General features: G+C 40.8%; 4 protein-coding genes across 4 annotated transcripts; all 4 read right to left on the bottom strand.

The window, feature by feature from the left end:
• Positions 1 to 14,879: 14,879 nt before the first annotated feature.
• On the bottom strand, positions 14,880 to 28,115 carry c30h10orf53 (chromosome 30 C10orf53 homolog). Its single transcript, XM_052041664.1, has 3 exons — positions 28,010 to 28,115; positions 20,711 to 20,830; positions 14,880 to 15,044 (listed from the first exon to the last, which is right to left on the bottom strand). Exons 1-3 carry the CDS (start codon positions 28,101 to 28,103, stop codon positions 14,980 to 14,982), a joined length of 279 nt encoding a protein of 92 aa, XP_051897624.1. The 5' UTR covers positions 28,104 to 28,115; the 3' UTR covers positions 14,880 to 14,979.
• A 13,556-nt stretch (positions 28,116 to 41,671) lies between these two features.
• Positions 41,672 to 79,360, bottom strand: chata (choline O-acetyltransferase a). The gene is made up of 16 exons (XM_052041361.1): positions 79,062 to 79,360; positions 77,617 to 77,824; positions 76,771 to 76,902; positions 75,370 to 75,561; positions 74,086 to 74,204; positions 73,363 to 73,416; positions 72,203 to 72,383; positions 71,733 to 71,910; positions 64,378 to 64,547; positions 62,674 to 62,774; positions 59,728 to 59,856; positions 58,859 to 58,981; positions 54,077 to 54,218; positions 51,660 to 51,722; positions 46,519 to 46,656; positions 41,672 to 41,944 (listed from the first exon to the last, which is right to left on the bottom strand). Exons 1-16 carry the CDS (start codon positions 79,358 to 79,360, stop codon positions 41,672 to 41,674), a joined length of 2,502 nt encoding a protein of 833 aa, XP_051897321.1.
• A 1,005-nt stretch (positions 79,361 to 80,365) lies between these two features.
• On the bottom strand, positions 80,366 to 81,919 carry slc18a3a (solute carrier family 18 member 3a). The gene has a single exon (XM_052041639.1). The coding sequence runs from the start codon at positions 81,917 to 81,919 to the stop codon at positions 80,366 to 80,368; it is 1,554 nt and encodes a 517-aa protein (XP_051897599.1).
• A 23,683-nt stretch (positions 81,920 to 105,602) lies between these two features.
• Positions 105,603 to 121,651, bottom strand: rgra (retinal G protein coupled receptor a). Its single transcript, XM_052041605.1, has 7 exons — positions 121,512 to 121,651; positions 120,628 to 120,784; positions 117,952 to 118,073; positions 114,026 to 114,179; positions 112,454 to 112,571; positions 107,436 to 107,549; positions 105,603 to 106,276 (listed from the first exon to the last, which is right to left on the bottom strand). The coding sequence occupies exons 1-7, from the start codon at positions 121,588 to 121,590 to the stop codon at positions 106,133 to 106,135; spliced, it is 888 nt and encodes a 295-aa protein (XP_051897565.1). The 5' UTR covers positions 121,591 to 121,651; the 3' UTR covers positions 105,603 to 106,132.
• Positions 121,652 to 128,914: the final 7,263 nt, after the last annotated feature.

Genomic DNA, 128,914 nt, shown 5'->3' with positions numbered 1-128,914 from the left:
CAATATTGTAACTGAGTATTTTTTCTTAATTTTCATCTACTTGTATTTTTTGGTTTTAATAAAAAAGCTTTTAAGGCCAGAAAATGAATAATGCATTTAACGTTCAAAGAAGACCTTTTGCAGAATAAAGGCAAGTGAGCCATTAAGCAAGTCTTTTGTGCAAGTTACTCTGCAGTCAATAGCTTGCACTACAGCGGTTTACCAATTAGCTGTGATATTCCCAAATCTTTTGATACCTGATTAGGATTTACCCTTTTAGATCAATCAAGCCATTAGAAGGAAAGGTCTTGATTTTAAGTTAGTATGGAGTTTGTACATAACTATTATTATTTTTGAAGACTTATGCAATGACCTAACAAGAAATACTATATAATGCCCTCCATAGAAACATGTTTAAATGTCAAGGATGTGCATTGAAGAACACAAAAATAAAGGTTGTAATTGAGTTACAATTGAAGCATCACTGATACTAAAATGCCAGAGTGAAGACTACTCAGATCAGAAATAGACCATTTTCTTTGTTGTTTCTGAATTATGACCTTGCTATAATGTCTGCTAAAGCTGCTATTGCTGCCATTGTTCAAATTAAACAGCCCTGGATTTAGAAAAGCCTTGAACAATTCAGTTACTGAGTAATTGAAAAGAAGCACAAGAGACTGCAAGATGCTAGGATCTGGAGCGAAAAAGCAAACTGCTGGAGGAACTCAGATGGAGCAGCATCAGTGGGCGGGAAAGGAATTGTCGACGTTTCAGGTCAAGATCCTGCATCAGGACACAACAGGACTTCCACCCTGCTCTCAAAATTCATTTGGACCATTTCTGAGACTTTTCTCCCTTTTCTGGATCTATCTGTCTCCATCTCAAGAGACAAACTATCCACTGACATTTACTATAAACCCAGTGATTCCCAATACTTCCTGTATGTGTGTCTAACATTTAAGTCAGCTGTTAGCTTTTATTCACTAGGTTATGTCTAACAGAAATCTGTCGAAACATCTAATGGCAGTAAGAGACTAAAACAAAATAACATTTTGAAACTGAAAAGTAAATCAGTGCCATCACCACAGTCAAGTTATTTCAAATGAATGAGCATTTTCCAAATCTCAAAAGGTTTACACTAGGTGCATTCCCATATTTTTATCTGGAAATGTTAAGGGGAATATCTCCTTCATAACAGTGAACAAATTATTATTTCCCCATATGGATTAATGTGAAATATATAGTAATTATTGCAAAGTAAACCTTCGTTGTTTTAGTTTAGTACCTTATAAAACGATTTGTAAATGTTAGTGCTGTTCTGATGGCAAGGACTTCTTTGGCCAGTAGTTATTTAATTAAAGAGTTCTTCCAAGGAGTTCCTTATTTTCCACACTAATAGCAAGAGGCATGGTCTGCTGACCCAGAGGCAGGAGTTTAAATCTTCCCATGGTATCTGGGAATTCAATAAATCTGGAGTAAAAAGCTGGTATTAGTAATGATATCCATGAAACTAGAGGACTGGTGTTTAAAAACCCATTTAATTCACTAATGCCTTTCAGGAAAGGAAGTCTAATGTTCTTACCCAGTCTGGCCTATGTGACACTCCAAACCCACCAAGGTAATCAGTGCCTTCTGAAATATACCAGCTAGGCACTTGATTCAGAGGTTAAGTAGGGATGGGCAATGAAGGATGCCCTTGCCAGCATTATCCTATGAATGAGCAAATGTTCATCAGTTGCACAGTTAACCACGTATGCTTTAGTAGGTACAAACTGTATTTGTATCTTCTCCTATTTCTTGTTAGTGCATGAAACATTACCCTCAACTTTTAGTATCTACTGCCTCTGCTCCACCATTCACCAGCTCTGCACTGACACAGTAAATATTCACAAACGTTTTCAATGTTTTTGAGCAACCTGTTCTTTCTTCAATCAAATGAATGCTGTCTAGCTGAATTATTAATGGAGCAGATTACTGGATTCAAACCCTGCTAAAGGTATCACATCAAGCAACAGAGTTGCTAACAAAAATTTATGATAGGAGTAGCAGCTATCAAACTTAAATTTAATAGTACAGAACTGTTAGCAGCAACAGATGAGGGCCAGAAAGGAAAGCCATAAATAATTTTGGAAATAAATAAATTTTTCTGTTTTATTAAAGCTATGAAATGCATGATAAAGAAAATGACTTAACAACTTGCAAAGAATTTTGTACAGTTTTAAAAAGTAATTCATAGTGGAATATTCATAGACATTTAAAAAAATATTTTGCTATTGATAATGTCTTTTTGAAACCCATATGCTAGCAACAAATATAGAATAAACATGGAGGAAACCTGTGAAATTGCTGCTGCATGGAATAAAATCCAGTACACTGGTCTTTGTTGCTATATTGTTAAAAAGAAAGGAGGCCAGTTTTTGTTGCAGCTGTTATCTAATGACATAAGGACAAATTATGCAGCAAAAGAGTATGCACAAGCCACAATCTATGTTAATTTGCCAAGTTTCTTGCAAAAATTTCAAGCTGAATTTAATCTACTGCTGTAAAACTTTCAACAAAAATCTTTTGTTTTGAAGGAGTTTTTTTGTTTTGAGAAGTAAATGTAGTGGAACACAAATGAAGGGAGAAACCCATTATTCCAGATGGAATGCAGGTAGTATGTTCAGTAATACGGCATGGGAGAGAAGTTGTTCATAAGCTCTGGTGCTAATGTGATAGAGTACATTGATTAAACAAAATATACGTGCAACCTTCTTGTTCAAAGAGGATTGCAGGAGTGGTAAAAATAGGAAGAATGTTGAAAAGCAAAATATTGCAGTGGTTGGTTATCTGAAATAAAAACTGAAAAAAGGTAGAAATAGTCAGCAGGTCAGCCAGCACCTGTGGAGGGAGAAACACAGTTAACGTTTTAGGTTCATGACTGAATGGCAGAAGTGGTGGTGCTGGCTGAAAGAGAGTTGGAAAATCTGGTTCGTAACAAGGTGTGTCTGAGGAAGTCTAAATAGGAGGAGGCAAATGAAATATGAACAACGAGGGGGGGGGGGAGCATTGCTGTTAATGTGACATATATGACTGGAATGGCTGAACATCTGACATTGTTGTCCTGAAGCAAATTTCCAGCATCTGCAGTCTCTCGTGTCTTCAGACTTGCTGTCTTGTAAGCTTCATTGTAAAAGTGCAGGAGGTGAACGTCAAAGTTGGAGGGGAATAGAAAATTAAAGTGACAAACTACAGGAGCTCATCCTTGAGGACTGAACAAAAGTGTTGTGCAAACCAAATCTGTGTTGGTTTTCCCATTACAGAGAGCATATTTTCAGCCCCGAATTGTGTATTAAATTGGAAGATATCCTAAACTTCTAACCCACCACATTCAATAATTATCCTCCATAATTCCTGCCACATCCAATGTAATGCCACCACCAGGCAGACCCTGCTTCCTTCACTGAAGGAGGCATTCCCTCCATGAGATTCTGGACCACCCCTCCAAATCCACCAGTAAACATTCCCCTTCTCACCATCGAACCATGCGACATCAAAGAAGCAGTATCTGCTTTTTAACGCCACTACTTCTGTCACACAGAGGCCCAAGCACCCCTTCCAGGTGAAGCAGCAACTTACTTGTACTTCCAACTTCGTCCACTGCATTCGGTACCCACAGTGTGGTCTCTACGTTGGAGGAACAAATTGCAGATTGGATGACAGCAGAACAGCTCCATTCAAAGGTGAACTCTTTCAGTTGCTTGTCACCTTATTTCTCTAGCCCAGTCCTGTAGCTTGACTCGCAGCAAGAATTCAACTCAACTCAAAATAAACCAAAACTAAAGCGGTCAGCTGTTGGATTGTAAACACAGTTTTATAGCCTTCATGTACAAAAATTGACCAAACTTCATGTTCCAACATGCTGTGAGGTTCTAAGGATTTTTTAAAATGAACTTTTGAAACAGGAAATTCTGGGAGGGCAATTTATGCAAGGACGTCACATTGACCCAAAAAACTAACTAAACATATCAATAATACACATTCAGAAATCTGATGGCAGAGGGGAAGAAGCTGTTCCTAAATCATTGAGTGTGGGTCTTCAGGCTCCTGTACCTCCTTCCCAATGGTAGCAACGTGAAGAGGGCATGTCCTGGATGGTGAGGATACTTAGTGATGGACGCCGCCTTCTTGAGGCACCGCCTCTTGAAGATGTCCTCGATAGTGGGGAGCGTTGTGCCCGTGATGGAGCTGGCTGAGTCTACAACCCTCTGTGGTCTACAAAGCTTAGAAGTTTGCTGGGAATCAACAACTATGATATAACCAGGTCTGGATTCATCCACAAAAGTTTGCAAATGTTAACGCTCAGGTCATTGATGGAGTGAAACCCATTCACCAGTCTTTCAAAATTCTGATAAACCCAGAGTTTGTCCCACCACAACACCTTTATACTACAATGGTCGAAATGAGAAACAAGATGATATCTTGAGTGGACAATTGGCTAATTCAATGACACAGAACAAAAAAATTACAAGAAAATAGGAGCAGGAGTAGACTACCTGGCCCCTCAAGCCTGCTCTCTATTCAATACGATCATGGCTTATTTGCTCCAGATCTCAACACTTCTGTGCCGCTTCCCCATAACCCTCAATTCCCTGATCCTTCAAAAGTGTTCTACCTGCCCTTTAAATCACCAATAGCCTGTCCTGGTCCAACCACGTAGATGCCACGGCCAAGAAAGTTCACCAGCGCCTCTACTTCCTCAGGAGGCTAAAGAAATTTGGCATGTCCCCTTTGACACTCACCAACTTTTAACGATACACATAGAAAGCATCCTATCTGGATGTATCACAGCTTGGGATGGAAACTGCTCTGCCCAGGACTGCAAGAAACTGCAGAGAGTTGTGGACACAGCTCAGCACATCACAGAAACCAGCCTCCCCTCCATGGTCTATACCTCTCGCTGCCATGGTGAAGCAGCCAGCATAATCAAGGACCCCACCCACCCGTGTCATTCTCTCTTCTCCACTCTTCCATCAGGCAGAAGATACAGGAGCCTGAGAGTACGTACCACCAGGCTCAAGGACAGTTTCTATCCCACTGTGATAAGACTATTGAACGGTTCCCTTATACAATGAGATGGACTCTTGACCTCGCAATCTACCTTGTTATGTCCTTGCACCTTATTGTCTTCCTGCAACGCACTTCCCTGTAGCTGTGACACTTTACTCTGTATTCTGTTATTGTTTTTACCCTGTACTACCTCATTGCACTGTGTAATGAACTGATTTGTGCAAATGGTATGCAAGACAAGCTTTTCACTGTACCTCGGTACAAGTGACAATAATAAACCAATACTTCCAGTAATCTAGCCTCCACAATCCTCTGGGATAGAGAATCCCAGAGATTTACTCTCCTCTGCAGGACGAAATTCCAACCACCAGTTTTTAATATCTGCCCCCTTCTTGTAACTATGTCCTCTTGTTTGAGACTCTCACTAGTGGAAACATCTCAACATCTACCCTGTCATGCCCCCTTAGGATCTTACGTTTCAATAATATCACCTCTCATTCTCCTAAACTCCAAAGGTTACAGATACAATTTCTTTTGTCACCCATGATAGGACAAAATCACATCCCAGGAATTTGCTACATGAATCTCTTTTGGACTCTGTCCACTGCCATTATATCCTTTCTTAAATAAGGGGATCAAAACTGTGTGCAATACTCTACGAGTGGCCTCACCAACACCTTGTATAATTTCCTATTTCCAAACTCTAACCCCTTGAAATAAAGGTCAATATATCATTTGCCTCCCTAAGTACTGGCTTTAGACTTAGTCCTGTAGATTTCTACCAGACACTCTATGCCACCATTTTCATAGGTTAATGAGTTTGGTGGTGACTACGCAGTCAAAATATCACTAGATTTAATTAAGAATGAATGTCAAATCTGTTGCCTCAAAAATATCAATATTATACACAAGAACATTCAGCAATTATTGTTTCTAACTAGCTGATTTATGAAATCTGTTGAATGTATAGCTGGATCTTGGATCCAATATTTGTGTAATCCATCCCAAAATAAACCAAGTGTGCTTCCGTTGACACCACTATCAGTTACAATCTACACTGTGCATAATATACACATTATTGGGCACATTAATGTACACATTGTGGGGGCCGCACAGTAGCATAGCGGTTAGCATAACGCTATTACAGTGCCAGCGACCTGGGTTCAATTCCTGCTGCTATATGTAAGGAGTTTGTATGTTCTCCCTGTGTCTGCATGGGTTTCCTCCGGGTGCTCTGGTTTCCTCCCACATTCCAAAGATGTACAGGTTAGGAGCTGTGGGCATGTTATGTTGGCGCTGGAAGCGTGGCAACACTTGCGGGCTGCCCCCAGCACATTCTTAGCAACGCAAAAAGACGTATTTCACTGTGTGTTTCGATGTAGATGTGACTAATAAATAAATATCTTAATATCTTAATATACATTTTTCCTTGTGCATGGTAAATCTGGTAAGAAAACATTCTATTTATTGCCTTTGGAAATTAAGATGGTGGTGATGGGGAGTTGATATGATCATATAAAAATAAAATGGCTGCATAGGCTTGGTGCCGCAAAAAACATTGATTCAAGTGGTTGTAAACTATTCGAGTTTTGCTGTCCTTCTTAATGTTATTATATCCCCAGAAGCATGCAACAACCTTGTAATAAACTCCTAGCCATCTGTCATTCTCCATGTATTAAATATACCATGTTGCAATTAAACGGATGAAGATTAAATATTCAAGATCCATATTTTGTTGAATACAGCCATGAAAGGGAATGGGTAATTTAATGAATAAATCTGTTACCTCTTTGCCCTTAGTGTGGAAAAACAATGCATATAATCAGAGGGGAAGTTGTTCCGTATTCCATTATACCTAGGCAAAAAGCTGTGAACCAGAGTTGATGTGCAATGAATGATAATATCTTAAGACAGTTTAAAATGCAGATCGGATGATTGTTTGAATTTTAAAATGTAGTCCATGTCCATCAAAACTGCTTTGAACTTGAATGAAAAGGTTGTTTTGTGTTGCCATGGAAGTTGACATGTTGACTGCATGATTGTAAAGTTCAGAGTTCTTTACCCATTGGACTTTAGATTCTGAAATATGTTGGCTAAAAGGAGAATAAAGGACTTTGATTTTAACATCTAATATAATGACCCTTGTGTCAAAAGTAAACTAAACCAACTGTTGGGTCAAGCCAATCAACATTGCTGTTAAACTAGTTGTTCAAGCAAAGCAGTTAGGATTGATTTGTGCTTTTTCTGGTAAGTTTGACCAGTAAAATCTTAAAATTCTGAATTTCAATGCAGGACCATTTTGGAGGTTGTGGTTTGGCCCAAATCACACCTCTCACATACTGTAATTGCAGTTTTCTTCACAAAGTCCTTCCTCAGCTTTATAATTTTTCAAGAAGAAACACTTCAAACATGAAATCTGTCAGATTGATGTGTATTCGTTAAAAATTGTTAATGTAACTCCAAATGTATTGTGTAAGTTACATTTTAATATGTCACTAATTGATCATTGTTGTACATGGATTTATATGGGTTGGGTTCCTACCCTTTCTATTCCTCACAGCTGAGCTCCAGCTCCTACTTGAGCCAATATTTCAATTGTCTCAAAGTTCAAGTTCAAGCTTATTGTCATAGGCATACATACACAGGGTACAAATGCCATCTTTTTGCAGCAACAGCATAGTACTTTACAAGATGAGGACAAACATAAATTAACATAAACTTAAATTAGCATACATAACTTATATAGAATTCTTTTTTTCCCTCTGAATTTAATCTCATTCTCAACACCAACTGATTTCTGGTTCTGGAATGTAACTTGTTTGAGGGATAGAATTGAAGGTGGTAGAGTACCATATTGGCTAAAATTTGATATCTGGTTCTATAAACTCTTTAAAATGACTCTCTAAGTCAACATCACTGTATCATACACTTTGTGTGTAGTACTGAATACAAATGCAATTACTTAAGGTGATAAAGAAAATTTACCACTTGGTGAGCAGTTCCTTTTCCAGTCCTATTCACAGGGTAGTGCAACCCCTCAAAAAACATGACACAGTGAAATTGATCTCAGAATTTAGATTGCTCTATCACATAAAACTAACTTGACCTGGGGATATTGGATTCTGACACTGGATACCCGAAGTCTGGTGTTTCATTCCCCAATAGTAATATGCCTCACCTTGCCAACCAGAATATCTCTCAGTTGTGAAACTCGTGGACCATCCAAACCCAAGCTGTTGAGAGCAAGACAGCTTAGATTATTTTGCGACTTCTTCAACTGACGTTGTAATTCCCTGTTAGTCATCTCCACAATGGCAAACACCTGACTGAATCATTATGTGTGGCCTGAGATAGAGATAGGTTAAGTGAGCGGGCAAGCGTCTGGCAGATGGAGTACAATGTTGGTAAATGCGAAGGAAAAATAGAAGGTCATATTATTATTTAAATGGTGAAAGATTGCAGCATGCTGTTGTGCAGAGGGACTTGGGAGTGCTTGTGCATGAATCGCAAAAGGTTGGTTTGCAGGTGCAACAGGTTATCAAGAAGGCAAACGGAATGTTGGCCTTCATTGCTGGAGGGATTGAATTTAAGAGCAGGGAGGTGATGCTGCGACTGTACAGGGTACTGGTGAGGCGGCACCTGGAGTACTGCGTGCAGTTCTGGTCTCCTTACTTGAGAAAAGATATACTGACTTTGGAGGTGGTGCAGAGGAAGTTCACCAGGTTGATTCCAGAGATGAGGGGGTTAGCTTATGAGGAGATATTGAGTCACCTGGGACTATACCCGCTGGAATTCAGAAGAATGAGAGGGGATCTTATAGAAACATATAAAATTATGAAAGGGACAGATAAGATAGAGGCAGGAAGGTTGCTTCCACTGGTAAGTGAGACTAGAACTAGGAGACATAGCTTCAAGATTCAGGGGAGTAGATTTAGGAGATGAGGAGAAACTGCTTTTCCTAGAGAGTAGTGAATCTGTGGAATTCTCTGCCCAGGGAAGCAGTAGAGGCTACCTCATTAAATATACAGTATTTATGACACAGTTAGATCGATTTTTGCATAGTAGGGGAATTAAGGGTTATGGGGAAAAGGCAGGTAGGTGGATCTGAATCCGTGGCCAGATCAGCCATGATCTTATTGAATGGTGGAGCAGGCTCAACGGGCCAGATGGCCTCCTCCTGCTCCTATTTCTTATGTTCTTATGTTCTTGACTGCACAATGACAGCCAAATTCTGGTTACCAGTGGTTTCCTTTCACTCTGGGGTCATATGCAAAAAGGCAGAAACTAAAATATTCGTTCACTTTGACCCCTTTGCTTAAAGTCTGAACTTTCAGCCTGTTACCAAAGCAGCAATAGAAGTGAATAGTATCATGATATGTGGAGCACAAGTGGGAGATGGGATGAGAGCTCCCTCAGATCGTCTACACAGGCTTAATGACTTCAAACCAGGTTGATGGATGGTCAGGTGCGTACACTGAAGGCTATAAAATTTACAAGTCAAGGCCCTCTTGTTATTTTTCAATGTCTGAAGAAGCTTCAGTCATTCTTTATCCATTATGGGAAAGGAGTAAACATAGATGCAAGGATCTCCACCTACTCTAGCAAAATTCAAATTATTCTAATAGTGGAACTTAGACTATTCAATTTAACCAGTGGCAAAGGGAATTAATATGCTTCTTGGGTATTTGTTCACCTATACTGATTCATTACTTTATAGGAGAGGTGAATTTGAAATTTATTTTCATTATTTTATAATGAAACCATACTTCTGAATTACAAATCCATCTGAAAGTAGTTGAAAGTAAATGGCAAGAATTAGAATTTATCAGCTAATCATCCTCATACGTGGGAAGAATCAAGACAGTGATATAACACAATATGTCCAACCAAATATCTCGGGTAATTTGCCTGGAAGGTTTTAATATATTTCAGGTGTAGCTAAAGCAGAGTCAACTTTTGTACTTACTATAATACAACAAAGCTCAAGTTCTTATCCATGAAAGAAGTTCATGTACATTTAGTCTCCTTACCATAACAGCTGAATCTAGATTTTATAAGCCTTGCAGAACATCCTTTCGTGGGAGCTAATTTATATGTGAGGGACCAACCCTGCAGCAGGTTGCTAAATACCAAATGGTTATGTGCATCAGTGCAGTTCTTCTGTTGATTACCTTTTGATAGACTATTCCATAATTGATAACAATACTCCATAATTGGCATTTGAGGTCCTGCCGTATTTCATCAGAGTTTGTCAATCTAATTTCAACAGTGTATTATTGATGTTGGAATGACTACTTACAAATCAGAGTACTGGGAGTACCACTGACACCAGGGAAAACGTGATAAAGTCCTTTCAGGGTGGGCTTATGACCATCTGCACTGCTTGATCTTTATGGTACACAATACCCTGAGCCAAGATTAATCTCCAATGTATTCTTTGGTGCATCTGCCGTCACTCCTTCAGTACTTACAGTGAATTAATATGTGTTATTTCCAGCACAACACAAAACTATATTCTGTTGGATGCAGCAATCTAGTTAAATGCAATTTTATGTTTGGATACCTGATGGAACCAGAACTCTCTCCACCATGAAATCGAGTACTGGATTTTACTTCATGCCATTACTTACAGAAAAACACACTGACTGAGATGGGGAAGTCTTTTTTAATTTGGCTGCAGCCTCTAAACTTCCCAGCCAATTGTGTTACGGCTTCTTTTACATCCCCTTGAAAGTTATTCAGAGCCTTGGTAGATGTAGACTGTAGGATTAACTCAATACTGCTTGAGGATATCAGCCTAGATTTCTGTGCTCAAGCCTTTGGAGTGTGGTTTGAATCCATTACTTTCTGATTCAGAGGAAAGATCTGGTGGGGTATGCATGATCCCATTGAATCTGGAGGTTTCCTAGGCCTGTCTATTTTACGGGCAAAATTCAGGTTCAAGTTTATTGTCATGGGCATACATAAAGTATAATAACTACCATGAAAATTAGCTTTTTGCAGCAGCAGCACAATGCATTACAGACAGGACAAACATAAATTACATCAATTTAAGATAAATTATACATAACTTACATGACAAAATAAACAAAAGTAACATAACGACATTAATGTAAGTTGAGGGAAATATAGTCCAATGTAGTGTTAGGATTCTTCAGGCCATTTCAAGAACCTGACGGCAGTGGGGAAGAAGCTGTTGTTGAATCTTGAGGTGTGGGTCTTCAGGTTCCTGTACCTCCTGCCTGATGGCAGCATCGAGAAGGGGGCATGGCCTGGATGGTGGGGGTCCCTGATGATGGATGTCGCCTTCCTGAGACATCACAGCATACTCGTTGGCTGTGAGGTCTGAGTGAGGTAGAGGGGGCTGAATTAATTGCTCTGTGGGTTGAGAAGAGCATCAAGCAAGAGTGAGCTTTTTGAAATAATTACCAGGAATTAATATATTAAATCCTGTGGTATTAAGTTAATAAATTATTTTCAGGTGAACAGTGTCACTGCAGTTAATGCTGCTGCCTCAGAGTTCTAGTGACACAGGTTCAATCCTGACCTCTGGTGCTGTTTATGTGGAGTTTGCACATTCTCCCTGTGACAGTGACAGTTTCCCCTGCACGCTCTGGTTCCCTCCTGCATTTCAAAGATGGGCTGGTAGGTGAATTGGTGCTGTAAATTTCCCATAGAACAGGTCTTAACATAAGTATATATATTTCAGAATCAGAATCAGGTTTATTATCACTGACATATGATGTGAAATTTGTTGTTTTGCGGCAGCAGTACAGTGCAAGACATAAAAATTACTATAAGCTACAAAAATAAATAAATAGTGCAAAAGAGGAATAACGAGGTAGTGTTCATGGGTTCATGGACCGTTCAGAAATCTGATGGCGGAGGGGAAGAAGCTGTTCCTGAATCATTGAGTGTGGGTCTTCAGGCTCCTGTACCTCCTCCCTGATGGTAGTAACGTGAAGAGGGCATGTCCCGGGTGGTGAGGGTCCTTGGTGATGGATGCCGCCTTCTTGAGGCACCACCTCTTGAAGATGTCCTCGATAGTGGGGAGAGTTGTGACTGTATGGATCTGATGTGAGGTAATTAGGGGTGTTTATCCACCACCTTAACAAAATTCTGCTGCTGGACATGTCTTCCCCTCCCGTCCCCTTTCATTATTCCAAAGGTCCCACCACTTTCATGATGCCTGGGTCCATTCTTCTCTCCAACAAGCACTCACCTTCTCACGACACTTTCCCGTGTAACCACTGGAGATGCAACACCAGCTTTTTTACCTCATCCTCTCCCACCGTTCATAGACCCAAATAATGCTTTCAGGTGAAGCAGCAATTTGTTTGCGCTTTTTATTATTCATTCAAGGGCTGTGGGCTTCGCGGGCTGAGCCAGCATTTAACTGCTTGTCCCTAATTGCCCTTGAGAGGGTGGTGGTGAGCTGCCTTCTTCAACTGCTGCAGTCCTTGAGGTGTGGGTGTATCCACAGTGCTGTTGGGGAGGGAGTTCCAGGATCTTGACCCCAGCGACGGTGAAGGAGCGGCGATATATTTCCAAGTCAGGATGGGGTGTGGCTTGGAGGGCAACTTCCAGGGGGTGGTGTTCCCCGGGCTTTTGCTGCCCTTGTCCTTCTAGCTGGGAGAGGTGGTGGTTTTGGAAGGAGGAGTCTTGGTGAGTTGCTGCAGTGCATCCTGTAGATGGTACACACTGCTGCTACTGTGCATCGGTGGTGGAGTGAGTGAATGGATGGGGTGCCTATCAAATGGAATACTATGTCCAGAATGGAGTCAGGCTTCTTTACCAATGCAGTCTCTTGGTTGGCATGAATGAGTTGGGCGAAGGGCCTGTTTCTGTGCTGGATAATATTATGGGTCTATGAGGGCACTGTATTTGCTTCTCACCATTGTGATCTTTTAAACTTTATATAGCTCGGTAACAGTCCCTTCTGGCCCAACGAGCCCGCGCCACCCAATTACACCCATGTTAACCTACTAACCCATATGTCTTTGGAATGTGGGAGGAAACCGGATCACCTGGAGGAGACCCACACAGTCACAGGGAGAACGTACAAACTCCTTACAGACGGTGGCAGGAATTGAACCCTGATCACTGGCGCTGTAATAGCGTTACGCTACCCGCTGCGCTACCGTGCTTCTCTACACTGGGGACACCAAACAAATATTGGGTGACTGCTTTATGGAGTAGCTATGTTTAGTCTATCGGTGTGACCATAGCTTCCAGTTGCTGGTTACTTTAATTCTCCACCTTATCCCACTCTGACCTATCTACCTGTGGCCTCCTACACTGTCATAACCAGGTCTAGTATAAACCTGAGGAACAGCACTTCACCTACTGTCCGAACATATTGCAGCCTTCTGGACCCAGTATTGAATCCAAAAATTTCAGGTAAATCTCTTTCCCTGTCAGCATTAGAACCAGCCTGTCTGCTGTAGGTATGCATCTTTAATATTGACTCAGATATTCTCTCTGAACTGACACTGCCTGATCTGATGGTAATTTCTTACAGCTCGGACCTGCATTTCACAGCCTTTACAAGTCCCTTTGTCTTCGCTCTCTCTCTCTAACTGCCCTGATTAATCTATCAAACAGGTGGCTTCATTAGGTTACAGGGAAATGTGGGGGATATGGGAATACTCTGAGAGCTGGCATTGACTTAATGGGCCAAATGGTCTCCTATATCATAAGAATATATGAGAAATTTAAGAAAAGAACTGCCCATTGTCACAGCAAACCCAGTTTCACAATATCAGTGATATTCCCTTTGTCCTGTCCATCCCTCTCCGTCACCTCTTCAACTTAAAACTAACTTGTTTTCTCTCTTTCTCAGTTCTGAAGAAGGGATCCAGAGCTAAAACGTCAACTCTGTTTCTCTCTCCGCACATGCTGCCTGACCTGCTGAGTATTTCCAGCACTTTTTTTTATTTCTGGCATGAGATTAAATAGTTTTCAGCATCCCATTTTAACAATACAAACCGGTGAACCACCGATCCAGTAACGTGGCCATTGCACAGCCAGAACCCAACATTGCCGTTCTTACCACAGCTGACTTCTGGTTTAAACTTGCAGTCTTCTTTTTTCCATTTTGAACTCCAGTTAATTATTCCGTTGGGTCTGGATCTGCCCTACCATGAACTTAGCTTTTGTTACCTTATGAGCAACTTAACCGTGTAATGTCTCCTTCTGAATCCAACACAAGGACCCCAGTGGAACTGTCTTTGTTTGTGAGCTCCAGGGCTTCAACTCTTCAGTTTTCTAAAGTCAAAGCAAATTTTCTCGCCCTCCATGCAGATGTTTCATAATACAGATACCCACAGGAGGGCTGAGATCTGCAGCGAGCTCAGCTCATGTTCCCAGCCTGTCAAAGCTATTTCACTTCATTGACAACACCTTCATGTTTTCCCTTCCACACTATCAATCACATATTGTTCCAAATGATGGCTGATGTGCCTTCAGTTACTTTGCCCTAAATCTGGGAATCCCTCCTCCTTAAAGATGCTTCCTGTAACCCACTTCTTTGATAAACCTACTGGTCATCATTTTACTATGTCTTGGTGTCAACTTTTTTTAGGTATCTTGCTATATTAAAAGTTATATAACTTGAAAGGTAAACGCGTAGTTGGAATGCTAACTTTCTCCACTGATGTTTCATCCAGTTCCATATCCCCAGCATCATTTGTTATTTTGTGTAAGCACAAGGTGTTGTTACAGCCAGAGAGTCTAGTACTTTGTGAACAGGAATAATGCGACCATTTCATATGGATGAAATGACTTTACTTAATGCTATTAAAATGACTAAAGAATAAAACACAGTGCTATTAAATTAAGCTCGGCTTCGAGATGCTGATAATCCCCAGAGAGGAGCCTATGTCGTTTAGCAGAAATGAGAACAGCCTGTGAAATGCCGAGAAGCCGTGTTTCATCTCTCAGTGAGACTGGTCAATAGGCTGTCCTTACAGCTTTCACTGCCTCCTTGCAAAGTGGGTCCAGTTTCCCATCGCCACCTAAAAATAAATATGTGAACTCAGTCAATAGATTTCCAACAATTTTCACTTTAAGTAATTTTGGATAGATTCCTCCAATAATATATGAAACATATTTTCTAATTAGCAGGATTGAAACAAGACTACAGGTAATGAATATTACTTTTATTATGCGTAAGTCAAAATCTGTATAAAATTAAACTGAATCAAATAATACTTATAAATAGAAAATGAGGAAGCCTGTGTTCGATAACCTACAGGTCCTCTGCAGGTTATGAGCACCTGACTTGTGTATAGCCTGCACATATGAACAAGCGGTTGTGAGACCGGTGGGCTGGATTTGCAGGCTGCTGTAATTTTATGGACTTCTATGAGATCCCCTCTCATTCTTGCCAACTAAATGAATGTTGGTCTGATTGACCCAATTTCATGTACGTCATCCTACCATCCCAGGAATCAGCTGATTGCACTCCCTGTGGTGCTATTTTCTCAGGTGTCTGATGACTTTTTGCCAGTTCAACAGAGAAAGAGAAGAAATGGAGTATATGTGTTCCCTCTGTGGTTCAACAAGAGAGTAAGCAAATACAGGTCCCTCCCCAGGTTACAACAGGGTTCTGTTCCTGCTGTGTGGGAGCTTGGTTTGCGGCAATATCTGAATGTTGAGTTAAACACCCTAGTTTAACTGCACCCTGCCCTTGGTTGGCCCAGGATTTTATTTCAATATATTTCAGGTGGCTGCATTTCCCACTTGCAAACTGGTTAGGTCATGAACAGTTCTCAGGAACAGAACCCTGTTGTAACCTGGGGAGGGACCTGTATTTGGTTACTCTCTCATTGAACCACAGAGGGGACACATATACTCCATTTGTTGAACCTGTAAAAAGTCATCAGACACCTGAGAAAATAGCACCACAGGGAGTGCAATCAGCTGATTCCTGGATGGCAGGACTGACATACAAGGAGAAATTGGGTCAATCAGACCAACATTCATTTAGTTTGCAAGAATGAGAGGGGATCTCATAGAAGTCCATAAAATTCTAACAGGACCAGAGAGACCAAATTCTGGGAGGATGTTCCCAATGACTGGGGAGCCAAGAACCAAGGGTTACAGCCCAAGGATACAGGTTATTTGGTATTGGTTTATTATTGTCACTTGTACCGATGTCATTTAGAACCAAGATCAAGGAAATTTCTTCAGCCAGAGGATGTTCAACCTGTGGATTTCTCCACTACAGATGGCAGTGGAGGCCACATTGCTACATATATTCAAGAAGGAAGTAGATATATTTCTCAGTGCGGAGAGATCATGGGATACTGGGGGCGAAGCAGCAACAGGGTACTGAAGTGGATGGTCAGCGATGATTGTGTTGAATGTTGAGGCAGGCCTGAATGGTTTATTTTTGCTCCTATTTTCTACATTTCCACCTCCCATTGAAACCAATGGCACAAGTCATGAGTAAGTGAGGGGTATGATCAGAATGCACTTGTTTTTCAGTCATGTTTTGACACTGCATTATTGGTGGCAGAGCAAAACCAATGTCCTGGTTCCTCAAGAAGGACGATCCATACAAACCATTTCGGAACTGGTTCGAATTAAGCCTAAATTTACATTAATGCAACAATTCAATTCTTCACATGCAGGAATTTAGTATTTTTTTCTCAACTATTTGACAAACCTCACACAAACACAATCTTTGTGCAATTTAAGCTGGCTTAGAAAAAATATTGAATTGGAGGTCAGAAATGAAGCTGCAGGTCAATATACTTGCAAATATTAGAGAACTGACTCCTCTTTATTCAAAGCTGCTGCATTTAAATGAGATGAATCGGGGGCCTGGTAATTCAATGGTTTATGCTATTGGACTGGGAATTAAAAAATGCTGTACTGGTGTTTCAGGGAAGCAAGTTCAAATTCTAACATAGCTGTCAGGGAATTTGAATTCAGTTCATTAAGTAAATCTAGAACAAAAAAGCTGATAACACGACCACAGGAGGTTCAGATTTTCATCTGTTTAGTTCAGTAATCTCCTTTTGGGAAGGAAATCTGCAGTCTGCACCCATTCGAGACTAAACCTGGTGCCAGGCTTACAACAATCTGGCTGGCTTTTAATTGCTTTATGAAATAGCTTAGCAAGTTGCTCAATTCATGGGCATTTAGCATAGGGCAATAAAATATTGGTCTTACCAGGGTACCAGCGTCCTGTGACTGAGTATAAAAGAGTTGTCTTTGCACAATACCTCAATAGTTAATTCATTATTTTCCTTTGTCAAAACAAAACTTTGAATTATCAGGAGTAATCATGAAGCAGAAAGTCATATATAATGGCTTGGAATGAACTGATATCCAAAAAGATCCCAGTTATTGCAACAATGGTGCCCTTTGGGAATTTCCTGCAGCTCTTGGAAATTAGATAAATGGGAGAAGTTCAGTCCTCCCTCATTAATGAGACTGACCTCTGGTGTACATCCCTGCACTGTGTCAGCTCGAAGCTGACAAATCTGTCGCCAATCGGGTTAAGTAATTTGAGTGACAATCACTCAGCTGAGATCATCTGTTACTTCAAGGTTAGTTGACTGACAATAAAAAAATTGTGTATTAATCATAGCAGAATTCTCATGCTGTGAATCTATGGAGGCAATGCCGTCATAAAAGTGACTGGCAAATTCTTCTGGGTGAGGAAGAAATAGTTTCTTGGTGTGCACAGACCGTACTTGGCCTCTTCAATGTGATTTATGCCACGGTGTGGTGTGATTGTGAATAAATAGATAGAGGATCCAAAGGAATTTGTTTCATGATGTATTGTTTTCAAGTCTTGAGATGTATCATTTTAAAGACTGCTGCAAAAAAATTAGCATTGACTTTGGCACCGAGATGCTTCCACACTTTGAGTGTGACACCCCGTAATGTGAAATGATATATGTACACTTGTTATGTGCAGTCTATGTCACAGCGTATGTAAATTATTTCAAAAGTGAGGGTGTCTGTGTATAGTGTGGCCTGGGCTCAAAAGTACGGGATGAGATTCAGACTTATTTTTCTGAAGTGGGTGAACTGTGTAATCAGTGTTTGGTGCTTTGTCAAACTGTTACTGCAAACAGGGGCTCGTGCCTACATGTTGGCTGTTACCATTTAAAAGACAAAGCACATGAACCATCAAAGACACAAGAAAACAGTAGCAGGAGTAGGCCACTCAGCCCTTCAAACCTGCCCCAGGCCTCAGGTCCCCTTCTGTGCCAGTTCCCCGTAACCCTCAATTTCCTCATCTTTCAAAAAAATTACCTACGTTTCTTTTAAATACCCTGAATTTTGCAGCGTAACAGTCCTGATGAAGGGACTTGGCCCGAAACATTTCCCTCCATAGATGCTGCCTGACCTGCTGAGTTCCTCCGGCGTTTTGTGTGCATTGATCCAGATTTCCAGCATCCGCAGTCTCTCTTGTGTTTCCACAGTACTTTAGCTGTGGCCTCACCAACACCCAGTACAATTGTAACAATACCTCTCTATTGCTAGACTCCAGTCCCCTTGAAATAAAGGCCAATATGCCATTGGCTTTCCTAACCTCTTACCACACTTTCCTGTTAACTTTTTGCATATTATGCACAGGAACACCGAGATTCTTTTGTACTTCACTCATATGCAATCTCTCTCTATTTAGACAACAGTCTGCCTTTTGATTCGTCTTACTGAAATGCATGATCTCACACTTTCTCACATTAAACTCCATTCACTAAGTTTTCACCCAGTCACTCAACCTGTTTACATCCTGTTGCAGAGTCCAAAATATTCTCATCACAACATACTCTCCCATCTATTTTAGTATTGGATACCTTACACTTTGCCACCTCCTCCAGGCCATTACTATGAATAATAAATTATTTGAGCCAAGAATTTGCCCTGGGGTACTCTACTAGTTACACCCTACTAGTTACACTAGTTTAATCCTACTCTCTGTCTTCTACGTGGTAACCAGTCTTAATCCGTGCTAACGCCCTTTTTCCCAAGGAGAAATGAAAAAATGTCAAGATTTTACAGAGATGCTCAAAAGAAACCACTCTTAAATGTATATCCGTGATAGAGTGCTGATAAACTTGGACTAGTTATTTCTTTTACATAAAAGAGAATACATTCCACTTGTTAATAACTACAATAAAAGTGAAAGAGTGGTATTAGATTCAATAACAGATGCTCCCATTGGTCCCACGAGGAAATGCCAGGGTAGGTATACCAGCTGTGTGAGATCAGATTCGTCAGAATTCAAATTATCCAGTGAAGAGAACGGCATGGATCTCTTTTATCTTTTTCTCAAATGTGTTTGTCTCTCCAAACATTGTTAGAAGGTTGCAGCATCAAATTACAACCCGTCTGTCAATAGGCAGTGAGTGTCTCATCAGAGAGGCCTACTGGGATAGGTTCAATTATAATATCAAGATGCTGAGGCAGTAAGACCCTCGGAGAGGCCCCACGAAGATGAGAATGGTCGATTATAAACCTAGTTTCATGATTGACAAGGGTAAAGCATTTTGGGAATCGGCTGAAATCTGATTGGCCATAAAATGATTCAAGTTGGTGCTATAAATGTAATCATTCCTTCAAAGACAATGACTCTTAAATAAAATATATATTTCTTAAAGCATTACATTTTAACATTTTGAATTGCGGGGCAATAGCTACAATACGTAAGGGAAGAAAATAGGCGCACATACAAACAAGAGGAGGCACAAGAGATTGCAGACGCTGGAATCTGGAGCAACACACAAAAAATGCTGGAGGAACTCAGCAGGTCAGGCAGCATCCGTGAAGGGAAATGAAACAGTCGACATTTCAGGTCAAGACCCTTCATCTGGACTGAAAGATGGAGGGGAGATCGCCGGCATAAGAAGGTGGAGGGAAGGGGTGGATCCAGGTGAAAGGGGTGATAGGCAGATGGGGGAGGGGAAAATGGGAATAGCGACCGAGGCTGGGAGCTGATGGGTGGAAGTGACAAAGAGTCTGATAGGAGAGGAAGGTGGAGCTTGGAATAGAGGTGGGGAGGGCAGACAGGAGAAGTGGGGGAGGGGACCCAGTGGGAGGGGTGTGGGGGTGATGGGCAGATGGAGTGGGTAGGGGAGGGGAAAGAGACAGAGTGATGGGGGGCTGGGTGGATCAGGAGGAGAGAGAAGAGGGACAGAGGGGGAGCAGTTCACTGGATGTTGGAGAATTCAGTGTTCATGCTGCCAGGTTGTAGACTCCCCAGGTGGCATATGAGGTGCTGTTCCTCTAGTTTGCATTTAGCTTCAACTTGGCAATGGAGCAGGTCATTCACAGGTTGTTCCCAGGCTATGGCAGGGTTCCATTCCTGTGAACTGTTCATAGCCCAAACAGTTTGCAAGTCAGAAATGTGGCCACAAACTGAGTTCCCACGTGGCAGAAGATGTCCGCAGCCCCTCAACAGCTGGCAAATCCATCCTGCCAGTCTCCCAAACACTTGTTCATATGTACGGGCTATAGATAAATCAGGCACTTGTAAGCTGTGGAGGACCTGCATTATTCAGTGACCTCTAATTTGCACTATTTAGCCACAGCTGTTTAGTCACTTTCTAACTTAATAATTGCTCATTATGATGTCTCAATATTTAAATTTTCTGAAAATGGAAAACATTGTGATTATTTTTGGGCTGGCACCAAAATGATTTCTTGAATTGCTTACCAAAATCAAGGTCTGTTATGTTACATGTGAAGACAACAGCTCCACTCACAACAAGTTCCACAATGTTCCAGTCAAGAGATTGTTCTTCGGCCCAGGAGTGACCACTGGCTTCCAGCATTGCTTCAAAAGAGGAATCCAGTAAGATCCATTCATTCATTGAGGACATCCTTCCAACTACAAACAATGCACTCTCAAACAGTTTATATATAATACAAAAAAGCAAAACTTTTAAGTTAAATAAGATCAAGACAAAACTTAAGGCCAAAATCCTGTTACCTGACTATCTAATCTTCAGTGCTAGTTTAGGTAAATAGGAAAGAAAACAATGGTCTGTTTGTTTGGCAGTCTTTGCCACAAATCATTTCTAGTTCTCCAAGAGGAAACTTTTGTGCCATCAAAAAACTGGTGAAAAACAAAATTTCCAACCATATTGAACACTTTAGACTATTAATGACTATATAGGATCAAAGGTACTGCATAAATTGGACATCAATCCTGTAATTTATCAATGGCAACATTGGATCCTTGGTGGATTCCAACAGTATCTTTTCCTAGAGTCACAGATACATCCAGTGGCAGATTAGATCAACAGAGGTTCAATGACACAATGGCGCAGCTGCCTCACAACTCCAGTACCTGGGTTCAACCCTGATCTCCAGTGCTATCTATCTTGAATTCGCACATTCTCCCTGTAACGATGTGGGGTTCCTCCTGTATTCCAAAGATGTGCAAGCCAGTATGTTATAGAGTCATAGAGTCTTACAGCACAGAAACAGGTCCTTCGGACAAACTGTTCCGTGCCAACCAGGATGCCCATCCAAGCTAGAATCATGTGCCCACATTTGGCCCATATCCTTTTAAACCTTTCCTATTCATGTACAACTGTCTTTTAAAGGTTGTTATTGTACCTGCCTCAACCACCTCTTCTGGCAGCTCATTCCATTTATATACTACCTCCTGTGTAAAAAGAAATTGCCCATCAAGTTCCTATTAAATCTTTCCCCTCTCACCTTAAACCTATGCCCTCTAGTTCTTTCTATTCCCCAACCCTGGGAAAAAGACTCTGCGCATTCACCCTATCTATGCCCCTCCTGATTTTATACACCTCCATAAGATCACCTCTCAGTCTCCTACGCTCCAAAGAGAAAAGTCCTAACCTGTCCAACCTCTCCTTATAACTCAGTCCCTTGAGTTCTGGCAACATCCTTGTAAATCTTTTCTGCACTGTTTCCAACATCTTTCCTACAGCAGGGTGACCAAAACTGAACACAGTATTCCAAGTGTGACCTCACCAACATCTTCCACAACAACATAACCTCCCAACTTCCCACTCAATGCCCTGACTGATGAAGGCCACCATGCCAAATGCCTTCTTCACCACCCAGTCCACCTATGACTCCACTTTCAGGGAATCATGTATGTTAATTGACCATTGTAAATTGCCCCGAGTGTGTAGGTGATTGGTGTAATCTGGATACAGTTAATAGGTTTAAAAGGGGATTACATTGGGATCAGTTTAGACTTAGTGGAAATGGGTGGTTGATGGTCGGCATGGACTGAGTGGGCTGAAGGGCCTGTGTCCTTGCTCTGTGATATCATTTCAATGGCTGGGAGTAGCATGCCACCTATCCTTGGTCCTCACCCCCACCCCCCCCCCCCCTCCACTTGTAGGGTCTCCATTTACTAGAAAGATCTTCCGGCAGGAATTTGACCCCCACAATCATTTGTGGACAGAATAATGAGACCACGAGCAATTCTGGTGGTAAGTACAAATAGTAATTCAAGGCACCTAAATTGTAATGCCGAATTCAAAAGATCTGACATTGGAAAAAATAAAACTTGTTTCTTGTAAATGCTCAGTTTATTTGCCATTGTAAGTGCAATAGCAATGGTAACCCAAGGGTTAGTGCTCTGAACTAACAACCTGTGTAAATTGGTAAAGTGGTTTATTATTGTCACATGTACCAAGGTACAGTGAAAAACTTGTCTTGCATACTGTTCGTACAGATCAATTCATTACACAGTGCATCAGGTAGTACAAGGTAAAACAATAACAGACTGCAGAATAAAGTGTTACAGTTACAGAGAAAGTGCAGTGCAGGTAGACAATAAGGTGCAAGGTCATAACGAGGTAGATTGTGAGGTCAAGAGTTATCATACTAGGGGACTTTTCAATAGTCTTATAACAGTCCTTGACCCTGGTGGTGCGTGCTTTCAGGCTTTTGTATCTTCCATCTGATGGGACAGGGGAGAAGAGAGAATGTCTAGGGTGGGTGGGATCTTTGATAATGCTGGCTGCTTTGATGATGAGGCAGCGAGAAGTGCAGGCAGAATCCATGGAGGGGAGGCTGGTTTCTGTGATGTGCTGAGCTGTGTCCACAATTCTCTACAGTTTCTTGCGGTCACGGGCAGAGCAGTTGCCATACCAAGCCATGATGCATCCAGATAGGATGCTTTCTATGGTGCATCTTTTAAAATAGGTGAGGGTCAAAGAGGACATGCCAAATTTCTTTGGCCTCCTGAGAAAGCAGAGGTGCTGGTGAGCTTTCTTCGTCATGGCGTCAATGTGATTGGACCAGGACAGGCTGTTGGTGATGTTCACTCCTAGGAACTTGAAGCTCTCAACCCTCCCAATCTCAGCACCGTTGATGTCTTGAATAATTTAAACTCTTGACAAGTTGTGATACTGAATAGATTGGGTTAGATGTTCCATCTTCCAAATCACTGGCTGTTTGCCCATCGGCATTGCTGTTTGCTCCAGTGTAGCACTTGGTGATCATAAATCCCACAGAAACACTTTGACCTCAGGTTGACACAATTAACATTTTCACAAGGCATGAATTTTTATGGCCATCAGCAATCATCACAAACATTCAAAGGTTACTAAAGTGAAACATATACTAAATCAAAATAGAACTAAACTGAAAAATGAATAAAATTAAAACATTAGAAAACAATAAATAAGTAATTGTACTTAAATTAGTTCAATCAATTAAAAATATACAAGATATCTTTAGCTTACCTTTCTCCCTTGCAGCCATTCCTCTCCATTGAAATGATGAGAATCACTGAACTTACATCACACTTAATCTGGTGCTGGTTCAGGGGACAGATTCCTCAGCATAAATCTGAGAATCTGCTGATTTTCACAAGAATGGAGCAGGAATAAGCCCACCAGATTTAATACGATCACTCTATTATTAGACTCCAATGACAGAGTGCAATCTGTATGACAATGATGATAATCTGTGATGTAGTTTGAGATCTCTGTGCTTCAAACTTTCTCACTGTTGAGATGAAGTTATTTCAATTGGTGCCAACAGAGCCATCAGCATTTCGATGCAATTGAACCCAGTGACAGATTAACGAGACTGAGATTCTAAGGAGTCATTTGACTCACTTTTATCTTTGCTCAACTCATTTCAGAACTTATTTTCTACTTCACCCAACAAGTTGAGTTCAGCTGTTTTAGCTTTGATTTGATATTGAAATTATGGAACATGAGTGAGGTACTACAACTTTCAATTATTATATCCCTGGGGTGAATTGTACTTTCTTGTTTGAACATCCCCCAACTTTCCAAGTCTCCTGTGTAAGGATATGCATTTGTACCTCAGCACTCTCTCACAGAGCAACTCAAAACCATTATCTCCAATTGGAATCCAATCAAGATTGAGAAGATCCCATGTACTTGTATTATAAAATGATTTAGTACAGAAGGACATTTAACAGTTCATTCAGAGACCAATCAATTCATTCCATTCCCCTGTTCCCAAGTGTTTAACCTTCAAACACTTGTCCAATTCTCTTTAGAATGATACTATCCAATCTCCTCAACTCATTCTTTCAGGCAGTACATTCTATATCACAGCAATACATCACGTATAAAATATTTTCTCATTTTGTTTCTGGTTCTTTTGCCAATCACCTTAAATATGTGACCCTTGGAAAGAAAGAATTGAATTCATATATTCATGTTCCTTTCAGGATGTCCAAAATGCTTTATAGCAAGTAAAGACTGGTGCAATGTAGGAAAACTGGCATTCTACTTATTCAGCGTAAGCTTCCATAAACAGTCTTGTGACAATGTCCAGATAATCGATTTTATTTGTACTGATTGGGGGTGATTATTGTTCTGGACACCAGGAGGAACCCCCCTTCCTGCACTCCTTTTAACTGTTGCTGTGGGTTCTTTAACAACAACCAAAGAGAGTAAATGGGGCTCCGGTTTACTGTCTTGTCCAAAAGATGGCACTTCCAACAGTGTAGTCTAGTTATTGATCTTTCTGCCACTGGTAACAGCATAGAATCTGCCAAACACTGCTGTCCACCTGGAGACTGATCAAATTATTTGATTTTGGGGTATTTATTGACAAAACCACACCAGCCAATAAGGTGTAGGTGGGACGGTATGTGTGTGCGTCTGTGTATGTGTATGTGTGAGTCTGCGTGGGTTTCTGTGTGTGTGTGTGTGTGTGTGTGTGTGCGTCTGTGTATGTGTATGTGTGAGTCTGCGTGGGTTTCTGTGTGTGTGTGTGTGTGTGTGTGAGAGTCTGCGTGAGTGTGTGTGAGTCTGCGTGAGTGTGTGTCTCTTGCAGCTAACGACGTTCAGCAAAATCAGAAAAACAGTTTATTTAAAGAGTCAAGGAGAACAGAAATTGCAGCAACTTCTCCCCATAAAAAGGGTAATTTCTTCAGAAAAATGCAGTGAGGATAGTTAAATCACAAGAATGCAAGAAAACAGGAGCAGGAGTAGGCCATCAGGCCCTTCAGGCCTGCCTTACCATTTAATGCAATCGTGGCTACACTGCCCTCAACTCCTCCTCTGTGTCATTTCTCCCCTCTATTCCTCGATCTATAAAATATTTATCCACCTCCACTTTAAAAACTTCTAATGATCCAGCTTCCACCACCCAGCGGGGCAGAGAACTCCAGAGGTTCACCACCCTCTATGAGAAGACATTTCTACATACCTCAGTTTTATATGACCGGCCCCTTATCTTGTAGTTATGTCCCCTTGTTCAAGACTCTCCCACTCATGAAAACATCTCAACATCGACCCTGTCAAGCCTCCTTAGGATCTTGTATGCTTGAATAAGGTCACCCCTTATTCTTCTAAACTCCAAGAAATACAGACCCAAGCTATTTAGTCTCTCTTGGTGGAACAACCCTCCCATCCCACTGCCTCCAATGTTACTAGAATCATGTGTATTAAACCACTCACAGTCACGAATAGCAGTGTGGGCACCAAGTTTAATTGACAAGGAGCTTGCCCAATCACCTCCACTCTCACTGGCTGTAGTGTTGTGAGATTCGTCCACGAGAGGTTACTTTTAAAAATTGATTTATTCATGGGATGTGGATGTTGCTGGCAGTACCAACATTTACTGCTCATCCCCAATTGCCCCTTGACTGAGCAGTTAAAAGTCAAACACATCATTGTTGTGGAGTCACATATAGGCCAGACTTGGCAAGGACAGCAGATTCCCTTGTCCGAAAGAGCATCATCTGGTTTATACAACAATCCAGTAGTTTCATGGTTACCGTTGCAGAGATGCAGTTTTTAGAAAAATTCTGGATTTATTTAATTACTTGACTTTAAATTCCCGGCTTACCATAGTTAGATTCAAATTCATATCTCACACAAAAGTCCACAACACCATAACCATAAGACCATAAGATATAGGAGCAGATTAAGGCCATTCAGTCCATTAAGTCTGTCTTGTCATTCAATCATGGAAGTTTTTTTTCAACCCTATTCTCCTGCCTTCTCCCTGTAACCCCTTACCAATCAAGAACCTCTCAATCTTTGCCTCAGATACACCCAATGACTTGCCCTCTGTGGCAACAAATTCCACAGATTCACCACCCACTGACTGAAGAAATTCCTCCTCATCTCAGCTTTAAAGGGACATCCCTTTACTTTGAGATTGTGCCCCCCAGATCCCAGACTCTCCTACTAATGGAAACATCCTCTCCACGTCCACACTATCCAGGCCTTTCAGTATCTGGTAGCCTTCAATAAGAATGGGTCCAGAACTGTTGCTGCCAACATTGGCGAGTGCAATGATAGCAGCAACAGTTCCGGACCACTGACCCAGGTTTATGAGTTTGAATCTCAGCATTGTGAATGGGAAACTTAACTTCAAACAGACAATAAATCTGTTGTGTGTTAAAGCTAAACTCAGTTATCCAAGGTAGGTGCCATGCTTTGAGAGTGAACAATGTTAGCAGAGGTTGTCCTCACTTATTCTAGCTTTTATATTTGAAAAAATAGATATGATATGCTCTTAGTGTTTCAGTTAGTACACATGGTTTCCATTAGAACTATTTCTTGTACCTTTCATGGTGAAATGACTCTGTTTCACTTTGCACTTGTTCTAACACTTCATGGAGGTATTGGTATTGGTTTATTATTGTCGCTTGTACCGACGTACAGTGAAAAACTTGTCTTGTATACCGTTCGTACAGATCAATTCATTACGCAGTGCATTGAGGTAGTACAGGCTAAAAACCATAACAGAATACAGAGTAAAGTGTCACAGCTACAGAGAAAGTGCAGTGCAATAAGGTGCAAGGTCACAACAGGGTAGATTGTGAGGTCAGAGTCCATCTCATCGTATAAGGGAACTGTTCGATAGTCTTATCACAGTGGGATAGAAGCTGTCCTTAAGCCTGGTGGTACGTGCCCTCAGGCACCTGTCTCTTCTGCCTGATGGGAGAGGAGAGAAGAGAGAATGACCCGGGTGGGTGGGGTCTTTCATTATGCTGGCTGCTTCACCAAGGCAGCGAGAGGTATAGACATGAGTCCATGGAGGGGAGGCTGGTTTCCAAAGAGGAGCTATGAGTAGGCCTGATGTATTTTAAATGGAATAGTGTCATGGAGTTATACAGCACGGAAACAGGCCCTTCGGCCCAACTCACCCATGATAACCAAGTTGCCTAGCTGAGCCAGTCCCACCTGCCTGCTTTTAGCCCATATCCCTCTACCCCTTTCCAATCCATGTTCCAGTCCAAATGTTTATAGGTTGTAATTGTACCCGCCTCTACCCCTTCCTCTGACAGCTCGTTCCATAGACCCACTACCCTCTGTGTGAAAAAGTTGCCCCTCGGGTCCCCTTTAAATCTTTTCCATTCACCATGAACCTGTGCCCTCTAGTGTTACACTCTCCTACTCTGGGAAACGTATTGATTTGATGGCAAAATGAATGTAAAGAGAGACATGCACCAATTGTATTGTATTTCCTGCAAATATTTTCATGAATAAAGTAAATTTTGGGGGAAAAAAAAACAACTTACTCCGGAGCCCGATGAGCCGCGAGGTCCTGTAGTCCACCACCCCGCACGACTCATACGGACCGTAGCGGATGGTCACCTTCTGGGGCAGAGGCATCAAGGCGTCAGCTTTCTCAATCCACTCTCATGCCAACCAACAACGCAAAACGTTGCTAAGGAAATGAACTCACTCACCGAGAGAGTTGTAACTTCCGGAGGACAGCTGGAAAGTTGGTGATTTGTTCGTAACTCTTCCAAATTTACTGCCAGCATTTTCCTTGCTTCAGATTAGTAGCCTCTGTTAATTCTCTGCTGCTGGTAAATTAAGTCTCAGCTTAAGGTGACCAACGTTGGTCTGCTTTACAATGCCCCTTCAATCTTTGGATGCACCCAGACTTGGTCTCGCAGTAAATTCCCATTTTCTGTTAAGGTCGCTGTCACTGTTTGCAAAGGCTACAGGTGTCGGTATTTGCTGCCATGTCTTCAACACAGTTTAGCTGTGTTTTGTGTAGGTCAGGCAGCATCCATGGAGGTGAATGGACAGTCGACGTCTCAGGTCGAGACCCTTCACCTGCACTGAAATATAGAGGAGAGATAATTCGTTTCTTTGCTCCAGTGCATTGGGGAACGGCAGCAAATGTTCTCCTGCAGCAGGGAGTAAAAGGAAAAACACGAGCCCGTAGACTCAGACTGGAGAGAATTCTAATGTTGCAGTGATTTCAGCCTTAAACACACAATTTGCGATGAGCTCCCAGTTTGAACCATCACTCCACACTGTCCCCCACTGACGCACATACACCATTTCTACTGCTGAGGTGTTGCGGGGGGTGAAGTGCTTTTAAGACACCGTTCATTTCCCCCAGGAAGATAGAGCCTCTGCTGCTGGGAGTGAGACAGAATCTGGTTTGAAGGGTCTCGACCCGAAACGTCGACTGTTTATTTCCCTCCGTAGATGCTACCTGACCTGCCAGGTTCCTCCAGCATTTTGTGTGTTGCTCCAGATTCCAGCATCTGCAGTTTCTTGTGTCTCCCCACTAGCTACGTTTTGTGCCTTGATTTTATTCCATTTGTTTTTGGTTTGGTAGCTGAATTTAGGTCAAGGATACAATGGGATTTTCACTTGTCACTACTTGTAATCAGTGCAATAGCCCCCGGAGTGTTTCACCCTGCCACAGTGCACTGATAAAAGGTCAAGTTCTCCACTCCTCTGGATATAATGTGTGAGCTCAAAATGACTTGTAGAAACTGACTGCTGTCACGTTAGCAGGATGTGACATGGTTTCTGTGGTCAATGGTGGTGTTTCACCAGGTATTTTGCATGCAAGCCCAATTGTAACAAACTCATTTGTGTTTAGGGTCACAGAGCCACACAGCCCAACCACACCCCTGTCCTTTTCATTCACCTAAACTAATCCCATCTGCCTGCATCATCCTTCCACACCTTGCCTGTTTAATTGTCTGCCTGCCTAGTAATTGCATCTGAATCCATCTCCTCCTTTGGCAGCGTGTTCCAGACATCAACCACTGTGGAAAAACTTATCCCTAAGGTTCCCTTTAAAACTCCTTCCTCTCACCTTAACCTTATGCCCTGTTGTTTTTGATACCCCTACAATAGGAAAATGATTTTGACTATCCACTATGTCTATGCCTCTCATAATCTTATATACATCCATCAGGTCACGCCTCAGCCTCCTTTGCTCCAGGGAAAACAAACCCAGCCTGTCCGATCTCTCCCAAGACTGAAATCCTGGTGAATATCCTCTGCACTCTCTTCAGCACTCACACATTCTGGCACCCAGAACTGCACAAAGACTCACCAGTCTTTTGTATAGTTTCAACATAACATAGTGTGCGGACAGGCATGGTAGTGTAGTGGTTAATGTAACGCTTTACAGCACAGGCGACCCAGGTTCAATTCCAGCTGCTGTCTGTAAGGAGTTTATACGTTCTCCCCATGTCTGCGTGGGTTTCCTCCGGTGGCTCCGGTTTCCTCCCACATTCCAAAGACATATGGGTTAGGAAGTTGTGGGGTGCCAGAAGCATGGCGACACTTGCGGGCTTCCCCCAGAACATTCTATGCAAAACAATGCATTTCATTGTGTTTCGATGTACATGTGACTAATAAACATATCTTAAAAAATCTTATTCTATGCCCTGAGTTTTTCATTGCACTTGTGCATACACGTACTTGTGCATATGACAATGAACTCAACCTCAAAGTTGCTTGCTTAGCCACTGCTCTGCTCTCTCTACACTCATGACTGTGTGGCTAGGCACAGCTCAAACACCATCTATAAATTCACTGATGACCCCACTGTTGTTGGCAGAATCTCAGATGGTGATGAGGAAGCGTACAGGAGTGAGATAGATCAGGTGATTGAGTGGCATCGCAACAACAACCTCACACTCAACGTCAGCAAGGCCAAGGAATTGATTGTGGACTTCAGGAAGGGGAAGTCAGGAGAACACACACCAGTCCTCACTGAGGGGTCAGCGGTGGAAAAAACGGCGGTGAAAAGAGTGAAGAATAATGTTCATCAGTTCATGGACCATTCAGAGATCTGATGGCAGAGGGGAAGAAGCTGTTCCTGGAATGTTGAAGCGTTAAAACGTCAAAGTGGTGGAATTCACTTGTTATTTCTCTTTTGCACTATTTATTTATTTTTGTAACTTACAGTAATTTTTATGACTGGCACTGTACTGCTCCCGCAAAACAACAAATTTCACAACATATGTCAGTGATAATAAACCTGATTCTGACTTTGACTCACCTACGAAGGTAAGCGTTGCCATATGCCTTCTTCACCAGTCTATCGATCTGTGTGTTACCACTTTCAGGGAACAATGGAGGTCTCTCTGCTCAGCAACATTCTTTACTGCCCTACCATTTACAGTACATGTCTAACCCCTATTTGACTTACTAACATCCATCACCTCGCACATTGGGATAAGATTCAATCTGCCAATGCTCTGCCCAAATTTCTAACTGATCTATATTCTGCTGTAGCCTTAGACAACTTTCCTCACTGTCCTCGACACTGTCAATGTTTGTGTCTTCTGCAAACTTACTAATCATACCTTCTGTATTCACATCCAAGTCAATATATATCACAAACAGCAAAGGTCCCGGCACCAATCCCTGTGACACCACTAGTCACAGACTTCCAATCAAAAAAAATCCTTTCACCATTACCCTCCGGCTCCTATCACCAAGCCAGTTGAGGACTCAGTAGCCAGGTCACCTTGGACCATATGTCCCTCGTGGACCAGTCTACGTGACCTTGTAAAATGCCTTATTAAAGTCCAGATCTACTGCCCTGCCTTCATCAACCTTCTTTGTTACCTTCTCAAAAAACTCAATCAAATTAGTGAGGCAGGATTTCCCTCTCACAACACCATGCCAATATATGTATTGCTGAAGTTGGATTGAACGGTTAATAAAACAGACAGTGGTAGAAACACTCATGAGGTCAGCGTTGTGAAACAGATTCGGGGTCTCAAAGGCAAGGAATCGGAACGCAGTCTGGCAGTGAAGGATTTTATTTACAAAAGACAAATGTGGGGAAAAATGGTAACAGGAATAACACACGCGCGCGGTTTACAGCAAACGTGGGAAAATCGCAACGGGTAAAATATACACACACAACAAACTAGGTACACACAATCAACGGAAAGCAATACGATACCCGCCACCCTTTGACTCAGTGCAGGCATGGCTCTATGCTACTAGGGACACTAACTAAAACGCTCCCAACCCTTTAACAGTGCACACCTCACCAATGATTTCTCCAGCACCGTCCAACAGTACTCGGCCTGGAGTGAAGCAGGGTGATCCCTCAAAGACAAAGAGGGAGAGCCAAGCACATGTGGCACTCTTTATAATGCTGGAGGGCTGTGGGGTCCAGCCCAGGTAATTTACAAAGGCCAATGGCCTGGTGCCAGCAAGGACTAATCGATGACAAAGGCCAATGGCCAGGTGTGGGCTGATGGGCCGGGCCTGGCCCGGTCGGGTCAGGTCGGGTCGGGCCAAGCCGGGCCAAGCCAAGCCAAGCCGTGGTGTGTCTTCCGACAGGTAGGGGGCAGTGCTGTCACGTGACAGCCATGACCATCCACAATAGTAGGTCAGTGTCTGTGGAGAGAGAAATAGAGTTAATGATTCAGGTCAATAGGTTCTCATGAAAGGTCTTCAACCTCAAATTTGATTCTGTTTCTCTCTCCAATAAGGCTGGCCAACCTGGTGAGTTTTTCACGTTCTCTGTTTTCATTTCAGATTAGGAATAGAGGGATACAGACAGTGTGCAAGCAGTTGGGATTAGTTTAATTTGGCATCGTGATCAGAACAGACATGGTGGGCTGAAGTGACTGTTCCTCTGCTGTTCTTTTCTAGGTTCTACTTCCATCATCTGTAGTATTTTACTTTAGACATAAACTGTGTCTGATTGCACAGTGTGGAGTGATTCACAGTTGTAATTAATTTAAACCAGAAATCACCAGAAACAGAAATTGGCTTGCAATAGATGTCAAACTTTAACAAAAATATTCTCAGATGTGCAGCGCGAATGGTATTAATATCTGATCTTTATTACCAGCGTGAGAAGAGCTGTTTTATCTCATAAGAAAATAGGAGCAGGAGGAGGCCACACGGCCCCTCAAACCTGCCCCAACACTCAATATGATCATGGCTGATCTGCCCCAGGTCTCATCTCTTCTGTACCTGTTCCCCATGGCTCTCAATTCCCTGATCTTTCAAAAATTTATCTACTTCTTCTTTAGATACCCCTAATGATCCAGCCTTGTAATCTTCTGGGTTCCAGAAATTCACCACCTTCTGTGAGAAGAAGTTCGTACACGCTTCAGTTTTAAATGACTGCCCCATCCCCCACCTCCCTAATCTTGTAAGTTTATCCCCTTGTTGGACATCTTCTCACTGATGGAAACATCAACATTTACCCTGTTGTACCCCCTCAGGATCTTATATGTTTCATTGAGATCACCCCTCATTCTTCTAATCTCCAAAGAATATAATTTGTTCAGCTGCTTTTGACAGGACTAATCTCTTATTCCAGGAATTAGTTTTTTAAACCTCTTTTGGACTGCTTACAATGCCAGTATATCCTTTCCTAAATAATAGGCCCAAAACTGTGCACAGTACTCCAGGTGCGGCCTCACCAGTACCCTGTACTTTCCTATCAACACTTCCCTATGTTTAAACTCTTGCATAAAGGTGAATATACCATCTGCCTTCCAAATTACTTGCCGCATCTGCCCTCTAATCTTTTGTGATTTGTGCACAAGAACAGCCAGATCTCTCTGTACTTCACTCATCTGCAGTCTTTCTCTGGTAAGATAATTATCTGACTTTAGATTCCTCTTACCAAAGAGCACAACCTCACACTTTCCCACATTAGACTCCATTTGCCAATTTTTTGCCCACTCAATTAACCTATTTGTAATCCAGTTGCAGAGTCGTGATATCCTCAGTGCACCATGCCCTCCCACCTATTTTGGAGTCACCGGCAGACTTGGATACCTTACTCTGTGCCCCCTCCTCCGGGTCATTAGAACAAATTGTAAAGAATTGAGGGCCAAGGTGGATATGGGTGGAATTGTGGCCTTAAAATGTTACTTGTTTTGTATGCTTAGCATAGTCATTATGACTTTAAAATCCAGAACTGAGCTGCTGTTGTTTACCTGTTACATATTTGTTTTATATATAGATATATCAGTCTATGCCAGCTCTCAGAGTATCCCATCAAGATAAGATATCTTTATTAGTCACATGTATATCAAAACACACAGTGAAATGCATCTTTTGCGTAGAGTGTTGTGGGGGGCAGCCCACAAGTGTCGCCACACTTCCGACGCCAGCATAGCTTGCTCACAACTTCCTAACCTGTACGTCTTTGGAATGTGGGGGGAAACCGGAGCACCTGCATGCAGACACGGGGAGAATGTACAAACTCCTTACAGACAGCGGCGGGACTTGACCCCGGGTCGCTGGCGCTGTAATAGTGTTATGCTAACCGCTACACTACCATGCCTGCCCTCTCAATTACTTCTCCGTAACCTATTCTCTCTCAAATGCTCATCAACTCCCTGCTGATTTTCCTACCCCCTCACCTACACACTATAGGGCAACTTACAGCAGCCAATTAACACACCTTTGGGATTTGAGAGGAAACTGGGGTACCTAGAGAAAAGCCCACAGGTTCACAGGGAGAACGTGCAAACTCCACACAGACAGCACCCAAGGTCAGGATCAAACCCGGGTCACTGGAGTTGTAACTGCTGTACCACTGGGGTATGGGGGCACAGTAGCAATTGATTGTTGATTAAAAATGTAACTGGTTTATTAATATTCAAGAAGGAAGTCTGCCATCCTTACCTGCCCTAATTTGCAATGGACTTCAGATATGTAGCAGTGTAGTTAACTCGTAACTAAGCTCCGAAATTGTTTAACAAGCTGCACAGTTCACTGACAGTTAGGGAGGAGCAATAAATGCTGTCCTAGCCTGTGATGTCCATGTCCTGTGAGTGAATAAATTAATAAAAAATATATTGTAATAATCAACATATGAAAGTAGCTGAGCCATTATAAATTGTAAGCGTAGCCAAGTTTCTGGTGTAGCAGAATTTTATTTAGGTATAAGAAAGCAGCACAATTTATTGAACTAAAGAATTGCAGGTACTTTTGCTGCTTCGATTGTTAAACAAGGTAACGGTCCAGAACAAAGGGATGACCTGACTCCACCATCGAGCAATGCCACAGTAATTACCCAGTGATGTGTCAGCATGAGTTTAGGCAATGGGAAGTGATCCACCACACACACTCTGGTGAAGTTTCTAGTTTCCAAATGCAGTTGACTGATTGAGATTTTGTCTTTCAAGAGCCATGATAAATCACAGATAAATTAACATTTCACAGCCTTAAAATCTGGGGTTTTCATTTTTTTATCTTCTGATATCCAGGCACTAATACTCAATGTAGTACAAAAGAAATATCAATGTAAAATTGCTTTACATGTCCAGTGTGAATGTAACTGATTTATACGGCCAGGTTAGGAAAGTGTAAGTGAAAATTCAACACAAAATCCTGTCGTAATCTTTTAAAACATTGAATTGCTTTGTGGTAGTTGTTCAGTGCCATCAGTCAGATTATTGTACGTGTAGCTGATGAATTTATTGAGTAATGTAAGTACCTAATTAGGAGAATACTTCATTAATTAGGAGGGGCAAGAAAGATTGTCCGAATGGAGTGAGTTAGGTTTCACAGTCTTTGAGTGTTGACCCTCACCAAGTAAGGGATCTTAATGTTGGGTGGGGACCAAACTTTCCAAGTTACCTTTTTTTTTGCATTGGGTACTAATATTATCTATTATGAAGGAAGGTATCGGAAGCAATCTGACCAGGCTTAATCCCAAACCATAATTTCCATTTTCTTCATAGTCAGTCTTGCGGTCTGCCTTAATAGCCATTACAAAGGACTCAGTTGAACTTAACAAGCTTAATAGAGAATTTGCTGCTAAGAGTTAGAATTCAACCCAGGCATTATAACAAGTAAAGCACTGGAATTTGTCTTCTATTGAAATATTTAACAGCTAGAGAAACAGATAGATACATAGGGACAGGTACATCAATACAGACAGCTAATACAAGGAGATAAAGAGAAAGGGAAAGAAAAAATGCAGGAAGTTTGAAAGCACCAAAGTTGACCCAGGGCAAATTTGATACAATCCTGAAGCTTGGCAGTTTTATTTATGCCAACTTCAAAAAAAATTTTAGAGTTTCAAGGAAGATATATTTATTTTAATTTCTCTGGTCTTTTACATTCAGTACCTGCCCATAAATAATTTGAATTTTGTCCTTTTATTGAAAGGAATCGAAACAAAAGTTCTTATAAACTTTGGAGGAGAATCATGCCTGATTGGGTATGAATAATGGGGCTGTAATTTTGAAACAGCCTTCAGCCTTGAGAGTAAAACATGAATTGTTTATGGTTGTCATTATAAATACTGGGATTCAATCACAGGTTTACTTTCTAGGCAGATTAATACGTGGCTGAGGGGATGGTGCGAGAGGGAGGGCTTCAGGTTTATGGATAATTGGGATTTGTTGCAGGGAAGATGGGATCTGTTCCAACGGGACAGTTTACACCTGAACTGGAGGGGTACTGACATTCTTGCAGGAAGGTTTGCTAATGCTGCTCGGGGGGTTTAAACTAAATTTGCAGGGGGAGGGGATCCAGAATGAGAGAGAGGATAGCCAGATGGAGGGTAGAGGACAGGTAGGAACTACACAATTTCGGAACATTAATACGAATGGAGAGAGGAGAAATGGGTTAAAAATCCTATATCTGAATGCACGGAGTGTCAGGAATAAGGTAGGCGAGCTTGAAGCTCAGATACGAATGGGTAAGTATGATGTTGTTGGGATAACGGAGACATGGCTGCAGGGAGATCAGACCTGGGAAATGAATTTTCAAGGGTATACATGCTATCTTAAGGACAGAAAGGTGGGCAGAGGGGGTGGGGTGGCCCTGTTGGTGAGGAATGAGATTCAGTCCCTTGCAAGGGGGGACATTGAATCAGGAGAAGTAGAGTCAGTGTGGATAGAACTGAGGAACTGTAAGGGCAAAAAGACCCTAATGGGTGTTATCTACAGGCCTCCGAACGGTGGCATGGATATTGGGTGCAAGCTGAATAGTGAGTTAATGTTGGCATGTGTCAAGGGTAATGTCACAGTAGTTATGGGGGATTTCAATATGCAAGTGGACTGGGAAAATCAGGCTGGTACTGGACCCCAGGAAAGGGAGTTTATAGAGTGCCTCCGGGATGCATTCTTGGAGCAGCTGGTATGAGAGCCGACCAGGGAGAGGGCTATTCTGGATTTAGTGCTGTGTAATGAGCAGGATTTGATAAGAGAACTCGAAGTGAAGGAGCCATTAGGAGGTAGTGACCATAACATGATAAGTTTTTATCTGCAATTGGAGAGGGAAAAGGGCAAATCAGAAGGGTCAATTTTGCAGTTGAACAAAGGAGATTATGGAGCCATGAGGGAGGAGCTGGCTAAAGTTGACTGGGCGGGCATCCTAGCAGAATTGTCAGTGGAACAGCAATGGCAGGTATTCTTGGGAATAATGCACAAGGTGCAGGATCAGTTTATTCCCCAGAGAAAGAAAGGCTCAAAGAGAGGAAAGGGGCCACCGTGGCTGACAAAGGAAGTCAGAGATAGCATTGTGTTAAAAAGGAAGAAGTATGGCAGAGCCAAGCTGAGTGGGAAGATAGAAGATTGGGAAATTTTTAAGGTGCAGCAGCATTTAACTAAAAAGGTAATTCGGGAAGAAAAAATGAGGTACGAAGGCAAGCTAGCCAGGAATATCAAGGAGGATAGCAAAAGCTTTTTTAGGTATGTAAAGGGAAAGAAGTTAGTTAGGAACAATGTTGGGCCCTTGAAGACCGAATCAGGTGAAATTATTACGGGAAACAGGGAGATGGCAGTAGAATTTATTAAGTACTTTGGATCTGTCTTCACGGGGGAAGACGTAAGAAATCTCCCAGAGGTAAGGATGGACAAAAGGCAGAGGGTGACAGAGGAACTGAAGTGGATTGACATTAGGAAAGAAATGGTGATGGGTAGGCTAATGGGGCTGAAGACTGACAAATCCCCAGGTCCAGATGGTTTGCATCCCAGGGTACTAAAGGAGGTGGCTCTAGAAATTGTGGATGCATTGGTGATCATTTTCCGATGTTCCTTAGATTCGGGGTCAGTTCCTGAGGATTGGAGAATGGCTAATGTTATCCCACTTTTTAAGAAAGGAGGGAGGGAGAAAACGGGGAACTATCATCCAGTTAGCCTAACATCTGTGGTGGGGAAGATGCTAGAGTCCATTATTAAGGATGAAATAACAGTATATTTGGATTGGAATGATAGGATGGGGTCAAGTCAACATGGATTTACTAAGGGCAGATCATGCTTGACTAATCTACTGGAGTTTTTTGAGGGTGTAACCAGGAAAATAGATGAGGGAGATTCAGTGGATGTTGTATACCTCGACTTTCAGAAGGCATTTGATAAAGTGCCGCACAGGAGATTGGTGGGTAAAATTAGGGCTCATGGAATTGGGGGGCGGGTATTAACATGGATAGAAAACTGGTTGGTGGATAGGAAACAAAGGGTAGGGGTGAATGGATGTTTCTCAGAATGGCAGGCCGTGACTAGTGGGGTGCCACAGGGCTCGGTGCTGGGACCACAGCTGTTTACGATCTATGTTGATGATTTAGATGAAGGCATTGTGAATAACATTAGCAAGTTTGCTGATGATACAAAGTTGGGTGGCAGTGTGACATGTGAAGAGGAAGTTAGGAGAATTCAAGGTGATTTGGATAGGTTGGGTAAATGGGCAGATACTTGGCAGATGAAGTTTAATGTGGATAAGTGTGAGGTTATCCACTTTGGGAGCAGGAACAGGAAGGCGGATTATTATCTGAATGGCGTGGAGTTAGGTAAGGGGGAAATACAAAGGAATCTAGGAGTCCTCGTTCATCAGTCACTGAAAGTGAATGAGCAAGTGCAGCAGGCAGTGATGAAGGCCAATGGAATGTTGGCCTGTATTACAAGGGGAATTGAGTACAAAAGCAAAGAGATTCTTTTGCATTTGTACAGGGCCCTGGTGAGACCACTCCTGGATTATTGTGTACAGTTTTGGTCTCCAGGGTTAAGGAAGGATATCCTGGCTATAGAGGGCGTGCAGCGTAGGTTTACGAGGTTAATTCCGGGGATGTCGGGACTGTCTTTTGCTGAGAGGTTGGAGAGACTGGGATTGTACACGCTGGAATTGAGAAGATTGAGAGGGGATCTGATTGAAACATACAGGATTATTAAGGGATTGGACAAGATAGAGACAGGAAATATGTTCCAGATGTTGGGGAAGTCCAGGACCAGGGGGCATGATTTAAGAATAAGGGCTAGGCCATTTAGGACAGAGGTGAGGAAAAACTTCTTCTCCTAGAGGGTTGTGAATTTGTGGAATGCACTGCCTCAGAGGGCAGTGGAGGCCAATTCTCTGGGCACTTTCAAGAAGGAGCTAGATAGGTTTCTTATAGATAGGGGAATCAAGGGATATGGGGACAAGGCAGGAACAGGATATTGATTGTTGAGGATCAGCCATGATCTCAAAATGGCGGTGCAGACTCGAAGGGCCGAATGGTCTACTTCTGCTCCTATTGTCTATTGTCTATTGTCTATATTATTTTTATTATGTTCTTGAACAATGTTAATAAGATAAAAACAATGGTAAAGGTAGCTGAGTTCCTGTTGGAATTCTCAAGTTTGTTTGTAGGAATATGTTTAAAAACCAAGATCAAATAAATAGAAGAGCATAACAGTATATCATTGCAATTTTTTTTTTACCAAATATACTGTCTTGAAGCAAAATCTGAACTAGTTTATAAGGAAAAGCAATGCTATGCAATATATTCATGAAACAGTTTGAGTAACTGAAGTATATTTATTCAAAGCAATTTTCTTCAGCAAAAATGAAATTCTTACTTCCCTACTGCACAGATATTTTATACAACATTTATAATCTGTCATTTGTCAGGTTCCTTTCCAGCCTTTGAGTCCCACCTCCCACAGATGTTGTTCTGTACAAATTATTCACCTTCTTTCTTAGCAAAATCCTTTCCACCATGTTTAAACAATTCCTGGTTACTAGTGAATGCAGTGACATAAATGATAAAAGGATCATTTTTAACAGCAACAGACTAAGAAATTCAGGGATTGCTTTCCTTTCCCTGTCCTGCTTCACAAAGGCCACCGTTAGGGATTTACAGCAAAATAATTTTTATAATACTTGATTCTGATCAATCAAGAGTGATGTTTAATCTCACAACCTGTCACATAAATTTACAGTTACTTGTTCAGAAGCTGTGCTATTGAACAAAACCCTCAGGTCTAAACTACATCTTAAATTAAATAATGGGCAACTCATCAGGAATTGCAGCAATGAATCTTCTGATCAGTTTGATTGCAGATGGAACTGTAGAAATTGCAACATAGTACAAATCCGTTCCATCCACACATGCCTTTAATTGGAGCTCCCTCTTGCCACTTGTCCTTGTATTTATGATGTTCATTTTTGTGCACTCAATTTCTTTATAAGTAGTCTTTGTGATAGTGCAGCTTCTGTATGAAAGTGTTTATTATTTTCCAAATGATATTTTTAATTTTATGATGTTCTAACCAATTTCTGGAAAATGTCTTTAACTGAATACCAGTACTGCCTTACATTTTTAAGTCATTTGTTTCCACATTAAAAGCAGAACCAAAAAAATATGTTGGACACCAGGACCATGATATAGTTTTCAATAACATTTATTTATACCATGTATTGTTTGAAGAGATGAGGGAAATGGTCTTACTTGGCACAGGACACAACAAATTGATTCCTAGTCTATTCTGAGTTACACAAGGAGGAAGCTTTTGGCGATTACAATGCCTGCTCCCTGGTTTCACAGTATTTTATTAAACTACATGCACAATTGTTTCTGTTAAACTTCAAAGTACTTGGTCCATAGCACCAATTCTAAACACCAAGGCAACATTAGAGGACAACATTAGGTAATGGACCACAATGAATACAATCTTAACACACACACACACACACACACACACACACTCACACACACACACACACACACACACACACACACACACACACACACACACACACACAATGATTTACATTCCAACTCATAAATAGATCGTCAGAAAATATAATATAATACCAAATACAACTTTCATCAGTTTCCAACATGAAATACAGAATCACTTTTCTTTAATTCTTCATAAAATACTTCTAGTTGTTTTTTGTTATATATTTTGCAAAATAAGTATCTTTCATTACATAATTATAATACTTTTAATAAGAGCAGATATTTTGACTTTTGAACAAAAATAATTTCATCTGATTGCCATACTATGCACCATTGACATTCTACTATAATTATTTATAGAACTACACACATATGTCATGATACCACAAGGAAATTCAGACTATCGGTGCTGTTTTTAGAGGTACACTACAATAACTTGTACAAGATTACTTCTAGTAAGGCTTAAACCAGGATGTGTGAAACATTTATGATGAAGGTCGCAGTTTCAAACAACACCACATATTTTAGCACAGCAACTTTGCTATTTGTGTGAATAACTAATAAACAAGAATAGGACACCATTTTACATTCAACATGATTGAGACTTCTTGCTGTTTGGGATATAAAGCTATTCTCTGCCTTTTAAAATAATGTAAATACAACATCACAAAACAAGTTCATCAGTAAACAAAATGCATCCTCTCTATGAGTTGCAGACATAACACAGGGATTATGGATTCGATGGCACAATATTAATACCAACTATTGTGAAAATATATTTGGCAATCTATCAAGGGTTGATGTACAGAACATATATTTCTATTTTCCACATCACTAACGCAGTATTATAGTATATCTAATGATACATTTGACTTCTTTATAATGTCTTCGTTTATCCTGTGCAAATAATAGAGTTGATATGCCACCAGGCTACTTACAGGCTTCAAACTGATACCAATTTAAATAATGCTATTCTTTGGCATAGAGAAATGATCATTTGAACATTTCACAGTTCAACCCAATTTGCAAACTTTTATTGGTGTGATCTTCTTCCATTTTGAACATTGTGTGTTCCATTCCCCAGAAAGCATTGCTTGGCTTTGGTGTTGCACTTAACACACAGGTCTTTCATCTCTTTAAAACTCTTCTCCACAGCTTTTGCAAACATGGTAGAAGAGGTTTTCTTGCAATTATTGAAGCTGGAGATGCAGAAGATAATATGATCCAAATGCGGATTGTAAGCAACACCATAACCATCTGGAACTACAGGACCGTAAAACAGAAATCCATCCATTGTAGTTGGTACCTGTAGAGGAATGAAAATCAGGGCTTAATATAATCATAGAGATACACAACATGAAAATAGCACCTTCATCCCACTCAGTCCATTCTAATCATTAAGCACCCATTTTTACTCTAATCGTACCCTAACCCATTTTATTCTCCCCACATTCCCATCAACTTCCCCCAAAATTCTACCACTCATCTACACTCTAGGGGCAATTTACAGTGGCCAATTAACCCACCAACCCATGCGTCTTTGGGATGTGGGAGGAAACTAGCGCACCCGGAGGAAACCCATGCAGTGGCAGGGAGAACATGCAAGCTCCACACAGCCAGCACTGGAGATCAGGATTGAACCCAAGTTACTGGAGCTGTGAGGTAGCAGCTCTACTCGTACACCACTTGCCACGCTCTACGTTCCAGAGCAATGCTGAAGACTGACCGTGAGATGGATACAACCAGTTTCTGTTTACCTCTTCCACATTCTTGAGTTGCTTATATTATGTGAGTGTTTTATTACCTACTTTTTAAGCAATGACCTCTCTGCTACATGTCCACCATAGCCCAAACCCAACTGCACATTTTCTATCATGCCACATATAAAAATACTATTTTAACAAATCCCCACCCCATTTGAAATAATACAGTTCTTGCCTGGAAGCCCAATATTTATCAATTATAATGGCAAACATTATAAGTATTGATCCAATTATTTAGAGATATAATTATAAGTTGGCAACAATCTGTTCAACAATGAATGGCTTCTGGAATGGATACCATCAAAACTCGGGGACAAAAACTTGTTTTGTATCATGTTCCAAACATAGAATTTTGAAAGACTTAGAATCTCGATGATTGTTTAATCAACTTTGTAAAGTTGATTCAAGAATGTTCTAGAATTCCATCAATGGAACATCTGACAAGAAACAGTCCAGTACATCAAGACATTAAAGGAATCATTAGTGAGTGTTAGTAGTTTTGACAGAAGCTGCAGCTCAGAAGAGGAATTTGACATTGGCATCATGAAATACCAATTGGTGTCACAGTGGCACAGCCATGCGGTTTGGTAGGTTAAATGGCCACAGTAAATTTTCCCAAGTGTGCAGCTGGTTCATAGAATCTGGGGAGAATTGATAGGAATGTGGAGAAAATAGAGTTATACAGCACAGAAACAGGCCCTTCGCTCCAACTCGTCCATGCCGACCGAGATGTCTACCTGAGCCGGTCCCATTTGCCTGCATTTAGCCCATATCCCTCTTTTCTATCCATCTACGCATCAAAATGTCTTTTAAACATTTTAATTGTACCCGCCTCTACCGCATCCTCTGGCAGCTCATTCTGTATACCAATCAGCCTCTGAGTGAAAAAGTTGCCCCTCAGGTCCTTTTTAAGTCTTTCCCCTCTCAACTTAACCCCAGGCCCTCTAGTTTTAGACTCCCTTACCCTGGGAAAAAGACTGTAACCATTTACCCTATCTATAGTATGCCCCTCATGATTTTTTATACTTCTATAAAGTCACCCCTCAGCTTCCTATGCTCCAGGGAAAACAGTCCAACCTATGTAGTCTCTGGATCAGTGTAGGATGAGTGTAAATGGGTGCTTGATGGTTGGCACAGAGTTGGTGTGGACATTTCTATGCTGTATGATTCTAAAATCAGTATCTCTTCAAGTTATTCAACAACTCTGAGAGTGGGATGTTTTCAGATGGACCTAGAGTTTGCTGTCAAAATATTGGCAAATAACACTACATTATTTATGCACAAATGTAACATCAATTTAGAACCAGATTAATCACAAAACTCTAGATGTATAATCCCAAAGTTAGTTCAATAAGATAAGGTATTTTTATTCTTTATTGGTCACATGTAGGTACATCAAAACACACAGTGAAATGCATCTTTTGCGTGGAGTGCTCTGGGGGCAGCCCGCAAGTGTTGCCACATTTCCGGCACCAACGTAGCACGCCCACCATTTCCTGACCCATACATCTTTAGAATGTGGGAGGAAACTGGAGAACCCAGAGGTAACCCACTCAGACACAGGGAGAACATACAAACTCCTTACAGACAGCGGCCGGAATTGAACCGGGGTCGCTGGTGCTGTAATAACATTACGCTAACCGCTACACTACCGTGCCAGATGAGAAATGTAATTTGCTTACTGCTGATTGACTGGTGAAATTCAGTGAACAGAGCAAAGTTGCCACACCTCCATGCTAAATGCAAACTAAGAATAAAGCTTCTCTGTTTCAGTCTAAGTACCTTTGGTAAGTGTTACTTTGATAATTCCTCTTGCACTAAAATTAACTATTACAAGTCTTGAGTTACATTTTTTCAACTTTTAATTGTAATTGGAGATTTACCTTCTGTCCCACCTTTTTCTCTGAATCTTCAAGATGCAATGCCTCAAGAAGACAACATTCATCATTAAGGACCGTCACCATCCGGGACATGCCCTCTTCTGCCCTCTACCATCGGGGAGGAGGTACAGGAGCCTGAAGACCCTGTTACGGACTCAGTGAAAGTCCCTTTAAGATAGAGAGTGTGTGTGTATGTGTGTGTGGGGCGTGCTTACGTCAATAGAAGATAAAGGACGTAATGACGTTGTTGAAGAGGTTAGAAGAAGAAGGAGAGAGAGAGAGAGAGAAGGGAGAGAGACACCAGCCTGCTTGTTTTCTCTATCGATGGATGAGAAACAATAACTGTGTTTGCTACTGAAATCCATGTATGGAAGTTGGAAGTAATCCTGTGGAGTTCACTTTGTTGCTGACCTGTAGAAGGAAACAGGTATTTGTGTGTGGACGACCACGATTCGGATGCTTTTCGGGGTGAGGAAGTCACTACCGAGTAAACGCTGGAGTGTCGTTTGGGTTCCATCATGGAACATTTGGATTTCGTATTTACTCTCCCTATGTTTCTCTACGTCTACGTCTTATCTTCAGACAACGGTGGTTGTTGAAGAAGCCCTTGCTCATGTTTCACCTTATGGCTTGCGGAACTGAACTTTAAGAACCATTCCGGAACTTGGAGTTTGGGACTTTGTCACACACACACACACGAAGAGTTTAGTTTTGGGGTTAACGTTCGAGGTTTAACATTTTTGAATTCTAACATACTAACATTTTTACTTTTATTTTATGTATTATCATAAGTAGTAATTAATAAAATAGTTTTTAACACTGAATCATGCTCAGTGTGTTTCTTTTGTTGCTGGTTCATGACACCCACACTCAGCGATTTAGAAATAGCTTCTTCCCCCTCCGCCATCAGATTTCTGAACAGTCCATGAACCCATGAGCACTACCTTGTTATTCCTCTTTTGCACTATTTATTTATTTTTGTAACCTATAGTAATTCTCGCACTTGTACTGCTGCCACAAAACAAATTTCACGACATATGTCAGTGATAATAAAGCTGAGTCTGATTCACTTTGTTTCTCTTTCTGTGCTCAAGTTGACATAAAATTCATCTATTCTAATGCTCCTTTCTCAGAATTTAGTTTCAAAATTTTAGTTTCATAATGTTTCAGTCTGACCAGCAAAGCAGATGCACCAATGGTTGTCCTGTTCACTTTGGTCCCATATGCCCAGTTCCTTTGCATTTTAAGTACAACTTGCACAAAAAAATGTAAAATGTTCAGGTACAAGACACAGTCTGAACCACAGAGCATTATAAGTGTTATGCCATGGTAAATTTCGGTAGTTTGTATCTAGGTTGGGTGGAGTCTCTGTGTTCATATCAAATCTTTTGTTAGGATAAGATTCCATAAAAAGTAGATCACATGGTGTTATTTATTTCATCCCTATATAATTTAAAGTTTATCTCTCCTGAAGTGGAAGGTGATAATAACCATTTTAAGCTGTTCCATTCAGTCCAAGCATTTTACCAGGCTCTTCCCTGAATAATTGTTCTTTCCCTCAAAGACTCAATACCATACTGTGTGCTTTGTAGGGTGCATTGCAATTTCCAGGCCACTGAGTTTCATATGTATTTTGGTGTATTTCATTTATGTAAATACACTAAAATATACATTGGGACTTGCAGAGTGTCATATCACCATTTACTGAGGTGTGCAGAGTTTCTCAAAGTTAGATGTGTTGTGGAATGCAGTTGAAAGTTTGAAATAAAATAAGATTTTTTTCAGAATTCAATTCGAGAAACTGAAACTTATTCATGCATTGAGGTATGGTCGCTCCAATCTCATCATCTTTGATTACAGTCAGTGAACGTTTCCAAGAAAACAACAAGCTCTCCTGCTTGTTGAACCAATGTCAGAGTGACTTCTGAATTAGTCACTGAGCAGATCTTGAGTAAACCCTGGCTAAAATGCTGTCTGGAGTTCCCGATGTCCCATGTGAGGAACTGACTGACATCGTATGGTGACTTAAGAAAAAAGCAGAAAATGCTGGAAATACTGAGCAGGTCAGGCAGCATTTGTGGGCCAGATTTCCAGCATCTGCAGTTTTTTTTTGATTCTCATCACATAAAGGCTTCCAATCCAAAAAGGCAGTCTGTCCCACTTTTACATTCTTCCTTATTTAATACGTAATACAAGCAAATTACAGAAACTTGTTACAATAGTGTGTAAACACTGACCTGGCTGGTGGAGAGAATGAAATTGTTACTCATCAGATATGTTTTTTCAGTGAATAGTTTAGGTAAATCCATTTGCAGCTCTTTTGCCATCTCCCGCAGTCCAAGTAAATGATTGTCAATTGCCATCCCTGTAATAGCCTGAAACACAGACCAAAATGGGAAAATAATTATTTTATGTAAAGTGTTATCATATATAAACTCAAGGGCCTAGAAAATGAGCCATCCTAAGAATCCAAAATGCCCAGCAAGAACAGTGTATGACACTGATTGGATGTGCGTTGTCCATCAGGCTAAGTAAATTAAAATTGTGGTGTTCTGTATCCAGGGCCAAACAAGTCAAGTTTATTGCCATGTGCACAAGTACTTGAGATACAAGTACAATGAAAAACTTGCTGGCAGCAGCATCACAGGCATGTAGGTACAGACAACAACACACAGAATATCAGTTATACATAAATTGTACAAGACAGTGAAGAAAAAAAGAGACTGTGCAAATCAAGACATTAGGTGCAAAAAAAAGCACAATCAGAGACAAGTCCATGGTCGTGCAAGAGGTGGTCCATAGTGGTAAATAAAATAAAGTGGTAAATTGGTTTATTATTGTCACATGTACCGAAGTACAATGAAAAACTTGTCTTGCATACTGTCATACAGATCATTTCACTACAACAGTGCATTGAGGTAGTACAAGAGAAAAGCAATAACAGAATGCAGAATAAAGTGTTACAGTTACAGAGAAAGTGCAGTGCAGGCAGACAATAAGGTGCAAGGCCATGACGAGGTAGATTGTGAGGTCAAGAGTCTATCTTGTCATATAAGGTGACAGTTCAATAATATTATAACAATGGGATAGAGGCTGTCCTTGAGCCTGGTGGTACATGCTTTCAGGCTTAGTGTTCCGTCGCTGAGGTAGGATAAGGGTATTTGTCACTTTTGAAAAGGCAATTAAACAACTACTTGATGTCCATAATTCAGGTAGTTAAGCCTGCAGTGTAAGACTAATCTTCTAGCCAGCCTGCAATAAAAAAGGGTGCATTTTTCCCCTTTAAATGTGGAGATGGGATGAAAATAAGTGCAGACCAATTTTTGAGGCCTTTGCATAAGGGTATGTATAATTCCCTTATTCTTCGGGTTATTGGATGGATGAGGTGTCCTGTAAGCAAAAGCCAGTCCCAGACTTTAACAGCCATGAAGCAGCACATGGGATGGACATAATGGATGTCAATGAATGAACATCTGGCCTCCTACTGATTGTCACACCTTCCCCAAAACACAGTGGAAGCTATGCTATACTTCTGCAAAACACATCTGGATTATAACATCTCCAAATTGAACACTGGAATATCATTTGGGATGTTTTCAAAACACATAGCCAATACAAGCAGATTTATGAACTGGCTGGCACCATACATCAATGCTGCAAAAAAAACTAGTTACCTTAAATGTCGAGGTGGAATGAATGCACAGTTCAAAGCAACAATCAGTATTGTTATACCTTTGTATTTCCAGTACACTTTTCTACTCTTATTTCTAATGTTAATTCTGTTTCTCCCTCCACAGAGCAACTGAGTCTTTCTGTTATTTTCTGTTTTTAATTTATTACAGATTTCCAACATTCACAGTAACTTGCTTTTGTTTTGGGTCTGGTATTTATTTCAAACAAATAAGGCAGCAGATTCTGGAATTGGAAACAAAAACACAAATGCTGGAAGAACTTAGGCATGTGAAGCAGCCTCTGTGGGAATGTTAACTGGTTTCTCTTTCCACAGATGTTACTTGACTGGCTGAGTTCATCCAGCATTTCTGTTGTTGTTTCTGGTATTTATGTGGTGTCTTTTACAGAGAATGTGCCAGGTCCTTCACAGAGACAGAAGGTAAAACAGGCACTGAGAGGAAGGAAATTCTGGGAGAGTGACTCAAAGTTTTACCACAGAAGTGGAGTGGAAAAAAAAGCCTTAAAAACAGAGAATAGAAACAGTCATGATTCAAGATCATTAAAAATTCCCAGACATAAATAATAGAAAAGTAAATCATCTGCATCATTTCTTATAATAGTTGTTAATGTTTTTAAGGGCAATTATGTTCTGCTTTTTTACATCGGGATGGGATAAGTTGCAACATTATCCAAGAATGGTATGCTTCACAGATGTGTTTGAACTGTTTGATAAAGCTATGGCAATGATAACTTGGGTGTCAGAGTACTGTTGAGGATGTGGAGTGCACTGGAAGAGCTAACAACACAGGAGCTTTTAAACTCCTCCATTCCCTGGCCCTCTCACACCAGGTAAAAGGGATGTGCTGAGTCTTCACGGTGTGTCTTCACAGTTATGAGGGAACACTGCACAGAATCGGCCTAGACTTTCTGGATTTTAGTGGAATGAGAACCACAGAAGATAATAAGTAATGCTTAAGATTATAATGTCACAGGGACATACACCATGGAATCAGGCCCTCAGCTCACTGAGTCCGCAATGACCATCAACCAATCATTTACACGAGTTCTATATTAATCCCATTTTTTATTCTCCCCACATCCCCATCAGATTCTACCACCCACCTATACACTAGGGCAATTTATAGTGGCCAGTTAACCTATCAACCGGCTTGTCTCTGTGGGAAGTGGGAAGAAACCAGAGCACCCAGAGGAAACCCACATGGTCACAGGGAGAATGTGCAAACTCCACACATCACCCATGGTGGGGATTCAACCCAGGATCCTGGTGCTGTGAGGCAGTGGCTCTACTTGGTATATTCAGTTTTGAGGCAGGCATTTTCAGTTGAGACGGGGTCTCACAGCTCCATGACCTAGTTCAGTCCAAACCTGCGGTGCTGTCTTTCTGGAGTTTGCACATTCTCCCTGTGACCACGTGGGTTCCTTCTGGGTGCTCCAGTTTCTTCCCTCACCCTAAAGACATGGGTTGGTAGATTAATTGGCCAATGTAAATTGCCCTGAATCTGTAATATGATTGGTGGAATCTGGAGAAAAGGGGGTAGTCAATAGAAATGTGGAGAAAATAAAACTGAATCAATGTAAATGAGTGTTGATTTTCAGCATGAGCTCAGTGGGCTGAAGGGCCTGTATCCATGCTATATGTCTATGACCCTAAACTTTTGGACCAAAAGGGGAATCAAGACTTATGGGGCTCATGCAGATGTGTGGAGCTGAGGCCAAAGTGCAGATCAGCCATGGTCCCATTGAATGATGGTGCAGGGTCGAGGGACCAAATAGCCTTTTCCTGCTCTTCATGTTAAGTTCTCTCCCCTGCTATTCTCCCTGCTAAATAGTCAGCTGACCCATGAGGATTGAAAGGGTCTGGCTCCTTCTTTCTCCCCAAATTAATTACAATAAGTTAAGGTAATTAAGTTAAGATATCTTTATTAGTCACATGTACATCAAAACACATAGTGAAATGCATCTTTTGCATAGAGTGTTCTGCGGGCAGCCCGCAAGTGTCGCCACACTTCCAGCGCCACCATAGCATGCCCACAACTTCCTAACCCGTATGTCTTTGGAATGTGGGAGGAAACTGGAGCACCCGGAGGAAACCCACGCAGTCACAGGGAGAACGTACAAACTCCTTGCAGACAGTGGCCGGAATTGAACCCGGGTCGCTGGCGCTGTAAAGCATTACGCTAACCGCTACACTATAGGGCCAGGGAAGGTAACAGGCCCAGAAAGGCTCTGATTTTAAATGCAATTTTATTGGCTTAAATAATTGCTTCAATTTAATTGACGTTACATCATCATCTGCAAGTTGAATCAATCCAGACTTGTTGCTTGAACACAGTGACAGTAAGAAAGGCACTGCTGAGGCAGAAGGGGTGAATGACAAGATACAGACAGCATTTAGCCACAGTGGATGGAAATGGAAGGAGATGTCTACATTAGTGATTAAGAAGGCAAATGGACTATTGAAAAGGATTGGAATATAAAATGGAGAAGTCAAGAGGATGGAGAGAGCCTAGAACCAGGGGGCATTCTCTCAGGATGAGGAGTCTCCTGTTTAAGGTGAAGATTAGGTGAAATTTCTTCCCTCAAAGGGTTGTGAATCATTGGAATTCCCTGCCCTAGAGAGCTGTAGAGGCTGGCTCATTACTGATATTCAAGTCCAAGACTGATAGATTTCTGGTGCCCCAGGGGAGTCAAAGGTATTGGGCAACAGACAAGGACATAGTGTTGTGGTCAATATCAGGCCAACCATGATCTTATTGGATAGTGCTGCAGGCTCAAGATCTCCGCTCCGATTTCTTATGAATATATGTAAAGTTTAGAGCTCTTCTGTTGGTATCGGAAAATATTGGAAATCAGAAATAAAATTAGGTCATACTGAAACCATCTAATTGGCTCAACTAAGAATTGAAAGGAGAAAGACTGGTATCAGCTGGGGACATTTGCCAGAAAAAGATTGAAAATTAAGCATTACGCTGATTTATGTCTTTACAAGAGATCTGCATTTCTTTCAACCATTACTAAGCTCCCTTGTATTGAGGGATGCTGTCATTTCAGGAGAGTCATTCATTCATATCTGCTAGTTCCATCATGGTAATCTCATTTGCAAGTGACGTAAATGATGCTGAAATCTTTCCAAAGCTCCTTTTGTGATGGTGCAGTGCTTTGATTTGAAGAAAATATTAAAGTAAGATGCAGTTCTTCCAAAATTTCCATCCTTTCCTTTGGAACCAAGTCAAACTCGTCACCATGTTGTGCTTTCAACTGGTAACAATTTGTAGCTGTGACCATCAAAGATTTGAATTATTGCTGATAAATGGATATCACATTTTCTGACCCTAAATTACATATGCCTTAAAATAGATTTATCATTGAACATAAAACTACTGAGCCTTAATAAATTGAAACATTGACACAGCAGCAAGTCCTACTGCTGTGATATTATTTTAAAATATGGATTTTTTTCCTTGCCGTCAGATCATAAATAACACACTTTGCTTTCCTGTTGTGGAATGAAATGAAAAATTAAAAACTGGAAGATAATTTATTGAACAGCTCATGAAAGTACTTTGCTCCACTTACTGCTTCACTGTTAGTGTAACTAATTAATTAATTAGACCATGAAAGACATAATCAATAAAACTTTTAATTTGCTAATGCAGCATTTGAAACTGAAATTACTTCCACTTACCCGAACAGTGTAATTGATCTGTGCATTGATTGCAGCCCAGAGAAGCTCCATCTTCTTTGAGTCCTAAATCCAATGGAAGGTAAGTTCCATACATTAGATTGTTCTGTGCAGAAGTATGTAACCTCCCCACCTCCAACTACTTAAACATGCAACATTTCACTCGAACATTAGGACACACAGTTCCACTCATGCTTGTCATTCATTCATTTGCCTTGTGTTACTCATTCAGCTTTGCAATGGCATGCAAATATTAAATTATTATCTCACATGCCCACATCCTTCATGAGCTCAATTGAAACAAGCACAAAAATGCATTAAAAAAATAATTCATTGATCAGATGTGGGATAAGGCCAACATTTGGAGGATTGTGTGCAGTTCTGGTTGCCGCACTGTGGGAAAGATGTGGAGGCTTTGTAGACGGAGCAGAAGAGGTTCACTAGGATGTTACCTGAATTGGAGTGTATTAGCTATCAACAGAGGTTGGACAAACTTGGATTGTTTTCCCAGGAGCATTATTTATAAAATCATGAGAGGGTAGACAGTCTTTTCACCAGGGGAGTAGTGTCAAATACAAACAGGACATAGATTTGAGGTGAGAGGGGGCAAGTTTAAAGGGGATGTGCAAGGCAAGCATTTTTACACAGAGAGTGTTAGGTGCCTGGAATGCACTGTCAAGGGAGGTGATAGCAGGTAAAATAGCAACGTTCAGACAGGAACATGAACAGGCGAGGAATAGAGTGAAATTGACCTTGTGTAGGCAGATGGAATGAATATATGTAAAGTTTAGGGCTCTTCTGTTGGTATCAGAAAATATTGGAAATCAGGAATAAAATTAGGTAATACTGAAACCATCTGACTGGCTCAATTAATTTGGCATCATGGTTAGCGTAGATATCGTGGGAGAGAGGCTCTTTTCCTGTGCTGTACTGTTCTGTGTTCTAATTACTGCCATCCCGAATTGCCTCAGCTTGCTTCAATACAGGTAAGAATCAACCAAATTTGTTTGGATTGGCATCACATGAAAATGGCAATTTTCCTTTTCTGAAGGATGTTAATGAACAAGATGGATTTCTAGGTACCTGGCTTTCTTTTTTACAAACTTGTCTGAATTTAAATTCCCCAGCCACTGTGCTGGGATTTGAACTTGTGTCCTCAGATTATCAATCTATGGCTCTGGATACTAGTTCACTACAACATTTTATGGGCACTACTGTGTACGGATAGGGTCTTATCACAGCAGTGACTGGAAGAAGGAATAAATCAACATATTAACAAAATCAAATGCAAAGTAATTTGTTTGTAAAAATGGCAATGGATAAAAAAAAGATCCAACAGGATGATATTGTGATTGGTGTACGTACAGGAAAAAAATAATTATGCAGAAAATGAAGACTTTTGACCTTGTCATTACTATAGGTGATACTGTTATTTTAGTGCTTAATGTATGCTTCCTAAAATTTCTCCCATCTGAGCACAGGTATCTGAACTGCCGTTGCAAAAATAGCAATGAGTAAAAACAGGAGAGCAGACATGCACCAGTCTACGTCAGGGGATTAGTGGTGGAGAGGATCAGCAGTTTTAAATTCCTGGGTGTTAACATATCGGATGACCTGTCCTGGGCCCAGCAGATAGATGCAATCAAAAGGAAGGCACACCAGTGTCTTTCTTAGAAGTTTAAGGAGGTTCAGCACATCACCGAACACCAACAAACTTCTACAGATGTACTGTTGAAAGTATCCTGACTGGTTGTATCATGGTCTGGTACAGCAATTTGAATGTAAGAAGCCACAGAGAGTAAAGGACTCAGGTCAATACATCATGGGCCCATCCCTCCTCACCATCTCTAGTATCTATATGAGGTGCTGCCTCAGGAAGACAACATCTACTGTATCATCAAAGATCCCCACCATCTGAGCCATGCCATCTTCTCATAGCTACCATCGGGCAGGACGTACAGAAGCCTGAAGTCCCACGCCATCAGGTTCAAGAACAGCTACTTCCCTTCAACTATTGGTTCTTGAACCAACTTGCACAACCCTAATCACTACCTCAGTACAGCAACACTATGACCACTTTGACCACTTTGCACTACAATTTTCTTTGCTCTAATTCTGTTCTTTCTTGTATGATTTTGTATAATTTATGTCTAATTTATGTTTTTCTTGTGAATATTGCATATCTGATGCTATGTGCCTGTGATGCTGCTGCAAGTAAGTTATTCGTTGCACCAGTGCATACATGTACTTGTGCATATGACAGTAAACTTGACTTTGAGTGGAACTTCAAACACGGTAAATCTGCACGGATCTGTTCCCTCTGGTGGCACAGCAGGGTTGTGAGTGAGGCAGCAGGAAGAGAGAGAAGTTGTGGTATATCATAAAGAAATAAAGTCAGAAAATGAGAGTGAAAGACCTACTGTGATTGAAGCTCTTCTATCTATCATTGCCTTTGCAAAATCCAGTGCCTCTTTAGTTGCTGATCGGATATTATCAACTCTTCCATCCTGGAAGCAACGTACGGAAGCACTTTCATATGTGTGGACAAGTCTTCCGTGACATCTGAAATAGTAAAAAGTGTTTTGGGAAAATATTCCTTTTAATAAAAAAAATCCCTATGAAAGAAAATGAAACCCAGCAAGACCAAAACTGCTGTGAAGGATGAGCAGAATTATTTTGATGAGAAACAGATGGTCATTGGGAACAGGGTACACCCAAACTCAGCAGAAGCTGGTAGAACAGGGAAGGGAATAGCAATGGAGGAGTTATCCTGAGAAAGAATAAAGCAGAAAGAACAAAACGTGGGTGAAATTAGTTAACCACATTATGGAGGACCAAATATTTCTTGAAAATTTTGCGCACAATTCTTCGTAAGTGAAGGATCCAATACTCCCCACTACTTTTCAATGGTTCTCTCAAACTATATCATGTTTAAACTTGGAAAAAATTAGGACTGGTACTGTTGATCCTTCGCTTAAATTTGAGGAAGTTTGGAGTCCATTTATTCAATATTTTCACACATGATATAGATCCCCTTATAATAACCTTTCAATTTAGAGGAATGGAGTTGACGACATAATATTGCTCTGTTTCTATTGAGAAATTTTAGTCCAGTTTTTTTTTGTTTTTTTTTTGAGTTTTTTTTTCTTTCACTTAGTTTGGTTTGATATATTGTTTATAATTTTTCTTATTGTTTTGGGGATTTTTTTTTCATTCTTTCATATTTTATAATAAATCTTTTTCTCATATTATATTCATTCACTAACAGATCGTTGGATCTACAGATTTTTTTCTATACTTTATTGTTCTTTATGATTATCCATGTCATGATTGTTCTCCTGATCTCTTTGTATAAACATTGATATATTAATCTGTATTAATTTGAAAACTAATAAAAAGATTGTAAAAGAAAAGAATTCTTCGTAAGTGATATAACAATGTCTGGATACAGCCGTTATAACCGGGAGTTGCAGCCTGCATAGACATTATTAAAGCACACACTATAAAGAAACTTAAATGGATTAAACATCCAAGAACCTTCAAGGAATTGAGAGAGGAGGGAGTAAGAGAAAAAGTGAAGGTGTTCAACATTGGGGAAGAGGCACGGGTGATTTGACACATGCCTTTGAATTTGTTAATGAATCATTACAGAACACGTTTTCCAGTTTGATTTGGTAGCTTACAATCACTCCACTGCTCCCTCAGGGATTATTGCCTTCACTGCTGGTCCCCTCCAGTGGCACATGCTCAAACACATTGTCGTTAATCTGTGAAGGATCTCCAGGATGGTACCTTCTGCTCCCCAGGTTGGCACCTCCCATGACACACACTGTTGCCTTGTAGTTTTGCAGTTGGGTTGCCCACACTGGCAGTGAATGCTGGACATGGGGGTGCAGGTCAGCTGGAAGAGTGAGCAAAATATTCACTGAACAACACCCTTGGGGTTATTGGGGATTTGCATACACAATAACCCTGAGCTGAGAGCAATCATGTCTGAACCATGAGCGTGGGCTACTGTATGATTACCGACCAGGTTGTACGTTGCTGTAAACAGGAAGCTCATGTTAAAAAATTAATACCACGGCTTCATACAGAGGGAGGGGCTGGCTGGTGAGGAGGGGGTGATGGGCAGATGGAGCCAGCGGCGGGGGGGGGGGGGGGGGTTGGGAGACAGCAGCTGGGGGGGGTGATAGGAAGAGACAGCTGAAGAGAGAAAAAAAGGAAGAAAGATGGAAGCGAGTGAGAGGAGGGAGGGTGGAGGTTGAGACAGAGGTTGGAAGATGATAACCAGAGACACAAGAGGCTCCAGATGCTTAAGTTGACCTGTCAATTGGAAGGTACTGCTGCTGAAGCCACAGTCTGTTGCTTACCCTTGCGTTGGCTTTTCCTGACCCAACAATTCCTTATTCTTCCCACTCCCTTTGTGTCTAATCTTCTTTCCACCTTCCCACCGTTTCCTCCTCCCCTCCTACCCGTATCGCCTCTCAAGATTAAATAAGCCTGTTGGCTTGTTCATTTCAGAACTTGAGGAATAGAAGCAGGAGGGAGCCAATCAGCTTCTTGTCCCTGCTCTGTCATTCCATAGGACCATGACTGACCTTTCACCCCAGCCCGAATTCCATATCTCTTGATTCCCTTAATTTATAAAATTCTATTTATCAGGATGGGAGCTCGTCACTTCGCAATCTTGTTTCCACGAATTCTAAATTTTTAAGGCTCCGTAAATTTGGGATCGGTACCCAAAGGTGTAACCGTTGCAAATGTTGCCACATCAGAGAATATTAGATTGCAGAAGGAGGCCATTCAGCTCTTCATGTCTGTGCCTTTGGTAGAACTATACAGTTGTTCCTACTCTCCCACTGTTTCCCCATAACATGGATGTAGAATCAACAACTGTGCCAAACAAATCCACTGAAGTTCCTTGAAGAGGTAACTAAATTTAACTAGTGAGTGTAATTTCATGGCTGTAATCCATTTAGTTGTTCTAAATGAGACTTTATCAAATGCTTTCGGAAAACCACATGGAATTCCTTGAATATTAGTTAATTGGATGGTGAATTGGTTTGGCCTTCAAGAGCTGTAAGTGATGATAAATAACTAATAAGGTTCTGGGAGGCATCTGTTAAAGGTCTCCTGCTTTTCATACTAACCAGAAATGATACCGAAGAGAGTGCTTGTAATATAATAAGATTTGCCAAGCTGTTTAGCTTAATGATGACATTATAAAGGATTAGAATCAAGTGCTTGTAAGAGACTAACACGTGCAGACAGGACTTAATGTTGATAAAAATAGGAAATGTGTTGAAGAATTTTTGGTGCGTTCTCAAAACTTCTCATTTTTTAGGTGTGCTGAGATAATGATAGAGTGATCGGATTTGGCTCTGGTAGGAGCATTGCCAAGGTACCAGGAAGGGAGTTTGTTTCATTCATTTTTAATACAGAGCCTGGGCACTTGCAAAATTGGGCACAGCCAGTACTATCGAATTGGACAGCTTCTAGTTGAAAGGGAAGCTTTATGGCTTCATGGGAGAGTGAAGCAGCTGTGAAGTGGAAGGAAATATTTCACAAGTCACAGCAGTTTTTGAGCCTGCTGGTGATTCAGATACTGAACAAAACTACAGATATCCCGTTCGTAATCTGTATGTGAATACTGTTCATGCACTGAAGGTATCCAGTCAAGTTAAAGCTGCTGTGACAATCCTGCTAAGGCATATCAAACATATTTGCTGAAAAGCAGAAGCAAATTGTCCCTGTGCTGGTACTTACCAGATCCAGATGCAGAATACCTATCTTGCTGGCTGTGAATGCTAGTTGTGTATTCTCAGTTGTACCCAGGTTCTGGTGAAAGATTATTGACCTGAAGTACTGCCTGAGTAAAACCCCTGAGCTGCTTTAACAGCTGGCAAAGCCACACCCCTTGAGAATGTAAACCTGAGAGTTATTTAATAACTTCTAAATGTCTCTGATCTTTGTCAAAGACTTTTAAAACTATTACAATAATTAAAAGTATGTAAAACTTATTAAGAAAGTAAGTACCAAAAACACATAAATAACTATAAACGTAATGTAAAACAAGAATAATTTTAAAAAGGAACTGAACTATCTTTACATCCACAGACATGCAATCCTCATTCTAGTCAAAGGGATCTCAGATCCTTCACCAAGCCTGAGAGGAAGCACCCCAGTTTAAAGGCAAGGGAAACTCAGCAAGACTGGTCACTGGTGTTGGACCCCATGCTATGCCCAAAGGTGAAGTGATGTTCTGAATCCATCAGTAATTTTGGGATCTCCACATCTGGCAGCACATGCCTGGAAATTTTCGACCCGCAGGATCCGTGGCAAATCTGTGGATCAACGTTGATGATAGATTGGATGCTAATTTGGAACTTTTCCTTTAGCAAGATATAACTGAGAGTTTGAAAGAAGAAAAGAAATTCCATGCCTTGGGGCCCTAATCATTTTGCTTCATTCTAGAGGCAGGAAAGCTAATGGAATCCTTTCTGATGGAATAATAAAAAAGGAGAAACTAAGAACATGATTTCTAAAAAGAAGGTACTGCTTGACTAACCTTACTGAATTTTTGAAACATCAATATAGATGAAGGTAATGCAGAAGGCATATTATATTTGGGACTTCTGAACATTGGGGAAGAGGGCACAAAATTGGGAAAAGCAAAATACTGCCGATACTACAAGCATAAAGTGAAACAAATGCTCAACAGATCAGGCAGTATCTGTGGAGAGAGAAACAGAGTTAATGTTTCAGATCAATGATCTTTCACCAGAACTGATGTAGTTCAGGTCTGCTTTAATTGAATGGCTCAGCTGCCTCAATGGACTATATCTTGTCATGATAAGCACTAATAGTGAAGATCGAATGGTCAGTGGACCATGTTGTTTGATAGACTGGCAGTGACTTAGCAGTTTCATCTGGAGGAGAAAATAGATCAGGGAAGATAGAACAGAGTAAAAAAATAATTTTTCAGTTTTGTTTTCTTATTTTGAGTTATAGGGAGGGTATTTATAAATACTGTGTATAAGAAATCAAATGCACAAAGGTATGATATGAGATTGATTGACATGATTGATGGAAAGAAGAAGTCTGATGTATCCAAAACCCATGATATTTATACTCCTTCTTACATTGTATAAAGATAGATTAGTGCACATTGAAGCTTAGTAAAGCCCATTGCAGAAACTCACCTATAGAATGACAGTTGCAAACCAACTTGTATGAAGGCATCAGGGCTCATCTTCTGTCTTTTGATGAAGTCTTTCCCAAGACCCTTCAACCGGTAAATGTTTAGGTCAGTGTTTTCTATCAACCTGGAAAAATGTAACATTATCAAAGTCTAAAGTGTGTTTTGCGTTGCCAGTTCCTCAAGTTGTACAAGATGTTGGTGAGGCCGCATTTGGAATATTGTGTTCACCCTGCTATAAGAAAGATGCCATTAAGCTGGAAAGAGTGCACAGGAGATATATGAGGATGTTGTTGGGATTTGAGGGACCGAGTTATGTGAGAGGTTGAGCAGGTTGGGGCTTTTTTCATTGAAGCGTCGTGATCTTACAGAGGTGTATAACATCACGAGGGGCGTAGATAGGGTCAATGCCCACAGTCTTTTTCCCAGGGTTGGGGAATCAAGAACTAGAGGGCATAGGTTTAAGGCAAAAGGGGAGAGATTTAATGGGAACCTGAGGGGCAACTTTTTCACCAGGGAAGTGGTCAGTATAAGGAATGAGCTGCCAGAGGAAGTGGTTGAGGCAGGTACATTAACAACATTTAAAAGGCCCTCGGACAGGTACATGGAAAGGTTTAGAGGGATATGGGCCAAACGCAGGCAAATGGGACTAGCTTAGATGGGAATCTTGGTTGGCATGGACCAGTGGGGCTGAAGGGCCTGTTTTCATGCTGTATGACTCTATGACTAATTTGTACAAACATCTCAATTTTATGTCAAAGTTAGCAATTATAGAAATCATCTCCAGAGTAGCAGCAAAATGAACAAACCGACTTAAAATGCAGCAGTAATGACAAAATTCTTGTTAAATATCGCTTACAGTCTGCTGTGTACCTTTGAAGTTTACCAGCTGCTGAGGTTAAGTATCTGTGAATTTCGGGGTCACACTTCCATCTCAGTCTTCGAGGAGAAGGCAGCTCACAGTGAGAGTCCGCTCGAACCAGCTTCCTTGAAGTCTCTTTACTGTAAGGGGGAATCACATATATCTAAAATATTCAGAAGTAATGGTCTAAAGCACAGTATTGGATGAACTAATGATCTGGAGACACAGGTTGAATCTTACAAAAGAAGCAGTGGAATTTCAGTTCTGTTCAGTTAAGTAAGTAATTGAACTGAGGGGTTTGACGAGATAGATGCTAGGGAGATGCCTCCCCTTTTCAGGGAATCTAGAACTAAGAGGTATGGTTTCAAAATAAGGATTTGCCCCTTTTTGATTGGATTTCATATCTTAGAGGATTTTGAATCTTTGGAATTCTCTATTGCAGAGCACTGTGGTTGCCAAGTCATTGAATTTATTCAACATAAGAAAGACAGAGTTTAAGAGCAAAAGGGAATCAGAGGAAAGGGGAATAGGCAGGAAAGTGGAATGAGCCAAGATCAGATTTGCCATGATCTTATTGAATGGGGGAACAAGGTTGAGGGGACAAATGACCTTCTCCTGCCCATATTCCTTATCATCTCATGTTCTGAAATAAGTCTGCAAGGTTAGTAAATGTAATGGTGATTATAAAACTGCCAAATTGTTAGGAAGTCTCTTTTGGAAGGAGATTTGCTTCCTTTAACCGGGTCCAACTTGTATGTGACTCCAGACTTCTAAAGGCTTAGTTGACTAGTAACTGCTCTCTAAATTGGCCTGGCAAGACACTCGGTTTAAGGATAATTAAGAATGGGCAATAAAGTGCTAGCCCACATCCTGTGAATGGGCTTAAAATATAAAGGCTTTGCAAAAATATAGCTAACGATTCTAACAGAATACATTGCTGTGATGTCCAAGGTTCAAGCTAGAACTTAATTTATGTTTAGAGACAAATCTCATAATCTGCTCCTTGCTGGTATTAGAACTCACCTAACACTTTAGTTCAGTTCTGAACATGTATGTCTCCATACTAATTATATAAGATAAGATTTCTTTATTAGTCACAAGTACACCAAAACACACAGTGAAATGCATCTTTTTGCGTAGAGTGTTCTGGGAGCAGCCTGCAAGTGTCGCTACGCTTCCGGCACCAACATAGCATGCCCACAACTTCCTAACCCGTACGTCTTTAGAATGTGGGAGGAAACCGGAGCACCCGGAGGAAACCCACGCAGACACGGGGAGAAAGTACAAACTCCTTACAGACAGCGGCCGGAATTGAACCCGGGTTGCTGGAGCTATAATAGCACCACGCTAACTGCTAAAAGTGGTTTAAGGCAGAGGTAGAGAGATACATGTTAAAAAAGGAGGTAAAAGTTTACTCTGGGTAGACTGGACTGCTGAGTTGAGGTCATAGTCAGATCAACTATGACTTTATGGCAGAGCAAGTTTGAGGAGCTGAATGGCCCATTCTTGCTCCTAATTCATAAGTGTGCTCATGTGTTTACCAATCCAACATTAAGCAACCATAACTGTGGTATGACTAAGCCCCTTGATGTCCTTTGACGTGTGAACTTAAAACTTAGTGTATGGTGCAACAACATAGTATTTCCTCATTATAGAGAAGGGACCACAAAATAATAATATGAAATCGCTAGATTGTCATTGAACCTTCTTTTGAAAGGAGATCTCCTGACTTTACCTGACCTGGTCTATATTGACTCTAGACTTCCAGAAACATAGTTGACATTGTGTGCCCTCTGAAGTGGCCTCCCAGTTCAAGAGTTATTTGAAAATTACTGAAAATCCAACTAATGCAAAGCGTGATTTTTGCCACATACATTTTATGATATATTATATGTTTAAGTGTTGGTATACCTTACAGGAGCTTGAAGACAACCTTTCCAGTTTTTTTAAACAAAATTTCTGGCCCACCCGATAAATAATTATTTGCAAACAGATTTCATTTATTTGTGTATTCATAAGCTAACACATTGCATCACAATTTATAGCACTTAATTTTATTGCTGTTGGTCTTTGTAAAGATGAGATGTTAAGTCTCAACACTGAATTTATAATCATCCTTTAAATATTTGGGATCTAAGTACAGTAAAATTCCATTAAACTAGCATGCATAGGTTGTACTGGTCTGGTAGAAGTTCTGGACGATTGGATGTACTACTTTTAGTTCATGTTTTTTATGTGTTGCACAGTGATATAATAAATTTTCCAGAAAACCCAGTGAGCTTCAAGACAGTGTGGCAAACTGAGTCAGGTAAGTTTTGAGGGAGCACCGAACTGTGGCCGCAGTGTATCCATAGGGAGTGTGGGAACTGGGGCCCCAGTGTATCCACAGGGAGTGTGGGAACTGGGGCCCCAGTGTATCCACAGGGAGTGTGGGATAGGGAATGGGGGAACTAGGACCCCAGCATATCAAAGGGAGCATGGAAACTGGACCTCTGGTGAGCCTAAGAGAAATACCAGCACCAGGGCCCCAGTATGTTAAAGGGCGCATGGCAATGAGGCCCTGGTATATCAAAGGGAGCGAGGGAATGTGCCCTTTCTGCATTTAAAAGGAGCATGGGAATCAAGACCTGGTGAACCAGATGCCATACCATCGGAATTTTCAATTGGATAGCAGATTATCGGAGTTTTACTGTATTTTGTGAGCTGAATAAATCATGGCTGCAAGGAAAAATTTTTGCTGTATTGATGTAGCTTTATTCTGAAAAGGGACTGCTGACAAAATAAGATTTCTTGTTAAAAGCTGATCTGCTCCTTCAAAAACTAAATCTCTTGGAGAATTCTTGTATCCCTGTTGCTCATCTGCCCTCACTTGTAAAGTTATCACACAGCAAATCATTTCTGAGTTTGATTTTTATAAAACGAGGCTCTGTACAAATAGCAAGAAAACTGTGACATACATGTAGCAGAGGAGATGTTCAACACACTGTACAACAGCAATTCCTTCTGCAGGTGAGTGCTCATAAACCAGACCACACAATCCATCTTTTCCAACAATAAACTGCAGGAATAAATGGAAATTTGTCATTTTGTTATTCTGGAATTTTTTTAAAGGTAAAAAGTCAATTGTTTATTGAAATACTTTCTAATAAGAGTCTACTATACAGTTTGTCCAGATAAATATACAGGTAACACATTAAACAATAGAACAGGCCTTTCATCTTGCATAGGCTTATAATAACTAAACACAGAGGTGCCATTTTAACCAGGACGTGTCTCATTGTTTTGCAGTGTTGCAAATGTCAAATCATGGGATGACAGGAAGAGTCACAAAGCTTACACAGTTATACTGGAAAACAAAAGGTTTCCTATGACTGAATGCATACTTAAACAATGCTTAAGTAATATTAAGTTAATCCTGAATTTAATTAATATATTCAAGGAACAGAATTCCTGTTCGTAACAGATACAAACATTCTATTGTTATTCTGTATATACCACATTTTGAGTTGAAGTTAACCCATTCTATAGGGCAGAAATATACCAATCTAACTAAAAACAAGGAACTCACATGAAGTTATAAGTTAACAAACAAATAATACTGACGGTGCTGGAATCTGAAACAAAACCAGCAACGCTTGAAGAACTCAGCCAGTCAATCAGCACCTGTAGAAAGAGAAACTAGTCAATGTTTTGGGTCAGGAACTCTTTCTCAGACCCCTCTGTTCTGAGTCTCCCAGTTCTGAGGAAGGGTCCCTGACCCGAAACATTAACCGGTTTCTCTTTCCACAAATGCTGCTTGACTGGCTGAGTTCTTCCAGAATTTTCGGTTTTTGTTATAAGGTGACAACCTGACTCTGTTTGTGTGACACTGCAGGAACGAGACTTTGCCATACAATAGACATACCTGGACATTAATCTGGCAAGCTCAGGACTTTGGTGGTACCAGACTTAGGGATTTTTTGGACTATCAGATGTCATTTCGTTGGTACATTCCTAATTCACTTTTTTTAAAAGATGTTACACAATAATATTTTTGTGATGTTGGTAAGTTTCAAGGGAAGGTGGGCAACAAAACCAGGTGAATAGGAGGGGAATTTTGGAACTGTGAATGGTCAGGGAGAATGGACACCGGGGATCCACTGAGTACAAAGGGAGTACGGGAACCCGGAACCATGTGAGTTATTGGGAGCAGGGGAAATGGCGCCCTGGTGCATGGAAGGGAATGTGAGTGCTGGAGCTCTGGTGAGTGAAAAGGAGCACTGGTACTGGGGTCCAGGTGAGTGGAAAGTGCAAACGTCACCTGGTGAGCCCGATGTCAATCCTTCAGGATTTCCGGATGGTGTAATAGTGGATCATTGGAGTTTTACTGTGTTAAACTAATTTAGTCTATTATTCAGGATTATAGGTGTAAGTACTGGTTGTAAATACATGTTCAAATAAACACATTAATATTAATGTTAAAATAGGCTAAGGAATCTCATTTGAACACTTAAGCATTTATCTACTGAACTGCCAACAGAATACATAGGTTAATATATTTAAATATTACAAAATGTATTGGTATTGGTATTGGTGAATATTCTTAGGAAGAAGCACTCCCTCAGTGAAGCTCAATAGATAAGGTAATTTATTGTTACACACACAAGCCCCGTACTCGTTACCTGCATAGTTTTATCATACCACCGATTTGCACCATTTTTGTGCCAACCAGCACCATGCATTATCTGCAGAGCCATATTTAGATCAGTCTGCTCAACATCACTTGGTTCATCTAAACAGAGCAGAAATATGCAGCGTTCAATGGCATCCAGAGAGTCTCGGTTAGTCGAATCTGCAAGAGAAAGTATGAAACAAATTAAACCGGGCAACAGATTTTCAAGCTTATTGAAATTAATGCTACATTTTGCACATGCACCTGGAGATGTCCACAGATCTGTCAGATCACCAGCTGTACATCCTGTCATACTGTTTCTTCAGAAAAGACTGGCAATTAGAAATTATCAGGAGAAATACGGTTCAGATAATGGTAAAGGAATCTTATGCAACCCCTGCAATGTTTAGGACAAATATTCTACACAACTTATATCAAGGAAAAACAGTTTTTGCAAATCACTTTTTGCAAATTTCTGCGTGAAGTCAGTCAACTTGAATGTAAGTGCTAGTGTTCAACCACATTATGGAAGTGATACATCTTGCTTCACTTTACAACAGTTACAGTCTAGGTATAACTAATAGAAAGCAAAGTGCATGAAATTCTGAAGTGGCATGAATATGTTTAATGCTGACAGTGTGCATTGATACTCTGCTCCAGTTTCCATGGACTAGAGAGGTTGTTTAGCAGTAATTATAGCTTCCCATACATTTTTAATATCAGTTATATGTCACTTAACAAAGTTAACTCTTGCAGAGGTTTATGGTAATGAGAATAGTTTATTTAAAGATGCAGTTCATATCAATTCACTGGCTCTATGTTCATTGACTTGTAACTCATCTGTGGTATCGCTGACAACAACCTCAGGATGTCTGTATTTAATTGCACAACTGTGGACTCCAAATGTTGCTGTCAGTTTTACAATTGGAACACAAATCCCAGCCATCGACTTTAGTCAAGTGGATTTTCCATCAGTTGTGTATTTATGATCCATGATTTAACTCAGTTCTTGGTTCACATATTTATTCTGTGACTTGCTTTTGAATGCACAAATGGTTGTAACCATCAATAATGCTTTTGCACATTGTTGCCGGTCAATTACTACTAGATTTGCTATTTACTGTGTCTAATTATGTTGAGCTAAATGTGGATAAATTTTGATGACGCAGATTAAGTGTGAACCAAGCAGTGTATGCTGCATGGGTTGATAGAGATTTGGACCATTGATCCAGAGATTTGAATTTGAATTCTACCACAACAGGTGGATATATAAATCCATATTAATGTAAGTCTACAATGATGAAGCTACAATGAGCTTGCATTTCCTTCCTGTGACCACATGGGTTTCCTCCAGGTGCTCCTGTTTCCTTGTAGGCAAATGGTAAAATCGTGGGGAGCTGATCGAATGCAGGGTCAAAACGTTGTCAGTAAAATTAGTGATGAATTTAATTGCTCTTTAATCTAGTTTAATCTCATTGGAGCAAATGATCTCCTTCAATGTCATAAGGAAATACTGGATGGTCAGTGAAACCCAACTGATTCACTGATGTCCTTCAAGGAAGGAAGTCTGCCATGCTTGTCTGGTCTGGCTGTATGTGACTCCAGACTCACCAATGTTGTTCGTTCTTGAGGGAAGGACAATAAATGCCAGCAATATTGACAGCCATGAATGAGTAAATAAATATAAGAATTCTATGTACTCTTTTAACATTAACCATCAACAAGAAGTGAATAAGTTAAACTCTGTTTCCATTCTATAGGCTTTTTAACAATATTTCCCCAATGTTTTGAGGATTGCAGTTGACCATTCCTTTTATCATGGCCTTTGATCATCATTAGCAACCTCCACCAGGAATACTATTCACAGTTCATTGCAGAATTCTCAAGTCTACCTAAATGAATAAAATTCAATGGATCACCAGCTATGTACAACTGGTCAGTATAAGACTATGTCTATCACATGGCAATCATTGAAAAGGATTCTGCAACATAATGCATGAAGATTAATTAAATCTTGCCTTGCAACAAATGTCATTTCCTAATCCAGCTAGTAGATATGTGTCCATATTCTCGCTTTCAACACTGGTCTTTAATACCCAAGATACAAAAGAATAGGATGGACATCCAACAATATCAGGATGCCTCCTTCTGTTCTTTCTGCAGATTTAAAACCAGCTGTCTACTTTCAGGGAAATCATCAGTCCTCCAACTGAACAGATATTTACAGTGATTAGACCTTACGCTCATTGGAAATTGTCTCCCAAATTGTGGGCAATGTTGCACTATACAGGTTGCCCCCAGGTTAGGGCAGAGTTCTGTTCCTGTGAACTATTCAGAAATACGGCCACGAACCAAGTTCCCAGGCAGCAGAAAATACCTTCAGCCCCGCAGCAGCCAGCAAATACATACTGCCAGTTTCCCAAACACTCATTCATATCTACAGGCTGTACATAAGTCAGGCGTTTGTAAGCTGGGAAGGGCGTGTATATTGTGGCTTTGTAGAAAGCATAATAAAAGGAGCAGGAGAAGGCCACTGGGTTCTCAGTACGATCATGGCTAATCCTTTATCTTAATATATTCCTGCTCACTCCCTGTATCCCTTGATAGCTTTAGTCTGGAAATGGGTCCATCTCCTTCTTAAATATATTCAGCTCTATGACAACAAATTGCTAGTTTCACCACCCTTGAGTGAAGAAATTTCTCCTTATCACAGTTTTAGATGTTTGGTGAAACTTCATTGCACTGCCTCTGTAAGTAAGTAAATCCTTTCTTCAGTAAGGGGACCAAAACTGCACACAATCCGAGAGGTGTGGTCTCACCATTACTTGTATAACTGTAGGAAGACATCTTTGTTCCTGTTCTCAAATGAAGCCAATACATCATTTGCCTTCTTAATTGTTAGCTGTATCTGCATAATTACTTCATGACTGGTCTTAATACATTGATCCCTCCCAATCTAACACCATTTAAATAATATATTGCCTTTCTGTTTTTGTTATAGAAGTGGATAACTTACATTAATCTATGCTACACTGCATCTGCCAAGGGTTTGCCCACTTGCTGAATCTCTCTGTGTCACTTTGCAGCCTCTTGGCACTATCCTCATCATTCACAATTCCATTTTGTTCCGTCCTTTGGATCAGTGATATATAACAGGAATAGCTGGGTCCCAAGCACTGATCCTTGCAGTACTCAACTAGTCACTGCCTTCCACCTTGAAAAAGATCCATCTTATCCTACTCTCTGTTTCTTGTCAGTCAACCAATTTTCAATCTATGCCAGTACATTACTCCCAATACTCTGCTTTATATTTTTTGGTACTACTCTCTTATTATGTAGGACTTTGTCAAATGCTTTCTGAAAATCCAAATGCGCCAAACCAATGAGTCTATTTTACCAGTTACAGCCTCAGTAAACCCCAGTGGATTTGTCAAATATTATTTCCTTTCCAAAATCCCATTTTGACTTTGACTAAATTCGTTGATATTTTCCAAGTGTCCTCATATATACTATTTTGTAATAGTCCCTCACGCATTCTTCCCTATATTAAGTTAGTTTCCAGTTTTCTCTTTTCTTTGCTAAATAATGGGGTCATATTTGCCAACGTCCAATCTGTGGGACTATTCCATAACCTACAGAATTCTGGTAAGTGATAACTATGCATCTAATATTTCTGTGGCTACCTCCTTTAGTACACTGGGATGCAAATTATCAGGTTCTGGTGAATTATCAGCTTTAACTATCAGCTGGATGTATCATGGCTTGGTACGGCAACTGCTCTGCCCAGGACCGCAAGAAACTGCAGAGAGTTGTGGACACAGCCCAGTGCATCACGGCCACCAGCCTCCCCTCCTTGGACTCTGTCTATACCTCTCGCTGTCTTGGCGAAGCAGCCAGCATAATCAAAGACCCCACCCACCCAGGACACTCTCTCTTCTCTCCTCTTCTATCGGGTAGAAGATACAGGAGCCTGAGGGCATGTATCACCAGACTTAAGGACAGCTTCTACCCTACTGTGATAAGACTATGAACGGTTCCCTTATACAATGAGATGGACTATGACTTCACGATCTACCTTGTTGTGACCTTGCACATTATTGCACTGCACTTTCTCTGTAGCTGTGACACTTTACTCTGTACTGTTATTGTTTTTACTTGACCACACATTTGTAAGAGGTATAGCATACTGGTACATAATGCATTGGTTCAGCCCATGTATAAGAGTAAATCTTCTGACTCACCATTGACAAAGCCAAGGGAGCTATGCCAATGTTGGAAAAATTAACAGGCATTCTTGAAGTAAAATAATCATAGCTGTGGAACAACTGGATTGGTTTCTAGTGTTGAATGTTGGAATTCCAGATGTAGATAAAACTAAACCTGGAATTCAGTCATGAATAAATGAATTCATTTTACAATAATATAAGTGAATATATCCTAACTTCTATGAGAGGTGTGTGTTACCTTCCCTGCAAGTAGAATGAGTTGACAGTATCAACTTAGTGTTCAAGTTCATAACCAAATGCTAAACCAGGAAGTGCTTCTTAAAATTATGCTAATAAAGCCATTGATATATTACCTATTACAATATCAATATAATTCAAGAAGTCAGTTGAATCCATTGGCATGTAAGATTAGCTTGATTTTTCTAATAAAAAATACATTGTAAGGCAAGAACTATAATTGTGCTCCACAAGAATTGGGCTTGGTTTATACAGCTGAGCTGGTACAAGTAAGGAATAAATAGTCCACTGGAATGCTCTCTTAAAGGTAACTTCCCTTCACTGGAAATTACAGGATTTTAGTAGTTAGAACATAGAACATAGAAAAACTACAGCACAATTCAGGCCCTTCGGCCCACAAAGCTGTGCCGAACATGTCCCTACCCTAGAAATTACTAGGATTACCCATAGCCCTCTATTTTACTCAGATCCATGTACCTATCTAACAGTCTCTTGAAAGACCCTATCGTATCCGTCTCCACCACCGTTTCCGGCAGCCCATTCCATACACTCACCATTCTCTGAGTAAAAAACTTACCACTGACATCTCCTCTATATCTACTCCCCAGCACCTTAAACCTATGTCCTCTTGTGGCCACCAACTCAGCCCTGGGGAAAAGCCTCTGACTATCTACCCTATCAATACCTCTCATCATCTTATACACCTCTATCAGGTCCCCCCTCATCCTCCGTCTCTCCAAGGAGAAAAGGCTGAGTTCCCTCAACCTGCTTTCATAAGGCATGCTCTACATTCCAGGCAGCATCCTTGTAAATCTCTCTGCACCCCCTCTATGGCTTCCACATCTTTCCTGTAGTGAGGCGACTAGAACTGAGCACAATACTCCAAGTGAGGTCTGACCAGGGACCTATATAGCTGCAACAATACCTCACGGCTCCTAAATTCAATTCCCCGATTGATGAAGAACAATACACCATATGCCTTCTTAACCACAGAGTCAACCTGCGCAGCCGCTTTGAGCGTCCTATGGACTTGGACCCCAAGATCCCTCTGATCTTCCACACTGCCAAGAGTCCTACCATTAATAGTATATTCCGCCAACATATTTGACCTACCAAAATGAACCACTTCACACTTACCTGGGTTGAACTGCATCTGCCACTTCTCAGCCCAACTCTGCATCCTATCTATGTCCCTCTGTAACCTCTGACAGCCCTCCAAACTATCCACAACACCCCCAACCTTTGTGTCATCGCAAACTTACTAACCCACCCCTCCACTTCCTCATCCAGGTCGTTTATAAAAATCACAAAGAGTAAGGGTCCCAGTACAGATCCCTGAGGTACACCACTGGTCACCGACCTCCACTCAGAACTCAGTTCTGTGCCAATTATGGACACGAATTAGGGAAAGAACACAAACGGCAATACAGAAGAAGATTTGGTTTGTGCATTTGGAGTCAGTTATATACAGTACATATTTTCTCAGAATGAGCAGGCTTGCAGTTATTGGTCTGGTTCCAAGTTAGAAGGTGACTAGAAATGTGGAAAATGTGTTATAGGTCATTTGGGAGGTCAATAGCTACTGTAGGCTTAGCCCCACGGCAATAATCTCTACAGAAGTACATGGAGGTGACACATCTGTAAACAGAGATGCTCACTATAGGTGTCCTGCTGAGTACAACTGACCTCCAAAGAAAGTGGGTAATGATGCCAGACTGAGCTCTCATGGGAGGAGATTACCAGGTAGACAGAGAAAAAAATTCAAGTATGTGGTCAAATCCTTCCTGAAGAAATCCATAGCTTGTTGGGAACCTCTGAACCATGACTGTTCAAAGTGGAGAAGGGGCATTCAGGATGGTATTGAAAACCTCAAGACCATGATTTGGGACAACACAGAAGCCCAGAGTGAACGGTGGCAGGAGCACACCACCTCACTACCTACCACCTGTCCCATCAGCTACCTCTTGCCTTGTCTGTGTTGGCCAATATTTGCCTCATTAGCTATCTCAGAACCCACGAAACTAGAGTGGAAGCAGGTCATCCTTGATCCTGAGGGATTGCTGAAGAAAAGAAGAATTGATTGTGTTTTTCAAAGGAATGTGTTGTGAGGTCAGTTAGATACCAAGTGCCCCAGGGGTCTAGGAATCTCCAAGGGTCCAGGGATCTCCAAGGCACATGATTGTCATATGAGGAATGTAAAGTCAGAAGTAGCTAATCATGTATCGTCTTGCCTCAGGTTGGTTAAGACATGATAACTGAACATTTATATGTTGTCATTTTATTGTACCTCACCTCCAAAATATGTACAAAAGTACACCAAATTCTATATCAGACAACAGCTAAGTCAGAAGGGGACAGGTCAGGTGGCAGCTAGTTTATGAAGCAGTAAGCAACATTTACTTTCACATTTTGTCTTGCAGCCATACCATGCTTTGTACAATGAGGGAGAGTGTGTGAACCACACCTATAAGAAGATAGGTCTCCTTTGCCTCCACTAGAAGAGAAATTAATTGAATAAATACACTTCTGTTTGACCCAAGAATGGATTTGTGTGAGTGGTTCTCTTGGTCCACATCACTGGAGCTACCACTCATACTTTATGATCCCCAGACATATAGGTATTTTATTGGACGAACAGTCATGTTAGTGAGCTCTATATTAATTTTTCCATGATGTGAATTCTAGGCAGAATACCCAGAGACAATTGGACTTCTAAGGATGATGCAACTGAAATGAACTCAAAAAATGGTCTTCTGAGATCTCATTTGAATTGTTGCAAAAGGCATCCAGGAAACAAATGCAAAACTAACCACATGTTTTGCATTGATGTAAAACAGAAATATGCATTTGCCTAGCTTGTTTTGTGTTGCAGAATGATTCTGCTTGCATGGTTGTAACTGACCTCTCACAACCACTGTCCTTGCCTCTGCCCATTTGGGCCTGTCATCTGATGTGAGCAGTCCAATGGGAGGTGACCTCTCTTCCTCATTCTCTGCCATTTTCACGATCTTTCTCAACTGGGTGAATAAATCCGTTTCGTTCAAACGTCTGAAGTTTATGACAACCTCCAAAACAAAGAACTAGGACAAAAGAAAGAAATGGTAGTCAGGTTTAATGCAATTCTGTATGGAGTCAGTCCAAAACATTGAGAAGCATGAGTTACATATAAGGAGCACATTAAATCGTAACAAGGAGCAGTTTTATTATTTAGTCCTTTATTGTAAAAAAAATTGATCATTATTCATCAAGAAAGATAAATTGTACAGAATTTATGATCTGTGAACTCTTCCTTCCAGCTAAGACCGCTCTATAGTCAAGTTCCAATTGTTTTGCTTTTAACTCCATGTTTCCTAGTGCAAACTAAATTCTTACCTGGTTTCGACAAGCCACTATGACATGCTCCACTTCAGGCATGACATTGCTTTTTTGGGTTACCAGTGTGTCTTTTTGTTGGCCTGGGAGACGGTAAGATGAGAAAAGCCTGTAGTATTGTTCCATGCACAAGGCACGTCCCGTTAATTGTCCACGCGCAAAATCTACGGGTAAGGCACGACTGGAAAACAAGATGTGAAGACGAATGCTTAATAACCAAGCTGCTCCCCAACACATCTTCTTTTAAGTTAGATATTGTCTGATTTAGGATTTGGTATAGGCAGATCTGTATGATTCAATAAAAACTGCCTGTATTTAAGATTGTACAACCTCCATAAAAACTCTACATAAATTATTACTTTGAGTTCAGGATTGCATTTTTTTCTCATAAAGCAAAACACTCTGCCAAACGTTTGGGCATTAGTAACCCCACACACCAATGTCCTTATCAAATAATAACCAAAGACTAAACCTCTGAGGTTTTAATATTCATAATCTACTGTAAATAAATTAAAACATTGATGGCAATTAAAAGCATTAACTTCTTTAAGTCTTTCAGTGTCACTGACGTACATTTCCCTCTCCACAGACACTGCCTGACCTGCTCAGTATTGCCAGCATTTTTTAATATGACTTCAATTACTCATCTATCTTTATTTCAATTTTATGGCTCCAGTCCCTATTTTTCTTGTTAATCGTTGCACCTCTGTAAGCTTCAAGTCCTTCCTTCCACAATGAAAAGAAACAAAAGTCTAGGCATTCTCTCTCATCCTAATAGACTATTTTTCAGGACCTTAGAAAGCCTTCATCCCCTCAGCTGAACACTCTTCTTGCAACCCCCAAAATGTAAATATGATGTCTGGCACCTAATGTAATGGTTCTTTCTTGTTCTTTCAGAGATTGGTTGGCACTGCATTAATGGATTTGATTTTGGTTTCCCAATAGAATAAAAAGAAACATATCCCACACATTTTATAAACTATTGTCATTTCATATCAAAAATAGATATTAACCATTTATATTGAGATGATACATTTTAGACAGTGAATATACTTTACTGAATAACCTTGGGTTTGTTGGAGAGACAATGACATAGGAAAGGAATCATTGATAATTTTAACTTGTACAATTAGAAGCTTAGCTCATTGTTAATAACTTACGCGTCCAATACAACTTTGTAATCCAGGATTCCACAAATGAGACGTGCAGAAAACCTGTAAAGGGAAAATAAACTGCTAATACAGGCACCACTAGAAGCTCAAGCCAATGTAAATAAGTCCGAAAATTATTATTATAATCATTATCTATGATTATAGCTAACTGCAATTACACATAGGATTAGAATCCATATTCCACTAAATAACAACAATACTTTGCAGGCTCAGCAAGGAAAAGATGCCAAGGTTTGGTTTCTATAAGGTTAACTCTTTGGACATGGTTCACCAAAGCATATCGATGAGAAGATGAGCATGCATTAAGTGGACCTTGGACCACTCTTGAGTAACATTATATAACAGTAACAAACACATTGCCACCAACTACAGTACACTTTGCTCAATGTGCAAAGGCTTTGAGGAAAGGCATTCAGAAATAACCCTGCCTTTAACAATCAGTTTTTTTGGGAACACCTGAGTGCAACAAAGCAGTAATAACAAGATCCACAGGATCAGGGACATGGTCCTTGAAATGCTGGCAAGAAATAGTCCTAGTATAATACTTCTGGGTTGCAGTTTCAATTTCAGCCTGAAGTTTCTAAAAGCAAGGCATTGTAGTGTTGAAAGCATAGACTTATCATTATCACCATGCATTTTACAACACAATGTATTTCTGTTGTGCTGCATACATATAGGTATACATATACATAGGTGCATGAATAGTTGTACCTGAGCTGATCACCCTCATCCTGGAAGTTCTGACGAGGGAAGACCATTCCAGGACTGGAGTTTACTGGAAGTGCCAGTGGATTGCATAGATACATATTATCCAACCACCAATCGTAAACCTTGGGAAGAGAAGGAAAACTAGCTGATTGTCACTGCTAACAAACTTTTCTTTAGAACAACCTCTTTTGATTGTCTAATTTATTCAGTGGTTTCAATTTAAACCTTATAGAAAATTGAATGATTTATCAATGGCAGATCAGTCAAAAAGTTCAGCAAATACCACTAAAGGAAAATGGGTGATCTTTTATTTCATCATGAAGTTTGTACATTGAGACAATATTAAATGAGCCCCTCTCTGCTTCGATGTAGAATTGGCCTATGATGTTTAATTGCTGAAATAATTTAGTTAAGAGCCGTATTGTAACTGCAGTAGCACATGTGGTGATTTATTCAGAAGAGAAAAAAGTAACTTGTGTTGAACTGGGAGAGGTTTAAAGTAAAATACACCCATTTGGAAACCATTACAATATAATACACTAGACCCTATCTGCAAAATCAAAATTGTGATGTTTATGTTCCATAAGTTTAAGGACCAAAACATAATAGCAACATGAGGAGGCAGCAAGAGTTGGCCATTAACCACGCCACCTCCACGCACCTCCCTCCCCCCCCAACTCTGGGCTTGCTCCTCCATCAGTAAGGCCATTAACCACAGCACCACTTTCTTGTATTCACCACAACATATCCCTTGATTATCTTCATACTGAAAAATCTATTAGTCTATGTCTTGAATATATTCCAAGTAGAGTATTGCAAAGATTCATTACTACTTAACTCATTTCTGAATGGGCAACCCCTTATTTTAAGAGCCTGACTTCTTGTTCCTGACACTCAGCCTAGGGAAATTTCATCCCTGTAACTATGCTAACAATTCCCATAACAGTTTTGTATGTTTCAATGAGATCACCTCTTCTGAACATGAGACACTATAGGCCTAGTCTACTAATTTCTCCTCATAGGACCATCCCCATTTCCAGGAATCAATCTAGTGAGCCTTTGCTTCACTCCCTCTGACTCACATATATCCTTCCTTAGATAGAGAGACCAGTCCTGTGCACAGTTTTCCAAGTGCAGTCCGAACAAGATCCTACGTATACAAGCACGTTGTAAAAGGAAATTTTCTTTGCAGCTTTTCCCTTGCAGACTGTCACTAGATGGTCATTTGGGCAGGATAGCATGGCACCTTAAGTTAAATACATTGAAACAATGAAGTGTCGTCATTACCCAGTTAACTTTATTTTCTTTCCGCTTAGCCAAATGTTCCTGCAAAAGTTCTCCAATCCCACCACAGGCCGCAAAATTTTCTACGATGGCTTTGGTGGTTTTGTACTGGTCCTCCGTGACCAGGTGTTTCAAACAGTTTAGGTAGGTGTCCAGTGTGTCCTGTAGAGGAGGGAGAGGATACGTGGGCAACACCTACAGGTTACAGAAAAATGAAATGGATTTCAACAACCATGATTGATTAAGAAGCTGTTGAACAATAAAACAATTAAATTGTACAGGCCTCATTGGCTGATGGATTCTTCATTGGAGAACAGTCTATATATTTATAGAATCTGTTACTTTCATTGCAAATATATGTTCATCATTTATAATTCATGTGATTATGATAGGGCATTGTCTGCATATCGTTTGAGCCTGGATTTGTTTACTAGCTGGTGAAAGATATTTCATAACGATATGTTCCTATATATTTTTGAACAAAACTGCTTGTACTATTTGAACCTAAACCCAATCAGTAAATGCTTCAGAGATTTTTATGACTCATTCTTGCTCAGTAATGATATTAGGATACTGGCAAAGCAATCACTCTGCTCTCTCTACATCAGTGTTACTCTGTGCTATCAGATGATAGTTAGTTAGCAAGTTAAACCAACAAAATGCTTTATTTAAAAGAACTTACAAAGAGAAAAAACAAATTGGTTTATCCAGTTCAATATTCACTCACAATGTATACCATCTAAAAAGGGAATGTGCACCCAATATAATATGTTACACCCTCTGGAGTGCAGTCATAGGTACAGCTCAGAAACAGGACCTTGGGTCTACCGTGTCCATGCCAACCGCCACACACCCATTCCCATCCTCACCCACATTATTCTCCCTTATTCTCATCGACTCCCCCAGATTCTACCTCTCATCTACACGCGAGAGTCAATTTACAGCCGCCAATTAACCTGCATATTTTCGGGACATGGGAGGGAACTGGGACACTTGGAGGAAACACATAAGGAGAACGTGGAAACTTGGGTCCCTGGCTCTGCGAGGCAGTGGCCCTACCGACTGTGTCACTGTGCATACTGCTTCTTAAATTATTAATTAGACCTCTTAAAGTGTGTGTGGTGTGTGTGTGGTGTGTGTTGGCAATTCTTAAAACAACCATATACTACACGAAAAGCTATTAGATTGCTCCATCTCCTCGACCCTGGCCCGTGGTGTCAAAGCTAACCTAATATTTGACAAGATGTAATTAGTCACCATCTCCAGCTTAGACATGTCACTTGGGAAGCTTCTGATTGTCAAACTGCACAGTTACATTATAAAGCTTCCACACATCAGAGCAGATGAGAACTGCCTCTTGCACGCCCGCATTCGAACGATCAGTGTGTATAAAAGTTGTCATACATAGCTGTTCCTGCGAGCTTTGGGTCGCACCGAATCCTGATTGGATTTACGCGGAACTATCATGGTTTCGTCACGACCGCACGTAAGCATTGGAAGGATGACGGAGACACGGCGTACAGGTGTAAATAACTCCTGCATTAAAGAGATAATGTAAATCGGTACAATTTTCTCATTATCAATGAATTAATGTCTACACTGGAGCTCTTTATCTACTGTCTATCGCTTTATATCCTGTAATCTTTCTCCAAGGTCCCATTCTGCTTATAATCTTTTTACACTGTTTCCCACTTATCCATGAAGTGTAAACGCACTGCCCGTAATTAACCTGTTCTTGGCACCAAATTGAAGGAAATCGAAACCGCAATTTCCCCCCAGCACCAATTCCTTTCCTGTAATTTAGCGTATAAAGAAAAATCCCAAGCTTTTTTTTAAATACCTATGGAGATAAATGAGCAGAACGAAGGGGAGGTGCACCTGGGGAGATTCACCGGAGAATCTGGACCAGCCCGCTCTCTGAGAAGAACACACTTCAAGCGCTAAGGACAATCGAACCCATCCATTTCTAACCCAACATTCCGCCACCTACTACTGTACGGAGCTAGCTCACGGGCGCAGTTCTCCGAAGTGTTAAATAACAAGAGATAATAAATCGAGATTTGCACTTACCGAGCCTCAGGAACTCGCACTGAACGAACAGGATTGCTGCTTCAGTGGAGATTCCATTCCCAGTCCCATGGTTGAGACTGGATAGCGGCCACTGGCTCCTGGTCAACTCTCTCGGTCCGCTGGCACTGTTAGCTCACCACCACTTCTTCAACTGCCTTGGCGATGGAGAGAACAGCGGACTGGATAGCGAGCTCGATTATACTCTTCCTTGAAACGGCAAAACCCTCCCTCTTTCCCTATTCGTCCAGCATCACACCCGCCACTCAGACGTAGCGCAACATCCACTTTGAGTACAGAGGCCAGGAGAGTAGTTTGGGGTTGGGCGGTGGGTGTAGCGAGGTAAGGCTCGTATGACGGACATTCGCTCTTTGGCAGGTTATGCTTGCGACTTTCAGCAACAAGATAAGGATAAGATCTTTATTAGTCACATGTACATCGAAACACACAGTGAAATACATCTTTTGCGTAGTGATTTTGGGGGGCAGCCCGCAAGTGTCGCCACGCTTCCGGCGCCAACATAGCATGCCCACAACTTCCTGACCCAGGCGTCGGTGGAGATAGTTTTCTGATAAAAGTTTAACCTGAATGGTTGACTGTGTTCCTCTCCTTGCAGAGAATGCCGGACCTATCGAGTATCTCCAACACCCCCTGTCTCTAATACCGCTTCTGTGTGATAATTTGAACAAATTAGTCTGATTAGTCCGTGGTCAAAATTTGTCTAAATCTACCACACTTTCCCGAGGGATCACTGAATAGTTATTCCAGATCTATATAATTTTGCCTTCAATGAACACTGCCGGGCTGTTTCAAGTTCTAATGAAAGGCTGTATCATCTCCAACCCAGTGAAAGCTGCTCCTGGCTCAATACCGACCAAGTTCACTGGTGCACGGCTCAACAGTTCCAATCCACCCGCTTCATAACCGAAACTACCGACCAAACTGAGCATTTCTCGATTAATTACAATCGCCAAGAAAAAACATTCGAAACATTTTCGTTTACTGCTATATTTTATATTAATTTTATTTATAACTGATTTCATTTTCATAACAGGGAGGACAGATGTCAAAGATTTTTAAGCACAATCTCGATATTCTAACATTACATTTTGTGGTGAATTCTGGATATTATTTCATATTGAACTTGACTTTAGGACTTTTAACGAGTCTCCATAGTGCGATTTTCATGTCCACTGTCGATAGTTGGTTGCTCAAGTGGGCCTTTCCCGGTTTGAGCGGAATAGTTGCCCGTGCGACTGTTTGTGAATTCTGGGGGGGGGGGGGGGGGGGGAGCGGTAACAGCGGTTTGAGCCGGCGATTGTAACCTTGACGTTTCAGCGATGTGAAAACTGAAACTTTTATTTTAGCATTTTAATAGTCATCATCTCACGCACCTCACACGCCGAGACACGGAACAATATCCTAGAAAACCGTTATCTTTTGCTGTCGAATACAATTAGGCAGCGTTGAGAGAGTAGCGAATAAAACTCCCATGTGAATGAGAAACCGGGAGATGTAAAAGTTTATTTTAATAATTTATTAATATTCTGCTTTTTTAACTATTATGATTTTCAATCTATGAACCAAGACCGTTTCTTCAGTGGGAACGGAGTTTTCCAATTTTTTACGGAACGCACAACGCAGGAAATCGGTTGATTGTGGAAGAGAATCCTCGACTGTCCGCCCATATAATCTTTGAAATATTATTTTTAATTTCCCGTTGAAAGCCACCATCGAATGACTTTCCGCCGTCATATCGGACAATGCATTCCAACACCCACTCCGCCGCGGCGTGAATAAAAGAATCAACATTTCCCCACATTGCCTTTGTGGTTTTATTTTGTCCATTCCCTCCGTTTCGCTGTTTGCCCGGAGTTCGGATGAATGGAATTGGAAGCGAGAACAGTTCTCGAGTTCGGTTTTCCATTTTATTAGCGAGTAAGCAATGAAGTGAGAGGTGTTTTTGCCTAAATCCAAGCAGGATACCGCGGGCACGAAGCAAATAATAGTTTATGCGAGATAGTTTATATTAGAACCAGATTGTTTGCTGGGAGAGGAATTCCCCTCAAAAAGGCCGGAGTTTATGGAAAAGGTGTGTTCAAGATTAACATGTGTGTAATCGAAAATATTCGGGATGTTCTGGGAGCTGCCCGAAGTAAAGGCCATGTTCACATTATTTCCGAGTTTGCCTCCACTGATTTAACAGAAATATAATTTATGTCTCAAAACTGTGTACAGAAAAATATAAATCCGACTATCTGAACGACCCTTGCGCCAACCTTAAACCGCAGCTTTGAACGTATGAATGATATGAAAGACGGGCGGAACCAATTTATTGAAACTCAGTCATTATTTCTTGATCCAATTTTTAATCTGACACCAGGTTATAATATATCAGCACATATAAGTCGAAGTAGTCCGTGACAGAGATTCATTCGCAGAGAAAAATACACCGTAGTTTCTTTTTCAGTTGAACTCACAGAGGGCATTATAAGGAGCATACACTATATACAGTATCTTTATTCCCATTAGATCCCTGAAAATTTCATACATTTAGCTCTTTTAATACAGATGTATAACCTAAAACTCGCACAAACAAATTCAATTCGAGGAAATTTTGCACTTGACATTATTTAAATAGGCTCGTGACAAGTATGGTTTATTATTAAAGTTGAATCTCGATTGAGTACAAGTCGCCACAATTCCGCCTTTGTCAAAATCTCCATTCCTATAAGACCCATGGAATTAGCGTTTACATAAATTATACGGAAATATTGAACGGCATATATGACCAAAATAAAAATCCGGATTATATAAGACATCTAGTACATCACAGGGTTAAGTTGCATTGCATTCAGTTATGTCCTGGGAAGATTGAAGTGTGTCGAAGCTAACTGTAGTCACTACCGGATGAATCATCTTCAGGCAGAATCTATTCACTGGCGTCCTCTATGTCGGAGTTATCTAGCACTGCGGACATGGAGAGGTTACCGGCAGAGCTGCCGTGGGTTTTCTTAGCCGCCTTGCGTTCTTCCATTATGATGGTGTCATACAAACCCCTCGGACCCTCCTCCAACAGGACATTTCTCTCAGAAAGCGAGGGTTTCATTTGACACACGTTTCTGAGGAACAGCAAGGTAGGGGCATAGAGGATGTTGACCAAGCCCATGCCAAGGTTGAGCTGAACAAAGCCCAGTGTGTGGACAATTTGTCCAGCCAAAATGGGGCCCAAGGCATAGGCAACAGAATAGGAGATGTCTGCTATGGCATACACACTACCGTACACGGAGACATAACGCATGTCTACAAGGAAGGCAAGGGTGGGCAAGAGAGCGGTGTCCACCAGAGCGATCCCAAAGCAAAGGGCACACAATGGGATGATGAGTTCTTCAAAATTTCTGCAGGCTGGGACAGTGCACGAGCTAGCACCTATAATAACCAAACCTAACGCTCCATAGAACCATTGGTAATTGGGATATTTAGCAGCTAGCTTTACAGTGATGTACACGCCTAGGATGTGCGGGAAAAATGCCGGTAACCATGTTAGTCCCATTTGCCATTCGCTGGCATTCATTGTCTTTTTCATCCATTTTGATATGGTCGGTTCTAAGAAAGCGAGGGGGATGTTACAGGTGGTGAGGGCGCCGGCTACTACAGCAATGTAGGGATCGATCATCAGCTTATAGATAGGAGTGCCCTGCGGCATGTTTTGACGTGTTCTATTAGTGAAGGGCGTGATGACCATGAGTAACAAAATACCGTCCAGCAGGGAGACAAGCGATAGCACTAGGAAGGGGACACGCTTGCCCGCGAACTGATATAATATACCACCAAAGGGGGGCGCCACTAAGCTCCCGAAGGAGATGAAAGCCAAGGCAATGCCGAGGGCTGTGCTCCTCTCCGATTCCTCCGTGTACTTGTCCGCGATCATGGCGATCCCCGAGGTGTCCGCGAACGCGGAGCCCAGCCCTTGCATGCTCCTGGCTATGAACAGCATGGCATAGCTCTCGCCGAAAGCAAACGTGAGGGTGGAGAAAAACATAATGGTGAGTCCTATCAGCAGCGGAATGTCGTACCCTACGCGGTCAATGAAGGTACCAGTCAGTGGGTTGGAGAGCAGCTGAAGGATCGCTTTGGAGGCGAACAGCACTCCGATTTGTATGTCTTCGTTTGCGTTCGGGTTCCTCTCCAAGACAGGTCTCTGCGTGGAGTTGAGAAGAGACCCATTGGTCCCATTGGAAGGTGATGTAACGTACACCAGTTTGTAAGTTCTTATAGTTTCAAGGTAGTTTGGTATAATGGGTACAATCACCATGTAGAGCATGTTGTCCAGTAACATTGCGATGCACACTATGACGAGGAGTATTTTGCGCTGCCGCTGCGGTTCACGCATAGCCCTACTGATCTGGTTACTTCTTTCACCAACCACGTCTGAAAATGTCACCACGGCTGATTTGACCAGTCCAATGGTCATTTTTGCAGCCATCCTCGCCCTTCAGCCGCTCACTCCCGTGGTGTCCTGTCGCTCCCGGATCTCGCGGACGGCCACTCTCACTATTACCGGGACATGGAGACCCGGCACCGTCCCGGTTTCACCTGCACCTCGATTCTGGGTTCCACGGGCATAGTCTCCGGCCCGCCACTGGGCATCCAACTCCCGGCAGCAAGGGAGAAAACGGTAAACGGATTCCACTCTTAAACGACGCCGGACCCTTCAATCTTGCTTTGCTTCGCTCAGTCCTCGAATGAAAAGATTCTTGCGATTAGCAAACGGTCACATTGCCAGATTGTGGGAGGGCGAGATCCCGTTACCCAGATCCGTCCCCACCTGTAACACACGGGGCTCCTCCCTCCCCCAGACTCGGTGAAGCCCATTTACACCGATTCACATGCATGCTTGCCCGCTCCTTGCTTTTTTTCTGACGCTTATGACGAGACTTCGCTCTGCCCCATACTGTTGCATCTGAACACGCCCCTGATGTTAATTTACCCACGTGACTGGATCCCTCTCCAATTCCAGACCCTGGCGACTCTGGTCCCGGGATGCGGACGGTCCAGTGTCGGGGGATCTGGCGAGTCCAACAGATTTCGGGAGATAGACGCACGTTAGTCGCAAACTATGATAGAATCAGGGACGGAACAGATTTATTTGCCATTGGAATTAGGGAATTGGCACAATCAGTTAGTTTCTGCACAGGGCTTAACTTCTCCTGGGTGTACCTGCTAATTTATTAGCCTTGCACTGTTAAACGGTTTGATAATACATGGCGGGAGGATACAACGACAGACACCTCCACTGTGTTTAACTGTAGTATTTTGTTTCAATCTACAGCGTTTTAGAAATTGCAGCCTTGATCTTTCAGTGCGAGTAGAGCCAATCTGTCCGCAGTTTGCTTTCAGTGTCATTCTGCGGGAGAATCGCATCGATGCACTGCAGTGCCCAACACTCCCGCAGTGTCATTGAGTTTGGCCATAGTTCTCGATGACTCCCAATTCTCTACGCGTTGGGTGCTCTGACCTAGAATAACACCCTCGTCAAATCAACTCTCTCTTACCCAGTGCACCAGATCTAAGTACTTCACACGGACGCGATGGAGTCAAGAGCAACTGGACTGGAGGACTTTGGTTATGGGGAGAGATTGGATAGGCTGGGCTTGTTTTCCCGGGAGCGAAGGAGGCTGAGGGGCGACCTGATCGAGGGCTTGATCTTTTTCCTGTTATAGGGGTATCAAAAACAAGAGGGCATAGATTTAACGTGAGAGGAAGGAGCTTTAAAGGGGATTTGCGGAGTAATTTTTTACACGGGGAGACGGTGATATATCGAACGTGCTGCGGGGGGAGGTGTGCAATTAGGTACAATTACGACGTTTAAGATGCATGAAGACAGACACTTGAATGGTCAGCAAACAATCTGCTGGAGAAATTTAGCGGGTCGAACAGCATCTGTGGAGGGAAAGGCAATGTCGACGTTTCGGGTGGAGACCTTGCATCAGGACCATTCCTCAACCCCGCCCCCCCCCCCACACACACACACACACACAACGCACAGATGTTGTTCAACCCCTGAGTTCCTCCAGCAAATTGTTGCTCCAGATTCCAGCATCTGCAGAGTCTCGTGTCTCCACTTATACAGGCAAGACACAGCTGGATACAGACCTAAAGCGGGCAAATGGGGCGTGGAATACGCTGCCTGGGGTGGTGGTGGAGGCAGGTACGTTGGTCAAATTTAAGAGATTGCTAGATAAGCATATGGAGGAATTCAAAATAGAGGGATATGTGGGAGGAAGGGGTTAGATAGTCTTAGGCGAGGTTTAAAGGTCGGCACAACAAGGTCGGCCTGTATTGTGCTGTACTGTTCTATGTTCTATGTTCCAAATGGGATTAGTGGAGACGAGCAAAAGGATCGGCATAGACGTAGTGGGCCAAAGGGTCCGTTTCTGTGCTGTACGACTCTGTGGCTCTGGAAAGGTGTGTTCCAGAGTTTGCAACTCTTATACAATTACAATTATGCCACAGAAACAGGTCCTTTAGCCCATCGAGTTTGTGCCCTCTCACTGAACCCATGCCCTCATTACATTTCTTTGTGGCCTATTCTATCTACATTCCTGGGCTGTGGGAGGAAACCGGAGCATCCTATGGGGAGCCTACGCGGTCACTGGGAGAACGTGCAAACTCCACACAACTAGCATCAGAGGCAGGATCGAATCCGGGACTTTGGACGTGTGTAGGGATAGCACTGCTTGCTACTCACGGAACTTCCTTAGATCCCGATCCTAATTTTCTTTATCTTAATATACCTGAACAGTTTTGTTCGGATTGTGTGCCCGCCTCTATGTTGAACAAGAACAAAGATATGGCAGCATTGACCTTTTGTTAGATTTGCATTCAAACCTGGCGTTAATGTTCTTGAATTCTATTTGCTTGGAAAAAAATCAGGCGCTCACTTCAAATATCTAACCAGTGTATTCATATAGCGTGGGCTCCAATTATTGGAGACCAACGCCCGGCTGAAAGCCAGAAAAATAAGAACCCACCATGACTTCTCCAAGACATATCGCACAATTTGCCAGCAGTTTAAACCGCGAGATGTTGAACTTGCTGGTTACATTTTGGTCCCGTGAGGAGAAGAGGAGGGGCAGATGTTAAAACGAGGTAATAGAAAACTCCCCCAGACTCAAGTGGTTGACATTTCGTGGGGATGATGTTGATCAAGGACAGGATGTGTTGAATTGGGTGAGGAACCTTGAGTGAAAAACTGACCGAGATACAGGATCACAGAGGTCTTCCCAGCGCCTTGCCTAAACGTTATACCCCAGCTGGGATTGTTAGTTATTAGCTGTTTGTTCTTTATGGGAACTTCTGTGTGAGAGTTAGGAATTTTAAACTTTATAGCTATGGCTCCATTTAAAGCAACACCCTTAGTGGACATCAAGCGCTTTTGAAAAAAGGACGGGGCGACCTCAAAACCAGATTGAGAGTGTCGGTGGTTATTGCGTTTAAAAGTTAATACATCATATTACTGGTAGAGTATTTGATCCGTGATGGAAACAGTGCAGATATTTGTATCTACTGAGCCTCCATCCTGTTCTGTAAACAGATAGGTATGAATTTATACATTATTTTGCTTTAACATATATAGGTGTGTACACACATCCGAAGGGTAAATTGCACTGAGCTGTATAGATGTATAGAAACAGTCATGACTACATTGGTACGTTGTGGTGAACAATTTACAGGCTGCGGTATGAAAAGATCAGAGTGACCTCTGAATGTTTTAATTTTCTGCCTCACTCAATACAAATGATGTTCTGCTAGAGTTGCCTATCAATTTTAATCAACTCTTTGGCCAACTTACTTTTCAAAATGGACTTTATAGACATATACAGTTGTCCAGAAGTAAAATGAGTTAAGCTTTTAAATTTCTCTGTGCCCAGCACATTATTCCTCCCACTCAGTAAGGTCAAGTACATGTGCATAATTAATATAAATGTTCCTGGCGATCATTACATTTATTCACTTCATTTGCAAAATGGAAACTTTGAAAGGACTTGGCATCGTGGAAAGCAAACATGACTCATAATCATTGGTTGAAATGTACTTCCATTCTTCAAGCCATTGATAAAAGTGATTAAAATATGACTAAGAGTCTTTATATCATGACATTTTTATATCTATATGTCCTTCTGCAGTAAAAAAAAACTAACCAAAGTATGAGGCACCACTTGGCAAAGGATTTCATTGCACTATAACATTTCAAACAATAACATATTTGACCTTGGATTATGACATCTGAGTTTCAAAAGTCCACAAGTATTACTTTCTCTAATGTACAATAAGTGGGCATGTCCTTTTGCTATGAAACTAAAACTAATATTTAAAAATACATTTAATGTCAGCTTTAAAATGGATTTTAAATATGTGTTTGGTCAATTGGTCCAAAGACTCTTGAGAATTTTCTAATACCTTATTCAATATTATTATTGAATAAATATTCCAGCAATTACTTACTTTCTTATGAACACTTTCATCAGATGTTGCTTTGTACTATTTACTCAATGTATTACTAGTGACTGGCATAACCCTCTTATCATAACCTGTGCAACAAGTAATTCATCAATCAAGTGGGTTCTCCCTCAGTTGTAGCTACCTGACCCTGTTGCAACATACGTTTTCTCTCATTTAGAAATATTACTAGAGTCAGAGTCCATTAGATATCTCCCCTCTTGTATTCTGCAAACTGCCGCACCACTTTACACACATTTCCTGTTGACAGAATCCCTTTGTGTTGAAAACACTTTATGAAGCACATCTTGGTCTTTTAAAGATTACAGCATAGATTCATGAGAATGCTTCCTGGATTCCAAGGGTTCAATTACATTAATAAATACTTCTAATCACTTTGATCACTTTGCACTAAAGTGGACTTTGTTTTTGTTATAATTCTGTTCTTTCTTGTAAAAATTGTGTATAATTTATGTTTAATTTATGTTTTTCTGCTTATCTGATGCTATGTGTCTGTGATGCTGCTGCAAGTAAGTTTTGCATTTCACCTGTGCACACATGTACTTGTGCATATGCCAATAAACTCGACTTGACTTTACTTGACTTAGAAGGTTAATGATTGCCCTTTTGGAAAGAGTAATCCAAGTTAGGAAAATAATTGGCATTTGGAAAAATCTGGATTCATGAATGGAAGTCAGTATGGAGTTGCTCAGAACAAATCATGTTTCTACTTAATACATTCTTTTCAAGATCTCAAAACTGCCGCACTCGTCACCACCTTGCCTTCCTTAACATACCCAGGGGTTATAATCTCACATGATTTTTCTGCTCCAGATTTGCCCCTTTGTTTTCCTGATTTTCAATGGTGATTTACACCATGGGCTTCAAACCTTCACCCTGATCTGTCGAGTTAAATTAATGCCACCAGCTGAAGCTGGAGGTCATGCTTCATAAAAACTGTTGGAATGATTGGGAAAGGGAATCTTCCTGTGGAGGGAGATTGCATGACTGAAAACTAATTAATACTTTGCATCTGTGTTCCTGAGAAAAGATGATGCAGCAGGATCAAGAGTAAAGACATCTGACTGGATAAAACAGGTAAAGAATATGTGCCTAAAGGATTTCCAGAAAACAGGAGATATACCAACATTGTACTCCTGTTTAAAATCAGCAAGGATAATAAACTGGCCGGGTGCACATCTGTCAGTCTAGTGTCAGTAGTAAGGAAACTATAAAGAAAATAACATGAAGAAAAATTAATTGGCATTTGAAAAAGTATTGTCTTATAACTAAAAGCTAGCATTGATTTGCTAAAAGACAAATTGTGTTTGACTAATTTGATCAAGTCCTTTGAGGACTAGTGGAGAGGGTTGTTAAGGGTAGTGTGATTGATGTGCACTTCTAAGCTTTAAAAAAAATCCTTTGACCAAGTACCACATAATGGGCTTGTTTGCAAAATTTAAATTTATGAGATTAAAGGGACAGTGGTACATGGATATAAAACTGGCCAAAACAAAAAGTAGAGAGTCTAGTCAATGGTTATTTCAGATTAGAGAGAAGGATTCATTCGTGAATGAAATAAAAACTGTGGATATTGGAAATCTGAAGGTAAAAAAAAAACAGAAAATACTGGAAATACACAGACATCATCTATGGAAAGAGAAATAGGGTTAATGCTTCAAGCCAAAGACCTTGAAAGGATTCAATGGTGTTAACCTGGCATAAATTCTAGGTTCACTGGTTGCTTTGATGTATAATAATATCCTGAATGTGGGTAAAGGATAATGTTTCAAAATAAGCAGATGAAATAATGATCAGCAATGTACAAAACAATGTGGATGATGGTAACAGACCTAAGAAAATGTGATAAAGTAGTCCGTGATATTTTTTTTACCAAGTAGAAATGTAAAATGATACATTTTAAATATTGTGGAGTTCCAGGATGTAAGAAAATGTGTCTCCTTTATTAAAATGCACAAGGTTCTTAGTGTGGATTCTCATAATGTAATTTTATGAAGCACCAATAACAGACATGGGTTTATGCTCCAGTACAGTGCAATGCTCTTATAAGATCTTAAAGGAATAGTGTACAGTAACTTAAATTCCAGCTGGTCATAGGTGAGCAATAAAAACTACCAAGTATTATTCAGCAGGTTGTTATAATACTAAATAAACAGTATTCCCGTTCTTGCAAGGAGTATCCAAGTAGAAAAAAACTTCCAATACCTGTAACAAACCCGTTTCTACATTTTGTTATGTGTCTATGAAACTTTGGCACTATATGTGCCATTAGAAGTGTAGGAACACTCTTCACCAATTAATACTTCTGGAAGTTTCTAGTGTAGGTTTGGAGAATTTTTTTTCTTTAACTTGCAATTTTCCATTGCATACCCAAGATCGAGTAGATTAAAGCCGAGGATGAAACTATCCTTACAGCAGTAACTGGTCACAGCATTAATGTCACTGCATTCTTACATCGTTGAGTTGTAAAGAGAAGGCATCATTCCTCATCAGTTGAAACAATGAACCATGAGCCGCTCATAATTACATAATCCACCACTGCTGCCTTTAAATGAGTATCTACAATCAAACAATATGCATTGATGCATCATGCTTTCTGCCTTGAACAAGAAAACAATATTGTAAGGTATCTAGCTTGTGGCAAAACTGACTGATCGTACTTTAGATATTTATCAATTAGTAGAAATTGATACACCCTTTTCTCCAAAATCAACTTTAAAGCACAATGTTTCACATAAAATGATACATTTGCAGCATTAATCAATGCTTAAATTAAAAGGAATTTAAATGAACAACTTGAAAGTGTATACTCTCAATATGCTTTACACTTTAGATTTGTATAAACATTGAATGACTCTTATGTTGCCTTCACCATTCCTAAGATCGTGTACAAACAATTCTGCTTTTAACCCAAGTAAAATATTGTTTATGAAACAGAAAATGCTGGAAATACTTGGCAGGTTAGGCAGAGTCCACAAAAAGAGAAACAGAATTTCCAGCATTTTCTCTTTATTTCCAAATTTCCAGACTCTGCAGAATTTTGCTTTTTCATAACATCTCCAATACTCACACAACTAAACCACCTTATTCAGGTATTTTCAAACTATGGAAATTCATTTAATTACATTGTAAACTGACTAATAGAAAGAACAATAGAATATGTAGAGACTGAGCAGACACAGTTCAATGTACAATTCTACATTTTGGATACAAGATTAGGGCAAGGAATTTCACCTTGAATGACAAGGCTTCAATGGAGTGGAAGGATCTTTGGATCACATCTCTTCAATGGCTGAGATCAAACTAGATAAACCTTTAAGAGACAGACCCAATCTTTTATTTTGTATGAAAAAGCACAGAAAGCAAAAGCTCGGAAGCAATGCCAAAAAATGTACAATTACTTGGTTAGTTCAGCCTGGAGAATTTTTTATGTTGCTGGCATTCTGATTACTGGAAGTATAAGAACAATGAAAAAAAAACACACAGCATAGACTCTTTGAATGTTACCAGAGATGAAGGGTAATAGTTAGGCAGAGAGAATTGGCAAAGCATATTAACATGTGTATACATTGCAAGAATTTGCATACATCTGTTTTGTTATACTGATGACACATTTTCCCTTATACCTTTTGTGTTCAGTTACAAACTCTTCCAGGATCCTCTGCACTTTCAGACTGGGTGTAATATTACTTCTTAAACTACATCACCTTCCACTGTCTTCCAAAGTATCCCTTCTGTTCTCCAGCCTGGTGGAGCTGCCTTTCTCTGCTTCCATTTATACCTGTCCATTTGCAGCCAGAGAGTTCCCTACAATGGCTTCTTCTCCCATTCTGGAGTTCTTTTCCCTTGAATTCCAAAGAATCTACCAATGACCTCATTCTCTATCTATGTGATGTCCTCTGCTGACTTTTTCTGTTGACATGGAACCAATTATCATAAGCACCATATTCCATAAGTTGTCCATGACCTTGTCTCAGATGATTCACATTTATCTCCTGTTAGCTGTGGAGAAGAATTAACTAAGTGACTAAGAATGCCATAACAAAGTCTGAAGTCATGCCACAGATTCCGCACCCTTTGATAATCACAGTATTTGCAACCCCAGAAGTCTAGCCAAACCCAGGTGGAGTGACTTACCCCATTCACTTCCCACTCTAGTATGACCTGCCTAAATCCCACTTGTCTAGATGCAGGGTCTCAACGTTGACAGTCATCAAAGACTCTTGCAAATTTCTACAGATGTACAGTGGAGAGCATTCCGACTGGTTGTATCACCATCTGGTATGGAGGCTCCAAAGCACAGGATCGAAAGTGGCTGCAGAGGTTGTAGACTCAGCCAGCTCCATCATGAGCACAACTCTCCCCACCATTGAGGACGTCTTCAAAAGGTGGTGCCTCAAGAAGGTGGCATCCATCATTAAGGACCCTCACCAGCTGGGACATGCCCTCTTCTCGTTACTACCGTCGGGAAGGGGGTACAGGAGCCTGAAGATCCACACTCAACATTTTAGGAACAACTTCTTCCCCTTCACCATCAGATTTCTGAACAGTCCATGAACCCATGAGCACTACCTCGTTATTCCTCTTTTGCACTATTTATTTATTTTTGTAACCTATAGTAATTCTCGCACTGTACTGCTGCCACAAAACAAATTTCACAACAAACGTTAGTTATAATAATTCTGATTCTGTCTGTTTCCCTCCACAGATACTGCTTGACCCACTGAGTTCCTTCAGCAGTTTGTTCCTTTTTGATCCAGATTCCAGGATCTGCAGTGCCTCAATCCCACCTTCAGCAAGTCTGCTTCTGGAACCTCATTGTTTCAGAGTTCAATTGGCTGACCTCCAATCCTCAAGCTTCAGCTCATCCAGACTTCTCCTGCCCATGCCAAGTCCAGCACACTTGACGCTCCTGTTCTCACTGACCTGCATTCACTCGGGTGTATTTCTAAAAAAAAAACAACAACCTTATCTTCACACACAAAATGCTGGAGGAACTCAGCAGGTCAGGCAGCACCTATGGAGGGAAATAAACAGTCCATGTTTCAGGCCAAGACCCTTCATCAGGACTGGAAAGGAAGAGTGTAGAAGCCAGAATAAAAAGGTTGGGGGTGGGGATGACCTGTCCATCTTTTCCCCATCTCCTTCCCTTTCTTCTATGGTCGACTGCCTTCTCTTACCAGATTCCTTCTTCTTCAGCCCCTTGCCTCTTCTACCGATCACCTCTCAGCTTCTCACGTCACTCCCTTTCATCTCCCCTCCCCCACCCACCTACCTGCCCCCCTCACCTGGACTCACCTGTCACCTGACAGCTTGTGCTCCTCCCCCTCCCCATCCCTCTCCCCCAACCATCTTATTCTGGCTTCTGCCCTCTTCCTTTCCAGTCACAATGAAGGGTCTCGACCCAAAATGTCGACTGTTTATTCCCTTCCACAGGTGCTGCCTGACCTGCTGAGTTCCTCCAGCGTTTTGTGTGTGTTGCTCCAGATTTCCAGCATCTGCAGAATCTCCTGTGTCAGCCTTCCCTTCATACTCGTGATGCAGGGTTTTGGCCCGAAATGTCAACAATTACCTTCCCCCCACTGCTTGACTTGCTGAGCTCCTTCAGCAGATTATTTGTTGCTCCAGATTCCAGGATCTGCAGTCCCTTGTGTCTTCATATTCCTTCTTTGATTTGTCTGTCTCTCTAAACTCCTGCAGCCCACCCATCCCTTAAACCCTGTTGCTTCATCTCTGGGCAGTGGAACATCTCCTATCCTTGACAAGAGTGGCTCCAGCCTGCTTGCCTCTGCACTCTGCAGTCTTCTTTCTGGAGTAAAACACGAGCTTCTGGAGGACCTCAGTAGATCAGGCAGCATCTGTGGAGGGAAATGGACGGTCAACGTTTTGGATCGAGACCCTTAATCTTTGCTTCAGATCCCAGCATCTGCGGTCTCCTGTGTCTCTCTTCATTCTGGGGGACTCTTAAAGCTCACATCCTTGTACAAGATCTTGGTCAAGCCCCAACCTCTAGTTTTCATTCTGAAGAGATATGGGACGTCTATCTTCACCAACTGCCCTATTTAAATGTAACGTAAATATACATGTATTTTGTTGTAGCAATCTTGACTTCGGGGCTGTTTTCCGGTGTTTAAGCGCTCGTTATAGGTTAACTGAAAAAATACAACATAACCACAAAATTATCACCCCCTTGCAAAGAATTAAACACAAGAGGAAGAAATCTTCAATACAAAATAAAATCCCTGACACTAACTTTCTTCATTGGTGAATAGTTTCTTCGAAAAACTTCTAAAACCAGCAATCCACTTTGCGAATTTTTATGCCCACCAAATTGAATGTTACTTGCATAATGGTGAATCTGGGATTGCAAGAATGTTAGATATATTTACATGTGTTAAAATCAAACTTGTCTTAATTGTCAAAAAATTATGCAAGGTAATGATAAAGAAACCCTAGTGTTCCACCTTATGGCATTAAGCGTATTGACACGTGTCAATCAGAATAGTTCACGTACATTTATTTTGTGAGACTGCTTATAAATTTTCCCTTGTACCTTTGTGTTCGTTTACCAACTCTTCCAGAAAAATTTCGTCCAATTTACTATTTTGGTAACAGGAAACCCAACCGAGTACATACAAAATGATGAGAGATGAGAGGAATTTCGATATAAATGTTGTTACCTGCCCTGTCCGAGGTTGGAGAACGTTGGCTACATGGAAGGTACAATTTAGCTGGATGGCCTTGAGAAAAAAAAGATATTAATTTAATGAAGTGACAATCGTCAGATGTGCTGGACCAAGGACTAAAAGAGGTTTCAAAAACTATTGGGTTATTCAATGCATGATTCATATCCCGGGTCATGAGATGTGTCGGCTGGACCCCGGTAAAGCATCAGTCTGCTTTTAAAATGACACTGGGAATCACAATAAACATTTGCTACACATCACATTAATACTGTAGCTATAATTAATGGTATTTGTTGGTGTGGGCGGCTAATATTTTACTTACGATTCTACAGATCACCCCATTATCACACACACCAACACATGTAAATGTTTTAAATACAAAATTAATTCCCTCCCCTTTTTCAGATTGAGCACAGAGAACGCATGCTTTCCTCTGCACACACTGGCTCTCACACCGAGATTATTAATTGGACAGTAGCAGGCTAATGAAGGTGCACGATTTCTGTCACAAATCAATCCGTGTCCACTTAGGAAGGGCGATCTCAGCGAATGAAAAGCAGAGAGCACAATCAAAGTAATTAACCCGGATCGATCAAAATGATGCAATTTGTCATTTGGTCTTCGTTGTATTACACCTATCGATCTTGTCTCAGTTGGGCTCTTCAGCAAACAGAAATATGTTTCAATGACATTCACATATCCCGTTGGTTTTCTTACTTGAATGCCGTCCCCTTGCTAAGCGCTCGACGTTATTTTGTTTGCAGTACAGACCCCACTGCGAGAGGCAGTCCCCGCGAAACTTTGGATCATCAACAGCAATTAACGAGATCTCAAAACAAAGCAACAGCAAATGTCTTGGGTAGATCCAATTAAAACCCCTCGGTTAACGATGATTAAACAGGCGGCCAAGCATTTGTACTTCGCCTTTGTGCTGGCGAGGAACGTCGTCCACCACCTCCCTCACGAACAATAGACATATTTCAGCAAAAAAGACAACATCAAAGGGATGCATTTCCCACTTGTTGAAGGAGCAACGATTTGGGTTGCGTTAATTTCACCAATTCACTAACAATGATTATGATGCAAATCGGGATCCTCGCTTTAATAATTAAAAGGACTATTTAAATCAGAATCGTCAAAGACGTCAGGAAATATTTAAAGTTTAATTTCATAGTAGGATTGTTTAAAACATATAAATTAACACGTGAAATGCAGACTAAATAACTTCGGTAAATTGTTTGGAATTTTATAGTATAAAGACAAGGGGCTGACTGGGAAACGGTTCTTGAGACTGGTCTTGACTGGAATTCATCCTCCCTCCCACTTCCTCCGGCCCCAGTTATCTCGTCCTATTTACAGCCATTCTTCTGTTCTCTTTTATCTGCTCACCGAGATTCTCTCTGACGAATGATGCACATTAAATGTGCTGTGTTGTGTGTGCAATATTAGAAGCTGCCTTTGGTAGCTAGGTTTGCAGGGGGACAAATGTTCTAACACTTTACTTACAAGTTGTGGACTGAAGTGAGCGCTGTTGTAAAATGCAAACAGGTTTCTTGATATTACATGCAGATTTTTGCTTGAAATTCCTTTGATGGATTAAAGCAAACTGTTTCTTTATAAAAGTTATGCTTAATAACAATATAATCATTTTTATTATTTCCCACTGCAAATTCATTCCGATAATCCGGGAAGGAAAGATTTTGAAGCATTTTTGGAACATTTTTATTCCCTGGGTCTATTCAGCACCACGGAGAGCGCTTGGTGCTTCAGCGGCTTGACAGCTCCACGAGACGAGGGCGCCACTAAGTGTTGAACTGGGGTCATTACAACTGTATCGACTGGCATCAATACACCTACGCACTCCCTCTACCGTTTTCTATTTGCAATTCTTTTTGTTTTTGAAATAATTGTTAAACTTAAATACGAAGCATTTCTTTTCAGACTTATTTTCTCAATTTCGCGTAGTTACACCATCAATCAATTTAACTGCCCAGTTGTAGTGCAGCATTCAGAGGATTGGATTTTAGTAAAAGAGACGACCCAAGGAACGCGCCGGGACTAAAAAAGGTAACAAGCCTAAACTTAAAAGTTTAAAGTCTAAAGTCGAGTTTATTGTCATATGCACAAGTACACGTGTGCACAGGTGCAATGAAAAGCTTATTTGCAGCAACAACACAGGCACATACATAATATACATCCATGGTTAGACTGGTTACATACGTAACTACATACGTGGTTAGATTGAGCGTGAGAAGAGACTTGTCCTGGCGCCACTGGACCCTAAGGGATGCACTTGTGCAACAGCCTCTCCGAAAATTCGCTGATGCAACGTGCAAGGAGGAAACATTCGTGCTTTGGATTCATTTTAAGGAAATACATTTAATTCTTGGTGCAACGAAAATAGACAACGAAGGTCCCGTTGTCATTATTGTACATATTATGAATAAAGTATACATTTTTTTGAGGAAAATGCACAGTTTGTGAATACTGGCAAAGAACGAGTTAGAGGTAAAAGAAAGTTTTCGTTTCAGCAGAGTGAACTTGACTAAAAGAACAATGGGGGTTATTTGGGGGATGAAGCGGAGTAAAGCTCAGGAAGAAACGTCAAAAGTGCAAACAAATGAAGAGAATCTCCGACTACAATCATGTTGGTGAGACAGAAAAACAAAACAGCAGCTGCACTAAAGAATTCCGGATGAGAACTGAATAATAAACATAAAAAGAAATTGGAAACCTGAAACCAAAAATAAACAGAAAATGCTGGAAAATCTCAGCAGATCCGGCAGCAGCTGTGGAAACAGTTGACATTTCAGGTCTTGTCAGATGAAAAATTAGTAAGTGCTTCAGATTTATGGAGTGGGAACAGGATTGTATGGTGTTAAGCAGGAAAACCAAAGTGGCTTCCAGTAACCTGTCAAAGAAAATAACAGATTTTCTTGTCAAACAGTGAAAATTCCCTCAGAAATGTAGCTCTGTATAGTGGGTGTCATGGAAGAGAATAAAGGCATGATTGTCATCATTTATAGTGCTTGGGTACTGGAATTACTATGATGGCAAAAAATTTCCAATCTTTAATATTACAGAACCCTGTTTCAAATATAATAATATGCAGGGCCCTGATCTACTACTGTGACCTACTTGGGTAAATGGGTCATGTATAAACTGTAAAATTGTTTCTAATATATTCTAAATTCCTTGTTTAATTTATGGTTTGTAACTCACTCTATGCTTCCAATTTTTTATGTATAATTTATGATAAAATGCAATCTTCAATGTTAAAGTACATGGTCTTAGAAGAAGGAAACCAATAATTCATTGCAATAAATAGCAAGTGTGTAAAGCATCCCTGGTGCAGAAGTGACACAGTGGCACATTTTTAAAAAATGGATTATTGTGATTTGCAATGCACTGCCTGAAAGGGTAATGAAATCATCTTCAAAAGTAACTCTCAGAACAGAATTGGATGCGTACAGAGAGAGGGAAAAAATACACATCTTTGGAAAAGGAGCAGGTGAGGGGGATTAGTTGAAAAGTCCCACCAGAGTCACCACATAATGGGCTGAGTGGTCTCCTTTGTGTGATTCTAAGTGCCCATACTTTTTCCTTCTGTTCTGACGAAGAGTCGCAGACTGAAATGTTGACAGTTTCTCTTTCTACAGGTGAGGCCTCACCTGCTGAGTTTCTCCAGCACTTTCTCTTTTTGTTTAAGACAGTTTTTAATTTCTGTACTTTTTCTTTAGCTGGTTCCATTTTATTTCTGTTTGTACTTATTGCTGCCCTTAGAATCTTGTGGCATTTATACATTTGACAACAGTATTCTGATGAAATGTCATTGGCCTGAAACGTTAACTCTGTTTCTCTCTTCACAGATGCTGGCTGATCTGCTGCATTTCCTGTTTTATTTCTACCTGACATGTTCTTGCTTAGTGTGGAAGAGAGCATCAAAATGCTGCTCCTTCTATTGTGAATATCATCCATCAACAGTTCCCTTCTGTCATGAGAAAATATTCTGTTCTGTTCTTCCCATGGTTCTGTCTCAAGGAACAGCATTTTATCCTGTGGGGAAGATTAGGGATGTAAAGACATGTCTTATCACTCAGTGACAGTGTAGAAGAACATGAAAGCATGACTTTTCTTTGACAACACAGTGCTTATGATTAATCCCAGTGTAATTTCTAGCAGAGGGATTTTAATCACTTCTATACTGAACAATTGGATTTATCACAATTCAAAAAATGTATTAAAGCATAATCTTTTGGATACTTTAGTCATTAATGTGTCAAGGTGGCTGTGATAATTAAGTTCATTTGATGCTGGTACTATGTGGGTGGTTTTTTGTGTGTGTGGGGGGAGTTGAGTTGTGTGTGTGCGTGGGGGGGGGAATTATTGTGTGTGTGTGCGTGTGTGTGTTTGTGTGAGAGAGAGACTGTGGGGAGGAGGGAGTTGTGTATGTGGGAGTTGTGCATGTGTGTATGTGTGTGCATGTGTGGGAGTGTTTAAAGTGTGTATGTGTGGGTGTGTGTGCGGGAGTGTTTGAAGTGTGTACGTGTGCATGTATATGTGAGTGTGGGTGGTTTATGTGAGGGTGTGTGAGTGTGGGCGGTTTATTTGTGGCAGGTGCCCTTGAGTGTTGGGTGTGGGAGTTGTAGGACTCTGCTTCAGGTGTGTTAGCTGGTCCCAATAAACATTTCAGTCATTGGCCCTCGGCTGAAAACTTTACTTGTGCCCAAGTCGTAACTTGCTGAGCATTGGACTGTCTCAACACCAAAGCTGTGCCACATAGGATCAGGGGTCAGTAGCCACAAGTTGTCACTGAGGGGTGCAAAGGATGGGGATGTGACGGAGCAGGATGGTCATTAGGGCTCACTATTTTGGAAGAAATGGTGTAGAACCATGTACTGTATAAATGTATTGGGGGAGCAGGGAGAAGCCTCTGTTGATGAAGTGGGGAGGGTGAGTTTTGAAGGAAGTATGAGGAACTGGGATCACAACACATAAACAGTCTTTGGCACATTTATTTATAACAAGTTAACAACATTGACTTACAGAGGGATCTTGGGGTCAAAGCCCATAACTCACTGAAAGTGGCCACACAAGTGGATAGGATGGTAAAGAAGGCACAGGGCATGCTTGCCTTCATTGGCCGGAGCACTAAGTATAAGGAAGTCATGTTGCAGCTGTATAAATCTTTTGTTTGGCTGCACTTGCAGTATTGTGTGCAATTCTGGTCACCTCATTATAGGAAAGACGTGGAGGCTTTGGAGAGGGTGCAGAAGAGGTTTACCAGGATGCCGCCTGGATTAGAGGCTATGACCTATGAGGAGAAGATGGACAAACCTGGATTGTTTTCTCTGGATCGTCGAAGAATGAAGGGAGACCCGATTGAAGTTTACAAGATTATGAGAGGCATAGATAAGGTAGCCAGTCAGAATCTTTCTCTCAGAGTAGAAATGTCAAATGCTGGAGGAGGTGCAGTTAAGGTGAGAGGGGGAAAGTTTAAAGGAGAGGTGTAGGGCAAGTTTTTTTTTACACAGAGAGTGATAGGTGCCTAGAATGGGCTGCCAGAGGTGGTGGTAGAGGCAGGTATGATAATGGCGTTTAAGAGGCTGATAGAGACACGAATATGCAGGGAATAGAGGGATGTGGATCATGTACAGGCAGAGGAGATTTCATTTAATTTGGTATCATGTTTGGCATAGACATTGTGAGCTGAAGAGCCTGTTCCTGTGCTGTACTGATCTATATTTGGTCTATAAGTTAATGGCTAAATGGTCTGTTTCAAAACATAAGCAGTGGTGTGAAATATCTGAGCTCAGCTGGTAGTTATTCACCATCAGCATCAGTGAAATAAATTGTTTTATCCTTATCACTGTTACACGATATTCTTCATACTTTGGTACCTGCAGTTGATTTTATTGGAATACAAATGTCTTAATTCTGAAAGCTGCCTGGGCCATGGAAGGAATGACTTCAAGATAGTTTCAATCCAATTCCTAATGGTATCTTACACAGCAAAAATCTCTGTTGATTCAAGATCCATTAAAATTGCCCACAGCAAGTTTACTCAGAATGACCTGACAACTGGTAAAGTGGAAAATGTGAAATTTATACTGTGCAGCAAGGGTTCAAGAATAGAAGTGAAGGCCTGAACTTTAGTCTGCAACTTGGGTGTCATCTAGTTGATAAGAGATGATTTTTAAGCTGATATCTGGTATTAACAGAGCTTATGTCATAAGACTGCCAAGTTGTAAAAGAATGATTCTTTATCCTCTAGAGGGCTTAGTACCAGAAAGACTGAACTCACATCAGAGAGCCTCTGACTACATTTTATAAACCAGCCAACTTATAGTTTCAAAGATCCATTTTCATATTTTAATTCAACACTGAGGAGTTCAGGTTGATATTCACATGTAGTAACAGTGTTGAATCTGACTGGCATGTGCTTTAGGCAATCAGCTGAGAGACGTTCACAACCATAAAAAATCTCACAGTAGGTATGGCCTCTCGTTCATATTCCATCAGTGAATTGGATCAGTGCCAACTGTTCTGCCTAAATTATTGAATTAGTTTGTGTTTAAGTATGTAAACATGTAACAATAAAACATAAAATGTTGGAAACACTCAGCAGGTCAAGCAGCATCTGTGGAAAGAGAAACAGAGTTATTGTTTCAGGTCAAAGACTCTTCATCAGATAGATTATGATAAGGCTACCATCGCCCACCAGCATCTGCCAAGGTTGAGCTCTCTTCACAAAAAACAACTTTAAGAGACACTTTTTTATTCCTCTGTTAAAGAGGTTCAGGTTTACAAAATGCTGTATCATACGCCATTGTCTCTGCACTCATTTAATAGAGGAACAACAAGGTGTCTCCTGAAGTGGTTTTTCCATTTATAGAGTTCAACCTTGACACATGGCTTCCAAATATATTGGTATATGCATGAAAAGATGGATGAATTGAACTAGATGCCTCCTTGGTGTCAAGATACTTTTTACAAAGCAACTGTTAAAATCCTCCTTCCATGAGCTGAGATTCCCACAATGATGATATCGAGCAAGTACTTGCTACGGTGGTGATTATTGTTGAATGATATTAATTGGACATTTTAATCCTGATTGATGTGACACCAGATTTTGCTGCCAGCTGCTGCAGCAGTGATCCTATTACAGTGTAGTCTTGTAATTGGCACATCTGGGACTTCATGAATATTGTGCTCAATGAGTTATCTCAAAGAATTAACAAAGCGTCTGAGAAAAAGGCAGTGAAAGAAATTGAGTGAATCTGAGTCAAGTTAGAGTCAAAAAGAGAAAACAAAGGGAGTAGGTTAAAAGAAGAAATTAAGACAGAAAGGAAAAACAAGTTTTTAAAAATCAAAATGAACAATCTGACCACTGTGATTTGGAATTGCTGTATTAGTCCTTGAGAAGTAATTAAATGAATAGTCAAGGAGATATGAAAAATATACAGATATTCCTAATCTATAAAACCATCCATTCATTCCCTATCCATGATCAAAGGAATGTAACTCTTACCTTTACTTCAAATTTTCTTAAAAAATGCCCCAAATTCTCATTCAACTGATGGATTTTCTCATTCAACTGAATGTAGTAACAGGGATGCAAATACATATGATAACGTCCATTATTTCACAATTTTAATTTCCGCAACACACTTTCTCTGGCATTTAAATGCTTATTGCAATTTAATATGTTATGTATGGCTTGAGTTTTCTGAGACAAACAAAATTTCCTCTTATCCATGAGTGCAAAGAAGTAAGAAATTCATCATATAATTTTGCAATGAAGATGTGCGAATGAAACTACAATAGTGCATTGGTTTTTGTATTTGCTTTTTAGAGATAATTCTCTAGGTTCGATGTTGTTCCTTTGCACTGATTTCCATGGTGCCAAGGCTAAATGATTGCTATGGTTTATTTCTGTGTTTGGTAATTAACTACTCCCCTTTAACTCTCCAAAATGTATTATCATTAATCCTAAAACTTCAAAGGAAACAAATGCTTTTATCATTCTGCATCACAACATCTAAATTATGTTGATCAATGAATTTAGAACCCAAAAGATAGGCGTAGATTGGAGGATCAATCAGTGGTATTTCAGTTTAACATGTCAATGTCAGATGACAGCCATTATAGCTGCATTTTCAATTGCTCTGGTGTTTAGATAAGTGTTTGAATAATCTTTTTTAAATTCCATCAGAATGCTTAGACCACTTATCAAGGGATTTTTGTGAGCTTATGAATGTCTACAATTCAAGCTAATGCTAAAACCTCTTCTGCTCAGATGCTTAAAATGGAAACATTGAAGTAAAATACTCCAGGACAAGAGCTGCTTGTCTGGTTTATGTTGTGTTGCGAAAGTTCATAGGCTTTGTATTTGGGGCAGTTAATTAAAAACACATGACACCAGGAAAATAACATTTACTTTGCTGAATGTTGCTTTAACCTTCTAATGTGTTTATAACATTGTGATATTTTAACACATTTTTTAACTTAATCTTAAAGGTTGTTTTGCCCTCTATTTGCATGGGTCATCAATCCCCATTTTCATCTCAGAACCAGAATCAGGTTTATTATCACTGACATATGTCGTGAAATTTGTTGTTTATTAGCAGCAGTATAGTGCAAGATGTAAAAACTACAATAAGTTACAAAAATAAATAAATAGTGCAAAAGAGGAATAACGAGGTAGTGTTCATGGGTTCATGGACCGTTTAGAAATCTGATGACGGAGGGGAAGAAGCTGTTCCTGAAATGTTGAGTGTGGGTCTTCAGGCTCCTGTATCTCCTCCCCAATGGTAGTAACGTGAAGAGGGCATGTTCCGGATAGTGAGGGTCCTTAATGATGGATGCCACCTTCCTGAGGCACCACCTCTTGAAGATACCCTCAATGGTGGGGAGGGTTGAGTCCGTGATAACCCTCTGCAGCTCCTTTTGTTCCGTGCATTGGGGCTTCCATACCAGGTGGTGATGCAACCAGCCAGAATGCTCTCCACTGTACATCTGTAGAAATTTGCAAGAGTCTTTGGTGACGTACCGAATCTCCCCAAACTCCTAATGCTGGGATGCCTTCTTCATGATTACATCAAGGTGTTGGGCCCAGGATAGATCCTCTGAGATGTTGATGCCCAGGAACTTGAAGCTGCTCACCCTTTCCACTGCTGATCCCACAATGAACACTGCTGTGTGTTCTCCTGTCCTCCCCTTCCTGAAGTCCACAATCAATTCCTTGGTCTTGCTGATGTTGAGTGCAAGGTTATTGTTGCAACACCACTCAACCAGCCGATCTATCTCATCCCTGTACGCCACCTTGTTGCCATCTGAGATTCTGCCAACAGCAGTGGTGTCATTGGCAAATTTATAGATGGCGTTTGAGCTGTGCCTAGCCACACAGTCATGCTTGTAGAGAGAGTAGAGCAGTGGGCTAAGCACACATCCCTGAGGTGCAGCAATAAGCACACACAATAAGTTTTATCAGTGTGACGCAAAGTGGTGACATTTAATTGAGACACATTGTTCAAAGCCAAAAGCAAAAGGAGTTGATACTGGAAATCAGAAATAAATCCACATTTACTGCTCATAGTATAATCTCCTCTACAATGGGGAAACCAAATGCAGTTTGGGTGATTGTTTCACACAATAAAGAGACACAAGGGACTGCAGAGCAACACACAAAACGCTGCAGTAACTCAGTGGGTCACCCAGCATCTGTGCAGGAAAATGGACAATTGACGTTTTGAGTTGAGATCTTTCATCTGGACTAGAAGAAAGAGGGGAGATGGCCAATATAAAAAGGTGGAGGGAAGGGGTGGAGGTTGCTTCACTCCTCCACTGTTTCCCTTCCCCACCTCCGTCTCTTTATTCCACGCTTCACCTTCCTCTCCTATCAGATTCCATCGTCTTCAGCCTTTTGTCACTTCCACCTACCACCTGCCAACTCTCCTCCCCTCCCTCATCTGCCGATTACCCCCCTCACCTGGATCCACCGATCACCTGCCAGCTCTTGGGCCCAAAATGTCAACTGTCCATTTCCCTCCATAGATGCTGCCTGACCCGCTGTGTTCCTCCAGCACTTTGTGTATTACTTTACAGAATATATCCGCTCAGTCTTACGGGTGACTCTGAGCTTTCGGTTGCTCTGACTGCTCTGACTTTGGTCTCTGACACTGTTCCAAAGGTACTAGTAATTGGTTGTACCGAGATACAGTGAAAAACTTTTATTTTGCCTGCCATCCAGATAGATCATGCCATACATTAGAACATAAGGATGCAGAATATAGTGTTACAGTTACAGAGAAAGTGCAGTGCAGGTAGACAAATAAAGTCAACGTCCACGACAAAATAGATCGGGAGATCAAGGGCTCAAGAGTTTGTCTTTCAGCATATGAGAGGTCCTTTCAAGCGTCCGATAACAGTGGGATAGAAGCTGTCCTTGAGTCTGGTGGTTCATGCTTTCAGGCTTTTGTATCTTCTGCATGACAGGATAGGGGAGAAGAGAGAATGACTGGGGTGAGAGGGGTCCTTGATTATGTTGACTGTTTTTCAAAGGCAGCGGGAAGTGTAGATGAAGATTGTGTTCAGTTCTGGTTGCCTCATTATGGAAAGGATGTGGAAGCTTTAGAGAGGGTGCAGAGGAGATTTACCAGGATGTTGCCTGGATTGGAGAGCATGTCTAATGAGGATAGGTTGAGCGAACTAGGGCTTTTCTCTTTGGAGAGAAGGAGGATGAGAGGGGACTTGATAGAGGTGCACAAGATAATAAGAGGCATAGATCGAGTGGACAGTCAGAGACTTTTTCCCAGTGTGACAATGACTAACACAATGAGACATAATTTTAAGGTGATTGGAGGAAGGTATGGGGGGATGTCAGGGGTAAGTTTTTTACACAGAGAGTGGTGGGTGCATGGAATGCACTGCCGGCAGAGGTTTTGGGAGCAGATACATTAGGGTCATTTAAGAGACTCTTAGATAGACACATGAATGATAGAAGAATAAGGTGCTATGTGGGAGGGAAGGGTTAGATAGGATAAAATGTCGGCACAACATTGTGGGCTGAAGGGCCTGTACTGTGCTGTAGTGTTCTATATTCTATGAAGTCAGTGGAGGGGAACCCAATATAAGGTCAAGAAGCAGCACCTCATTTTCTATGTGGGCATGTTGCAGCCCAAGGGAATGAATTCAATAATTTCAGATAATCGGCCTTCCCATTCTTGTATCTCACATTTTCAGGACTTAGTTTTGCATTCCTTTCTTTTCCTTGTTTTGGATTTATTTCATCTTCTTTTATTTACACCACCCCCACACACATATTTATCATCCCCATTTAGCCACCACCACCATTTAGAACATAGAACAGTACAGCACAGGGACAGGTCCTTTGGCTGTACCCACTATGACACCAAATTAAGCTAAATCTACCTGCCTGCACATGATCTATATCCCTCCATTCCCTGCAGTACTAAATGCCTCTTAAATACCACTATTGTGTCAGCTCCCACCACGTCCCCTAGCAGCGCATTCCAGGCACCCACTACATTCCGTGTAAAAAAGACTTGCCCCGCACATCTCCTTTAAACTTTCCCCCTCTCACCTTAAAGCTATGTTGTCTAGTATTTGATATTTCTACCCTGAGAATAGAACTCTGACTGTCTACCCAATCTATGCCTCTCATAATTTTATAAACTATCAGGTCTCCCCTCAGCCCCCAACACTCTAGAGGAAACAATCCATGTTTGCTATTCAGTCTCTCCTGGTCTCCACCATTTCATCCTATTGCCCTGACTCTTCCCACCCCTCCCCCCCCCCATTCCCTGCAACATTACACTTGCTGTCTTTCTAACTTTTCTGATGAAAGGTCATTGACCTGAAAAGTTAACTCTGTTCCTCTCTCCATAGATGATGTCAGACTTGCTGAGGGCTTCAGGCACCATCTAAGGAGTGAAGAATTAACCAGGCAAATCCTCACAAAATCATTGTATAATTTCTGTCACTGTTAACTGTAAGGAATATTGCAGAGGTGAAGTGATACTATAACATGTATATGTTCACTCAATAAAGTTTGCAGATGACCCTTGATCCCAATAAGTTGATGATACTTTCCAACAGATGTTATCAGTGATTAAATGTGTAGGAAGATAACCTGCATAAGCTTCCTCTCAATGAAGAAAATGTCTGTTTGATTTTGTTTCAAGATAATGAGAGACTGTGTCAAAATTAGTCTCCTTGAGTGATGTTCATGTTAATTTATAAATCTAATTTAAAATATTACATTTGTGTATATTGCCTATTTGCAAACTATTTCTTTTTGTGATTATGTTGTCACACGTTTGTGTTGCATAATAAAATCTCATGTTTAGATTGAAAGGGGAATCGTCCTGTGTCAAAGTTTTTTGTTGTAAGTTTTGCCCTCCTGCCAGTGGTGATGCTGTAGTGACCCGACTTTTCATCTGCCGGTTCCTCAGGCCACACTGCTGAGAATTTAGAACATAGAACAGTACAGCACAGGAACAGGCCCTTCGGTCCACCATGTCTGTGCTGACTATGATGCCAATCTAACTAATCCATCTGCCTGGACATGGTCTGTATTCCTCTATTCCCCACCTGTTCAGGCTAAATGCCTCTTCAGCATTGCTATCACACCTGCTTCCACCAGCTCCCCTAGCAGCATGTTCCAGGCACCTACCACGCTCTGTGTAAAATAAACTTGCCTCACACATCTCCTTTCTAGGATCAAACATTTCTTCTCAATTTGCTGCGTTTGTTGCTACTTAATGCGAAGGAATTATTTAAATCCAAGTCTGCTGTGAAAATGTAATGAAAATATATGATTCTAAGAAAGGGTCTACATTACATCTGTGCACCCTGGAACCCCTGCACTCTACTTAATCTGAAACTGTACCTGATGGTCTGCTTGCTATGCCTGATATCAAAGTCAACCAATTAGTCTTACACAGAGGTACATTTATTTCAAGCTGGAATTAGTGGTTGTGTAACAATGACTTAAAATATTTTTAGTATATTTTGCCCTCATGACATACAATAGGTTATATTTTTGAAAATGGCATTGAGAAATAATTGAATCCCACTTCTGAAAATATAGAATTGAATCTAGTTAGGACACTGCATTTAAACTTCAGCAAAAACTATGAAATATATTTCTAACTGTGCATTGCTCCACTTGAAAAAATAGTAGATACTTAGCAAGACAGGTAAAACACAGTATGCCAAAGGTCTCAAACACAGAGGACAAGATCATTTATCTGAAACAAAGTGAAATGCTTAACCCTTTGGGTTTAAGAAATTTTGGAGCCAAAATGTGTACATGCATATTCATGTTGTTTAGAAGTACAAATACAATTATTCAGACATGTTACAGAGTAGGATGCTGTGAAAGCAATGTAATATTGCAGGTTGGGTCGATAGTTTTGCTCTACATTTCGGTCCATTTCCCATTTCTGTAAGTGGTTGTATTTTGTTTACTCAAGTTTCCCATCTGTTTCAATAGGTTCCATTTTTTGTCCTGTTAGGAAGGACCAGATCCCTCCTCTGAAATTTGGATTGCCTAATGCATAGACAAAAGCATTGGCTGTGGGAGAAGTCTTTGCAAGGATAGCAGGAAGCTGGAAACACAGAAGTACATCAGAACAGTGTTATATTTACATCAGGTTTGCAAATTTACTAAACTCATAGAAACAGCAAAGATCCAGATACCCCACATAAGTCAGTATCCCAAAGCTGCAACTGTACCAAACCAAAAACTAGTAAATGCCAGATTTCTTTACAATATTACTCATCGGTTTTGAAGTCCAACATATAATTCTCCTTCTGTTGTCGACTGTACAATAAAGGTAACTTCCAATGGATTTTTAAACTTTCTCAGTTGGAGGTTGATTTTGTTATCAAGGCAGGCATTTATTTGGCCTTGAGAGTTGCCTTCTTCACCCGCTGCAATACCTTAAGTAAATGTACTCTCAAGGTGATGTTGGATGGGGAATTCTAGGATTTCAACAGAATGATGATGGAGGAGCAGTTATATATTTCCAAGTCAGAATGGGGTGTGACTTGGAGTGGAACATGTAGGTGTGATATTCCTCGTCCTTCTTGGTTTTATGTTTGGAATGTGCAGTTAAATAAGTCTTGATAAATAACTGGAATGCCTTTTGTAGATGGTACATACTGTGAAAGAAGATGTGAATGTTTACAGTAGTGGATTGCATACTAATCAATCAGGCTACCAATTGTAGCACCCAGCTAGGCAACTGGTAGGTATTCCATCTGACATGCCTTATGGATGTTGGAAAACTTGAGGGAATCATTTGCTGAGTCTTTTGTCACAGGATACCCAGCCTCTGGTAACAACAATATTGATGTGGATGATCCTCAAGTTTCTGGTCAATTATGGTCCATGGGATGTTGATGGTGAGAGCTCAGTGATGGTTATGCCACTGAACATTAAGGGTAGACAGTTGGACTGCCTTGTTGAAGGTAATCATTGCTTGGAACGTGTGGGGCAATTGTTACTAGCCACTTGTAAGCCCTTGATTGTCTGGGTCTTTCTGCATAAATTTCTGAGGAGATACAGATGGAATTGTTTAATCATCAGCAAAAATACTCATTTTGGATGTGAGGGAAGAAAGATCATTGATGAAGCAATTGAAGAGGTTTGCCTAGCTCACTGGTCTGATGAACTCATGCACCCACGTCCTGGACTAGGATGGCTAACCCACTTTACTGCTCTCTTGTACACTTTTCAAAATACCTACAAACAACCTCACTTACCATTCTAATTTTTGGAGGTAAGACCGTAACGTTTTCGATGACAGCATACATGCAGAGAAGGCTATAAGGCCCCCAGCAAATTAGAAGGATTTTAAAAGGCAGCCCTGTATTAAACTGACCAGAAACAAAATAATTGAGTTAGAGTGGTTCACATCATCAAATAATTGTATCACACAAAGCAAGAGACATCTTTTTATGTACCAGGCCAGTAGATGTCTCTGGAAATTATGCATACTCTCCTGATCTTCACTATGTGTTTTGCCTCACAATTATTAAAGATACCATACTTCAAAGCCAACCCATTATCATTGGTTGATCCTAGAGCATTTTTTCACTACCTTTGCCACCTTTCTTTCTGAGCTTTCCCCACTTGTTTTAACAGGATTAATTCCTTGCTGGACTTAAGGTAAATTAACTGAGATTCCTAAAATCCACCCAAAAATTTTCCCAAAGATTTTGCTCCTTTGACTTGATAGAACATGAGACATGTTCTACCATCAAGTCATGTTACAAGCTTGTTGAAGTTGATGGGACTGTTACTTCAGCAGCAGGATATAAGTGCGGGTGCTGTTATATTGTCCTATAGTGCATGCAACCAAGGTGAATTTTTACCCCCTTGAAGTTTCAGATTGGGTCTGTTTGATCTCAGCAAGTGCAGGAGGAAGGGGGCTAGCAACTGAACTCAGCAACACTGGACTACAAAGGCTAATGCTGGCCAAGTTCACACTTCAGATCATTAATCAGTGGCCACTTGCACATGTTAGATTGGGATGGGATGCTGATGGTTGGGTGCATTTAAGATCACTCTTACAACCAGGTTATTTATTAATAATAATACTGTCAGGCTTTTTTTTAAAGTATTCCTCATTGGTGCAAGAAAATATATTGTTGAATCTCTGTGTAGCTGATCAAACATGAACCAATTATCAAACTAGAGATCTGATAGTTAAATATCATAAATTTACTTTAATAGCTATTAGTTGGAGTGTGGTCTTAGATTTTATTTTAGTTAAAAGGCAATAAGGTCTTTGCCTGAAAGGCTCTTAGAGGCAAAAACCTTTATCACTTTTAAAAGGCATTTGAGTGAGCACTTGAAGAGCTGTAGCCTGCAGGTCTGTAGACATGAGCTTTCTAAGTGAATGAGCCAAGAAGTAACTGGGTTAATTACAGAATGAGAGCCACCGTATGCAAATAGTCATCCCTTGCTGATGTCATTAGCCACTTCAAAGGATGAGACCTAGGGGAAATACTTGGTGTAACATCCAATTTTCAGAATCATGTAAAATGTCTTGATGGAGAAGCTGGATAGAGGAACATGACACAAACTTTCTAAATCCTCAAGAATCCATGCTTCAGGAATCAAAAGGTATCCCCAGGACGCCGATGTTTTGAGACCTTATGGGAGCCTTTTTTTCTGACATTTATACAGCTTAATGGAATGTAAGTGCTTCACCTTGAAAATTCACTCTAAAAGCAGAGGGCTTGATGCCTCTCCTATCAGTAGTATCAGGAATCATCAGAAACTCTTTGATTCTAGCCACTTTATCTTTGTGTCTTATTAAAACGGTAATAGAGCCAGATTATTTCCTTTTGACTTTCTTAGACTCTTCTGGCTGCCTTTTGCTTAGGAGAGTCTTTTTACTTCCCCTGACTCCAACTTTAAGTAAATTTTACCTATTTTATATGGCAAAAGTGCTTTTATAGGTGTGGGTATCTCAAGATTGCAAATAAGAATGTAGGACGGACCTATCAGTTTCAGATCACTTAATGGTATGTCTGAGATAAGAAAGGTGAAAGGGGTGTCAGACAGCTCAACTATTGCTTCTGTGTGGAGTGGTTCAGCTAGAGAGAAAATCAGAGAGAGTTGGATCACCCAATCTCTGAAGGGGCTCATTAATTAGACCACATAAACCATAAGGAGATAGTCAAATAAAGTCTGGAATGTGGTTAGTCGTAGAAATAGGGAACAAAACTTGCCTTCATCAATAGTACATCATTATCATCTCTCTACACTCTGTCCAGCTTTTCTCTATTGAAGTCATCCCAACAGATTGTGAGTTATACCATATGCTGGCCATTTCATGCAGTCACATATTCAGCTATCAAGGAATTTAACCTTAAAATAATTCCCCAACCATAATGTAAGATTCTCAGCTTCCAATCATTGTTATAATTAATGCTCAATGTTTTCCAATGTTAACTTTCTGGAAACACTTTACAACCTCTGTAATTCATTGCATTAAGTAACATGCTTTGTTAATGAGTTTCTGTGCAACAGCTGGGAGACACAACACATCATTGCCTGATTCATCTTTAGTGATGGACAAGAAAGGATTATTGATTTATTTATTGGCTTGTGGGATTTGAGGGTTAGTAAAGGATAAACTCAAATTCAAATCAAGCTAATTAAGTATAAGTCAGTTCAGAACTTTGCACTCTGAGATCTAAACATGGATGCTTAAACGGTTCCCAAACAAGTTAGGCTTGATTCTTTGGCATTTATCTGTCAAGATATCAAAACCCAATGCTTTTACACTTCCTGTTGATCTAATGTCCTTGGTATTATGGAACCCTGAGAAGTTCAAACAAAATTTCAACCAAACCTCATGTTGCTTCCTTCTTTTTGTACTCAATGTCCTAGAGTCTGGTTTGTCTTGTTCATGCCAATCTCAATTAACATTTTCACATTTTAAAATTCATGAATCTGCTGCCATAGATCTTTTTGTTCCTTCTCTCTGATCAGAACCTAATCATTTAAGCAGTGCTTCATTTCCCAAACGCCTGACTTCACCTTTCTCCTTGGTGAACTACATTAGTTCACTCTATGAACCTGTGCATATCCTTTTCCAATCTTCTGTAGTCAGTCTCATTTAGCCATGCTTCCTAAATGGTTGCCATAAATGAAAGTCCAATATCATTCACTTTATGACCATGTACAAATCATATATGTAACTTGAAAACAAGGATTACCAAAACACATCCAAAAACAACATACTGCAGGTGCTGGAAATCAGAAATAAAACCAGATTTGCTGGAACTAACTCAGAATATCAGGCAGTATCTGTGGAGAGAGAAACTGAGATAATGTTTCACGTTGACGACCTTTCATCATAATATTTCATCATCTCTCCTGCTATTCTGATGAAAGGTCGTCAAGGTGAAACATTATCTCAGTTTCTCTCTCCACAGATGCTGCCTGACCTGTTGAGTATTTCCAACATTTTCTGCTTTATTTTTGTACCAAGACACATCCCTGAGATACACCTTGGAAATAGCAGCTTTCAAAGACACATAATTGTCTTTCATCATTTACTCCGGAAGTGGAAATCATATCTAAATGTTATTCATGTGCATGGTCGCTAGAATTTTAGACACTGTTTGATCAAGGACGGCAAGAAGGCAAGGAAGTTGGTTTAGAGGCTGAGCCATGATGGAGTGAGCTACTTGGGACTGATGGCCTGTCTCTTGTCCTGTTTTATTTGTTCAGCCCTCTACTACATTTGATCACTTTCTCACATCACCAAATGTGCAAAGAATGCTGGAGGTTGGATGAAGAACATAGGTGACCGAGACTAGTTGAATCTGTGAACTAATTATGCATTATTTCCAGACTGAGGAGCTGTTGTTTGGACTGGATCTGGGCTTTAGGAAGTTAAAATTTTATATTAAGGTGTTTCAAAATCAAGAAGTCTATACCAGTTGAAACTTTTTTCACTGTGTTAGTTTGCAATACATGATATCTTCAGAGGTGAATGCATCAGTATTTTTATATTGAGAGTTCATTGATAACAATGCATTCCCAATGAGTTGGAGATGGGACGGGGCTTAAACATTGTACAGAAACAGTCTACTTTAAAAGCAAATGAGACAACCTATAGCAACATCTCCCAATAAATGCAGGATAGAATTTCCAGAAAAAAATCAGTGAATGGAGGCTAGCCAAAAGCAAATTACATGTATAATATCTGTCTCAGTCACTTATGGCAATGTGGTCATCAAGTTTGATTGGCAGTGAAATTACCCAGCTATCTCCACTTTGGTTGGCTATCACTTTGTCACTCTAGGTATGTCTGCGTTTATCTTTGTTAGCCAAAATTTGCCATGTATCCATGGCATACACAACTGTAGAGTATCTATGGTTACCATGCTATGTTACAGTGCCTCACTTTCAATGTCTTTTTTCTTCGACTTCCTTCAGTCATCTTTCATTGCTGCTAAGTTGTATATTTTACTATGACATTCTGGGCACTGTTTGGTTAAGTTTAAGAGTTTGTCACATCCTAACCTGGAAGTGATGTATAAAAAGGCAAATCACCATAGAACAATTCTCTGTTTTCAAGAGTTTCATATGAATTAACAAATACTCAAATTGAATGCTATCCAGTTTGTCAATTTCTCACACTTCTGGGCTCTGTAATGGTTCAAAACTGCTCCATTAGCTTTGGAATTTGGACCCCGATTCAATCCAGATTAATGGGATGAAAATCTCTTTTGCATTTATGGGTGTAACGCTCAAACTGCCTCTAGGTAAATGATCAGTAAGATATAAAAAAGATAGTCCAATCTAGAGAGGCAAAAGGATGATTTGAAGAGATGTTTAACATAGTAATAAGCCATCATTTCAATTGTGTTGCTGTATTTTGGGAACTTTACTCACTATATGATGAAGCAGTTTCCAATCTTGGCACAGGAAAGAAGTAAACTTTAAACTTTAAATATAAACTGTAAACTTTAAATATTTTTGTTCCTCAGGATTAACCGAATCTTCTTGTACTCACAAAAGAATCATTTAGAAATGATTAGTAATGTTCATTTCATTCACTGGAGATTTAAAACACGAGCCAGAAAATGTAATTTCAGCGTAATAAAATTTGGGGGTCTCTAGCTAAATTATGTGCACTTAAGATCACAGAGAAGAAAATCATTTTAAATTGAAAACATGTTTCTATGACAATGAAAAGCTTGAAGGATTACTTGTTGTATTCTTACTAAGATTATGTGATTTTGTTTTTTTTTACCTTGACTTGTCCAGTTTTCTTGAACTTATTCTCGCAAGATTGGTAAGAAGTCAACAAGATGAAAAGTGGAAGGGCAAATTCAAAAAGTGCCACTGGAATGAAGTATGAGATAAAATTTCTGGAAAGAATAAAGGGGGGAGTTATATGTTGGTTTCCAAGATGTTTCACAAAGTTCAATGATCTTCAACAGTTGCTGAGGATTCTGCAGTTTGTATCCTTCTGATAGCTGGCTAATTTCAGTTTATCTTGGTTTTACGTTACTTGCGGTCATCTTGTTAAGATATTCTCAACTAATAATGCATTTCCATACTCAGTTTTCCAAAGGGACAGGTATTTCTCTCTCTACCCAACATGAGTGACCTAAGGATGATTTATACTGTTGGTTTAGAACTGGAATGAAGCAATTTCTAATTAACACTGGCACTAAGCTGCCTGCAGATCTAGAATTGGGTCTGATGTGGGTTGCTAATCTCATTCAACTTCAGTTTCGTACAGCATAGATAAATCAAATTTGGTGTCAGGCATGGTTTGTAAAGATCGCATGGGATCCATTAAACCCATGAACTCTTTGACATACTTCACAACCATCTCCAACATGAATCTAACCCCATATCCCTGCTGTTCAATATTATTACCATCAACAAGTTCCCCAACACCAACATCTTGAGAATTAATATCAGCAGAGACTTAAATGTGGCTTCCAGAGACTGAGCATTCAGTGACAAGTGACTCTGCTACAACCCAAAGCCTTTACTCCATCTGCAACGCACAAGCCAGGAGTATGATGCTTGCATGGCGTACCTCCAACAGCACTCAAGAATCTTAACACCATTCAGCCCATTTGTTTTATACCCAATCTACCTTACTAAACATACACTCCTCCACTACCAGCTACAACATGGGCCATCTACAAAACTCAGCACAGAAACTCACTAAGTTCACCAATACTTCTTCAACCTGTGACTAAGGTTAAGGGTAGCAGGTGCATGGGAACACCATCAGTGATAGGTCACACACTATCCTGACTTTATAATATAAATATTCTTCATTACCACTGGGTCTAAATCTTGGAACTCCATACCCAAGAACAACAGGGAAAGGCATTCAACACAAAGACTAACCTGGGTCAAGATGCCAAGTCATCACTCCCTCCCCTATGGCAATTAATGCTGGCCTTGCCAATGATGCCACATCTTGTGAACAATTATGTATATAAAAAATCCACACTTGTCATCTTAGATTTTGAACTCAGTTAACGAACTCTAGAAATAAAAACTTGGTGCCAAAAATATAACCTTGAGGCTGTGAGATTGTTCTAATTACCCCATAGTAGGAATCATCCTGTCCTTATCACATTTGACCGATACATGACTCCAGTCCTATTCTATGCGTTAATTCATACCTGCCTTCCAAACTGGCCATGAAAACCATTCATTGATGTCAAACTACTAGAAAGAATTAAGTATCACCACCACTCTTGCAGGCCATTTGGAGATGGCGAATAAATACTGGTTTTGCCAGCCATGACTGTTTCTTGGGAAAGAATTGTGCCAAAGAAAATCATGTACCAACCTGTCACCTTTTGAGTAGTCCAACGTGCAGCAGGTTCTCAATGGCTCGTAGTCATATTCACCCCAGCCCAGCAATGGCATAACAGACCAGAATCCAGCAAAAGCCCAGTTAAATAATATAACAACCATGGTGCTTCTCCATTGCAATTTTGACCCTGTGATATAAGTTTAAAACATCAATGCTTCTTCATTGTGGTGACTGGAAATTTAAGTCTAACTGCTAGATGCCAGTTGGAATTTTAATGCTTAATTTTGAAAAATATATAAGCTAACATCATAGTTTGCTTTACTTTCAGGCTATGAGTCAGGCAGCACCGTAATTCAGAGACATTAATGTAAAGTGTCAAAACCAATGTTTATTGCCCATATTCACTAATCAGCTACGTGCTGATGGAAATCAAATAAAACTGTGGATACTGGAAATCTGAAATAACTACAAAAATGCTGGAAATGCTCAGCAGGTCTGGTATCATTCTTTGCAAGGAGAAACTGGGTTAACGTTTTAGGTCAGAGACCCTTTCTCAGAACTTGGAATGAGAAAAAAAAGATGTAGAGGAGATGGTTGGAAGGGTGACTAGAAGAAAGGGAATGTCAGCGATAGGGTGAGGTCAGTACAAATGGGCCAATAAGGGCAGTTAGAGGGTGATTATGTTTCTTTGTCTGTAGTATCATCCTCTAACAGCCCTTATTAACCCACTTGACCTACCATAGAGTCATAGAGCAATACATCATGGATACAGGACCTTCGGCCCAACAAGTCCATGCTAACCACAGTGCCCACCCAGCTAGTCCCAATTTCCTGTGTTCGGCCCATGTCCCTCTAAGCCTCACCCCTGCATGTACCTATCCAAGTGCTCCTTAAATGATACTATTGTACCTGCCTCAACCACTTCCTCTGGCAGCTCGTTCCATATATTCACCACCCTCTGCGTGAAAATGTTGTCCCTCAGGTCCCTTTTAAATCTTTCCCCTCTCACCCTAATTCTATGGCTTCTAGTTTTTGATTCCCCTACCCTGGGGAAAAGACTGTTACCGTCCACCTTATCTATGCCTCTCAAATTTTAAACATTCCTATAAGGTCACCCCTGATTTTCCTACGTTCCAAGGAATAAAGACCCAGCCTGGCCAACCTCTCCCTATAACTCAGGCCCTCTAGTCCTGGCAACATCCTCGTAAATCTTTTCTGCACTCTTTCGAGTTTAACCACATCTTTTCTATAACAGGGTGACCAAAACTGAACACAGTACTCCAAGTGCAGCCTCACCAATGACTTATACAACTGCAACATAACGTCCCAACTCCTATACTCAATGCCCCGACTGATGAAGGCCAGAGTACTAAACACCTTTTTCACCACCCTGTCTACCTGTGAAGCAGCTTTCAACGAACTATGCACTTGTACTCCTAGGTCCCTCTGTTCCATTACACTCCCTAGTGCCCTACCATTCATAGTATAAGACCTACGCTGGTTTGACTTTCCAACATATATCACCTCACGCTTATCTGAATTGAAATCCATTTGCCACTCCTCGGCCCACTTCCCCAACTGATCAAGATCCCCCTGTAATCTGCGATAACCTTCTTCACTATCAACAACATCTCCTAACTTCATGTCATCTGCAGACTTACTGATCAAGCCTTGTACATTCGCATCCAAATCATTTATGTAAATAACGAATAACAAGGGTTCCAACACCGACCCCTGCGGCACACCACTAGTCACTGGCCTCCATTCGGAGAAAGAATCTGCTACCACCACCTTCTGCTTCCTACCTCCAAGCCAATTTCAAATCCACCTAAATAGCTCTCCCTGGATTCCATGGGACCCAAGCAGCCTATCAGAATACTCTCCTGAGACTATTCCCTCTGTTCCATCCGTCCTTTCTGCGATCTTCTCTGCAACTTAAAACCGCCTCCTTTGTCTCTCTTTCCCAGCTCTGATGAAGGGTCTCTGACCCAAAGCATTAACTCTGTTTCTCTTTCCACAGACACTGCCTCACCTGATGAATGTTTCCAGCAAAGTGTTTTTACTTTGGCTGTGTGTTAGCCCTAGATGAATAAGTTAGGGTTGGGTTAAGATGAATTTAATCAAAATTCTTATTCCTAATTGTTTGCCGGTGATCTTCTTTAAAATAGAACAAATGCAAATAGTTTCAAGGTTAGCCATGATGCTATCCCTGCAGCAGCTTGCTAGTGCTTCACTGCCACATTTCACATGGGAACAGAGGCCGCTTGACTGACTGCACAATTAGGAGTGTGGATCCGTGTGGTAGGAATCAAGAATGATGGTAATGTAAGAAAGAAATCAGCTTTAGCCATCAGCTGAGGGAAAGAATGAGATTACTTCCACAGGCTTTACCCAGCTGAATAGCATTCAGACTGCTGGGAATCACATCCCTTATAATACATTGTTAAATAAATAAACTGAAATAAGCAAGGCTTCCATCTACTTGGCAAAAATAAATTCAGAGATTATTAGAACAAAGACCAACTCCACAATGTGTTATGGTCAGTCTTTCACTAATCTTTAATTTGCCCACAAAGAGTGCATTCAAATGATCCTCTCAGTGACGTCTGTTTTAACGACCAGCTGGCCACAGCATCAATAGACTCAGTGGATTTGGAATTCATTCTGCTTTACATTTTACAGTTTATTCACATCTCTGACATTCAGATAAATAAACTTGTTTTTCTTCCCTGAGATTTCAGTGAGGCTCAGCACACTGTTACACAAGTTGTCACGTGCAAATGTTTAACAGTTTTTCTTGACTTTTGAAGGGTTTTCATCCTTCCTAATCTAAAACTAATATTAAAATAACAAAAGAAATGATAACTTCTTTTAGTCCTAAAGTTTCCTGAAATCTTCCCCTCAGATTCAATTTGGAATAAGTAAACTGAAAATAAAAGTAAAGAGCTTTAGTTAATTTATCAGAGCAACTTATGGTTTGGAATGCAGAATCATAGTAAATTTTCAACACAGATGGAGGCTATTCAGCCCATCTTGTCTGTGTCAGTTGTAAAAGAGATACCAGCCTAATCGCACCTTCCAGCACCAGCTTCATTGCTATTGGTTCTTTGGTTGTAGCTTTTCAAGTATACATCCATTGTTTAACTGTGATGTGATCCAGACACCTGCCACCCTCATGCTCAAAGTTTGTCCTCATCTTCCCTTTAATCCTTCAATCATTCATTGTGAACCCCTGCCTCCCAGTTTTTGGTCCCTTGTCCAAGGAATCTAGGTCTTTCCCATTTACAAGGCCCCTCATGAATTTACATGCCTTAATTAAGTCTCTCCTCAAACTCTTCTGCTCCAAACAAAATAACCCTAGCATGTCCAGTCTGTTCACATAGCCACAGTTCTCCAGTGCTGGAAAAATGCTTGCAAATCTCCTCTACACCCTCTCCAGAGCTACCACATCTTTCCTGTAATATAGCAATCAAAATCTTACACAGTACTCAACCTAAATTGAACCTTATGTTTCTGTGCCTCAGCTAATAAAGGAAAGCATCCATATGCCTTTTTAAAGACCTTATTGACTAGTCCTAACCAGGGGTGAATGTAACTTAAATTTCCTATCAGTATAGTTGTACCATTAAACATTGCCTATTTTACCCATTTTTACTGAAAGCTTTAGCCACTTTCTCATTGGTCAGTTACTCCATCTCCCATTCCGACTTATTTACACCTGTTTAAGATCTATGGGCATATGCTCCAAAGCTCCTCTGTCTCTTCACATCAGTCAGTTTATTATATCTTTCCATACTTCACATTTATGTTGATGAAATCCCATTGCAACGTGATCTGTAGCCTCCTGCAATCTAAATCTTTATCATCGCTGTCAACCATGCTGCAAATTTGGTTATCAGCTGCAAACTTCTTTATCATTGTCCCCTTTGCTTTGATCAAAAATGGTCAGAATTACTTACTGCTACAGTTCAGATGATATCTGTCCCAGGCAATGGCTGCACAGGCATTAATACTGGCCAGGGCTGTTAGAAAGCCTTGGAAGCCATGAGTCTGGCAACCCTCAGATCCATAAGGCCAGTACCTGTGAGAGAGGTAAGGAGAGATGTGATGTGACAGGAAATTAGGATTGTTTAGCCCCACTTTTGGGTACTGCAGATACACTTAGAGATCCAAAAAAGTACATCTGATTTGTGTGCACAACACAGATGAAGGCTGATGTAGATCAGGAAGATCATGACATCAAATAGTTTGTAAGAAGAGCCCGGGAGTTATCCATGGTGTCCTGGCTGATACATCTATCCATGATACACCCTATCCATGCCGCTTATACACCTTATATACACCTTATACACCTTATGCCCCTTATATATCAGATCACCTTTCAGTCTCCTACGCTCCAAGGAATAAAGTCCCAGCCTATCCAACCTCTCGCTATAGCTCAGTCCTTCAAGTCCTGGCAACATAAATCTTTCCTGCACTCTTTCCAGTTTAATAACATCTTTCCCATAGCAGGGCGACCAAACTGAACACAATACTCCAAGTGCGGCCTCACCAGTGTCCTGTACAACCGCACCATGACCTCCTAACTTTTATACTCAATGCCCTGACTGAAGAAGGCCAGTATGCCAGAAGCCTTCTTCACCACCCTGTCTACCTGTGACTCCACTTTCAGGGAACCATGTACCTGAACTCAAAGTTCTCTGTAAAATCCTGTAATATAATAAAAATAAAAAGGTACAGATCTGCGCCCATAGCCTAGCAACTATCACAATGCTTCCAATCTGCAACTATCAAACATTGGAAATTCAATTTGAGCCACAACGGCAAACGAAAGGGTTGTCCACTGATGACTCTGCTGCACACCTATGCACGCCTGCACAGCATAGAGTCATAAAGAGATACTGCATGGGAACAGGCCCTTTGGCCCACCCAGCCCATGCTGACCATCAAGTACTTATTCTTACACTAACTCTACCCTAACCCATTTTTGTTCTCCTCATATTCTCATCAACTCTCCCCCAGCTTCTACCACATAGAACATAGAAAATAGAACATTACAGCACAGTACTGGCCCTTTGGCCCAGAATGTTGTGCCGACATTTTATCCTGCTCTAAGATTTATCTAACTCTCCTCTCTCACATAGCCCTCCATTTTTCTATCTTTCTATCATTCATGTGGCAGACACACTAACGATAATTTACAGCAGCCAATTAACCAGTCAACCTGCACATCTTTGGGATGTGGGAGGAAACTGGAGCACCTGAAGGAAACCCACATGGTCACAGAGAGAACATGCCAACTCCCCAAGGACACCACTGGAGGTCAGGACTGAACTAGTGTTGCCCAAGCATACATACAGTTCATGGTTACTTAAAATTCACAAGGCTCAAGAGTAAGATTGTGCCCAGAAGGAAGGGAACAAGAGCAGCAGACCTAAACCTCTCATAAAGACAGAAAATCCTGGAGATACTCAACAGGCTGGACACAATAACTATGAAACAATAGCTATGTTTCTCTCTTCACAGACGCTGTCTGATCTGCTGAGCATCTCCTAAATTTTCTGTTTTTATTTCAGATTCCCAACATCTGCAGCTTTTTGCTTTTCTGTACATAAATCTCTTACAGGAGTGTGGATTGTGGGGGCATAAAGGTACACCTGTCTGCTCTGGTTAGCTCCTACTACTTCTGGTTGAGCACCACATACCCTTGCAAAAGAAAAGGAGTTACATTAGTGACTGTTGTGCAGTGTGTTTAGATGCTGTGGCTGTCAGGGTTGTGATACCAGACAATGTGTGCAAGCTGTGAAATTGGACATGAGGTGGGCAGGAGTGAAAGGTGTTTGACGGTGCAGTGTAGCATATGAGTGTTAAGTCTAAGTCCAGAATAATAAGAATTGATAGGAAGCGTTTGAAGGTAGCAGTAAAGGGGTTCTGGGACTGCAGAGAGGAGAGGTGGGTGAAGCAAATTGGGAAATTCCTCTAATTTGTGGCGTAGTTCACAGGATGTGGTATCTGATCAATTCACTGACCTTAACTACACATGCAAGGTCATTGAACTCTTTGGGAACTGAATCCTGGTCTTTGGAGCTTGACTTCTGCCTTCGACCTCTGCACTATCTATTCCCACTGCCCTCTGAGCATACCCCCTGATTTAGCCACTAATAAATCCAGCAAGAAGTTCAAGAGGAATTCATTTATGCAGAGAATGGTTAAATCATCCTCCGTCATCAGATTTCTAAACGGTCCATAAACCTATGAACACAACCTCGTTATTCCTTTTTTTTTATACTATTTATTTATTTTGTAATTTATAGTAATTTGTATTCCTTTGCACTGTACTGCTGCTGCAAAACAACAAATTTCATGACATATAAATCAGTGATAATAAACCTGATTCTGATTCGGAAGTGTGGAAAACACCACCACAAGAATAATTGCAGTCAATGATCTTGAGGTACTTCAGGGAAAACTGGATAAGCAAAAGAGGAGGAAGGAATACAAGGTTATGCTGGGATGAAGTAGTGCAGGAGGATGTCAGCAGGGAGCATAAGCACTGGAATGGATTAGTTTACCCAAGTGGCTTGCTTCTGTGCTGCATGTTCTATGTAATTCTATTCAATCCAAACTGCATTTACCTTAGAAAGCTTGAAAATGCAGCGATTAATGCATTCACGCAGATGCCTGAGTCAGATACAGCCAAACTGGCTACCAGGAGATTACTTGGTGTCTGGATTTCCTTTATCTTATAAAAGGACAAAATTGTTATGCCATTCAGGATGAGTCCGATGAGTGCTGTGGAGCAGATCAGAGAGACACAACCTGAGCGTGGCTTCAACTAGCACAATACAAAACATTTTTGTCACGTTGAGATTTGATTGTAAAATTGCAATGAAAATATCTTATTTAGCTTTGACGAGAAACAGAAACTCAGAAACTGTTTCAGCCCATTGAAGGATAGATGCAACCAACTGAAATCTAGGGAATAAAATGGGCATCAGAACACGGCACAATGCAAGTTAAACACATATTTGTAATGTGGAAGGAGAAGATTCTGGGTTGTTTTCAAACCAGTTCTACCTCTTACACACATAGACAAAACTGCAGTCATGCTTGTTATGCAATAGAATAATGAAAATGTTTGTTATCAATTTACAATACAGAGATTTGCTTTCAATGCAAATTATCCTCACTCAAATACTGCAGAAAGTTACTTTGGAGATTTTCTCTGTTTGTACCCAGCTCTGTGTAGATATGAAAGTTATGAAAGGCAAGAATTCCTCTTGCTGCACATCCAGTCCACATATCTTAAATCTACCCAAATTCCGTCAAAAGTGTTCCTTGCTTACAGACAAATATACTTGCACATATTGGTGTCAGATGCATAGCATTATTACTATGAACTCGTGAATATTGTATTAATCAAAAAACTGAAGGCAAATGTGATTGATCTGACATACATCAAGGTACATTTGTTTCACTGATGTCTGTAAAATCAAATATAAAGCTTCCAATTCATTACCTTCCAGTAATAGAGCAGTCCCCAGTGCAAACACTTCCAGCTCACTGAATCCCCCATTGAATGGATTGGTAGTTACCATCTTTACGCTCTGTAACACTGCTTGTTAAGAAGACAGACCTGCTTCTTAAATACAATAGTTGAGCTCGAATATGTGCCAATGGCTTATGTAAATGAGAGAGAGAGAGAGAGAGAGAGAGAGAGAGGGAGAGAGGGGGAGAGGTGGGTGAGGTTTGGGCACTTTGTAATCCTGAGAAAAATGTCTCATGACTGTTTTGTACTCCAGGCTATTAAGTTTGAAATGTATTCATGTTACAACAAGATCTTTGTGAAGAAGTGTAATTCAAAGTTGCAGACTGTAATCTGTGCTTCTTTTCGGATGTTTCCCTATCACTTTTATACATAGGCAAACTCCAGGTGCAATTTGTAATGATAACTTTGATGATAATCTTACTCCAGTTTTCCTGAATAGGTAAGTGGCACGCAGTAAGAGCCCTGTTATCTTGCACATGCCATAATTGACATGTGCCAATTAATCAAATGCCCAATGCAGAATGGGCTGTAGGTTATCCATCTGTAATATTAACCCAGCTTTTCTTTCTCCACTGGCACTGCCTGATCTGTTGGGCATTTCCTAAAGTTCTGACCTGTATTTAACAACTTGTACATGTCCCTTTGTTTGTTTTATCTCTCTCTAACTTTCTTCATCAATCTACCAACCAGATTGTAATTTAAATGTAACTTGGTTTATCTCCTTCCTAGTTCAGAAGAATGATTTTTGACCTGAAACATTAACTCACTTCCTCTTTTCACAGATGCTTCCTGACACACTGAGTGCTTCCAGCATTATCTATTTTTATTTAATGTCTAATGCAAATATTGGAAATTTAGTTTGCTATTCCTTCATATCTTGTTGCATGTACTCAGGATCATGTTGCACTTGTTCAAGGTTATGCCTCATTTCCTTTGGTTCAATGCATTAAACTCTATGGTCATGTCTAGGAGTTCGGTGAACATATCATTGATATCAGCCTGCTTAGTTGAAACGTCTTCAGATAATATAAGAACATAAGAAATAGTAGCAGCAGTAGACATTTATGTCAGTTGTACAAGACGTTGGTGAGGCAGCACAAGTATTGTGTACAGTTTTGGTTACCTTGTTATAGGAAAGATGTCATTAATCTGGAAAGAGTGCAAAGAAGATTTATGAGGATGTTGCAAGGAACAGTGGGACTGAGTTATAGGGAGAGGTTGGGCAGGCTGAGACTTCATTCATTAGCGGATAGGAGACTGAGGGGTGACCTTACAGAGGTGTTTAAAATCATGAGGGGCATAGATAGGGTGAATGCACACAGTCTTTATAGTAATTTTATGTCTGCACTGTGCTGCTGCCGCAAAACAACAAATTTTGCGTCTTATGTCAGTGATAATAAATCTGATTCTGATGTGACCAGCTTTACTAAGGAATGGTGAATCAGGAGACCCAACTCAGTTCACAAAATGAATGAATTATTCTGTTTACAAACTCCTATTCCAAAAGTGTTTTGAGAAAATAGTTTAGTAGTCTTTATTGAATTTGATTTTGCAGAAAGCATGTGTGTATCACAAAATTACAATCTACAGATTTGTACAATGTTTGAGCACCTATATTATTTGATTTAGAAGTCTGCTTGAACTCTCTTGTAAATGAATGATAAAGCATTTCTTTTTATGTAGAAAGGGCTGGAACAAAATTAAATGCTGTGATTTTGGAGAGCAAAAATGTTAACAAGGCAAAAAAAAATGAAGGCTTGTGGTACAGGGTGAGTTGAATTGGAAAAAGTCCCTTAGCCCTTTTCCTATCACTATAATTTTTATTGTCAATGTTCTGCTTCATTTTGCAGTGGAAAGTAATTTATTTTTCTGTTGCACTGATGCCTATATTTAAATGCCAGCCTTTTCGAGGCCAATTTCAAGAGGTCACTTTGCACACTTCTCACATTGAACCAATAACCATGCAACTACTGTTGGTGTAAAGGCAGATGTTATTGTTATTGTCAAAAACTTCCTTTAATCTTGGGTGGTTTTATGTCTTGCTGGTCTACTTCTCGACAGTTTGCTTCCTGGAAGTACTTGATGTTGGGAGTATTCATCAAAATAGAAAATGGTAAAGTTTAATCAGTCTGAATATTAAAAGCCCTATACATTTAAATCAAGTTATGCATTTAAAGAACTTGATCTACCTTTGTTGACTTGCTATATGTCAACTAGAAGTTCTGCACACAGTTTGTAATGAATTAAGATAAGATATTTCTTTATTAGTCACATGTACATTGAAACACACAATGAAATGCATCTTTTGTGTGGAATGTTCTGGGGGCAGCCCGCAAGTGTTGCCACGCTTCCGGCACCAACATAGCATGCCCACAACTTCCAAACCCATACGTCTTTGGAATGTGGGAGGAAAACGGAGCACCCGGAGGAAACCCACACAGACACTGGGAGAACGTATAAACTCCTTACAGACAGCAGCCGGAATTGAACACCGGTCACTGGCGCTGTAAAGCGTTATGCTAACTGCTACACTACCGTGCTTTTCTCAGTTCGGTTGCAGGAATGGTCACTAAAAATGTGCTCAACACCCTTGGCTTAGGATATGGATAGGTGTTGGAGGGACTTGTCTGTTGGGGCTGCATCCTGAATCTGGCTTTCACTTGGGGCCCAGTTGCCCTCTTAATTACAGCTCAGAATGGGGCAGCACACAAAGCAAATCTCTCGTAAAGCAGTGGTGAGTTTCTCGAACAAGTCCGTTTATTCAGGCCATTACAGTGTACACTGGGGAGCTCTTCAAGTGATCCAAAAAGCTACCAGCAATTTATAATCTTCACGTTACAATAGTTACATGGAAATTTCGCAACCTCACAATAATTCATCAGTAACCCATTTTTCTTTGTAGCATTTGATCTTTGTTTTATCTCTGCAGGGGTTGCCTCTGTCTGCCTGACAGATGGGACTTTTGCCTTTCTTTTTCAGACAGCCATTTCCCCCATTCTTTCTGCAACTGGGTGCTCTAATTTATGGTCTTGTCCTTCTGTTGTGACTCTGCTTCTCTTATGATCAGCTCTCCTGCACTTAGCCTACAACCCTACCCCCATTTGTTTATCTCTGCTCCCGCTAGCTCTGCCTTGTAATCTGAACACTTCCCTAACCTAATGACTGTTCTGTTCTTCTAACATGACCTTTAAACCCCCTCCACTCTTGATATATTTTCCCATTATTCCCATCATTCCGCGCCGGTCGATAGGGTTGTTAAGAAGGTGTGTGGTGTGTTGGCCTTCATTAGTTGGGATATTGAGTTCAAGAGTCACTAGGTAGTCTTGTAGCACTATAGAACTCTGGTTAGACCACACGTGGAGTATTGTCTTCAGTTCTGGTCGCCTCATTATAGGAAGGATGTGGAAGCTTTAGAGAGGGTGCAGAGGAGATTTAGCAGGATGCTGCCTGGATTGGAGAGTATGTCTTACAAGGATAGGTTGAGTGAGCTAGGACTTTTCTCTTTGGAGAGAAGGAGAATGAGAGGTGACTTGATAGAGGTGTTTAAGATGATAAGAGGCATAGATCGAGTGGACTTTTTCCCAGGGTGAAAATGGCTAGCACGAGGGGGCATAATTTTAAGGTGATTGGAGGAAGGTATAAGGGAGATTTCAGAGGTAAGTTTTTTACACAGAGAGTGGTGGATGCATGGAACGCACTGCCGGCAGAGGTTGTGGAGGCAGATACATTAGGGACATTTAAGAAACACTTAGATAGCCACATGAATGATAGAAAAATGGAGGGCTATATGGGAGGGAAGGGTTAGATAGATCTTCGAGCAAGATAAAATGTTGGCACAACATTGTGGGCCGAAGGGCCTGTACTGTGCTGTAATGTTCTATGTTCTCTTACTGTCAGTCACACTCTGGGAATGCTCATATAATCACACCACGTGAATGAGATAATCCATCTCCACTATATATCTCAGTGAAATCAAATTTTATTAAAATAAGTCTACTTTCTATATATTTCAAAATAACAGATGGCAAATGATGGTGAATATGTGAACCATCATCTGGTTTGGATTTTCAGATATTCCTGAGCAATGGGCTAGATTAAGGAGATCAGAACTTGAGATGCAATTTGTGATTGAATTCTGTACTATATTTATATGCCTCCTTGAATATGTGCAACATCCCAATGACTCTTTGAAGTCTCTGGCTCACAACCACTCTAGATAAAGAAGGAGAAGTCAGTGTTACTGAGAACCTTGAGTCCATGCAGAGGCTCTGTGTAAACAGTGGAAGGAGTCTTACGAATTACCCACCTGCACACCTCTGCCTGGCACTTCCTGCCCCATCTGTGGAACTGTCTGAGGCTTCCACATCGGTTCCATCAGTAACTTCAGAACCCACAACACCAGAGAGAAAGCAAGTCATCCTCAATCCTTAGGGACTACCAAAGAAGAAGATATGTATAAAGGACGCAGTTCTTTAACACATTGCTAAGCAGGTTCCAAGTTCCTGGCCGCATTAATAAGCCTTCATTCATACAAAACCTTGTTGTGATTTAGAGAGTTCTGAAAATTCTTCTGGCATAGAGGCTACACAAGCAATCAAATTTCAGTGCAATATCACTGGGCATCTGTGAATGGGGGGGTACAATGGCACAGTAGTTAAATTACTGGATGAATAATCCCATAATCATTCAGTAATGAGCTGGAAATATGAGTTTAAGTGAAACCATGGCAATTATTTCAATAACTGGAATAAACTGCTGTTTGCATTTTGGGAAGCTAACCAGGGCAGGACTTATACAGTAAATGGTAGGGCCCTGGAGAATGTTATAGAACAGAGAGACCTCCAGGTGTAGTTACATAGCTCCCTGAAAGTGGTGACACATGTGGACAGGGTGGTGAAGAAGGCACAGTTGCCTTCATCAGTCAAGGCACTGAGTACAGGAGTTGGAAGGTCATGTTGTAACTGTACAAGTCCTTGGTGAGACCACACTTGGAGTACTGTGGTCCACTGGCCATAAGAAGGATGTCATTAAACTAGAAAGGGTGCAGAAAAGATTCACAAGGATGTTACTGGAACTGGAAGGCTTGAGTTATAAGAGTGGATAGGGTGGGACTTTTTTTACCCTGGAGCATAAGGGGCCTAAGAATATAAAATCATGAGGAGAGTAGGTAAAGCGGATGGGCACATTCTTTTTCCCAGCGCTGGGAAGCCTAAAATTAGTGGACGTAGATTTAAGGTGAGAGGGGTAAGATTTAAATGGACCTGAGGGGCAACTTTTTCACACAGAGGGTGCTGGGTATATGGACCAAAAGCTGCCAGAGGGAGCCTGAGGGGCGGGCATAATTACAACATTTAAAAGACATTAAGACAAGTACATGGATAGAAAACATTTCGAGGGTTATGGGCCAAATGCAGGCAAATAGGACTAGCTTGGATAAATATCTTGGTTGGCATGGATGATTTGGGCAAGGGCCTGTTTCCAAGCTGTATAACTCTCTGACTCTATAACTCCATCAGTAAAGGTAGAAACTATCAGACTGTCTTTGAAAACACAATTGGTCTGACAATGTTCCTTTAGGAAGGCTATCTGTTACCCTTACCTATTCTGGCCTCTGCATGACATCAGATCTATAGCAATGCAATTGACTCTTAACTGCCCTTTGAAATGGACACATGAGCTTTTCAAGAAGTTGACTCAGTCACTTCCAGGGATGGACAATAAATACTGGCCTTACCTGTGATACCAAGTTCTGTGACTGAATAAAAGTAAGGGAGCCTCCAGTGACCTTAAATGGGGTGTAGGTGCAGACTGGAGAGCACTGAGCAATCTTTAAGAAGCCTCAACCTATTTGCATCCACAAACAGATCCTCTTTTACCTCCATACTGGAGGGCTGCTGTTTATTGGAATTGGAATTGGTTTATTATTGTCACTTGTATCAAGGTACAGTGAAAAACTTGTCTTGCATACCGTTCATACAGATCAATTTATTACACAGTACATTGAGGTAGTACAAGGTAAAACAATACAGAATGCAGAGTAAAGTGTTACAGCTACAGAGAAGGTGCAGTGCAGGGTAGACAATAAGGTGCAAGGTCATAACAAGGTAGATTGTGAGGTCAAGAGTCCATCTCATCGTATAAGGGAACCATTCAATAGTCTTATCACAGTGGGATAGAAGCTGTCCTTGAGCCTGGTGGTATGTGCCCTCAGGCTCCTGTATCTTCTATCTGATGGGAGAGGAGAGAAGAGAGAATGACCCGGGTGGGTGGGGTCTTTGATTATCCTGGCTGCTTCACCAAGGCAGCGAGAGGTGTAGACAGAGTCCGTGGAGGGGAGGCTGGTTTCTATGATGTGCCAAGCTGTGTCCACAACTCTGTGCAGTTTCTTGCAGTCCTGGGCAGAGCAGTTGCCATACCAAGCTGCCAACAATCACATTGTACTCTCTCTTGGGATACAGTTGTCAATGGCAAGGGTGACACATATTACGCATTTCTAGTTACCCCTAAGGCTTTGTGTTAAATAAAATGGTAACACCTTGAACTTGGGATCACAAATGAGAATGGATGAAAATTTAGAAAGAAGCCTTGTTAAAAATGCTGAATACTCTTAACTGAAAATCTTACTATTATTTTAAAATAAAAATATCATCCCACGTGTAGGTACAACAGAGGTTTTATCTCCACCAGACTTCATATATATCATTAAAATACACCTGAAAAATTGTGTCAGTGTAGAAGATGACATTACTGTTATGTGACCAGTAACAACTGAAATCAGTGGAGCAGATGGGTGAACAAAGCTGTGCTTTTGTCCAGGTGAAAGTTTAGATACCAGTGACACTTTGCTAATGCAAATAACAAATAAGATTTGCAATTAAATATATATTTGGCATTTTGTTTTTGTTTCAGAATACAGCAAAGAAGCAGGCCATCAGCCCCACAATCCTAACCTGGAGCCTCATACAATTCCTAACCTCATACAATTCCCCTCCATCGTAGAACAGCACCACAGAATGTTATCTCAGCATTGAGTCTCATCTGTGCATTTAAGCAAAGGGTAAATGGCTGGGAAATTCACACTGTTGCTCCTCATTCTTGAGTATAACATTGTCCTGCTGTTCTCAGGCCACATGTCATTCACACGTTTTCAGGAAGCAATAAGCATCTAAGTGAAAATAACTAAAAAGCCCTCCTTAATCCTCTTCTATCCTTTTTATCTCGGGATTCACTCTGTGGCAGATGAGCACTGTGGGACTGTGAACCACGAAGAGAGGAGATGCTGTTGAAGCGGAGTTAAACCTGAGAGACCTTTGGATCACTCATGCTGTGAGCAGCAAGGAAAATGTCGCTCACTGTCTGGTTGCTTTCTTGTT

Source organism: Pristis pectinata, chromosome 30 (assembly GCF_009764475.1).
Source record: "Pristis pectinata isolate sPriPec2 chromosome 30, sPriPec2.1.pri, whole genome shotgun sequence".
NCBI lineage: Eukaryota > Metazoa > Chordata > Chondrichthyes > Rhinopristiformes > Pristidae > Pristis > Pristis pectinata.
Note: the sequence above shows the minus strand (reverse complement) of the source record. Positions and strands in the feature narration are given on the sequence as shown.

Bases quoted from the DNA above. Each gene is read 5' to 3' on its own strand.
- c30h10orf53 (XM_052041664.1), bottom strand. From the start codon at position 28,103: ATGCCTCTGCCCCAGAAGGTGACCATCCGCTACGGTCCGTATGAGTCG. The intron at 20,831-28,009 runs GTAAGTTGTTTT...CCTCTTTTGAAG, and splicing joins GCGGCTCATCGGGCTCCGGA to CAATGCTGGAAGCCAGTGGT. The intron at 15,045-20,710 runs GTAAGCAATTCA...ATTTATTTTTAG, and splicing joins CATAACAGACCTTGATTTTG to GTGGCGATGGGAAACTGGAC.
- chata (XM_052041361.1), bottom strand. From the start codon at position 79,360: ATGGAAAACCGAACTCGAGAACTGTTCTCGCTTCCAATTCCATTCATC. The intron at 62,775-64,377 runs GTAACGAGTACG...TTATTCCTGCAG, and splicing joins GGTATGATAAAACTATGCAG to TTTATTGTTGGAAAAGATGG. The intron at 41,945-46,518 runs GTCAGTGTTTAC...ATTCCTCTACAG, and splicing joins TCATTCTCTCCACCAGCCAG to GTACCAACTACAATGGATGG.
- slc18a3a (XM_052041639.1), bottom strand. From the start codon at position 81,919: ATGGCTGCAAAAATGACCATTGGACTGGTCAAATCAGCCGTGGTGACA.
- rgra (XM_052041605.1), bottom strand. From the start codon at position 121,590: ATGGTAACTACCAATCCATTCAATGGGGGATTCAGTGAGCTGGAAGTG. The intron at 120,785-121,511 runs GTAATGAATTGG...TCTGCTCCACAG, and splicing joins GACTGCTCTATTACTGGAAG to CACTCATCGGACTCATCCTG. The intron at 112,572-114,025 runs GTTGGTACATGA...TATTCTTTCCAG, and splicing joins GACTACTCAAAAGGTGACAG to AAATTTTATCTCATACTTCA.